This window comes from Microtus oregoni, unplaced genomic scaffold (genome assembly GCF_018167655.1).
Source record: "Microtus oregoni isolate MIOR12 unplaced genomic scaffold, Mior012 000037F_ref0000500, whole genome shotgun sequence".
NCBI lineage: Eukaryota > Metazoa > Chordata > Mammalia > Rodentia > Cricetidae > Microtus > Microtus oregoni.
The window spans coordinates 4,272,779-4,416,957 of NW_024543096.1; positions in this window are offsets into that span (position 1 = coordinate 4,272,779).

The following is a 144,179-nucleotide window of genomic DNA, read 5'->3' on the forward strand; positions in this document are numbered from 1 at the left end:
TTTGTACTTCTGCTTAGAACTCTGAAAGTTTGAGTTCTTAAAATTTTCTTCACCTTATTTAGCTCAATGTCCTTTATTTATGGCTAGAAACCAAATATGAGTGAGTACATCCCATGTTCCTCTTTTTGGGTCTGGCTTACCTCACTCAGGATAGTGTTTTCTATTTCCATCCATTTGTATGCAAAATTCAAGAAGTCCTTGTTTTTTACTGCTGAGTAATACTCTAATATGTATATATTCCATACTTTCTTCATCCATTCTTCCGTTGAAGGGCATCTAGGTTGTTTCCAGGTTCTGGCTATTACAAACAATGCTGCCATGAACATAGTTGAGCATATACTTTTGTTGTATGATAGGGCCTCTCTTGGGTATATTCCCAAGAGTGGTATTGCTGGATCCAGGGGTAGGTTGATCCCGAATTTCCTGAGAAACCGAAACACTGCTTTCCAGAGTGAATCCAAAGACAAACACATAGGCATCCTCAGGAATATTAACCTTCATCAGGCGATGAAAGGAGACAGAGACAGAGACCCACACGGGAGCACCGGACAGAAATCTCAAGGTCCAAATCAGGAGCAGAAGGAGACGGAGCACGAGCAAGGAACTCAGGACCACGAGGGGTGCACCCACACACTAAGACAATGGGGATGTTCTATTGGGATCTCACCAAGGCCAGCTGGCCTAGGTCTGAAAAAGCATGGGATAAATCCCAACTAGCTGAACATAGCGGACAATGAGGAATACTGAGAATTCAAGAACAATTGCAGTGGGGTTTTGATCCTACTGCACGTACTGGCTTTGTGGGAGCCTAGGCAGTTTGAATGCTCACCTTACGAGACCTGGATAGAGGTGGGCAGTCCTTGGGCTTCCCACAGGTCAGGGAACCCTGATTGCTCTTCGAACAGATGAGGGGGGGGGACTTGATCGGGGGAGGGGAGGGAAAGGGGAAGCGGTTGTGGGGACGAGGTAGAAATCCTTAATAAATAAATAAATTAAAAAAAATTTTTCTTCATTTCTTAGGATAGTTTTGGTTGCAGAGGGTCCAATGAGATTTCATATGAATTTTAGGTTGTATTTTTTTATTTCTTTAAAAATCAAAATCTAAAGCAAGATATTTAAAAGCAACTTCATTTTCTTTAAGTATTGCTTTCAGTCTCTGTGCTGCTAGTGTTATATTTAGGAAGTGGGTCTCCTGTGCCAGTGCATTCAAGGGTACTTACTACTTTCTCTTCCAGTTACAGGTTCAGTGTAACTAGATTTATGTTGAAGTCTTTGGTTCAATTGGATTTGAGTTTTGTGCCTGGAGACAGATATGGATCTATTTGCCTTCTCTTACATGTCGACATCCAGTATGCCAGTATCATTTGTTGAAGATGTCTTCTTTCTTCCATTGTACATTTTTGGCTTCTTTGTCAAGAAACAGGTGATCATAGTTGTGTGGATTGATATCAGTGTCTTCAATTGGATTTCATTGATCCATGTGTCTGTTTTTATGCCCATATCATGCTGTTTTTACTACTATAGCTCTATAGTAGAACTTAAAATCAGAAATGGTGATGCCCCCAGAATTTCCTTTATTGTGTGTTTGGCTATTCTGGGTCTTTTGTTTTTCTATATGAAGCTGAGTATTCTTTTAAGGTCTGAGAATGATTTTGATGAGGATTGCATGGAATCTGTAGATTGCTTTTGATAAGGCTGCCATTTTTACTGTGTTGATCCTACCTATCAAAGAGCATAGGAATTCTTTCCGTTTTTTGATATCTTCTTTAATTTATTTCTTTAAAAACTTAAAGTTCTTGTCTTACAGGTCTTTTACTTGTTTGGTTAGAGTTACCTGAATATATTTATATATTATATAATATATTATATCATTTATGGCTATTGTAAAAGGTGATATTTCTCTGATTTCTTTCTCAGTCTGTTCATCATTTGTATATAGGAGGACTACTTTTTTTTATTTTTATTTTTTATTTTTTTTATTTTTTTTTAGTTAATCATGTATTCTGCCACATTACTAAAGGTGTTTTTAGTAGTTCCATAGTAGAGTTGTTGGGGTCACTTATATATACTATCCTATTATCTGAAAATCTAGCATTGAAAATCCTAGCAGTGAAAATCTGACTTCTTCTTTTCCAATTTGTTTTACTTTGATATGTTTGTTAGATACCCCTCAATTGAAGAACGGATTAATAAAATGTGGTACATTTACACAATAGAGTATTAAAAGGCAGTAGAAAGCAATGATATCTTGAAATTTGTAGAAAAATTGATGAAACTAGAAAAAATATTGTTAGTGAGGTAATCCAGATCCAAAAAGACAATGTGAGTACTCGGATTGTACTTAAGCATAGTGGATATTAGATATAAAGCAAAAGGGTAATCAAGCTACAGTTCACAACCCTAGAGAAGCTAGATTAAAAGAAGGACCATAGGAAAGATACTCACGGAAGTCCTCAGGCATGGGAAATAGATAAGATCTTCTGGGTCAAATTAGAAAGGGAGTAAAAGAGAGAGGATGGGGGATGGGAACAAGAGGGCTCAAGTTGGCTGAGTTGGAGGAGGGACTGAGAGGGGAACCAGTAAAAGAGGTATCTTGAAAGAGGGGGCCATTATGGGCTTAGGGAGAAAACAGGTGCTAATGAAATTCCCAGTAATTCAAAAGGATGACTCCAGCTAAGATTTCTAGCAATAGTGGAGGGGGTACCTGAACTTGCCTTCTTTTATAATCAGCTTAGGGACTACCCTAATTGTCATCATAAAACCTATATCCAGTCACAAATGGAAGCAGATGCAGTGATCCACAGCCAAGCACTGGGCTGGGTTCCAGAGGCTTAGTTGAAGAGAGGGAGGAGGGATCATGTGAATAAGGGATGGGGGTCAAGATCATGACTGGGGGAGCCTCAGAAACAATTGACCTGAGCTAGTAGGAGCTCACAGACTCTGGGCTGAGAGCTAGGAATCCTGCATGGGACAGAACTAAACCCTCTGAATGTAGTTGATAGTTACATGGCTTGATCTGTTGGAAGTGGGCAACAGTGGGACCAGGACATAACCTGGGTGTATGAACAGTCCCTATGGTGGGATACCTTGTTCAGCCTTGATACTGGGGGAAGGGGCTTTGTTTTATATCTTTGATATATATATATATATTTCCTATTTTGTAATGCTATTTACATTTATATTTTTATTTTAAAATATTTATGACTAGACCATCCTAAACATTTGATTTTTTTTGTATATTGTTTTAAATTTTGTGACATGGCCAAAAGCACATATATATCATACCTATCAGAGATTCTATCAAACATTTTACTAACAACATTTCTGTTTTTTTTAAATTATTTACTGTGTGTCCCAGGAAGCTCATGATTACTTTGGTGAGCCTGTTGAGGTCAGAAGAGAATTTTCCGTAACTTTCCCTTTCCTTCTACCATGTGAGCATCCTTGGTATTGATGGCAGCTTCCTCTACTGGCTCAGCCCTCTCACTGATCCCTTATTTGATAAACATGTTGCCTCTAAATGTAGTTATGCTGCTTTTTATTCCAGCCACAATGCCTCCTACTTCCTTTTCTTGTGAAACTTCACTGAAAAGAAGCAACCATAAGGGCTGAAGGTCAGAATTTTGAAATTGGATCCTCTGCTTTAATCTCAATCCTACTTGTTGATTTATGATTTCCTCTATTTGTTTTCCAGAGAGTCTTCAATCTCTCTACTGTCACCCTGTCTCAGGTTGCTATGTGCTGGTACTCTGCACAGTTACACTACCATGCCCAGCCCTAAATCACAATGCTAAGTTACTCAGAAGTAGTATTAAGTGTACTAGACATTGGTTTTTCATAAGTGTCTTGTAAGAAGTTGCAAATTCTTATGTTTCTTGTATTTAATAGTCAATACATTTTGAGTATTTAAAAAATGGTTCTTCTTAAGTTTATGAGAAAATAGGAATTGGATATTTTAGAATGATATGACAAATGTGTGGCTTTTACATGGCGAGGAATTCTTACACTCCCAGTACAAACTAAATTTATTCTGAGTACATAATCTGTGCTCTAGTTCTGAGTTGTTTGCACTGTGTCTTCTCAAGTCTATGGATTACGGTTAACAAAGACTTCCTGTTGGTCTGCTGAGAGCCAAGTTGTGCCTTCTCCTAGCAGTGGAGGTAAATGCCAATCAGTTTCTTGACATTTTCTCTGTGGCAGAAACCTTCACTTCTACTCCCTGCAGCAATAATCCAAGGGCTTCACCTGAATCTTGTGGTGAATGAATAAGCCAACATTCTCCTCATCTCTTTAATGATGTTCTGTCTCACAGAAGATACCAAGAAGGGTGTGCGACTTCTCATTTGTGCCTTATGCTAGGAAAGGTCTTTTCCCAATGTCCACCCCTGTCACAGATCTTTTCTACGATTTCCTAGCTTTATTATTCCAATTCAGTGGATTTTAATCAATGATGTCTGATAATTCCCCCATTCAAAATTAATGAGATCAAAAAGAAATTGTGTGCAAGAGGTAGATTGGCCATGGTATTTATAATTTTATAATTGCTTTTTAAGTTTAATCATGTTTGTCTGAAAGAACATTAATTGTATTGGACAATTTTTGTAGAAGGAAGATAAACTCTAATGAAATCGGGGCTTAAGTTTTAATTTAAAACAGGAAAGCTATTGATACATAAATAATATTAATAAATTTTAAGTTATAAAAATGAGATAATCTAACAATAAATACTTAGTTTTAAATCGGTGCCTAATAGTTCACTAAACTTCAGAAGCATGTAAATGAGCCAAGATAAAAATCAAAATTAATGCTTATATATGAATTATATCATATTCCCATCATTGACAAAGCATGATTCACACACTGCAGAAACTACAGAAAGTTCATAAGGGACAAGCATCCTCTGGTAAGATAATTCAATAAGGTGTTTTTAATTGCAAAAGACAGAACCCATTATGAAGATATCACCTGTCATGATGTGATTCTGTACATATATTGTTCAGTACAGTCTGGAGGGTGTTCTGTAATTGCTGAATTTCTAGCTTCAAAGGGGTTGGTCATAGTAAGCATCTATCAAGCAAAATAACAACTATCAAGCAGCAAATATTTACCTATTTAGAAGCAGTAGCTATATTAATAATTCAAGTGCTATCAGCATCTAGTAGAGGCTACTTGAATACCCTGATGAAGAAAGAACAAAGGTAGCATCATTAAATCTGTGGTTTACAAACTCAGTTAGAAACTGAGCAGAGAAAAAGCAGTCTTGCTAGAGTATTTGACTACATCTCAGCATGGACATCTGGCTTCCCAATCTTCACAGTGAGGTTTTTGTTGTTGTTGTTTTGTTTTGTTTTTCCATATTAAAACAATAATAACTTCTCTTAGAAGTTTTGTCCTCTCCACCTGTTTTTAAGGGGGCAAAATGGTTTGAACTCCCTTAGCTGTTTACTGTCACTCTCTCTCCCTCTTACAAGGCTAGGGAACCAGCTGATTTCTTCCAAGGCACCTGGGATAAGGGACACTAAGATAAATATGTACGCTTGCATCTGCTACGGTGTGGGGTCTACCCCACTTCTAGAACCAGCTGCTCAGTAATTTTAAGTAATACTTAAACACTATTTACCAGTATATTGCATATTACAGACACATGTGGGAATATTAAAATTTGTGGAATAAAATCCACATCAGAAAAAACTCAGAGTTGAATAAATCTTGAAGATGAAGATGAAAGTTTTCATTTTGTTTTATAACATCCCCAGGAAATAAATTTTTATTTTTAGTTATTATATTGAAAAAATAATAATATAATTTGGTAATTATAATAAAATTTGGTAGGTATTATTATTTGGTATATAAATTAATTATATATATTTGGTAGTTATAGCTTGATCACCTTCCTCCATAAATCTGTTTTGAAATTTAAAAAGATTTATTTAATGTTGAATCTTGAATAATTTAGCATTCTGTTAGGTAATGGACGTTTAAACATGAGCAAGACAGTGTTGTGCCAAGAATTTCAGACTTTGGGTATAGTTGTCAAAGAATAAACAAGTAATTACAATAAGTTTCAATTATTTTTGTATGAGAAGGAGTAGGAAATTTTGTAGGAGAAATGTGTTAGAATCATTTATGATAGAAATCTCTGAAAACTTGTGTCACGTTTTAAAAAGTTCCAGACTCATTATGTTGAATATTTATGTGTATGGTGGATATGATACCAAAAAGTTTAACAAAATATACTGTTAGTGATTTACTGTAGACGAATGCGTGTAAAAGCAGTTAAATTGCTAAGTAGGATGAATTACTGCAAAACTTAATTTCATTCAAAAACAGATGGTTCAATGTTTCAAATGCAGAGCAAAGAGATTGCAAAGCCTCCCTGTTTCTTGCCTAGAAGGTATGCACAAAGGGGCAACTCCTGCAGTGTAAGTTTTTCTGTGGAAACAGAGACTGTGCTTTCACTTCCCTGTTGCCCAGCCCCAAACTATATTAATTACAACACTGTTTGGCCAATGGCTCAGGCATATTCCTGGCTAGCTCTTATATCTTTAATTAACCAATTTCTATTTATCTGTGTATCGCCATGAGGCTGTGGCTTACTTGGAAGGTTTTGACATCTTTCTCCTTCAGCAGCTAAATGGCATCTCTTTGGCTCCACGGATTCTTTCTCTATATCTCTGTTCAGATTTCCCGCCTGGCTTTACTCTGCTAAAGCATTTGCCGAAATGCTTTATTCATCATCCAATAAAAGCAGCATATATACAGAGGACATTCCACATCATACATACAGAAGGATATCCCACATCCAACATATACAGAAGGACATCCCATGTCCCACATACCCTTCATCAATAAGACCCATATTTAAAACACCCCACAGAATGGCAAGGTAAACATTAACAAACAGTTTGAAATCCAGGGTGTCTGTAATATTAGCAAACGAAAAATAAAGAAACTGAAAGTATAATAATTGCATAATCTACTTGAAATTTCTAAAAAACAGATACTTTATTGCAGTATGGGACTTTACAAAATATGGTACAGGGATTTCTAGATAGTAGAAGCCCCGAAGTTCATGAAGTTCACAGACGTTATAGTGTCTATAAACAGAAAAAAACTTTTTTTGTTTATAAATGTTGCCTTTAAAATGCACACTCTATTGTCATTCTTAAACTTCTGCTATGTACAGAAACTTCTCTTATGTTTTTTAAAATTATTTTAAAGATTTATCTTTAATCAATACAGCAACTGTCTCCTTCAACTTAATATTCCATTTATATGTTATATTTTAAATTTGAATTTTTGATTATTTTATTGAGCTTCATTGTATCTGCAATTCATTAAAATAGATTAACAAATCAAAATTGGATCATTAAACCCAATAGTAATTAAATTGATGAATATCTCAAAATTGGAATTTATTAGAAAGCTAATCAATTTGGTTCTCATCTCTAGTCAGGTCAATAATGGACCAATTATAAACTCACACCATAGAAACAAAATGTCATAGAATATTATGAATTATTTACAATAAATTACAGGGATATTACTACTAAATCAAGCCACATTTTCATAAATAGGCTTTAGCTATGTGAAGTGCTAGATATGTTAATTAGTATAATGAGTAGTGGTCATTTTGTAATGCAGAATCATGTAAAAATGCAGGGTTTTACAAATGAAAAGTATGTAAATCCTATTTGCCTATTGCTTTAATATAGAAATTGAAATTAGAAAAAGGGTAGAAAAGAACAAGTACAATTTGTTTATGAGATTAATTATTCTCTCAACACAGAAAAAATGAATATGAAAGCACCCCAATACACTGTTTCTTCACATTATTCAAAGATGAAACTTTATTCTGATAATACAAATCAAGTTACCACTAATTTTTATCAGAATGATTATACTGTGTATTGCAAGATGCTAATATCTTTCAATATATTTTACAATTTATATTTAAATGATACTTTAGCAGTTTACATTGGAGTTAAAAGTGTTTCCAATATTTCAGGACATAAATGAGAATATTTCAACTTTTTATAAATTATATATTGCAATAAAATATTGCTACAAGGCAAACGATTTCATAGTTACTAGCAAATATTTGGAATGTTAGAATGTTTGTGGAAGCTAGAATGAATAGCGTCTACACATATATCTGAACATCACTTCACATGCTGGGTTTTATAATTTTAATATTTATTGAGACAAAACTCACTCAAAAAGAAATTAACTGTTTTATATTATACAATTCAAAAACATTTGATTCACTTACATTTGTGCCCACTTTAAACCTCTAGTTCCAAACATTTTAATTTCTCCAAAGTAAAAATCTTTACTTAGAAGACATTTTACTTTCCTCCTTTCTTATGTCAGTAATTCCTTCTTGGTCAGTAAGTAATTTGCTTGGCAATAAATTTTATTTAAAATTTTATTAAGAACTAGTAGAACTAAAATGTTACTCACTCATTTCTGGGTTCTTTATTAACTGAGTGCTACCCATCCTATATATTGAGTGAATAAATCTTACTTATTTCCTCATCACTGAAGCACATTTGAGCTGCTTCCATCTTTCTTCTCACAAATAGAACTATGATGAATATTAATATATATATATGTATAAATACCTACTTCAATATTTTGCTTATTATGAACAAATGGAATTGTAAAAAAAATCAAAAAATATAAGGATTCATCAAACAAATTTACAAATCACTTTTTGTTACCCCGTAAAGAATGTCCTGTCACCTATGGAGAAGAAGCCAGTGCTCTTAACCACTGAGTCATCGCTTCAGACCCCATAATGAATTCTATATCTAGCAAGCTGTATTTCTCTGCTGTACTGTGAAGCACATGCACACATATAAGTATGCATGCTTACAGAAACACCACACACACACACATACACACTATACTTGTAAACCAGCATCCTTCCTACCTACCGATGACAACATATTGAAAAAAATTTCATGAAAACCATCTCATTCATGATGGCTACACAAAAGTTTACACTACTTGGAAATATATGTAACCCAGGAAATAAAAACTCTAAGACACTTAGGAAAGAAACTCAAGAAGGTACTACAAGATGGAAGACACCCTTTCAAAGGACACTGTATGTGAACATAGCAAACTCTGCTGCTCATGGACCCTGGAACACATATCATGAACCATTTTCTCTTATCTTCTGCATATCAACATACCATTCTGACCTCTCTCTTACAGAAATAGTGATATTCTAATTGTTTCCACCATGTGTACCATGACTATGTGTCACTTCTTCAGTGTGAGCATTGAAGTACAAAAAAAGTACCCCTTAGAGTTTTTGCTACCTACTGATGTACTCTGAAGGATAAATGCTACATCTTCATTATGTCATATTCAATGCTGTGTACATGTAACCTAAAATGCAGTTCTGTGGCAGTAGGTTTCTAGATTTTAGTCGCATATCTTAATACAAATATTCTGTCACTGACTAACAGAGACAAGATTCTGATTATAGTCTGAGGAAATGGAACATCTAAGAAAAATATATGATGTCTTCACTATTGTACTCCTGACATAGTCTTAATTAGAAATGTATTGATGCATTACCAAAATGTGTCTGCTGGCAAACAGGCCCATTTTAGTTCAGTCACAGCAATGGAGTCATCCAATGCACTCACAACACAAAGACAGCACTGGGACACTTCACTCTTTCCTCTCACGGCATATTAAGACAGATCAATGTGCCAAGTGTCAGAAAACTGTGGATGAATGCAGCATGCTCAAATTTGCCACTCAAGTCTAAATGCCTGTAATAAGGCTTTTCACTAATATATATCAAGCTAAATATCGGGGAAACAAATGCTGAATAACAAGGATGCTTTTCTCTCCTTTTGAAAGGTATTTTATGATGTAATTTGATATCCCCTCTCCACTCTGTCTGTCCACTATTTTGGGGGGATGAAATAAAATTAACGATTGGTTATTTCACATGGACTTTCATAATTTTTTGGAAATTATTTATATTCATACTCCTTTTTAAACAAGTTGACATAAGATAGACTTTTGTGAAAAGGGAAAATCATTGAGAATATGCGTCCATTCAGATTGCCTGTGAGAAAATTTGTAGGGTATTTTTTTGATCAATTATATATTTGTGAGGAAAAAGCACACTATGTATGGTGCCACTTATTTGGAGGTGGTCCAGGGCTATATAAGACAGCAGGTTAAACAAGCCATCAAGACAATAGGCACCTTTCCTCATGGTATTTTCTCACAGAAAGAGAAAAGTAACTATGGCAAGGTTTGATTATTTTGAGGCATTTTATACACACACATGCACCTACACCTATACACACACATAGTAGGGAGGCTGCTCTTTTGTCCCAGCCACTCAGAACAGAAACCATATTAATTCAATCACTAATTGGCCCATTAGCTCTAGTTTCTCATTGGTTAAATCTTATATATTAATTTAACCCATTTCTATTAATCTGTGTACCGCCACGTGGCTGTGGCTTACTGGCTAAAGTTCTATCTGGCTATGACTGGACTACATGTCTTCTCTGACTCTGCCCTTCTTTCTCCCAGCATTCAGTTTCGTTTTCCCCACCTAGCTAAGTTCTGCCCTGCTATAGGTTCAAAGCAAGTTTCTTTATTTATTAATGATAATCACATCATACAGAGGTAAATCCCACATCTCTCTCTCTCTCTTTCTCTCTCTCTCTCTCTCTCTCACACACACACACACACACACACACACAAATAAAACAGGTTTATCTATGCTTGATACAAAGATGAAGACTATTATTTGAATCACTGACTTTCATTGAACTTTTTTTTGGAATAGAAATAACATTCATTCTTTGCAAGTTTTCCAAGCCAGAATTATCAGGAATTTTGCAAAAAGGATGAATCATTCTCATTTTACCCTCTCATGTTAGTAGTTAATTCTTCCTGTTTCTGAGCCTTCTGAGTATAAAGATGCTAAAATGACCTATAATAAAGGCGTAACAAAATGAAACAAGTAGTGTGCAATTGAGAAACTTCCTCACATCTCACCTAGGTGCTATAATAATTTCTGGGAACATTCTGAGAGCCATTTATCAATTATGTATAGAATAACCATCACATAAAAATTTCCATATATGAGAATCATTTTATAGGTAAGACGGGGAACATTTTTGTGTATAAATCAACTTTCTTAACCTGGGTCATATCACAGGACCAAATATCTTCCTTTCTTCTTTACACATGAATATTCTTATTGTCTTGTAATTTAACATTCAAAAATCAGAGTTGTTTTGAATAAAGTCTTATAACAAGTTACCCTAATATTGTATGTCATATGTTTTGTACATCATCTCATTACATGGTATGATGGTTTGAAGCTAAGATTGCAATCTTCAAGTTATAATAAGAATAGAGGCTTTATTACACAGGGCTACTAAAAAGCACATGAGAAGCTTCAGTCTCCAGTTGAGCTCCCCTTGGTTCTCAACATGTACACTTTCAGAGCTTTCCTATAGGATGCCATGAACAGATCATAATTATGAACATCTGAGTCTGGTTCTGGGAGATGAAGTATCTAGATTGGCCAATTATTTGAAGGTTGTTGAAGAAAGACCTGCTTGACATCAAGATATAAAGACTCAAGTACCAAAAGATGTTTTCTGGCAACACTTTGAAAGTAGATTTGAACCGGAAAGTTTCTATGGGATGATGACGTAAAAGTTTTCGATGTAAAATATGTAATCATAAAGTAAGTAAGAGGAGTTATGGTCAGGGAAAGAGAATTAACAGGATAAGTCTGCTGAATATAATAAATGGGAAATATGACACAGAAAGTGACAAATGAGAATGGAAAAGTTGAAGATTTAATTTATGAGTTTCAAAAGGAATGAAAGATTTCACTTATTGAAGACACAATATTTGACTAATTAAAGAAGACCAAAACTGAGTGATTTTTCACAGATTGCAAGAAAGAGAGAGGGGTGAGTATGGACACTGCCTGGGAGAATTCCAAGTGACTTAGGAGGAAAATGAGCCATATAAGTCACTCTGTGACTAGGAGGGGATCAAAACAACATCAGAAGAGAGTCAACAAATGAGAAAATTCCATTTCAAACTAACAGTGATAAATGATAAAATAGCTACCAAATGCAAGCTTTAGTCAAGGCTCAAGGGGTCAATAATTACAAGGGAACAAATTTCTTTTGTCCCAGGAAAAATATTGTACATCACCAATAACAAATCTACATGAATATTATGACCAGGGCATCTTAAATTTGAAATCTATAACATTAAAGGGCACAGTGGGTGTCTCAATTTTTATGTTTCCTAACTTCTATGTCAAAGCTTCTTTAATTTTTTTCTCTCAGAAGCCATGTACACTGGAGAATTTTATTTTGTGAAATTCACGATATAAAATATGTATAAAATCAAACATTTCCTCATAACAAATAATAAATTAATTTTTAAAAGTTTCTGCAGCAAGGACAGTGAAATGATCAGTGGGTGCAGGTGCCTGTCATCAAGCTGAGAACCTGCATTAGATTCTTGGGTCCATAAGAAATTTTATGTTAAAGGCAAACAATCAAATCCCACAAGTTGTCCTTTGGTATCCATAACTGAGCTCTCACAAAAATATAGATTTAATAAATAAACAATATTTGGCATTACAAAATTTTATTACTTATTAAGTAGGATAATAATTTTGCAAAAACAAGAGGTGGGTATACTTGCTTATTTAAAAATATTAAATATTTGATATTTAGCATATAAACCATCTTCAATATTTTCCAGTTATCAATATTTCACTTCTTTTTACAGTCATCAATGCTGAACAACCACTTCAAATAAATATGTAGTGGAAAATGGCATAAATGTGTTTACAACTAGTTCAGAAATTGTAAGAAACTCTATCTTAAACAAACATATTTTCATAAAACTCAGATCAACAACACACATGGTAACTTTTAAAATCAAAAAATCCTAGCAGAAATCAATCCAAGATATACTAAATAGATACTTCCATGTTACTTACTTATAGGTGGAAAAAAGTGTTTGTTTTCCATGATTAAACCGTTATATTTCTATAGGAGCCAAAACTTTTTTGTTTGATGTTAAAATACTACATTCTATAATATTCAGTAGTCTTGTATGAGCTGAAGTGGTCTAGAAAGTGTTACTTGTTTTCCAGCTGATAAGATGTAAAGTGTCTGGATATTTTCAAAACTCAGAAAGCATTAGTGTTGTCAGAAAGACCTCAGACACATTATGTATTTCTTTTTTGAGTTAATTTTTGGTTAACACATAATAAGAATCTTTGTTGTCGTTGTTTTTGGCCAAACTCGCACGACATGAAGATAATGAATTTGGGCTCAGGCATCTATGATAGTCTTCACTTCTTATCACAGATTCACATCCTCTTTCCATGCATTTTAAATAAAAACTATTTATTGACTTTATTCATTTATCCACTCCCTTCTATATACGTTTATTAATTAAGGATAGGCTTTTCCTGTTTGAGTAGTGATTGGAAACTACATAATATCAAGAAAGGTAAACAGTGTAAGCTCCTGGGGGAGAGATTACCTCTCACTAACAGGAATTTATCATCTAAATTGTACCAGTGCTGGTCACACACACATCAAAGAAGCACTAATGTACAAATGCCCCTGTTTTCCTCATCTTCTTTCACTGTGGAAGGCTAGATAAAGCTCAATTGGATTTTCAATTTTAGCTCCAATACTGTGGATTCCATTTCTTTAGCTGTGGTTTTGCTGAATAGGAACAATAGATGTTTCATGTATCGAATCACTCACTTGAAACACACTGCGATTTGGTAAAGTGCCCTTGAAATAGGATTCTTCTCTCACTTTTATTGGAGGGAATGGAAGATAGTGGTTTTTCTCTACTTATGGGGTTCACTGAATGAACTATATATTCATTTTGTTATGCATTTCGCTGAGTCCAAGGCTCTTGTGAAAATTAACAGTTATGTTTAAGATGAAAAAGGAATCAGATTCTTAAAAGTGTTTGGTTTGATTCTGTCATACTGTAAATGATCTGAGCAAAGCCTGCCATCTTGAAGGTATTTTTAGACACATTGGCTTGCATCATATTTCTTAGAAATGATAATTTAGGGAGGGTGATTGTTAAGATTTTTATGTTAACAAATTAAAAAGTTCAAACTAACATTACCTTATAACCTTTTTTTTTTTTTTTTCACGAAGTAAATTCGTCAATGCTCGGGTGTTTGTAGAGACTGTGGAGCTATTTGTGAACAACTTGGGCTCTGCTGCCCTGCTGTGTCTTCCTCAGAATGGAAGAATCACACTTCATAAAATGAAAACAAGCCATTTGATGCTTGTTACCAATATTATTCACCTTCACTTCTATGAACTCTTAGGTAAAAGAAGCACAACATGTTGGTTGGCACACTGTCTCAGGGGAGGACTTGGAGAAGAATTGTCTTTTAGTAATGCTGAGAATCGGAGGGCATCACTGCAGATTCACAAATGGTTTCAGCTGCAGTTGACGACCAGGGCATCCCTTGGATGTTGTCTGTTCATGCTTGCATTTGGGATGTCTTGAATTTTGTAGACAAATGGATGGAGCTAGAAAACATCATTTTGAGTGAGGTAACCCAGACACAGAAAGACAATTATCACATGTACTCACTCATAACTGGTTTTCAAACATAAAGCAAAGAAAACCAGCCCACAAATCACAATCCCAGAGAACCTAGACAACAATGAAGACCCTAAGAGAGAGAAACATAGATTTAATCTACATGGGAAGTAGAAAAAGACAAGATATCCTGAGTAAATTGGGAGCATGGGGACCTTGGGAGAGGGCTGAAAGGGAGGGGAAAGGTAGGGAGTGGAGCAAAGGAAAATGTGGAGCTCAATAAAAATATTTTAAAAAGAGAAGTTGTCTGTTCAAACTTCTGGGAAACCATGCGTCCCTCAGAGGCACCCACTGTGCTAAGAAGTGATAATAATTCCCCCCCTTTCTCCATGTGGCTTCTTAAACTTCTGCTTTCTTACTCCCTGGCCCCAACAGTGTTTTAATTTATTGGTGTTCCTGAGCACTCAGAGATGTGAAACCCATGTTTAGATAGTTTGATTTTATGTACATCTAAACAAATTAACTTTTACCTGAACAATTTGAGTAGATAAAATAATGTACAGAAGCAAGCAGCATGTTTGTTCTCTGTGAGATTATAGACTTGCATACAATTCCATTAAACATTGTAAAACTAGAAACCCTTGTATGGATCATTGTTGATGTCAAATATTCTTTGTTACAGATATATTTGTAAATAAATATTTCTTCAAAGAAATGACTAACACTCTACTAAAAAAAAAAAAAAGACTTCATTCAGGTTTTTAAAAGCTGACATCTTTATCAATGGACCTTGAATTTGTATGACATTTTTTCCTGTGTTCACTGTGTGTGTTTTCAAAACAAACAATTTACATAATTTCTTTAATTACTTCTTTTGATCAAGAAGTAATTATATATTTAACATATATATATATATAGTGTATGTAAATGTATATATGTCTTACATTTTCATGCCTTTACGTCTATCACTCAAACACTGGTGAATTAGAATCATAGTTCTTTCATATGATAATATAATTTTTCTTTCCTCTGTATGAAATTCACAAAACGGCTATGATTGTACATTTTCAAAGTTTATCCCATTACATTCCAGTACCTGAACCAACCCAAGATACAAATTTTCATGCTAAGTATTCAAACTCATATATTAATTGCCAGGTTCCCACATTTGCTGTTCTACTAATAAGATCAAATTCTTGATGGTTGAAGAGTTTTACCACAGTAAACAGTTTCCCTCCATGTAAATGTATTCCCCTTCTGCCAGTCAGTCTTTCAGTCATAAGGCATACGTCACTCTTCCATCAAGCTTCTGTGGCTTTCTTGTTTCTGTCACTTCTTGTTACCCCAAAGAAATCCATCCTGCTGCAATGGGCAAAACATTTTTATCTATCTCAAAACAGCTTTCCCAATTATTTGCATTTTCAAGCCACTGTCTCAGTGCATTCAAGCATCTCCTCAGCTGCCTCTGAAGAGACACGTGTAGGGGACACCTTCTCTGAACCATCAATGGCAATAGTAAATGCCTTGTTCCTCAGAGAATTTAGAAGATCAAAACCTCATGGTGTACATGGAGGGCTTAGATTATAATTTTCTTATTTCCTTTTTTGTACATTTATCAAAAATGAATTTCATCTGCCATGGGGCTTCACAATTCTCCAGTATGATTAGCGCCATCTGGAGCATCTCCCAAACCTCATTAGTTTTTAACTAACCAAAGTGGCATAATGTTGTCAGAATATTTTACCACCTCCCTCTTTGTGTGTAGTCCATATCATTAGCAAGTACACTGAAATACCCAGGTCCCAACACCAAGAGTCACTATCTCCTCTTTCAACTTCCCACCCTGAGGAGCATTCATGTCTTATCAACTCAAGTTGCCAATGCCTAACTACTTTTTACTCAACGCATAAATCCTAGTTTATTATCAGTCATTTTATATTTGTCTAAGAAGTGGATAATATTTGGTTGCATTAGCATAAAGGTAAAGAGTGAATATTCATTGCTTCACTTCATTGTTTATAGTATTTTAAGATATTTTATTTTTGTGATTATCATTTATTATACCCCCTCTTTTTCCTATTTCAAACCCTTCCCAAACACTTTAGTTATTATTTAATTTCTTCTAACTTAGTTTTAGGAAATGCATTTCTATCCATGAATAACAACTTATTCCAGTATTTTCAGCACTTCAGAAATAGAAAGGTTTAACAAGAATTTGAGAAAAATTTGAATCACATAGTTAATTTCAGGCCAGTTGGATACAGAGTGGACCCTAAGTCAGAAAAAAGGAAATCTATGCCTAGGAAAGACAAACACAAAGCAGAAAATTACAATTTCCAACTTAATTTAGTTATATTTTGCTTCTTTTGTTTTAAAATTTGACTTAAGTAGCATAGTCATGTAATGTACTTATAGAGTATATTATTTTAAGAAACTCAAATATTCTAAAACCTTGAATAATAATGGGAAAATACTCGTGATGTTTGAATGATCTTTCTCTACACTGTGAATATGCATTACTCTCATTGGTTAAAAATAAAAGGTTTTTGACCAGTATCCAGGCAGAATAAGGTTAGGGAGAACAGTCAAACTGAGAACTCAGGTGAAGAGGAAGGGAGCTCAGGGAGATAACAGCTAGTCACTGGAGGAACATGTGAAACTCACACATGATGACACAAGATGATACATAGGAATTCTGATTTAATACTAGGGAGAATGTATCACATCTTAGCCAGGTGAAGAGAGAATTCTAATCTATTTTCTACTTTACAGTTCTTATGGCATGTTTAAATGAAGTCTAATTCACAAAAAGAAATAAAATCTTTTGCCAATGAAGTGTTTGACTTCCTGTGTGGAAGACTTTGGAGATATTAGATATTCTGAATATCCACATATTTAAGGGAAATAAACCCAGGTGTGATTCAAATAGTCAATGGCACTTAATTCTTATTTCAAGAAGGATCTCAAATGTCTAATGAATTACTATGTTATTTGAAGTCAGATTTCTTCCATAGAAGAGTAGAAATCATGATTTTAGTAATAAGCAAATGATTAGTAACAGGAGGCTTACTAATTACTCTCATATTCATGTTATTTGCATATTAGCTTTCATAAATATATATGTATATATATATATATATATATATAAATTGTTATAACAGACAGACATGACTCCCTGTCTTTAAACGACGCTTTAAGAGAAAATAGGACATTCACATGCTACACGTCTATAAAAAAAGGAAAAAAAAAACACATGGTTTTAGTGTAATGTTATAATACCATCTGCATTTTTATTCCATCTATATTTAAAAGCCAAAGTGGTAGGCAATCTTTTTCTTTTAATTGAAAAAATAAAGGTCTGCATTCCCAAATTGTTTCAATACTTTGGCAAGTTAAATGTAGAAAGATTTTTTTCTTGGTGAAAAGACCATATAACCCCATTAAAATCAGGGTTTATGATGGCCTTTAGCAATAGCACTATGCATGGCGCCTCTGTAATTTTATTTGATCCACACACAAAAAAAAGAATAGTTTCTGTTATATAATGTAGAGTCCCACTGAATTTTCCTCTTTTGCAGGCTTGCACATATATTATTTTATACATACCCATGTCTGTCCTGGTGATATCATTCTGCCAAAACTACTCTTTGATGAATGCTAATAAATTCAAACACCAAATATTACCCTATGTTATTTACGTCTGGGGGTGGAAAAGAACAAAGGGCAAGACTGAATAAATCATGAGCTACACCTGACATTGAAATCAGGGCCAAATACCCATGGCTTCAAAAGATGGAATCCATCCAGTCAGAATACCCTGTTCTTCTCTGTCCATATTGATCCTACTACACAATGTAAAAGTCTTTATGGTATAAAGTAAGGGATTGGGTGTTATGAAACATCATTGAAAAAGGCAAATGATTACACCAAATTATGAAAATTCATCTTCAAAAGTAACGACAAATTTAAAAAAATCTATTTTTTTCCACAGACATTGTCAGCATGGTATTATTACAGTTAAATATTTGGAGGGTCTTATCCTGTACACTTGTTTATATCTCATTGAAACACTAACTTGTTACTGTTACATCTAAGCACCAACTTCTGAATTTGGGAGAGAATTCTGCTGCTGTTTCTTAATGTCACAATAGTAACAGTCAGTTCAGGCCTTCTGCTTTACATATTTTCATTGACATCATTTTTGTTTTTATTATCATATTTGACTACCAACTCACAGCCTCTTTCTGTATCTATTTTATAATTTTATAAGAATTTCTTCCTTCTTGAAATCCTTCTACTGTATTTTGAGTTTCAGTAGTTTTTGATTTATATTATCTACTGCTATATGAATGTATATGCAAAACATTGTTTATGTATTCTATGTATATATTTTAATTTTACACAACACACACAGTGTCCGTTCACCCACTTATATGTGTGAGGAGGCCAGGACGGTGCATTGTAATATCTTCTTCTATCCCTCAATGCTCTATGTGTCATTGAACCTGATATTTCATGTTTAGACTCGATAGACAGTTCAGAGGTCTCTAGGCACCCTTTTCACTCCATGAAAAAGCTGTGGGATAAGAATTATGCACAGCCACACCTGCCTTTTTACTTGTATGTTTTTATCTGAACTCAGTTTCTTAAATTGTCACAAGCACTTCTCTGACCAAGCCATGTCCCCAGTAATACATTTTAAAGATAAATTTCCTTAGCAATCCATAGTTTGAATTAATACATTTCAAGAGTAAATAAATGGAGACAGAATTATACTCGTTTTGCTTATGACTTTGTTAAATCTAAGTTGTGTGTTTGGAGACTTTATTTTGACAGTATGGTTTCTTCACTGTTATCTGTACTATGAAAATGAGCCTAAATTCAGAAATCTTTATTTTTAAAACGTATTTTTAATTTACACACTAGGCAGGCTCATCAAAATCTCTATTTAATTACCAACCATAGTGCTTTATGACAAATTCTGTTCTGTTATAAATGTTTTCCCTTAGAACAGCTATTTTTTTTATTTTTTTTCTTCCTCCAGATGATTTGGGAATGTGTGGCTAAATCTTTTTTTTTTTTTTCCCCATGTGTGTAGGGGGGGAATCCTTCACGTGGTCTTTCATATTGCCAAATAACCAACAAAAAAAAAAAGTAAAATATATTTGGATCTAGTAAGTTTTTAAGAGGTTTTCCTAAGGAATAACTTAGTTTGAGAAATAGAATAATGTTTATATTTATTGAAAATATTCTTTCTCTCTGTAATGATTAATAATGATTACAACTTGACAACATTTAGAATACCTAGGAGACAAGCCTCGGGCAATGCTGAGGAAGGAGTATACTGATTAGGATCATGGAGGTGAGAAGACTCACACTAAATAAAAGCAATGCTATTCACTGGGTTTGAGTCCTAGACTGAATAAAATGGAAGGACCTAGTTGAGTACCAGGATTCAGCCATGCGTTCTTCCTGACTGTTGATACAATACAAATAGGTACATCAGCCGGGTTAAGATGGACTTTACCCTTCAACTTGGATCCAAAATAAACCCTTCCTTCCTTAAGTCTGTCTTTGCCAGGGTATTTTCCCACAGCAAGAGGGAAAGTAACATACCCAGCTTTACATAGTTATTGTTGTTGCCACAGCACCTTGTAGTGATGATGTCGGTTCGCACCATTTGCTTTTTATAGCGCTATCTTGTTCCATTAGTTATTCTATAATTGTACCCTTTTACTTACTCTGATTCACTGGTCTACAATGAAAGACTACTTTCTGTGTTTTCTTTTACAAAATCATTACAATTTAAATCAACAAATGCTTTTGAGTAAAGTAATGAAAGGTGCCATCTGAAGTTGCATTGTGTGCAAGCTACATTATTGGACAAAACAGTGATTCTTTATTAATTCACTCTGTGAATGAGCAAGAATTTGATGAATGAAAATTAATAAGGAAACAATTAAAACTGAAAACAACATGAGAGAAAGAAGGAAGGAAAGAAAGTGCAGAAAATAAAGGTATGATGCAGAATTTATGCAAATAGACCTCCAAGTTTTATAAAATAAATAAATTTCATAGTAATACTTTAATATTGATCTTAAGGCTATTTTTATAAACAAAAACGAAAGCAAAGAGATGAGAGTTGCCTGCCCTCTGCATATTTATTAATTTTACTCCATATTGTTATGTAGTCCCCTTGGAAACATTTGTATGCAAGGTTGTGTGAAGATAGGCAATGTTGCTAAGTAAATGAAATTCTGAGTAAGAATTAAGAATATTCTCATGAAAGTTTTCTGGTAAATGCATAAAAATATACTACCTCTTATTCATTCTTTCTCTGTGTGTGTGTCTGTGTGTGTGTATTTGAATTCATACCCTGTCATAATTCTGTTTATGTTTCTTAATATTGATTACATCCATAGATCACAAATGGATAGTTTTGTTGATTAAAGAAGTCAAATTTTCAGTACATAACCAATATTGGGGATCACATGCATGCTATGTCTATGAAAAGCAAATAGTTTTTTAATTTTTTTCATTACTTTTGAAGATCAATTTTCACGGAGTTTTGGGTAGTGATATATGCCTTGTTCAACGAAGTTTCAATTCATGACTAATTTGTCTATGGATTTTGCTTGTTTTTTGAGTTGCTGTTTGAAGTGACCTGCAGTCCGTATTGAATCTAGCTTGACAGTTATATACACATAGTTGGTACCCACACTACATTAAACCTAAAGAAGTCGTGAACAGTTTAATGAATTCCAGGTCTTTAAGATTTGGATCAAAAGAAGCATTAGAAATACTGGCATTAATTTGGGGATTATAATAACTTGCCTCTAATTTTCATGCTAAATTATATGTCATAACTGAAGTCAAAATTCCTGAGAAAAGTTTATGATCCCATGTAAAATTTTTAATAATAACCAAGACATGGAAAAGCATATAGTGGAAGATTAATTATATTGTATGGACAGATTAATTATATATCACATATGTACATATTGTTCATACAAATCATTAGTCATATGTTGCAATAATATAATATATATATTTACTTTAAAATATAAGTTAATTATGCCATTGATGATAACGTAGAGGTACTTGGAATAACCTTATGTCTCGAACTGCTTACAAAATGAAAGAAATACACTCATTTATGTGAATTATCTAAAATTGAGAGATTCAAAAATTTTTTTGCAGTCTTTATAACATATAAGGTGGGGGAAACTCCCAAATCTGTGAAGTTTCAGTATTCTAGATGAATAAGTCATAAAGTCCTGGTGTGTAGCATAGTTCAAGATACAGAATGTTGGGAATAGAGTTATAGCTCAGCATCAAGTATTGCGTGTGTACAAACATACCAAATTACACACTAAAGTTGTGTGGACCTCTTCATCTCATTATACTTCAATGGATGTACAAATAAATAATTAAAATTCTTACTGAGGGTAGATATAATGCTAGGACAGTATGTTGTATATATTAAACAACTAATTGTTGCTGTGCCAATTTTTATTAGTGTCCAAGCATAATTTACTGATTTGTAAATATTACTAAATGTTTATTTCAAGGAACATTTTTTGTTTATTACATTAGATTAAAGTTAATCATACCTTTATGATCATTACTCTTAAATATCTTAATATTTTAAATGAGTGTTCTTTCAAAAACAATAATATGTAGACCACACAGCATTTTAGTTTTCTTCCTACTAATCTCACTTGTTTCTTAGAACTCTGTGGTGTGGACTGGCATCATCAGCATAGCGTGCATTTTGCCTAGAAAACATCAAGACAAGTCAATGATGTATTTACTGCAGTGTAATCTTCATAGAGATGGAGAGTGGAATTTGACTCAGGCTTTGAAATTCTCAAGTTCATATGCATTCCATTAAAATGTGTCTCTCCTAGATGCCAATGATTGCCCGTGGGATTTAACCTGGAGAAATCCACTCAAAAAATGTTTGCCCCATTATTACAATAACCCTTAAGTGTTTTCTAAAATCAGTTATTATTGGGGTTGGAGAAAGGACTCAGTAGTTAAAGAACTCCATACTTTCCCAAAGGATGGGAAGCCAGTGCCCACAACCCTTGTCTGGAGGTTCACACCCATCTGTAACTCCAGCTACAGGGAATCAGAGAGAAGTTTTTGGCATATATAGATACCTTTTCACACCACACATGTAACTTACACACACTCACACGCACAAACACATAGACACATAAATTAAAAAAAAACAAATAATTAAAATACATTACTCCTAAACGTTCCTAAAATCTTAGATAATTTCTTCTTCTGTGTTTATTGCTAACAACTGAGGTATATTTTTATGGTTTGATCACCTATGGAAATTAAGAATTCACTGTCTTACAAATGTCTCCTTGATTTAAAATTTAATATATTGTTTGCTTATTTTTATTTCTAAGAAAAAAATCTAAGCATTTTATTTTCACCAAAACTACAAAGACATGAAGAAATTTATTGTTTTCTAATTCTATCATTTGGCTCCCTACCCCACAGCACTGAGACTTTTTCTGGAGTTTTGTTCCTATAGAGGCACTTTGGATCATAATTTATGATAGGTCGAATCAGATAATAATGTACGCCATTTATACTTTATCATACTCACATGGCTTTACGGGTGTGTACCTTAGAGGCACAGAGGCAAATTTTTATTAACACATGTTTATACATAATTGACCAATTGGGAAGTGGTAAGAAGTAATGGCTGTGATTTACATAGACTATGCAATGTCTTAGAGCACCTCACCCTGTCTGGAGCCCCACTGTGACAGATGAGCCGATGCCTGTGGGGGATGACAGCATGCTATTTATGGCATTTCCTTCTGAGACAATTAAGTAACATATGCCAAGACCATAGGGATTATCTTTGAGCTATGCAGTATGTAATTCTATCTGAAGAGAAATATAATATTTTATAAATTTGACAAACCATAAGAAAGCTTAAATTGATTCACCCATTTTAATAAATGCAGTAACTTTTTTGTGCTTTAAGATTTACTTCTTGATAAGAGTACGCCATGAAAGATTAACATGTTATATACATACATTATTCAAAATAGATGGCATATTTATTTTCCATGGGTACAATGTTCACGGTGAACTCTTACATAGAAATACTTTATTTTAGCAACTGCTTTTCCAAGCTTAAGCTAAACCAAGGGAAACTTCATTTAAGTATAGACCATAGTTTTTTTTAAAACACAAGCGATTCATGATATCATTGCACTGTTGTTTTATAAACCATAGTTAGGGACAGATAATGAGTTGGCAGGGGGCAATTATAGACAGGAAAGAAGTTTGATATCTAAGTGACTGCACTGCTTTTACATGTTTTTGGTGACACATGAGACTCGTGCTGTGCCTTGTTTGTAAAGAGAGTTTGGGCTCACTGATGCCTAGGAGAATTCTAAAGAACTCAAAGATGACACTTAAAGACAGCTGACATTAAAAGATATGTCAGTTATCAATAGTGACAATACTGGTGTTCAGTGATTTGTAGATTTGCCCCTGAAGTTTACTTATATCAATTGTCTAGAGTGTGTGTGTCGGGGGTGGGGGGGGGTGTGTGATGTTTGTTTGCGTCTTTGTGCATGGTGGCATGTGGTCTGTGGTGTGTGTGTGTGGTGTGGTATATGGTGTGGCCATAGTAGTGTGTGTGTGTATGTGCGTGTGTGTGTAGTTGTAGAATCGTGGAAGCCAAAGGATGACTTAGAATTTTCTGTTCTATTTCCACCTAATTTCCTTGAAACAAGGTCCCTCGATGAATCTTGAGCTCACTGTATTTCAGCTAGACAGGCTGTCCAGAAAGCAATAACCATCCTTCACCTCAGCTCCCAACAAACACTGGGGACATGTGTCATCACTCCTATTTTACATGGGTGCTGGGGATCATCTTCTCAAGTTTATGTTGTAAGCAATTTCACCCACTGAGCCATATCTATGTGATTGTCAAGCAGGGTTTTGCACTAGACCTGGGGCTCACACATTCAGATATTTGGGGTGGGGGGCAGCAAGTCCCAGGAGCGTCCTTCATCTACCTCTGTGGTGCTGAAACCACCATCACACACTGCCGTACCTGGCTTTATTTATCTGCTTTAAACTGTGTGTGTTGAAAACCAAATTTTGTCCTCAGACTTGTACGGGAAGCATTTAACTGAGCCATTTCCCCTGCCACTGGTGGTATTTCTTAGGTGAAGAATGAATGGTGAGAAGTATCTTTTCTAAGACTCTGATGAGTTTGCCTCCCTCAAATTGGCATAGCACTTGGTTGTCTCTGTGTTATTGAGACCTGGTCTTCTATTCCCAGTGTTCGGCAACCTTGGAGCTTATGGGAAGATGCCATGAGGTTATTGTGAAAAGCTCATTTCAGCTATATACTAGTGGTACAATACTTTATTAAAATAACAAAGAAGACATTTAAAAAAAATTTTTGTTTTTGTGTGTGCTTTTGAAAGAAACACAAAAGAAAGAAAAGAATGAAAGGAAAGGAAGGGTCGAGAAGATAAAAAAAGGAAAAAAAGACAGAAGGGGTGTTTAGTGTGAAAAATCAAGGTCAATCAGAAATGATTTGATTCTTCAGAACCTCTAGAATATTTTGTTGGGACTCACAAATAGTAGGTGCTTTGGTTAGTTTTGTGTGTGTGTGTGTGTGTGTGTGTGTGCATTTGATAAAAGCTAGACACCTGCAGAAAGGGAGTCTTAATTGTGAAAACATATCTATTGAATTGCCCTGTAAGAAAGTCTGTGAGGGTATTTCCTTGATTAATGACTAACATGGGGCAGTCTAACCAACTATAGTCTAACCTCCTTGGCTGATGGTTCTGGGTTATATAACAAGGCAGACTGAGCAAGTCATGGGAAGCAAGCCAATAAACAGCATTCTAATATGGTCTTTGCTTCAGTTCGTGCATCCTGGTTCCTACTTTGCTTGGGTTCTTGCTTTGACTTCCCTTAGTGATAAGTGTGATGGTGACATCATATGTATACTATATCCCCTCCTATTGTTCTTCTCTGCAATGCTTTCCTTCTACTTTGCCAGCATGAAATGAGAAGTAGCTTAAGACAGTGACTCTATCAGACCTCATGTCAAACCCAGATTTGAACGTGACTTTTTCTGGGTTAGAAATAATTTGGTAGAAAATAATATTGAAGGGATTCCTTTGCTATTTACAAAACGTTTACGCATCTGTTTTAGTTGCTACCCCAATCTCTTTGACAAGACTCTTTGATAGAATCTACAGAAGCCTTATAAAAAATCAAAGATTGTGGTAAAGACCATTTCCTTCATTTATGTGGTGTTCAAAATTTTTCTTTATATTGTACTCTTCTGTCCTCCTTCCCGTCTTTCCTTCATTTAGATTATGTTTGTTTCTCTTCTTTTTTTGTTTGTTCTCACATATTTTTTGTAATATAAAGTATTATAACCCGGACACTACAATAAAAGCTATGACCTTAATGCCTAAGGGATGCATAAGCCCTTGACACTTCTTCCTGGTACTTTGAAAAACACGTTCTTTTAATCAGCTTTATAATCAACCTTTTGATTCTTCAAACATTTTCCTATTAAGGCATGAGAAGGAGACATGAAAATATTTATAAGCTAAGATTTTTTTAAAATTTCAATTTGTAAATCTTATCCAATCCTGGAGATAAGAACAAGAAAACAAACAGAGAAAGTAGACGTAATATTCACTTAGGACTACACAGCATTTAGACACAACAACAACATCCACAGTAAAAGACAAGGATGGTTACACAGTGTTATAAATTGTTGAACATGGATGCTTATGACAGTGAAGCTCCAGGGTACTCTCATACCTGGTACAGAGGTATAGCATGGCTCAATAATGAGAAATAGTTCATAAGAGCTGCCTCTCATACATCAGTTCCATAAGTAATTGTATTTCCACCAATTTCTAACCACAAGCATTTGCTTCCAATTAGCAAAACTGATACAGGCAGCCTTGTAACACAGGGTTTTGTTGCTGTATCATTTTTCACTCTCGAGCAATAAACATTTTCCTTATTTTCAATCACACTTCCATAAATAAATAAAAAAAAACTTCCACAAAATCTTAATGACCAGTGGAAACTTTTGGGTATAATACTTCGGAACCTTTATCAGAAGTTCTCAAACTTTCTGGAGATCAGAGAGAGTCTTGGAAAAACGTTGTGAGGAGAGCAATCAATACTGGGCTTCAGTGAACCAAATGGAAGGGAATTAATTAAACAGTGGATGCTTTCACCTGAACGATACTGCATTTTGGGGTAAACATTCATAATTGTAAACATACTAGTAATTTATAAAGATTTTTTAAAAATATTCCTATTATTTGTTGTGTGTGTATCTGTGCATGTATGCATGAATCTGCATACATACATGTATTTTATAGTGGAAAATAACTTGTAGTAATCAGTTCTCCCCATCCACTGAGTCTCAGGGCTCAAACTCACGTCTCCAGGTTCAGCATTAAGAGCCATTAATTGCGGAGCCACTATAGTGGTTCTCTTGTTGATTAAATTGTTTATATTGTGTGGTGGTATAGAGGTTTAATGAGATTAAAATGAACAATCATTTTGATGTTTAGTCATCTGATATATACCCCCATGAGGTCTTTCAATGGTGAAAAGTGAGATGCTAGTTAGTACAATCAGGAGCACCAGAAATGTCCCCTTTTAGTTTCTAGACTGTGACAGAACCTGACACCTAGGAAACTATGGCGACAATGTGGTAAAATGACACCTAGGAGAGAACTAAATGCCAACAGCAAGATAATTTTCTAGAATCTACAGAAACAGGGAATAGTTAGAGATCATAATATCCTCAATGTGCTTTGCACAGTACAGCTAAAATCAGTTATAGAAACTGCATGAAGTAAGCATAAAGATTGCTCAATGAAAGTGGAAACCGAGCTTAGGTTCAGAGAACCAGAGTCAGCTAAAGAATTCCACAAGTCCCAGGAATTCGAGTGTTTAAAATTAATTTGCTGCTTAAGATAGAATGATTAAAAGTCACTACCAGTGTAGGCAGAGAATAACGTGAATTCATTCGTGGTTTGTCTGTTAATGCTTATCCAGGTACTCTGAGAACAGGCTCAGCATGAATGAAAGTGAATCTACAAGTGTCTGGCCTCATTTACACAATTCTAGTTTGTAGTCTTCCTTGCTGAGTCTCAAAGAGCTACTAAGAAACAGATAATATTTAATGCTGCACATACACACAGATTTAAATGAATTTTACTAACTCTTGATAAATTGTTACATTTTTGAGACTAGTCATCCCTGAAGAAAGTCATTAGAAGGGAAGATATCTACCAGTCTTCCTGGAAATCAAGGTCAGTGTGGCCCTGTCCCATTCCAACAGATCACATAAGTAATAGAGGGCAAAGTGGAGAGGTTAATAGTTTCTGTTTCTCCTAATCATGAGTGGCAACTAAGGTGTTTTAACTATCATAAATAGAAAAAAGAAAAATTTTACAAAATCAATGTTTTCTAAATGTTTCATATTCTTCTGTCAAAACAAATGGTTAATGCACAAGGGAGAAAACCATCTATATATCTTAACTCCTTTATTGTAGCTTTGTATACAAGGGCCACTACATTGAATACACTTAGCAGGGCACATGGCCAGTCTCCAGGCAAGAGTGGGAAGACAAGTTAAGAGTGAGGTGGGAAGTCCTCCCTCTGATTTATAGTTCCCTCATCGAGGTAGACCAGACAGGCAGAGAGAGGAAGCATATCACATGACAATGTACATGTTTTGTATTGGTTGAAAATTAAACAGAGTTGCAGGCAGCAGCAGAGAAAAGTACATAAGACAGTCTCCATCCTGGATAAGGTGAAAAGGTACTCATTGTGGAGAAGGAATCCAGAAGACAACCTAATCCCAAGCTAATTGTGTGCAAATGGAGCATGGACCCATTATTAACTCTATTAGGGACAATGTTAACTCAAATGGTATCCTAACTTGGTGATAGTTCTTTGATTGTTCAGAAGAGACAGAGGTAGTAAAGTGACCAAGAAATTTCCTGAGAATAGAAGACATAAGACTCATTAAAAAAAAAAAACAATAAAAAAACTTGGTTTTACTTTAAGCATTTTCAAATTCCTAAGAAAACTGACTGTACAGGAAGTACACTTAAACCAAAGACAGTGCACATCGCTTGTGAAGCGAAAAGGCAGTCTCATATCTTAAGAGAGGTGAGAGTTGGTAAGGGAAACAATGAGTGTCAATCCTGAACACAATGCCTGGCTGGTTTTGAGTCCAGGGACCACTAAGTAGCACTATAAGAAAGAAGAAAGAGGAGTGAGACAGGAAAGGAAAGAGGGACCTCAATTACATGTAAATTCACCTTAGGTGAGCTTCCTCTGTAAAATGCACCAAATGTTGCAGTTGAGATGTGCATGGCAGAGTGAATGGTGCCTGTAACCGGGAACCAGCAAACTCCTCACATTCTTAACAGAGTAATCAGTGCTTTCTCTGTGTCTCTAGGTCCCTCCAAAGTAATGCACACCAAACACTAACAGCTGTGAGTGGGAAGTAAAATTCAGGTTCTATCGAGAGAATATGAACAGAACTGCTTATAGTCTACTGGTCTTGAGGTCAAGGTAAGGTCTTATCCTAGAAAGCAGACCTCAGACACTTCATAAATTCTAAGTGATTTGTTTACACACACACACACACACACACACACACACAAGTTAAAACTTGGGCAAGGTAGGTCAAATGGAGATCTTCCCATATGCCCACAAAATGGTATGTAAAACAACATATTGCGTGGAGGGGAAGCTGCTGTATGGAATTTCTACCACCAGTAGCCTTTAAGTTACCAACCCACTTGGGCATGGCCTCTTATTCTATAAATGCCTATGTAAAGTGTGTGGTCGCCCTCTCTTCCAGCTGTGTGATGTGATTAGGTTCCTGTTCCCTGTTTGTGCAGAGGACTGTTCTCTGTGAGTCTATTCCTAAATAAATAACCCTTTATTATACTCAGTTCTGAGCTAGTGTGGGATTTCTTTTTACCGTCCATCTTCAGGAAGCAGAGATGTGAGCAGCAAAAAAAAAAAAAAAAAAAAAAAAAAAAATCAAATAAGGTGCGAATAGACAAAGGGAGAATCCACTAGAGTATACTGCAGTAATATGGTAAAGTTTCAAAAGAAGGAATCATGCCACTAGAAGGGAATGGAAATTTAGCAGTACACAGGGAAGCTATAGCCTTATTCTCATGGGATTCCTGTGTAGACTGGTATCAAAGAAGGCAGGTGTTCTTGTTACTGTTTTAAGTAATACGTTTTTCAGTGTAACTTGTTTCTCATGAGATTGCCCATCATTGTAAATTGACATAGGTCACTAGGTATTAGGAAACAGATGTCTGCATCAGGTCAGACTCCTACTGCTCATGGCTTGATTGGAAATGTCTGGGAATTTTGTGTTTACTTCTGGCTCTTTGTTTCTACATGGTATAATTCTGACAAAGTAAGTTATTTTATTTCAAAAACTAACTCATAAATTTAAGCAGTGTACAACAACATCCCATCAAAAAACAAATATTGGATATTCAAGATAAATTTGCAAAGGTGAGGCTGCTAAAAATCAGGAAAAATTAGAATATTTAGAAAAAATACTGGTCCTCTTAGACGTGCTAAAACTTAAGTAAAATAGTAAGAATATTCTACATGGAAGAAACACATTCTGTCTATTTGGAGAGCATATAAATTGTTATTAAATCATTGGATGAGGGTTTACCAAAAATTCAGTGCAATTAACAAATGTGCCCAAACCTTGTATCTGCATTTCCATTTCTAGGAATTCATGTGGCAGAGATTCTTGTAGTAGCACAGAAAGATAAAAATATAAGAATATTCCCTAGGACACCCTTGGTAATATCAAAAATTGGAAGCAAACCAAATGCCCAGTAATACAGTAATGGCATAGTGAGTGTGATATAGTCTTATAATAAAATAATAGGCAGCATTTAAAAGAAATGAGAAGGATCTCAATGTACCGATTTGGAAAGAAGCCCAAAATACATTGAAAGCAGAAAAACTACATTAATGATATTTATAAATAGCCTCATTAAATTCATGAACATTGTTGTATATGAAAAGAAAATATTCTGTTTTACTAAATGGAAATGGAAGTTCATTTTAAAAATAAAAACAGATTATAATTTGTATGTATATATCTTCTTGATTTTTATTTTTTAAGATTTGCCTTTTAACTATTTATTTTATCAAAGTAAAATATAATTATATGTATCCTCTTTCCCCTTCTTACCTCCAAACTCTGTCATGTGCCCTCTTGCTCTCTCTAATTCACATCCTCTATTTCTCCAATTGTTCTGAAATATAAATATATTTATGTTTATATGCTTGCATGTAATCCTAATTCTACAGATAAATCCTGATATTCCATATAAAGATACTTGTCTGTAAGTATACCATTTCAGGGCTGACAAAATGATTTTCTAATTGCATGAATATGTGTCTTTGCTTGCATATGTTTGGGCACCATATGTGTAAGGAATCAGATCCTCTAGAATTACAGCTGTAGAACATTGTTAGCAAAATGTGGGTACAGGTTACTAAATCTGTTTTTTCCAAAAGCACATCAAGTGTTTCAAATTCTGAGCTGTCTCCTCGGGCCTTAATTCCTGCCTTTTCAAATATATATTGATAGATGCCTTAGTGGGAACCTGAAATGACCCTATCCTATAGCAATACTGACGAATATCTTGCATATCACCATAGAACCTTCATCTGGTGATGGATGGAGATAGAAACAGAGACCCACACTGGAACACTGGACTGAACTCCCAAGGTCCCAATGAGGAGCGGAAGGAGGGAGAACATGAGCAAAGATGTCGGGACCATGAGGGGTGCACCCACCCACGGAGACAGTGGGGCTGATCTATTGGGAGCTCACCAAGGCCAGCTGGACTGTGACTGAAAAAGCATGGGATAAAACCGGACTCTCTGAACATGGCGAACAAAGAGGGCTGATGAGAAGACAAGGACAATGGCACGGGGTTTTGTTCCTACTTAATGTGCTGGCTTTGTGGGAGCCTAGCCAGTTTGGATGTTCACCTTCCTAGAAATGGACGGAGAGGGGAGGACCTAGGACTTACCACAGGGCAGGGAACCCTGACTGCTCTTTGGACCGGAGAGGGAGGGGGAGAGGAGTGGGGGGAGGGGGAGAAGGGTGGGAGGAGGGGGAGAAGGGTGGGAGGAGGGGGGGGAATGGGAGGCTGGGAGGAGGCGGAAGCTTGTTTTTTTTTTTCCCTTTTCTCAATAAAAAAAAAGACAAAAAAAAGAAAACATTCAAAACAAAATGTAACAGTGTTAAATAGAAAAATAGATTATAAAACAAAAGTAGGTATGTCTAATTTTGATAACCAGTAACCTTATTTTGAAAAGATGAAAAAGCTATATTGAAATCCTTACAGTGTCATACATGATGGGAACTTATGCTTTTTATGCACTCCTATAACTTAAAAAATACAAAATATTTTGCTTTCATGACATTGAAAATAACTTAGACCATATTATTTTATAAATACCTTGAGTATTATTATACATGCTATTAAATAAGTTGTTTTCATCTAACCAAATCTGGAAATTTTAGATTAATCGTCAGGACTCATAAAGCTTTAAATATTTTTAACAATTATCTTTATTAATTTATTTGTACACCAAGATGATGATGATGATGATGATGATGATGATGATTTGGTTTTTGAGATAGGGTTTCCCTGTAACTTTGGAGCCTATCCTGGAACTAGCTCTTGTAGACCAGGCTGGCCTCGAAATCACAGAGTTCTGCCTGCCTCTGCCTTTTGAGAGCTGGGATTAAAGTCTGGTGCCACCACTACCCAACTCACTAAACCAATTTTTTTTAAAGAAAATCACATAGAAATATCATACAATGAAGGTTAACACAATTAATTAGTTTTTGGCCTGCTCACGGAAGATTACTGTTATTCCATCTTTCTGCAGACATGACAAAACCAGCCCTTAGCATCAGAAGCACATAGCATTGACTGACAGTCATAGTAGTGACATGAGCGATGAGTTACAGTAAGGGTTTGATGCATGTCTATGGCAATAGAGCTGGCAACAATTCCTAGTGAAAAAGATGCGGGAGGTCAAGAAGCTTTCACTTGGGATTTTACCTCCTTCTCCCTCCTGGCTACCATAGTTTTGAGAGGAGTTAGAAATATAAGAAGTAGAGTAACACAGAGACAGATGTTATGATGCAGCTTGCCTAAGGTAGTCTTCCATGATGGGGTTGTATGATGATGGAGATGTTTTCAGTGACCGCATTTGGTCAAGTATTCCCTTAGTCATGCCTCTGTAAATAAGCATATTGTTCTAATTGATTCATTAAGTCATATTTGAATGGATCTCTTCTTTGGTCTATTGTTAGAGGCCTCTCTGGCATCTTTGTTGAACAGATCCTAGTATACATCTCTCCAGGCAAGGTAGTAATATAAGGCAATAGTTGTGTTTTATTATTTTAAGGTGATTTTTCATTTATAGTAGGTTTAAATAGAAGATAATAAGAAAAATAAAATAAAAATATGTTGAAATGTTGGATGGTGAAATGAATGTCAGCAAATAAATGCTGATTATATATATATATATATAATTTTATACAAAGAAATGCATATATACATGTCTGTATACACATATAACATATAAATATACCAGCTCCTGCAGTAGAATGTTTAATCCTCTGGACTCTAAATTCAGCCATCTGAGCTCTGTGGAAACTGTTCCGTGTGGAAAAGACCTTGTCAGTCATCCTCATCAACTCAGACCATGAAAATCAGTATAAACAGGTTGTCCATGCATGCTTCAGCATTGTCAGGGGGACTGTTTCACTTGGTGTGTGTGTGTGTGTGTGTGTGTGTGTGTGTGTGTGTGTGCAGGCATTATTCTAGAAATATTTCAAGATCAAATACTGATCTATCTGAGCATGCAACAATATTAGGGATGTATACATTAGTTGCCTATGATTTATAGTTGAGGATACTTGGAAACTGAGAAATTATGTAAATTGAATTTAGAATTCAAACTAGGTAAATACATCATTAATTGAAACAACAGAAGGCTTCATTAGCAAGAGCATACAAAGAAATATGTGTATTACATTTCATAAAGTGGAAGATCTGTTAAGGGCTCTTAGGGACCTCCTACTGACGAGAGGTTGATAATTGTTTTCTCTTCTGCTGGCAGCTGCTCTGAAGAATAAGAGTATATCCATTGGAGAGTGAATGCTTTGTTTCCACAAGAGAATATTATCCTCTGATCTGTCTTCCTTATATCAAAAAGTCACTTGGGGCTTCTGGATGGAAAAGTCAGTCTGATATGTGGGATCTAGGCAGGACAGCTAGGTCTCTCTCAGGACCTTTCAGTCTTATAGGACCATTCATAGGGCATGATCTCAACATGGTCTCTACCTTTGACAAAAGTCTACTTTCAATGGTCCCAGTTACAGATAGGATAGTACTGTAAGCATTGTCTACTCAAGGAGGGAATCTTTCCCACCAGTATCATTTTTTCTCCCTTACTTAATCATGCTGAATTATTATGCCAGTATCTGTCAAGAAACAAAAATCTTATAATAATGCAGAGAAAAATAAACATATTCAAAGAAGTTACATGAAGATGCAGTTGTCTGACTTAATTAATGTTTAATTGTTCATTATTTGCTGAAAGTGTACTTATTATGTCTTCTATCAACCCCAGAATTGATAAAGAAAACACATTTCATTGAAAATTGTATGACCCAATTATTTTAGAGTGCACATCATATTGATATCAGGTTTATCACCCCTGGAGAATGGCTCAGTCATGGTTTGCCTTCATTGCAGGTGGGATAAGAGAGAAGAATTGTGTGATTTCTGTCAAGGTTTGCTTATGATAACTGAGTAGTCTAACATAAAACATACATACAATTATGAAAATAAAATATCTAGGAAATAGATATAATGATTAGTGTTAAGAATTCATCAAAGATAGAGCCAGAAATAGTACAATCAAATGAAATTCCACAGAGTACTTTTTAAAATAATATTTTTTTCAAAATTAAAGTTCTTCTATTACTTAAAACCTCAAAAAATTTAAAGTTTTTCTATTTATAATTTGTGGAGTGATGGTGGCAGTTTTTGAGTCATATTTTTATGTACATATAACTCATATCAAACACTAAAATATATTTTCCATTTATTGATAAATATCACAACAAAGAAACTTGGGTTAATATAGCATGCTAAAAGAAGTTACATATTTGCCTACTTCCATATCCTTCTCTCCTCAAAGTTGTTAAAATAATCATCAAATATTGTTAAATTTCCAAAAGTTTTGTTAAGCAAAATATATACCATGATCTCAAAACTCATGATGAACTGTTAAGGTAGGAATAAAAGGAGTGTATATATAAAGGATATATGATTTTTTTGATCCAGTTTATTTGGTGTTCTAAAAGGTTCTTGTATCTTCATATGCATATTTTTCTTTAGGTTGGGAAAGTTTTCTTCTATAATTTTGGTGAATATATTTTCTGTGCTTTTTAAGTTTCACTTCTTTTTCTATCCTTATTATTCTTAGCTTGGTCTTTTTATGGTGCCCAGATTTCCTGGATATTTTGGGTTAAGCTTTTGTTAGAATTAATGTTTCCTTTGACCAATGAATCTATTTCCTCTATTGTATCTTCAGCGATTGAGAATCTCTCTTTCATCACTTTGATTTTTCTGTTTATGCTTGCATTTATGGTTCCTAATCATTTTTCCATATTTTTCATTTCCAGAATTCACTAGGTAATTTTTTTATTGTCTCTATTTTGCTTTTCAAGTCTTGAATTATTTCTTTCATCTGTTTAATTACTTTTTCTTGTTGAATAAAACGATTTGTTAATTTCTTCCAATATTTTGTTTGTCTTTTCTTCCATTGTGAGGGGATTTTTCATTTCCTTTTCAAGGACCTCAAACAATCTCCTAAAGTTATTTTTTGATCATTTTTATTTGCTTAATCTACACTGGGGTGTTCAAGTCTTGCTGTTGTAGAGGCATTAGTTTTTGTTGATGTCATGATGCACTTTGTGGTGCTGAGTGTGTTCTTGTCTACCCGTCTTTCTTCTTATTGGTGTAGTTGGAGCTGTGTCTCTGGTAATCAATCTTCCAGGTGCCAGTGGGTCTAATGCGCAGATAGTTGCTCCTTGTGGTGCAGTTGGGGTCAAGGTTCCAGTCACCCCAGAAAACACTTGATGTTCCATAAGGTCAGTTGGAGCTCCTGGGAGTCGTTCTGCAATAATGGAGGTCAATTGTATGGGCCTGCTCCTGCTGAGGTCACTGTCTCAGGCCTGATCCCAGAGATGTGGTTGGATTGGGCTTGCTCCCAAGGAGGTCGCTGACTCTGGTCTACTCCGACAGAGGTCTCTAGTTTGAGCCTGCTCCTGTGGATGTCCCTGGCTTGGGCCTGGTCCCACAGAGGTCTGTGGCTTAAACATGCTCCCTTGGTTATCGCTCCCTTATATCTGCTCCTACAAGGTCTCTTGCTTGGGCCTACTCCAGCAGAGGTGGTTGGCTCAGACTTACCACATAATAATCTGAACGCTAAACATACAGTATAAAGAAAGAATATTAAGTGCTGCAAAGGAAAAAGGCCAAGTAACATATAAAGACATCATAAACATATCAGAATTACACCTGACTTCTCAATGGAAACAATGAAAGTCAGGAGGTCCCGATCAACTATTAAGCAGACATTAAGAGACCATGGATGCCAGTCCAAACTACTATATCCAGGAAAACTTTTAATCACTATAGAAGGTTAAAACAAAATATTCCATAAAAGAACCATGCTTAACCAATAGCTAGTCACAAACCCAGCCTGGCACAAAGTACTAAAAGGAAAATTTCACCCAAGGAAATTAGTTACAACCACAAAACACAGACAATAGATGATCTCAGAGCAGCAAATCCCAAAGAAGGAAAAAACACAGTAATGTCACCAACAATGAAAACTAAAATGACAGGAACTAGAAAACACAGTTATTAATATTCTTGAATATAAATGGACTCAATTCACCTATAAAAAGACACAGGCTAATGGATTGGATATAAAAACAGAATCCATCCTTCTGCTACATACAAGAAACAAAACTACACCTCAAAAATAGACATTGTCTCAGAGTAAAGGGTTGGGAAAAATTTTCCCGATCAAAGGGACCTAAGAAACAAGCTGGTATAACTATCCCAATATCTTACAAAATAGACTTCAAACTAAAATAAATCAAAAGAGACAAAAATGGACATTTCATATTTGTCACAGGGAAAAATCTGTCAAGATACTGAACATCTGTTTCCCATACACAAGGGCGCCCTCATATGTAAAAGAAACGCAACTACATCACACATTAAACCCCAGACACTAATGGGGGAAGGCTTCAGCACCCACTCTCACCACTGGACAGGTCTGCCAGACAGATACTTAACAAAGAAACAAGGAAACTAACAGATGTTATGACTCAAATGGACTTAAAAGACATCTATAGACCATTCTATCCAAACATAAAAGAATATTCCTTTTTCTCAGCATCTCACGGAACCTTCTCAAAAATTGACCACGTACTAGGTAACAAAGCAAACATCAACAGATACAAAAAAAAAAAAAACCCAAAAAACCAAAAACTGGAATAACCCCATCTATGTTATCAGATCACCATGTCTTAAAATTTGAATTCAACAGCAGCACTAATTTCAGAAAGCCCAGAAACACATGGAAATTAAACAATGATCACCTGAATCACCAATGTGTCAAGGAAGAAATAAAGGTAGAAATTAAAGACTTCCTAAAATTCAATAAAAATGACCACAAAACACACCCAGATTTATGGGACACAATGAAAGCAGTGTTAAAAGTTCATACCACTAAATGACTACATAAAGAAGCTGGAAAATCCTACACTAGTGAGTTCACAGAACACCTGAAACCTTGAGAACAAGAAGAAGCAAACTCACATAGGAGGACTAGACATCAGGAAATAATAAAATTGAGAGCTAAAATTAACAAAACAGAAACAAAGAAAACAATACAAAGAATCAATGAGACCAAGGGTTGATTCTTTAAAAAAAAATCAACAAAACAGACAAAAGTTTACCCAAACTAACCAAAGGACAAGAAGAGAATATCCAAATGAATAAAATCAAAAATGAAAAAGGGGACAGAGCAACAGACATGGAGGAAATGCAGAGAATCATTAGGTCATACTTTAAAAAATTGTACTCCATAAAATTGGAAAGCTTAAAGGCAATGGACAATTTTATGGATAAACATCAGTTATCAAAATTGAATTAAGACCAGATAAGCAAATTAAACAAACCTACAACTGCTAATAGAAACAGATTTTCAAAGAAGAGCTAATACCAATATTCCTCAAATTGTCACAAAATAGAAACAGAAGGAACATTGCCAAACTCTTTTCATGAGGCTACAATTACCGTGATACCCAACCCATACAAAGACACAGAGTCTCTTGTAGAGTAAGAAACGTGTATTCAACTTTAGATCTACTTATTTGCTAAATTTTTCATTAGGAATTCAGATTACTTACATTAAAAAAGAACCATAAATAAGAGCTGCTGAATAGAATATGAATTTAATTGGGACTTATTCCTCTAAGGAAGGAAATCTAGAGATATATCACACAGTATTAGAATAGCATTTTCAGAAATCCAGTTTTCATTGTTTAATGAATCTATTTATTTGGCTTTTTACTTGATGTTTTCAGGATAGGCTGTTGACTCAAAACTCCTTGCTTCTGGACATCTGGAGCAAATTCCAGTAAGGAACAGGAGAGAGAGCATGTATAAGGGATGTATGCCTTCAAATGTGTCCTAATTCTGAAATGGCCTTCCTAATCTGATGACTTATGCTTGGATTATATAACCCATAGGACATTGCGTTACAATTTCAAAGGAAGTTTAGGGAAATGCTTTTCTACATCTGCAAGAATGTAAATAACAAGTAGGTTGTTTCTCTGAGTTAATAATAGAATGTGTAGAAGATTAAAGGTTTGGCAGTTGTTCTTAGCATAGACAACAGATAATCTTGGCAAGCTTTGGTCAATTTATAGTAGAGAACTAGAGAGTGATGGGAAATGTCAAAACATTTTCAGTTCAAAAAAAAAAAAAAACACCAAAATTCCTTTCCCAAAGACAATGAGAAAAGAGAACTACTTTGTTTCAAATACGAGAAACCACAGTCCCCCAATGAAGCTTTTCTTTGCATTGAATTCTATGTTCTAGAGTGGTAATAGGTCCATAAGGTTTTAGTAGGGATGAAGTATAGTAATTAATGAATCAAGGCATTTAAAACCGCACTGGACAAATATATAAATACAACCTACAGAGTACTTTTTGGTTGTCTGTGTGCCCGTGGTTTTAGCTCTAATCACTTTCTGTAGAACAACCACTTAGATGGCTCACTGCTGAGATAAGCTAGGTCTCCCATTCTCACAAGACCTTGGTTGCCTGGAATTCCTTGTCCAAGGATGCAACTCCCTGAGATATTTCCACTTCTAATTTAGCATATCTATGGTATTGACATTGTTGAGGTCTTCATTACATAGTCATTTGCATAAAAGACTGTTTCTTAGCATATTTCCTGATATTTTGGCTCTTACAATTTTTTCTGTCTCCCCTTCTGCAATGTTTCCTGAGATATAGGTATGGGAATGTCAATACAAATAGATACAATCGAACTGGGTATTCTATAAAGCACTGATCTTTGTGTTGTGTCCTGTTTTAAATTTCTTTGCTGGCTTTTATTTGCTGTAAAGAAATGATTCTTTGATGAGGGGTTGTCCCTACATAGTTTTCTGAGTACACGGATAAATTTAGAAGGTGGTTAGAAATTATGCCAGCCTAACAAAGTGGCAGGAGTAGATGCTCATATTAGATCTAGGACCTCACTAGTCCCAGGAGGGCACCTAGGTTATCAGTATCCAGCATGGTTCACTCTTGTTGAGAGGGTCTTAGGTCCAATTAGACAGCTTTTGGTTACCACAAACGTATCAGTGCCAATACTGTCTCTTATGGGTCAATTTGAGAGTCAGAGGGGATTGGAAGGAGTTGGAGGGAGGGGACTTGAAGAAAAAATGAAAGAGAGGAAATGATGTATGTATCTGTTAGTTCAAAATGCATAAAAATAAAAAATATATATTGGTGAAAATATTAGAGCAGTTAAGTTACAAGAAAATATCTGCTATAGGTGTAAGGTGTTATTTGATTACTTTCGTAGCATTTCGGTTGGTGGAAGATATGGCTCCGTACATCATTTCCAGAAATATTTATTTAATAGTCACGAGGATCTTAGGTCATACATAAAGTGGAAAAAATAAATGGCTAGCTATATAGGCTAAGAGAGCCTAAGATAATTTGGCTCTTGACCTGAAACATCCTACACAAAGTCATTCAAGTTTTAGTCAGTCCACAAGCCTCAAAGAATGAATGAAAAGCCCTTTCTGGAACTTTCAGTTAATACATGAAGGAAAGCACTATAAAAATTTCAACACATTATTGTGGAAAAACTCAAACATGAATAGATGTTTGTATTGCTAGTTCAAAACACTGTAAATCACCTACCTTTAAAGCATAAAGAAGTAAAAACAAGTCTTAAAATTAAACTTAGTTCCATTGCATATTAACAAATTTTTATAATTTAAAATATGTACATATAGTGCATCTCTCTATGTAATCTCTATGTGTATGAATACATGTCTAATATATACATTCTGAAATTCAGTCATTATAAACATAACACTAGTACAGGCTTTTGAAAGCTATTATAAATGCAAGTGCTTGAAGGCATATCCTATCTACAACTTTATAGTCTATCCACTTGAAAATACACAGACTCTACTTTTATTTCGTTATAAAAACTCTGAACTTTTGATTCCTTTGAACTGAATTTATTAATTCTGTTATTCTGAGTTTTGCTTTGAAGCAAAGGACAGACATTTGTTTGTTAATTTTATCTTCAACACATTAAATATGTAAATGAGTAAACAATTTACTAAGTATTTTGGACTTTTTAACTCTAATTAATACTTTAGGATTAATTTTGAGTTGCAAAACTTACATTATAAAAATCTGTTATTTAGGTTAGTTCTATAATATCTGATTTGTTAGAATATCAGGCAAATTTTAATTTAAGCAACATGAAATTTGTAGCAACTTATGTGTTTTATTTTCCATTTGGAGTACACTAATAATACATGTATCTATATATGTGTGTGTGTATGTACATATATAAAATATTTTATTGGGGGCAATTAATACCAATTTGGAAACTGAAAGTCCAATATTATTGATAATAAAAAAATACATATTTTAACAAATTATTGATAAATCAAATGTTTTAATTAGTGTTCAATATTTTGAAAAGAATCGAAAGAAATCAAATGTATTTTATTGGTCTTTCTTTGATTTCTTTTTCTATCTTAGTTTTCCTAAAATACACAAAATATCATAATAAAGGAAGTTATTAACCAAGATGTAACCAATTTTTCATCTTTTATACTTAGCATCTTCAGCATCTACTGTAAATATTTAGCTTTGCTTTATTATCTCAATGGTGACAAATGACACGTGTTGCCAATGCTATATCTGACATGAGTGCAGTTACATCAGCGTTATTATAAGTAACAATGACATCATGCTTTCACAGGAGAGCACGGAACAAGCTGTATTAGCATTCATGACTCACCATTGTGATATCAATACTCATTTTACTCTTCAGATTTTTTTAAACTAATAGCTGTCAAAAATCCCCATTATAGGCTAGTCTATAATTTGTAGAAGTCAAGTAATACATTTTTTCTGAAGGCATAATGGATGCTCCATGGAGCAATTATTTTAGAACGACAACTTCATCTCAGCTGTCTTGTGCCAGCAGAACTATTTAAGAGGATGAGATGCATAATTCAAAGTGGAAGGGCTGTCAGAGTTGAGAATACCTTTAAATTATAAAAACTTAGCACCACAAGTCAGTTATAATTATAATGAAAATGTAGTTTTATGTCACTTTATCATGGCAAGCATCTTTCAAGAAGCAATTTTGTGTGTTAAAATATTTTGGTAAAAATGACTTTTGATTCTAAAGGGATACAGATTATCCAGTTTTATACCTGAGTTTTTTTTTCTTGCAAATTGAGTTTAACAGCCTGTACTGTGTAAGACAGCAAACGTAAGAGTCTTATTAAAATCCCATTGGAAAATCTTGCAGGAAGACATTAGGCTACAGTAACTCATGAAGGCAGGTCAGGTTATGCATAAAATATATTATTTTAATAGCCAAATATGACAAGCAATTCTTTGTCTGACATCCAATTATTTTACAAGGTAAATATATGAGTATAAAAATGGTTACCCTTTCATACAGTCTTTTTTTCTCTTTAACATATCTTCCTAACTAAAAATTAAAGTGTGGAGCTACTAAGTTGGCTCAGCCAGTGAAGGCCCTTGCAGAGAAACTCAATGACATAGGGTTGGTGTGCAGGCCACATAGTGGGAATAGATGACTTGTTGGCAAAAGCTCTCCTCTGATATGTGAGATGCACACACGTACACACACACACACACACACACACACACACACACACACACTTAAATAACTGTAATTCAAATAAAAAGTAAATAAGAGTAAGGATTGCTGTAGCTTCTCAAGGCCAATGGTTGTTTGCCTTTGACAAGTTACAGAAAACTTCCCAGTCTCTGGGTTGTAATTCTTCGCTCTTACCATACATTATTCTTCTATCGCTGTGAGAGATAACGAACCAATACCGAGCTGCTTTCAAGGAAATAGGCTAAAGAATAAGAATGCAAAACCTTTTATTACAAACTTGAAATCCCTCTATGAATTCAAGCACAAAATTATCTCAGATTCCACAATCAAATTCCACAAAAACAGAAGAATGAAACTTAAATTAGTCACTCCAATATGAAAATTGCTATAAAAAACATTTCATATGAACTGTTGGCATATTTTAAATTTTATATTAGTATGTTTTTCAAACTGTCCATAGCAAAAACTGATATTTTTTTCAAAATACTTTGAATAAAGTTTTAGTGCTTAATTAAATTGTTTGTTTGTTTTTGTTTTCCGAGACAGGATTTCTCTGTTGCTTTGGTGCCTGTCCTGGAACTAATTCTTGTATATTAGACTGGCCTGAACTCAGAGATCCATCTACCTCTGCCTGTCGAGTGCTATGGTTCAAGGCGTGAACCACCGCCATTCAGCCTGCTTAATTTTTTCTAAGTGCTTTATTTTTTGATATATTTACTGAGTTTTGATTATACATTTCATGTTTATATTATGAACATATATAAGTCAAACTTGTTATCATAAGGCTTAATATGTCATGAAATAAAGGCATGTATTGGTAATTCTATACAGTTTTGCTAACACAGTCACTTAAAGAGATGTATTAAATGTATTATCCTCACAAACATGACATTCCTATAAAACACGGAAAATGCAGATTAAAGGAAAAAAGAGTGGAAGGTGATTCTGAGACATTTTATTCTCTTCGTATTTTTCTCTAGGCAGTAATACTGATAAAATATCTATTCTACGGATTATTAACTAGACTCAGAAAGCTCAATAGCTTTTCTAGTAAATTGTAAGACTTAAAACTAATAATAATAATTAAATTGAAATTTTTGAATTATCTAACTTCTACCAAGTTTTATTAAAGAACTTTTCAACAATTAACCTGTAATTATATTTGCAGATGTGTTGGCTCCTACCCAGGTCTCTGGAGAGAATCATCCCCAGATTTTAAAAATAGTCGTTTTCTAAAAGAATAGTTTAGTAACTTCTTCAGTATTATATTTCAGTTTTTGCACAGATAACACATCTTGTCCTTCATTGAATCTTTGGTCAAATATCCATGCATGTACACATATGCTGTCTCCTAAGAAAAATGTACCAGAAAAGAATTAAGCTCATTCTGGAATGTCAAGCTGATGCCCTATTCCCTGTTTTGCCTACTGTAATTTGAGATGATTTAATAGTTATAATCAGAAACTGAACTTTTTCGATACTATAACATAAAAAGCTACAATGCTGCCTTCTTCTTGCTCAAAACGGCAGATCTTACAACACTGCAATGCCATGATCCTTTTTTTTTTTTATCATTACCAGAATTAAGTGGAGTTTGCTGAAAAATTGAATGCAGTTACGGTATTATTTTATTGTATCAAGGAAGTAATCACTATCTAGAAAGTAAGGGACAATGCATTACTGGGATGCACTAGCAGATGAGTACTCTCAGTATAATGCAGTATAATGCTTAAATTAATTCCAAGCAGCATCCTAATTTTATTGCAGTCCAACCAGATCACAAGTCAAAGGAAAAATATGAAATGCAACAAATATTCTATTTGATTCACTCTGACTGAATCATGAATTGCTATAATATATGATAATTCAGTAAATGTATGATAATTCAGTAAATGTTACTTGCCTTAGAAGGAAATTTAATTATGTGTCTTTGGTCATCATTGTGAACAAATGAATGAAATTTGGAACTTATACAATGATAGGTAAAGTTCAAAGGGTGTTTTGGGTTTGGAAAAATGTTTCAGGTGAAAGGAAGGATAAGGAGGAATAGAAGAAGCCCGAGAGAAACCCTAGGAAAAACAAGGAGTCCTGTGATTTTGCAGCGTGTGTGTACAACAGCAAGAAGTTCTTATGCGTGCTCAGCAAATTGGAAGGCTAAAAAGCCAAGGCTCTCACTTTAACTTTTAGATTTACCTTTCCCCATTCTTTAACATACCAGTTCAAATGGGGACTTAAAATTAACACAATAAATACAGGCTTTTAAGACACTGTCTCATTGTGCAGAAAATCACATTAGGTCTTTCTAATGAGTCAACAAAATTTCCACAGTGCCCTCTAATACTCTAAAATTAAGAAATTTAATAATAATTAAAAATAAATATATGCTTTTTAATAGGGAAAGAGTTAGTTGCATTTCTTTTATGATGCTGGGCTTAGCAATGTGCTCAGAATGTTAGGTAGGGGGTTTGTGGTGTGGAATTTTGCCTCTGAAAGGTGAGGCATTTTGAAGCTGATTCAGTATCATCACGAAAAAGAGTACCTTGTCATTATTTACACTATATATTGTTATATAATGTCTCTATTTTGACCAATTTCCACTCTGAGTTTTCCTTTTATTACTGTCTTGACTTTTCTCTGTTTGTTTGATCAGGAAAATAATATCTAACTACTTATATTGTAGAATTAGTTAATCATATTTATTTCTGAATCTATTTAGCATAAGAATAATTAAAAATATTTTATTAATTAATTGAGAATTTCTTACAGTGAATTTTGATGGTATCATCATTTCCCCAATTGCTAATCTGCCCTTCCCCACCCAAAAAACATTATGTCATTTCTTAAAAAGCCGATTTGGGAATGCCCATAAACTCATGCCATACTTACTATCTTCAACTGAAATGTGATTGATCTTATAGGGTCACCATTCTTGACTCTCTCTGTAACTCTCATTGCCAGGATCCTTTAAGTTAGGTGTAGGATTTCATGAACTCCAGGCTCCTTCATGCTGTTAATGTTTCTACCTTCAGCATATGTAGGTCTTGTGTATGTTTTCACAAATACTGTGTGTACATATATGCAATTACTTACTGTTGCTAGGTGACACTGTTCCATTGCTTGTACTAGAGTCACCAGTGGATGACTACCTCTGCATTTTACAATCTCCCCACTCCAACTTTTCGGATGATCCTTGAGCCTTGGAACCCATTTAGCATTGAATGCTCAGTCTGTTCTTAATGTCTTCAGAGTTACCAATTGGGGCTCACTATTTTAATTGCCCTCTACAGAAAAGAGATAGTTTTACTTCCTTTCCTTTGCTTTACTATGAAGTTTGTCTTAATACTTTAACTGGGTGGTTGATCTTATCATAAACGGTTTTACCCCATTTTATTTAATTTCAAGAATGCTGTATAATGTATATTTTGGAATGATAAACTCCAACATAGCAAAGACATGTTGTGAGATAATTATATTCAGTCCCAGAAAAATTATGGGTTACAGAATTTTACATTTTTAGTAAATCGTATAATCTGATTATAGACCAACAAATTTTTTGTTTAATTGTTAGAGGCAGGGTTTACATTCACTTATCATTTAATATTTTAATTATTTGAGAGTCTAAGATATTATACATTCTGAGAAAATATGAGAAACAACAGCACAAATACAAACATACTGGAATCACCTGATACTGTACCACAATACATCTAAAGCCTTTTAATACTCTGACCAAATGTTAAGTTCATAAAATAAGAATCAACAGGGACTTCTACATGGACCCCACTGCTCTTGGACACATTCATAAAGAGTAGGGAAAGTTTCACAATGCTTAGAAAAATAGTGGAAATAAAGTAGCATCTTTTTTTCTCCCCAAAACTATATTTGAATATGTGGAAAAGAAAAAAAAAACAGTGTTTATTACACAGTGATAAACAGTTAAAGGAAATATTTTCATAACCAAATTTCTTGCATTGCCAACAAGTAGGAAACAATTGGCTGGAGGAAAGAGGACAGATCATATAGACTAGAGAAGACACAATCTCAGGCAAAGCCTAGATGTTTATTTTACTCTTTGTGCTTGTTTTCCTATCAGTCTGGTTAAAAGATTTCACTTTATAGACCCAGAGAGCAAAAGGTCTTGGGTGTACTAAGCTTTCTCTACCCCAGAATTTTCTGAAGCTAAATATGATGCTTACGATTATTTTTCTGCTCTCATGCCTTTCCCCCCTTTACTTCACCCTCCCATACTTAACCAGCTCATGTAACATTTTAGCACAAACTGTTACAAAATTACAAGAGTCTAAACTTGCTTGTGGTTTGCGGACTAGTAAAATACTTTATGTGGCTTGAATTGAAAGAGCAATCTCATCTACAGAGAATGTTACACCATTCACACTGTTTAAAGTGAGTGGTTGTAACAGAATTCCATTTTATGAGACTATTTTAAAGCCAGGCTCCATCATTCAGCACAGCCAGGCCCTCCTTTTCTTTTTTTTTTTTTTCTCCTTTTTCACACAACCTTTATGGTCTAAAAATGTCTTGGTCCGATATATGTGAATTCTATTAGCAGAAGCCTTCTTTCACTTACATCAAGTTATACTGCATAGAAATGGAGGATAAAAGGATTACCAGATTATAAATCAAAGAAAGTTTCTGGCAGTATAAATCTCAACCGTGCCACGCTTTTGTGTTAATGGAATTCCATTGGTCAGTGGGAATTTAAATTCCACTAGAGACCTTGCTAATTTTTCACAGACTCCTTCAGTAAAATATGAAATATAAAAGAGAATATCTGCATATACCTTTTTATCAAGTTTTAAAGGTGCCTTTCATTAACATAGTGGCTTTTGAACACCCATGATAATGCCCCAAATTATACAATTCACAAGTTGTCTTGAAGATTACTTTACTTTAGTTTGTTATATGTATATGCATATCAACATCTACATCTATATACATTCAAATGTTGTTAAGTGGAACTCAAATAGTGTGTGTAATATTGAGGTATATGTTGTGGTTTCATCAATGGATGGCAATCAGATAATGTAGTCTCTGACTCAAATGACTCTTCCATTAATTCCAAGATAAGCAACTGATTTACTCAAAAATTAGGCTAACATTTTCATGTTTTAAATAACATATTTTGTTATATATGTTTGGATATATTTTGCTTGTATGTATAATAATTGGTCTTATTTATGAAAATATCTATTATTTACACACAGTAACATTTACATGATTTATGAAAACTGTGATATTTGTTAGTTCTGCTTTGAAATCTATTTTGAAGAGATAAAAATATCATTATTTATGGTAGATTTGAAAATTTGCATTTCTTTAAATTATTTTAGATATATTTCGTGTGCTAAATATAAATTCACCTTTAGGCCAAAATTTCATGCAGATAACGAACAGATTAAGATTATGGTAACTGTGCCCTTATGATGCATTTTAATATGTCAGTCTATTAAAAAGTAGGGAAGCAACTGTTAATGATTAAAATCAAAGCTAAGGTTTATTCTGTGAAATCAATAGTAATTAGAAAAAACTAAACTAAATTCATTTTAATTTAAATACTTTTGTTGGTTTAAGCACTTGATAGGCCATTGTTGGTCTGCAGAGGGTCATACTGTGATGTCTTTGTCTGAAAATATCTTTGCTCTTATTTTGCCTCAGTTCCTAAATACTACAAGAAATGGGTTGGTACCATGTCTCACAAAGACAAACAACAAATGTTAGATCTTTCAATGATTGAGAATATTGTTTCAGATGTTTCAAAAAATCATGTAGGAGGAAATAGATGACAGAAAAGAAATGTTTCTATTATCTTCACCTCTAAGATTACCTTAGATGCACATTTAATTTGTTAGCAATTAATTCCTTAGTTTAAAAAACCTTAAAATGTATTCTAAATCTTGATAATAAGTATTTTTTTATTTGTTTAGAACCTAGATTAAAAATTGTGTATGATTTTATATAGATGTAATTCTCCTGATTTATTGCCCCTAAAATTGGATTTGGTACTCCTGACATAAGAGACATGTTTATTACAATTAAAGCATAAGCATGGATGCAATCATTTTCCATATTGAAATATTTACAATGAATTTAGATGCAGAAATCATGGCTTAATCAACTTTAACATGGACTTCCTTTAAGGCTAATAATGAACACATCAGATATTGAAGCTGCAGAAAGCACTGGAAGCCCCACATACAGTACAAGCAGCAGCATGGAGTGAAGGCCAGTAAGGCATGGTGCAGTGCCCGGGTGCCCACGGAGACAGCAGGAGGGGTATCATGCCACTTGTCTTCCAACACACTGCCTGGAAAGATTCCGGGAAGGAACGGAGTAGTTCCTACCGTGGTCAGGAAAAGGCGGGAAGTCCAATAGAGTGCAACAATGTTTGACTTCAGACTGACGGTTCAATGATGTTTCATGTGAGCGTGAAACGACCATAGTTACTTTTTTCCTGTTAGTCGCCTGTTTCTGGGAGAATGGAGATTGCATAGGACTTGACTAAGTTCCAAATTTGGTGATGCAGGCTGCTAAAGGAATCACACTGACTAGGTTATTTAATATTTTAAAGATTTTATCTTAGTTGTCAAAAACATAAAAATAGTAATAAATCTATAGCCTGAGATTTGAGAATTTAGTAAACACATTATTGTTTGTTTGGTATGGTGATTTATTTATTTTTTGCTGTAAGAATCCACAGGGAAACAGAGGTGAAAGCAGAAATTCTGCCTATTTTGACATTTAAATGGATATTCTTAATTTTATCAAATGTATCAGAGAAATCTTATCAATGTGATTCATTTAATCAAATGCGATTGTTTGCTGTAGGTAACTATATAACATCCGTCCTAGCTACTTAAGCTTTAATTGGTGCTTCTTGTTCTTAGCTACTCATTTACTTCATCAGAAAATTTGAGGATGAGATCCCTGTGATGAAAATCCAAATCAATTGAACAATAATATCTTGGAGAGGAGTAGAATAACTGCTTAGTAGGAGATTTCAAAAGATCATAAACACAAATAAAGTGATGACCAGCAATGTTTCATGTTGACCCTTCACAAAAAGGATTGTAAAACAGACCCACCTGGGAACCACATTAAAAGGGAGATCCTGAATCATGGTGCCAGAGGTGGATTCCCAGACTCTGTATTTCAAACATGATCCTGGGTTGATTGATAGGTAATGAATATATGAAACTCTAAGTAGTCACAATGTAGTTGATCATGGTGGCTGCTGTAAACCAAAAATAGCTCCCTGAGTTTAGGTCAGAGATGGTTTGAATTTTACTGATTGGTTGTTTCAGGTAAACTAACCTGTATAACGATTACAAGGAAGATGCATTAGCAATACCTGTACAAACACATTCTGACCTGGGAGAAAAAGAGGAAGAGAGAACAGAAACATGAGTATTTGAGAACAGAGGGAATCTCACAGTGGTTCTCAACCTTCCCAATGCTCCAGCCTTTCCAATTCCTTGTGTTAAATCTTATTAACTGTAATTGTTCATTTATGAACCATGATGTAAATATCTGCTGTAGCCATCCAAAAGGGTTGCAACCCACAGACTGAGAAACACTGCAAAGGTTCTGGAGAGATGATCTAATTTATGACTTAGACAGAATTTTGGAGGTGAGAGGTAGCCCTAAACACATTTGTACGTGAACAATAAAGTAATCTCTATAAAGAGATGAAGTGAAGAAGATAAAAAGAGCCCTGCTTTGATCCCAAACCCACAGAATCAAAGAGGAGGCAGATAAGCATCATGCCCTTAATTATGCAGGCCCTGTGCAGTTCATATAAATGGAAGTATACATTTATATAGATTTGTAATTATTTTAATAATATGTACTATTGATTTATGTATATCAATCACTAAGGAGTACTTCTAATTACATATAATTTCACAGTGACATAGGATACATGTGTTATTATCACCAGTGTTGCTAATAAAGCTAGAATTCTTGGAAATTTATATTTTGCCTAAATTCACAATACTGATAAAGAATTTGGAGTTAAAAACTCTATTTTCTTCTTACTCCACTATCATTTCTTACTTAGAAATATTTATCAGTTTTATAGTTATATATTCATATATATCTAAAATAGTACTTTTGTGAAAACTAAGTTGTTAGATTGAAAACATCCCCAAAGAAAAATTAAATATAGTAATACAACAACCATTGTCATGAAAATATTCTGGTCAATGAAACTCTTACTTAAATGCAGTTTTATCTTCTAGACCTCATGCTGTGCACAGGTTTTCTTCAGTATTTTGGGCCTTGTCCTGAGCCAGCATGCTTGAAGGACTTCATTAGTGATGTTCACTAAGCTGAAAGTCTGTGCTACTGTTTGGGGGTAAAGTATATTTGCAATTCCTGTGACTTATGGAAACTGCAAGATGACAAAGTCATCTTAGAACAATTTCCAACAATGTAAAGTGGAAGAAGAAACTTGTATTTAATAAAAGATAAAACAAATGGAGACAGATATTAACCTAAGTGCTGTTATAACTCTACTATATGGCCAATCTCACTCATATAACAAAAGAGTATCCTAAAATTGTACCCCAAAGTGACCTTTGTATTTTGAACATGTGAAGAATTTTCTTCTAAAATTTATGATTACAGACAAAAAAAAAATCTTAAACAAAGAGACTGAGCTTATTATAATTAGTAGCAATTGTTTTAAAATATTTTATCATTAAAATTAGAAAAAAATACAGTACAGGGGATTGTCATTTACCGTGATTTGCAAAATTTCCTAAAGTATAGAAGGTAAAGTAATGTCGAATATTAGAAGTCTGAAAAGGAAGGTTACCAGGAGATCAGTAGGGGATCTCAGGATGATAAATTTATGAAAACATTTTTCAACATTGCATCTCTGATAACTCAGGTCTTCCAGAAAGGAGAAAGGATGACTGTAAAGACTCAAGGGCAGTTTGAACTTATTGCTGTCTGATTTTCTTCAAAATCGTACTTTTTTGCTGATTATTATAAAAGTAAGTGTCAATAAGGCAATGTGGAAGAAGTTGATTTTGCTGGGTTGCTAAAATTTGAAAGATGTTTTGTCTCTGAAAGGTTGGCTGAGCATTTAGAAGTACCGGTTTTGGACAGATTGAAAACAAATGTGTTTCAATATGGGACATTTCAGGGCATGCTTTATGTTTTCTTGATCTATGAACAATCGGGCATTTAATGTTTAACTAGTATTGTGCCATTTATTGGGAAGAAGGGAAAAATTGAATCTGCTTCATAAGAGAAAGAGCAAAATGAAAGTTTTTGAGTCTCTGTTAAACACAAAACATTTCAAACAAATAGGCTTTGGTTGATCCTGTCGCATGTGTGCTTTGGATACACTTTCTAATGATGGGTACCCAGTCAGGACATGCAATCCTCTGCTGGTTGGGGATAGAGTATGAAGGAGAAAGGCAGGGAAGATATTAAATCATCTTTCTTTCTGTCAGGAACAATTATATATTCAAGTTCTAAGTCAATGCTTAATATATCAGCATAGCAATGCATTATAACTCTACTACGGTGGCCACGGCCACATTAACATAGCTCTGATGTCATATTAGACCTTGGCAAAGAGCCACGTTGAACATGAAGGAATAGCCATCCTGAGAAGTGTCTCTGGCATTTTTTCTCCCAATTAAATGATTAATAGGAAGGCAAACTGAAGAAACAACTCATTTGACAAAGTGGAGGTCATTTTCAAACTGTTACTTCATAGTGTATTCTGGCACCTTGCCAGAGAGACAGAAGGGAAAGCCCTGTAATAAAATACGTTTTAATAAATTATTAATATTTTCATAGCTAGGTGTAAGATTTAGAATGAGCATGGCATTTTCTCACTAGGCCAGAGGCTTATTGAGGTTAAAACCCTTTTTCTTTTGCCCAACATTGCAATGTGGATGAGCCTTGGCTCTTACTTATTGGAATGGCAGTAGCCAATCGATATTTAAATCCTGAAAGATCAGCAATAATGGACGCAGAATGAACAGATCAATATTCAGCCTTCGTGGACTATAACTTTTATCTTAGCCTCAATTACTCCCTGGCACAAGGGTTGATGTTGTAATGTCTTGGGTGTTTAGAGTATCACTAATTATAATTTTAAATGGGGGAGAATTCAGTTTGAAATTCCTGTTGAGATGTGTCGATTAATTTCAAAAATATTGTTTAAAATACTCAGAGAAAGTTTTTTTTTCAAATTTCAGCTCTGAGAAGTATATTGAATGTCTTTTTAAATTTGATAATATATTGTTTTGAATTTCATGATGATAGCATATTTGTGCTATCCTTCAGCAATATTGCATATTACTTCATACTTATTTTACATTTATACTTTTAGTATAATAGCTAATTTAAAACCTGACAAAATACTACCATCCGAGTATTTTTTTAACTTACTCACTATTACAATTTAATAAATTATGTTATTTACCATTAAATTGTCTTTTATAAGGCATTTTAAGGAATTCAAGATTCCAAAAATTATAAATATCTTTTTGAAACCACAATTTCTACTTATCACCACCATTAAAATAATAATTCTTAAGTAGAAACTGATTTCCCCAAAACTCATTTTAGTCTATGACAAAGGACAACCAAAAAAACAACCTCAGTTTGTTGTTTTTCCTATGAAACATATTTCCTATGAAACAGCAGCAGCAGCAATTTATCTTTGCAGGACCTTTAGTGTGTGTGTGTGTGTGTGTGTGTGTGTGTGTGCGTGTGTGTGTTTATGTATGTATATGTATGTATGTGTGTGTGCTCTCTTGAAATTCAGAGAAAAAAATGAGATGAGACATTTAGTTGAAATTAAGTGCCACTGCCTGCTGTTTATTGTAAGACTATATATATATATATATATATATATATATGTGTGTGTGTGTGTGTGTGTGTGTGTGTGTGTGTGTGTGTATACATATTAGTGAAACTCATTATATAAAAAAATTGGAAGGAAAATCAATGGTAAAAAAGATAAGAATGAGTTAAAATGTGCAAAACAAGTATGTGTTCATCTTCCATTCTATTCCATTAACTAGAAGATTTTTACCTATATGACCTCCACTGTTAGAGAAATAAACCTGAATAATGGAATATTGTGCCACCCATTTGTACTACCTTCCCTTCCATACCCCTCTATCTACCCTACCTCCTCTCCCTCCTCCATGTCCAAATCCCATCACAGAATTACAATGTTGAAGTATAGTAGTTGTATAAATATACAAGACAATAGGAAAAAAACAGATCATTATCTACGATTCTTGGTGAGGCACATAGAAAGAGGTTGAAGAAAAGAAAATCTTGTTTGTCTGTATAATGACTTGAAAGTTTAACCCTGATATGGGTGAAGGCGTAAGTCATAAACAATGCCACACCAGTTTGGAATTATGATTAATAGGGTGGTATTTATTTAAAGGGGAAAAAACTTACAGATCACTGTCAGCCCTCTGTGCAACCAGGAAGTGAGTCTAGTCTCTGGCGGAGCAGGAAGTGAAGAGAGAGAGGAGAGGGAAGTGGCCGCTTTTTTAAAGGGAGAGAGACCACGCCCCAATGGGCTGGTATCTCAGCGGCGATAGGCTGGAGGAGTGGGAGGACCTCCCGTAACACCTCCACCTTTTGTTTAAATAAGAGAGTTCTAAACCTACTATGAAATTATATACAATAAGTACAAATATCCTATTCTAACTAGCTTAGGTCTTGTATAATAAATAACTTGGCTAAGTCATGAGAGAAAGTAACTGCATTTATATAGTCTTCAACCCCATCGAAGATCTTAGAAGGGAAATAATGTTACCTGGGTAATTAGGAAGTTCAGTAAAACAACTTCCAAAACATGCAACAAATCACAGAGACAACTAGCTACCTAGGCAATCAACCAAAGTCACATTAGCAGCGTTGAAGCAACCAACATTGGCTAAGGCCTAACATAACTGACATACCATTTTTCAAAGGCAAGCAACTTTTCAAAACTATCTTACCCTGTCTTGGCAGGATATGACAGCCCTGTTTTATCCATTGATGCATGCTCTGTATCTTTGTCAGTGGTTGGGGTATGGGCATTTCTTTGCCCCAAGGCCAGTTCTGCCAAAAAGAAGGCTCCAGGTGGAGTGTCTTTGGTGCTCAACATTCTCTCGGGAATAGAGTAGTGTTGCCAGGAGCAATTGTGTCTCACTACCGCAAAACTCTGAGTTAGATTAAAGGCCATTTTCTACAGCTCTTTGAAGAAGTTGAAGATTATCTATCTATACTGAGTATAATCTCTATATACCTAAAGAACCTGATTAGTCTAATTATAAATGACAAACTTAGATGACTATTAGTCTATATAATTCTCAATATCTATCTAACGTAAAGACTAAGACAATAAACGACTGTGAAACAAATGAGGACAATGGCCTCCAAATATAAACAATGTACAAATATACATTGCAGTAGGTAAATATATATCAATACACAAACATTATATAAGTATCTTAATCAGAGGTAGAAATGTACACTGCAATATGGTAAATATATACAATATATATATATCAATACAATATATGTCAATACATAAAAAATGTTTTAAGCAGAGGTAGAAACATGCATGCTTACAATAGTCAATATAATTTAACTTTGTGTCAATATACAAAAATCTATACCAATATATTTGTCTAAAAACAGTAACTCACAATTACAAATCTATTATCCCATCATCCCTCTTTTTTTTTTTCAAAATGATCCCTGAGCTTATAAAATTCCTCCCCCAACCCTTAATCGTATACTAATTATAATCAACCCCTAAATGATGTCCCTAAACCCAAAGGCAAACTTTACTGGGAGAGGGGACGTCGTCCTCTAGAATTACTTCCAGCTGTCATGGGGGCGACGTTCTTTCTGGGGGATCCTGTGAAAGTAAAATGATGGTTAAATTTCAAGATCAATGTCTTTTAAAATTGCCAATAGTCTCTGAGTATTTTGTGCAGGTCTGGCCAAAATGTTGTATAAGATGTGCACCATTTCAGCTAACCAAGTTGGAACTGTCTTGTGCAGCTGGTATCCAAAGCAGGTCTTGTAGTAGCGCTATCAGTATCATGACGTCATATCAACCAGGTGGAGTTGTTGTTATGGAGCCCCATCTTCTTCCTGGAAACTTCAAATGTCACTTCAGGAAAAACTCATTGTTCATTATGAAAAACTTAAACATTAATCATATATATATATATTCAATGAAAGACATGATAGATATATTCAATGAAAAGTATGATAGATATGAAGAAAAGCAAAGATGTTTTCTAAACTCATATTTCTTTCTGTCCCACATCATGGCTCTTGACATGAGACAGAAACTCCAGAAACTCTGGGTTTTTCTCTTACTAACAGGCTTGGAATTGGAGAGGGACTGAGCCAGAGTCCAACTTCAAAACCAGCTTTATAAATTTAGAAATATGGTTTAATTTTACTTACACAACCCATTCAGTTTTCTTGATATTTCCTATTGGGCAGGTATTTTTCCATCTGTCAGTATCCAAATATCCAGGGTCCCTTGAATTTTTCAAAGATGAGTGTTTTCCTGTGGAGATAAGAAGAGAACCCTGCCCCCATTCTATATGTTTTTCTTACCACCTGTATGAATATCATCATTGTGGATAAGTTGTCATTTCTCCTTTCCAAGAGGTTTCTCCTCTTCAAATCGAAACTTTATTAATTTTGATGGTATCCACAATTTTTCTTCTCCTGTGGAAACAAGAGCAAAACCCCTTCCCCAACGTAGCACATCTCCTGGCTTCCATTGAGAGGTCAGCACATCTTTGAAATAAATCGGTTGATTTAGTTCAGCAGACTTTTCCATTATCCAATGGCTCTCTGCTGCTGTCATTCCTTTCTCATTAGTGTTGAGAAAATTCAAGCTTAATAAAGCATTATGTAATCTATTCCTGGGGGTATTTTCTGTCCCTTTCTGTTTGTTCAGCATATCCTTTATAGTACGATTTGATCTTTCTATAACTGCCTGACCTGTAGGATTATTTGGTATACCTGTAATGTGTTTTATATTATAATAATCAAAAAAGCGTTTCATTTTCTTAGATACATATGCTGGACCATTATCTGTCTTTATTTGCGCAGGTATACCCATGATGGCCATAACTTCCAATAAATGTGTGATTACTGAATCAGCCTTTCTGAGCTCAGGGCAGTAGCCCATTGAAAACCTGAATACGTGTCTATGGTGTGGTGTACATATTTTAATTTACCAAATTCCATAAAGTGGAACACATCCATCTGCCAGATTTCATTTCTCTTAGTACCCTTTGGGTTACTCCCTGCAGGCAACGGTGTTTGATTATAGAAAGAACAAGTAGGACATCTCTTTATAATGTCCTTAGCTTGTTGCCAAGTAATGGAAAATTCTTTCTTTAGGGCTTTACTATTGACATGATGCTTCTTATGAAATTCCGAGGCCTGCAACACACTTCCAATCAATAATTGATCAATCTCAGCGTTGCCTTGGGCTAGAGGACCAGGCAGACCTGTATGGGACCGGATGTGTGTTATGTACATCGGACAAAGCCTGTTCCTGATTATGTCTTGTACCTGGATAAACAATGAAGTCAACTCTGTGTCATCTGGTATAAATTCAGCGGTTTCAATATGCAAGATAACTCTTTCTGCATATTGTGAATCTGTAACTATATTAAGAGGTTCTTTAAAATCCCTTAGCACCATAAGAATGGCATATAATTCTGCCTTCTGGAGAGAATTATAAGGGCTTTGTTCCACCTTACTCAATTCATCTTACTTGTAACCTGCTTTCCCTGATTTATTTGCATCAGTATAGAATGTACGGGCTCCAGTTATTGGAGCATCACGTACAATTCTAGGAAGAATCCAAGAAGTTCTTTTGATGAGGTTAAGTCTACCACTTTTGGGATAGTTGCTATTAATTTCTCCCAAAATATTAGCACAAGCTCTTTGCCACGGTTCATTATCTTCCCATAACTTTTTTATTTCTTTAGTAGTAAAAGGCACTATAATTTCTGCTGGATCTATACCTGCTAGTTGACGAAGTCTCAGCTTACCTTTTATAATTAATTCAGAGACTTTTTCCACATGAGTTTTTAATTTTTTACTTGGTTTATTAGGTATAAATATCCACTCTAAAATAATATCTTCCCTCTGCATTAGAATCCCTGTAGGAGAAATTCTGGAAGGTAATATGACTAGGATGCAGCTAAGATTTGGGTTCACCCTATCCACATGTGCCTCCTGTAATTTTTCCTCAATCATTGTCAGTTCCTTTTCTGCTTCAGCTGTCAGTTTTCTTGGACTATTCAAATCTTTATCGCCATCTAAGGTTTTGTTTAAATGAACTATTAGATCAGGTGTTATCCCAACAGCTGGTCGTAGACTGGAAATGTCTCCTAACAATCTTTGGAAGTCATTAAGAGTCTTTAAGCGGTCTCTCCTAATTTGTGCCTTTTGCGTTTTAATTTTCTCTAACCCTATTCTGTAACCTAGGTAATTAATAGAATTTACTCTTTGAATCTTTTCAGGGGCAATTTGTAATCCCCACCTAGGCAAGACTTTCTTTACTTCTTCAAACATCATTTCTAAAGTATCTTTATTTGAATCAGATAACAAGATGTCATCCATGTAATAATAAATGATGGACTTGGGGAATTGTTTACGAATTATTTTCAATGGCTTACTTACAAAATATTGGCACAGTGTAGGACTATTGAGCATACCCTGTGGGAGGACAGTCCATTGATATCTCCTATTAGGCTGAGAATTATTATAAGTAGGCACTGTGAAGGCAAATTTTTCTCTATCCTTTTCTTGTAACGGTATAGTGAAAAAACAATCTTTCAAATCAATAACTATAAGAGGCCATCCTTTTGGTAACAGAGAAGGCAAAGGAATTCCAGAATGTAGTGGGCCCATAGGTTGAATTACTTTGTTGACAGCTCTTAGATCTGTCACCATTCTCCATTTACCAGATTTCTTTTTTACAACAAACACAGGAGAATTCCAAGGGCTGGTTGATTCTCCAATATGGTGAGCATCTAGTTGCTCTTGCACCAGCTGTTCCAATGCCTGTAGTTTATCTTCAGCTAGAGGCCACTGTTTGGTCCATATTGGCTTCTCAGTTAGCCATTTTAAAGGTAGGGCTGTTGGTACCTCTAAAGGTTTGGTATTTGCTGTATGTTCTTGTACAGCCTGAATGGCTGGTGACCTTTTTCCATAATACCTCATCATATCCTTCCCAGAATTATGAGTTCCTGGAACTACAGGAATGTTAACCTGGGTATTCCATTGCTGTAGCAGGTCACGGCCCCATAAATTTATGGCAATATTGGCTATATATGGCCTTAGTCTTCCTATTTGCCCTTCGGGCCCTATGCATTCAACCCATCTTGTGCTTTGTTTTACACGAGATAGGGTTCCAATTCCCAGGAACTGAACATCTACCTCTGGAAGAGGCCAATTCGGATGCCAAGATTCTGAGGTAATGATAGTTACATCCGCAACTGTGTCTAATAAGCCTTCAATAAAAGTGCCATGTATACAGACTCTTAGCTTTGGTCTTTGATCATTAATAGAAGTCTGCCAAAATACACGTTTACTCTGTCCTACTGGGTTTTTTGACTCATCCTCCACATGTATTTCATCATTTAGACCAGTATTACTTTTTACAGCAGAAATTGGAGCTTTTAATTTTCTTGTTGAGGCACGTTCTCCACTGTGACTGGGAATGACTGGGCCACTGTTGGCTTGGGGGCCTGCGAGAGGCCCCTCAAGGAGTTTCCCGATGGTATCGGGTTGCCTTGTTTGTCTGTTGTTGACCTGCATTCATTGGACCAATGTCGGCCTTTACCGCATCTCCTACATATACCTGAAAGCATAGGTCTCCTATTTTTGTCATTCCCAGAGGAGATAATATTCCTAGAAATTCTGTGCCTGCAATCCCTTTTCAGATGTCCTAATTTACCACAATTAAAACACCTGGCAGTTCGATGTCTCCTCATTGCTGTGGAAATCACTTCTCCTACCCAAGGTTCATCGTTATAACTAAACGTCTCAACATTCATCGTATGCTGAATCCATTCATCCATAGGTGCTGATCTAGACTTTAAAGGCCCAATTATCTTTTTGCATTCTATGTTTGCAATCTCAAAAGCTAGAGATTCAAGAAGTATTCGTCTAGCTTCTGGGTCTGTTACCCCTATGTCCAGAGCCTTAATTAATCTTTGCAAAAAGTCAATAAAGGGTTCTCTCGATCCCTGCCTAATTCTAGTATATGATTCAACCCTTTTTGCTGGATCTTGTATCCTATTCCAAGCATTTAAAGCTGCTTGGTGACATAGACATAGTACTTCATCATCATAAAGAGCTTGGACCTGTGGATCAGCATATTCTCCTGCACCAAGAATTTGATTTTGGGAAACCTCGACACCTTTTGCTCTTCCTTGCTATTCCATATGTTTGGATTCTTCTCTGAAATAAATCCCAAACATCAAGGAAGGTCCATTATCTAAAACTGCAGACACTAACTGATGGAAATCATGGGGGGTAGCTCTAACATTAGAAGCCCAAGTCCTTATCATTTCCTTTACATATGCAGAGTGCAAGCCAAAATTAACAATAGCTTGCTTAATTTCTTTTAGATCATTCATTGCTATTGGCGTCCATCTAGCTTCTCTGACTCCCTTTGAGCCTTTAGAAGTTGATGCTTTGTCAGAATTAAGTATAGGGTATGCCGCTAAAACCTTTGGTAAGCCAGTTCTAATGGCTGGTGTTGGCATTGTATCCTGTCCTTGTGCCTTATTACTCTGTTCACCAGCTCCAATCATTTCTTCAATCATTTAAGTCTTTTTATTATTGTCTTTATTATTGTCTCTTTTGAATCCTGAATCTCCTGACCTGCATGAGTTTCTAGTAAAGATTGTATGGTTCTTAGGAGTGCCATGATCTTCCTAAATGATGGAATATTCAAAAGAATACTGAAGCCTAGTAACCAGTAAATTAAGTTATCCCCATAGTCATATAAACCTTGCATGATATAACCCATTATATTGGCAACCAGAACAGTAAAATTCGCGTTGGAAACGAAAACTGCCATATTACCTATTATCCAGCAGGTGGCGCTGTTGCCAAGTCGTGATGAAAACAGAGTCCTGTTTCAGAGTCCGCCTAGTATTTGTTAAAAACTGGAAAATGTAAGTTGCTCAACAAAGTAAATGTAATTAAATCAATTCCAGAGACGGAACCAGAAACCCAGAATCCAGGCGTAGAGAGAAGAGCAACCTGGAAGCTGCTTATGCCTCCACGTGACAGAGTCACCCTGAGGGGTTGCAGCTTTCAGCAACGGCATGCTCTGGTTCGTGCCACTTAAGAGCTGTGCTTGCAAGGGAGATTTAAAAACGACTCAGAAAAGAGCAAACCACGCGGCAGAGACTATGGGGCCTGTGGAGTTTAAATCCACGTGGGGAGGCCAAGGCCGTAGGCGGTGGCTGAGGAAGGAAGGGCTCCCGCCAAGCCGAACTCGCGGCCGGCAGCCGAGCGGGGAAAGGAGAGGTTCTAAAACCAAACGTTGGGTGCCAAATGAAGGCGGAAGTCATAAACTATGCCACACCAGTTTGGAATTATGATTAATAGGGTGGTATTTATTTAAAGGGGAAAAAACTTACAGATCACTGTCAGCCCTCTGTGCAACCAGGAAGTGAGTCTAGTCTCTGGCGGAGCAGGAAGTGAAGAGAGAGAGGAGAGGGAAGTGGCCGCTTTTTTAAAGGGAGAGAGACCACGCCCCAATGGGCTGGTATCTCAGCGGCGATAGGCTGGAGGAGTGGGAGGACCTCCCGTAACACCTCCACCTTTTGTTTAAATAAGAGAGTTCTAAACCTACTATGAAATTATATACAATAAGTACAAATATCCTATTCTAACTAGCTTAGGTCTTGTATAATAAATAACTTGGCTAAGTCATGAGAGAAAGTAACTGCATTTATATAGTCTTCAACCCCATCGAAGATCTTAGAAGGGAAATAATGTTACCTGGGTAATTAGGAAGTTCAGTAAAACAACTTCCAAAACATGCAACAAATCACAGAGACAACTAGCTACCTAGGCAATCAACCAAAGTCACATTAGCAGCGTTGAAGCAACCAACATTGGCTAAGGCCTAACATAACTGACATACCATTTTTCAAAGGCAAGCAACTTTTCAAAACTATCTTACCCTGTCTTGGCAGGATATGACAGCCCTGTTTTATCCATTGATGCATGCTCTGTATCTTTGTCAGTGGTTGGGGTATGGGCATTTCTTTGCCCCAAGGCCAGTTCTGCCAAAAAGAAGGCTCCAGGTGGAGTGTCTTTGGTGCTCAACATTCTCTCGGGAATAGAGTAGTGTTGCCAGGAGCAATTGTGTCTCACTACCGCAAAACTCTGAGTTAGATTAAAGGCCATTTTCTACAGCTCTTTGAAGAAGTTGAAGATTATCTATCTATACTGAGTATAATCTCTATATACCTAAAGAACCTGATTAGTCTAATTATAAATGACAAACTTAGATGACTATTAGTCTATATAATTCTCAATATCTATCTAACGTAAAGACTAAGACAATAAACGACTGTGAAACAAATGAGGACAATGGCCTCCAAATATAAACAATGTACAAATATACATTGCAGTAGGTAAATATATATCAATACACAAACATTATATAAGTATCTTAATCAGAGGTAGAAATGTACACTGCAATATGGTAAATATATACAATATATATATATCAATACAATATATGTCAATACATAAAAAATGTTTTAAGCAGAGGTAGAAACATGCATGCTTACAATAGTCAATATAATTTAACTTTGTGTCAATATACAAAAATCTATACCAATATATTTGTCTAAAAACAGTAACTCACAATTACAAATCTATTATCCCATCATCCCTCTTTTTTTTTTTCAAAATGATCCCTGAGCTTATAAAATTCCTCCCCCAACCCTTAATCGTATACTAATTATAATCAACCCCTAAATGATGTCCCTAAACCCAAAGGCAAACTTTACTGGGAGAGGGGACGTCGTCCTCTAGAATTACTTCCAGCTGTCATGGGGGCGACGTTCTTTCTGGGGGATCCTGTGAAAGTAAAATGATGGTTAAATTTCAAGATCAATGTCTTTTAAAATTGCCAATAGTCTCTGAGTATTTTGTGCAGGTCTGGCCAAAATGTTGTATAAGATGTGCACCATTTCAGCTAACCAAGTTGGAACTGTCTTGTGCAGCTGGTATCCAAAGCAGGTCTTGTAGTAGCGCTATCAGTATCATGACGTCATATCAACCAGGTGGAGTTGTTGTTATGGAGCCCCATCTTCTTCCTGGAAACTTCAAATGTCACTTCAGGAAAAACTCATTGTTCATTATGAAAAACTTAAACATTAATCATATATATATATATATTCAATGAAAGACATGATAGATATATTCAATGAAAAGTATGATAGATATGAAGAAAAGCAAAGATGTTTTCTAAACTCATATTTCTTTCTGTCCCACATCATGGCTCTTGACATGAGACAGAAACTCCAGAAACTCTGGGTTTTTCTCTTACTAACAGGCTTGGAATTGGAGAGGGACTGAGCCAGAGTCCAACTTCAAAACCAGCTTTATAAATTTAGAAATATGGTTTAATTTTACTTACACAACCCATTCAGTTTTCTTGATATTTCCTATTGGGCAGGTATTTTTCCATCTGTCAGTATCCAAATATCCAGGGTCCCTTGAATTTTTCAAAGATGAGTGTTTTCCTGTGGAGATAAGAAGAGAACCCTGCCCCCATTCTATATGTTTTTCTTACCACCTGTATGAATATCATCATTGTGGATAAGTTGTCATTTCTCCTTTCCAAGAGGTTTCTCCTCTTCAAATCGAAACTTTATTAATTTTGATGGTATCCACAATTTTTCTTCTCCTGTGGAAACAAGAGCAAAACCCCTTCCCCAACGTAGCACATCTCCTGGCTTCCATTGAGAGGTCAGCACATCTTTGAAATAAATCGGTTGATTTAGTTCAGCAGACTTTTCCATTATCCAATGGCTCTCTGCTGCTGTCATTCCTTTCTCATTAGTGTTGAGAAAATTCAAGCTTAATAAAGCATTATGTAATCTATTCCTGGGGGTATTTTCTGTCCCTTTCTGTTTGTTCAGCATATCCTTTATAGTACGATTTGATCTTTCTATAACTGCCTGACCTGTAGGATTATTTGGTATACCTGTAATGTGTTTTATATTATAATAATCAAAAAAGCGTTTCATTTTCTTAGATACATATGCTGGACCATTATCTGTCTTTATTTGCGCAGGTATACCCATGATGGCCATAACTTCCAATAAATGTGTGATTACTGAATCAGCCTTTCTGAGCTCAGGGCAGTAGCCCATTGAAAACCTGAATACGTGTCTATGGTGTGGTGTACATATTTTAATTTACCAAATTCCATAAAGTGGAACACATCCATCTGCCAGATTTCATTTCTCTTAGTACCCTTTGGGTTACTCCCTGCAGGCAACGGTGTTTGATTATAGAAAGAACAAGTAGGACATCTCTTTATAATGTCCTTAGCTTGTTGCCAAGTAATGGAAAATTCTTTCTTTAGGGCTTTACTATTGACATGATGCTTCTTATGAAATTCCGAGGCCTGCAACACACTTCCAATCAATAATTGATCAATCTCAGCGTTGCCTTGGGCTAGAGGACCAGGCAGACCTGTATGGGACCGGATGTGTGTTATGTACATCGGACAAAGCCTGTTCCTGATTATGTCTTGTACCTGGATAAACAATGAAGTCAACTCTGTGTCATCTGGTATAAATTCAGCGGTTTCAATATGCAAGATAACTCTTTCTGCATATTGTGAATCTGTAACTATATTAAGAGGTTCTTTAAAATCCCTTAGCACCATAAGAATGGCATATAATTCTGCCTTCTGGAGAGAATTATAAGGGCTTTGTTCCACCTTACTCAATTCATCTTACTTGTAACCTGCTTTCCCTGATTTATTTGCATCAGTATAGAATGTACGGGCTCCAGTTATTGGAGCATCACGTACAATTCTAGGAAGAATCCAAGAAGTTCTTTTGATGAGGTTAAGTCTACCACTTTTGGGATAGTTGCTATTAATTTCTCCCAAAATATTAGCACAAGCTCTTTGCCACGGTTCATTATCTTCCCATAACTTTTTTATTTCTTTAGTAGTAAAAGGCACTATAATTTCTGCTGGATCTATACCTGCTAGTTGACGAAGTCTCAGCTTACCTTTTATAATTAATTCAGAGACTTTTTCCACATGAGTTTTTAATTTTTTACTTGGTTTATTAGGTATAAATATCCACTCTAAAATAATATCTTCCCTCTGCATTAGAATCCCTGTAGGAGAAATTCTGGAAGGTAATATGACTAGGATGCAGCTAAGATTTGGGTTCACCCTATCCACATGTGCCTCCTGTAATTTTTCCTCAATCATTGTCAGTTCCTTTTCTGCTTCAGCTGTCAGTTTTCTTGGACTATTCAAATCTTTATCGCCATCTAAGGTTTTGTTTAAATGAACTATTAGATCAGGTGTTATCCCAACAGCTGGTCGTAGACTGGAAATGTCTCCTAACAATCTTTGGAAGTCATTAAGAGTCTTTAAGCGGTCTCTCCTAATTTGTGCCTTTTGCGTTTTAATTTTCTCTAACCCTATTCTGTAACCTAGGTAATTAATAGAATTTACTCTTTGAATCTTTTCAGGGGCAATTTGTAATCCCCACCTAGGCAAGACTTTCTTTACTTCTTCAAACATCATTTCTAAAGTATCTTTATTTGAATCAGATAACAAGATGTCATCCATGTAATAATAAATGATGGACTTGGGGAATTGTTTACGAATTATTTTCAATGGCTTACTTACAAAATATTGGCACAGTGTAGGACTATTGAGCATACCCTGTGGGAGGACAGTCCATTGATATCTCCTATTAGGCTGAGAATTATTATAAGTAGGCACTGTGAAGGCAAATTTTTCTCTATCCTTTTCTTGTAACGGTATAGTGAAAAAACAATCTTTCAAATCAATAACTATAAGAGGCCATCCTTTTGGTAACAGAGAAGGCAAAGGAATTCCAGAATGTAGTGGGCCCATAGGTTGAATTACTTTGTTGACAGCTCTTAGATCTGTCACCATTCTCCATTTACCAGATTTCTTTTTTACAACAAACACAGGAGAATTCCAAGGGCTGGTTGATTCTCCAATATGGTGAGCATCTAGTTGCTCTTGCACCAGCTGTTCCAATGCCTGTAGTTTATCTTCAGCTAGAGGCCACTGTTTGGTCCATATTGGCTTCTCAGTTAGCCATTTTAAAGGTAGGGCTGTTGGTACCTCTAAAGGTTTGGTATTTGCTGTATGTTCTTGTACAGCCTGAATGGCTGGTGACCTTTTTCCATAATACCTCATCATATCCTTCCCAGAATTATGAGTTCCTGGAACTACAGGAATGTTAACCTGGGTATTCCATTGCTGTAGCAGGTCACGGCCCCATAAATTTATGGCAATATTGGCTATATATGGCCTTAGTCTTCCTATTTGCCCTTCGGGCCCTATGCATTCAACCCATCTTGTGCTTTGTTTTACATGAGATAGGGTTCCAATTCCCAGGAACTGAACATCTACCTCTGGAAGAGGCCAATTCGGATGCCAAGATTCTGAGGTAATGATAGTTACATCCGCAACTGTGTCTAATAAGCCTTCAATAAAAGTGCCATGTATACAGACTCTTAGCTTTGGTCTTTGATCATTAATAGAAGTCTGCCAAAATACACGTTTACTCTGTCCTACTGGGTTTTTTGACTCATCCTCCACACGTATTTCATCATTTAGACCAGTATTACTTTTTACAGCAGAAATTGGAGCTTTTAATTTTCTTGTTGAGGCACGTTCTCCACTGTGACTGGGAATGACTGGGCCACTGTTGGCTTGGGGGCCTGCGAGAGGCCCCTCAAGGAGTTTCCCGATGGTATCGGGTTGCCTTGTTTGTCTGTTGTTGACCTGCATTCATTGGACCAATGTCGGCCTTTACCGCATCTCCTACATATACCTGAAAGCATAGGTCTCCTATTTTTGTCATTCCCAGAGGAGATAATATTCCTAGAAATTCTGTGCCTGCAATCCCTTTTCAGATGTCCTAATTTACCACAATTAAAACACCTGGCAGTTCGATGTCTCCTCATTGCTGTGGAAATCACTTCTCCTACCCAAGGTTCATCGTTATAACTAAACGTCTCAACATTCATCGTATGCTGAATCCATTCATCCATAGGTGCTGATCTAGACTTTAAAGGCCCAATTATCTTTTTGCATTCTATGTTTGCAATCTCAAAAGCTAGAGATTCAAGAAGTATTCGTCTAGCTTCTGGGTCTGTTACCCCTATGTCCAGAGCCTTAATTAATCTTTGCAAAAAGTCAATAAAGGGTTCTCTCGATCCCTGCCTAATTCTAGTATATGATTCAACCCTTTTTGCTGGATCTTGTATCCTATTCCAAGCATTTAAAGCTGCTTGGTGACATAGACATAGTACTTCATCATCATAAAGAGCTTGGACCTGTGGATCAGCATATTCTCCTGCACCAAGAATTTGATTTTGGGAAACCTCGACACCTTTTGCTCTTCCTTGCTATTCCATATGTTTGGATTCTTCTCTGAAATAAATCCCAAACATCAAGGAAGGTCCATTATCTAAAACTGCAGACACTAACTGATGGAAATCATGGGGGGTAGCTCTAACATTAGAAGCCCAAGTCCTTATCATTTCCTTTACATATGCAGAGTGCAAGCCAAAATTAACAATAGCTTGCTTAATTTCTTTTAGATCATTCATTGCTATTGGCGTCCATCTAGCTTCTCTGACTCCCTTTGAGCCTTTAGAAGTTGATGCTTTGTCAGAATTAAGTATAGGGTATGCCGCTAAAACCTTTGGTAAGCCAGTTCTAATGGCTGGTGTTGGCATTGTATCCTGTCCTTGTGCCTTATTACTCTGTTCACCAGCTCCAATCATTTCTTCAATCATTTAAGTCTTTTTATTATTGTCTTTATTATTGTCTCTTTTGAATCCTGAATCTCCTGACCTGCATGAGTTTCTAGTAAAGATTGTATGGTTCTTAGGAGTGCCATGATCTTCCTAAATGATGGAATATTCAAAAGAATACTGAAGCCTAGTAACCAGTAAATTAAGTTATCCCCATAGTCATATAAACCTTGCATGATATAACCCATTATATTGGCAACCAGAACAGTAAAATTCGCGTTGGAAACGAAAACTGCCATATTACCTATTATCCAGCAGGTGGCGCTGTTGCCAAGTCGTGATGAAAACAGAGTCCTGTTTCAGAGTCCGCCTAGTATTTGTTAAAAACTGGAAAATGTAAGTTGCTCAACAAAGTAAATGTAATTAAATCAATTCCAGAGACGGAACCAGAAACCCAGAATCCAGGCGTAGAGAGAAGAGCAACCTGGAAGCTGCTTATGCCTCCACGTGACAGAGTCACCCTGAGGGGTTGCAGCTTTCAGCAACGGCATGCTCTGGTTCGTGCCACTTAAGAGCTGTGCTTGCAAGGGAGATTTAAAAACGACTCAGAAAAGAGCAAACCACGCGGCAGAGACTATGGGGCCTGTGGAGTTTAAATCCACGTGGGGAGGCCAAGGCCGTAGGCGGTGGCTGAGGAAGGAAGGGCTCCCGCCAAGCCGAACTCGCGGCCGGCAGCCGAGCGGGGAAAGGAGAGGTTCTAAAACCAAACGTTGGGTGCCAAATGAAGGCGGAAGTCATAAACTATGCCACACCAGTTTGGAATTATGATTAATAGGGTGGTATTTATTTAAAGGGGAAAAAACTTACAGATCACTGTCAGCCCTCTGTGCAACCAGGAAGTGAGTCTAGTCTCTGGCGGAGCAGGAAGTGAAGAGAGAGAGGAGAGGGAAGTGGCCGCTTTTTTAAAGGGAGAGAGACCACGCCCCAATGGGCTGGTATCTCAGCGGCGATAGGCTGGAGGAGTGGGAGGACCTCCCGTAACATATGGGGAAATAAATAAAAACCTGAGAGCCTATACCTTGAATCTTGCCTCTTGTGTGTAGAGAAACATGTAAACATGCCTAGACTATACTGGCTAGTTTTGTGTGTAAACTTCACATAGGCTAAATTCACCAGAGGAAGGAGCCTCTGTTGAGGAAATGCCTCCATGAGATATACTATAAGGTATTTCTTTTATTAGTGATCCATGGGAGAGCCATGGTGAGTGGTGTCATATTTGGAATGCTGGTCCTGGGTTCTATAGTAAGGTAGGCTGAGCAAGCTGTGGGAAGCAATCTAATAGGCAGCTCCCCTCCATGGCCTCTGGATGAGCTCCTGCCTCTAGGATCCTGCCCTATTTGAGTTGATGTCCTGGCTTTATTCAGTGTTGAACAGCAATGAATGCTATAGTGAAAGCCTAATAAACCCTTTCCTGCCCAACTTGCTTTTTGGTCATGGTGTTTCATTGCAGCAATAGAAACCCTAACTAAAACAAATAGATGCCAGGTGTGGGACATTTCTGTGACAGACCTGACCACCTGACCATGGTTTTGTTTAAAGTAATATGGACTTTGGCAGTTTAGACAAGGAAAGCAGTGGGATGCTTTAAGCATGGCTTAATGGGCCATACTAATAGGAGCACGGAAGACAATAGCACTGAATGTAATATGATGAATTGTAGAGATCAAGAGGTTTCAGAAGAGAAGAATGTTAGTATGTTACCTAGAGACTGGCATTGCAATGTTTTGGTGAAGCAGATGTCTTCTTTTGGCCCTGGGCCAAAGAGTCTGCCTAAGGGTAAATAGAAGAGTTTTGGATTAAACCATTGGCAGAAAAAAATTTCAAAACAGTCTAATATAGACACTACCATGTAGATATTAGTGGTAAATCTAATGAAGATTTATAATGAAAATTTACCAAGCTGAGTAGGGTAAATTATAAAATGTAAATTTTGAGGAGAAAAAGAGCTGGTGCTCTTTTTTAGTGGCACTAAACCCTCTGTTCAAGAAGAGAAACAGATTAAGAAATGGATTAAAGGAGTGGTGACCTCAGGGCAAGATACAGTTACTACTCAGCTAAATTTCCAACTTGTGAAGAGGAACTAAAGAAAAGCTTAGAACTGGGTGTGGTGGAACACACCTTTAATCCCAGCACTGGTAAGGCAGAGAAATACAAATATCTGACTTTGAGGCTAGTCTTGTCTACAGAGAAAGTTTCAGAACAACCAGGCTTAGGTAGTGAAGGACAGAAAGCTGGTCTTTACATAATTGAACAAGGATCCCAAGTTCCAACACCAGTAAGCAACAGAACTTGACAGTTTTGGCCATGTGGTTCTGGATTTAGGGTTAAGAATGGATAAAAGCGATTATGGAATTTTCCTCTAGGCCCAAAATAAAGCCAAGTGAAAGGGATGTCCCTGAATTGAAACCTAGTAGAGAGGTCATTGCAAGAAGCTGTGAAGTTGAAGCTTGGGTTGCCTTGCAGAATCCAGTATATTAGAGATGCCAGATTCCTGTGATACCTTCCGAGAAGAGTTGCTAACACAAGTGAAACTAGTCAAAGAGAATGAAATGTGTTGCGGTCAACAAAACTGAATGGAGGTGGAGATTTGGATAATGATTTAATATCAGACATAAAGATGTAGGTTTTGGAGTTTTCCCTTCTGGTATTCTGTCTTGATTTGGTGCAGAATTTCCTCATTATGCTCCCTTTCCTACATTTTAAAATGGTAATATAAATCCTGGACCATTATATGTTGGAAGGATGTGTTCTGTCTTTTGATTTTGATTCATAAAATATTAATGTTAAAAGATTGCACGAATCTGAAGAGAGATTTTGAACTTTTAAACATTGTTGAGACTATTATACACTATATGGACTTTTAAAATTGGATTAAATACATTTTGCATTATGACATTTTTACAAGGTTAGGTGATCAAGGGAGGGAAATGTAGTAGTTTAAATGGACTTGGCCCCAGGACATGACAAAGAGTGGCACTGTGAGGATGTGTGGCCTTGTTGGAGTAAGTGTGAAACTGTGGGGACAGGCTTTGAGGTTTGCTATGCACAGGGTACCATCCAGGGTCTCAGTTGATGGCCTGCTGCCTGCAAGTTGTAGGACTCTCAGATTCAGTAGCCTGTCTTGTCTGTCTACAAGCTGCCATTCTCCCCACCATGATGATCACGCTCTGTGAACCTCTGAAACTGTAATGAGCCACACTCAATTAATAGTTTTCCTTTATAAAAGTTAGTGTCGGGCTGGAGAGATGGCTCAGAGGTTAAGAGCATTGCCTGCTCTTCCAAAGGTCCTGAGTTCAATTCCCAGCAACCACATGGTGGCTCACAACCATCTGTATTGGGGTCTGATGCCCTCTTCTGGCCTGCAGGCATACAACAGACAGAATATTGAATACATAATAAATAAATAAATCTTTAAAAAAAAGTTAGTGTCATCATGGTGTCTCTTCACAGCAATAAAATCTGTAAGACAAACTGATACCAGTCGGTTATTGCTGAAACAAATCAGGTTTTGGGAAGGATTTTGGAAAGACTTTGGAACTTTGGACTAGAAGAACCATTGAGTGTTAAGAGTTCTGTGGAATGTTCTGGGGGACCTTGGAAGATAAGAATATTGAGAACAGTGCAGAAGATGGAGGCCTGACTTGTGATATTATAAAGAGAAAATTTAAAGACTCTATCAAAACTACTTGCTATTTTGATTTACAGTTCTGTGGTTATTATTAGGTGGAGCTGAAGAATCAGCTGCGAATAACAAGATACCGGAACTACTAAAGTGAAACCTTTATGTTACTGCGTCAATTGGTGATGGCTAGCTAAAGCTAAGAAATTAGCAGTGATTAAGAATAGAACAACATCGTTGAGTTGAAATCTTTTGAGAGGTGCTATCTGAACTGAGAAGTCATGTTCCAGAGGCAACCAAAGCTGTTCCTCCTGCTGACAGCAGGATTTGCTAATGTATAAGCATCTCCCAGGTGATACTGTTTTTTACGGCATGAAGGGTCGTGGAGAGAAGCTGAGGTTTGACTCTGTAAAATGCCAAAAGGCCATTGGTGAAACTACAGCCTCAGTGACAACTGAAGACCCAGGACAAAAGGGGTCATGCAAAGAAGTTGAGGACTGTCACCATGAGGAAATTCAATTAGAGGATATTGGTAAAAGTGCAGTCCAGTTTGTTGTGGGACAATGATCTGTATTTTGTCAATTATATTTTAAATAAACGCTGATTGGCCAGTATCCAGGCAGAAAGTATAGGTGGGACAACCAGACAGTAAGTAGAGGCAGATCAATGAGAACAGGAGAATTCTGGGAAGAAGAAAGCTTGGTCTGCAGTCCTGGACCAGTCACAGAAAAAGCAAGATGTGACTGCCTTGCTGAAAAAGATACTGAGCCATGTGGCTAACACAGATAAGAATAATGGGCTAATATAAGTTGTAAGAGTTAATGAGTAGCCTGAAATACAAGGCCAATCAGTTCATAACTAATGTAGACCTCTGTGTGATTTCTTTGAGACATAACAATTACGGGAACAGAGCAGGACAAAAAAAAGTCAGTCAATACCAATTGTAGGAGAGGACTCCAGCATGTTGAGATGCCAGTACTGTGGGATGACTACCAAGAGCAGCAGTAGCAGTGGAGTTGAGGCAGCAGGAAACTAGAAGATAACGTGTGTGTAATACAGAGGGCAGAGCTGGAGAAGTAACCATACCCCTTTGCAGGAGTCCAGAAGATCATGAGTGAGTCCCAGATCATTGCGCATCGAGTTATTATACTGTTGGAGTTTAGTTTTGCCTGGCTTAGACTGTAATGGTGCCCTGGTTCTTCCCTTTTGAAGAAGGCTTTTAATTTTGGTTTTCAAAGGATGAAAGCCTTGAACTTTTAAAAGAGATCACATATTTTAAAGATTCAATTTGTAAAGACTTTGGAAGTTTTAAAATTTTTATGATTTTAATGTGAGATCTTAGGTATGAATAAAACAAGGAAAGTGTGGCTTAATAATGATGTGTTTGTATGACAAGTTGGCAAGGGATCCATTGTAGTGGCTGATTTTGTGTGTCAAGTTGACACAAACTAGAGTCATCAGAGGAAGGTAGCCTTAGTTGAGGAAATGCCTCAATGAGATTCAGCTACAAGGTTTACATCATTTAATGATAAATGGGGAGAGCACACCCCATTGTGGGTGGTTCCATCCCTGGGCTGTTGGTCCTGGGTTCTATAAGAAGGTGGGTTGAGTAAGTCATATGATGAAAGCTGATAGGCAGCACTTCTCCCCAGCTTCTGCAAGAGCTCCTGCTTTCAGAATCCTACCCTGTTTGAGTATCTGTACTGATTTCTTTTAATGATGACCACCAGTGAGAAAGTGTAGCTAAATAAACCCTTTCCTGCTGAACTTGCTTTTTGTTCATGGTGTTTCATTGCAGCAATAGAAACCTTAACTAAGACACAGACCCAACAGAGTATGGTGAAGTCTCACAGAGGAATGAGGTAAAAAATGGGCCACTGCAGGGAACCCTGACTGCTCTTTGGACTGGAGAGGGAGGGGGAAAGGAGTGGGGGGAGGGCGAGAAGGGTGGGAGGAGGAAGAGGGAAATGGGAGGCTGGGAGGAGGTGGAAACTTGTTTTTTTTTTTCTCCTTTTCTCAATAAAAAAAAAGAAAGAAAAATGGGCCACTGTATCAATGGCAATTAAACTATATGAATTGCAATTAAACACACATGTGCATGCACACACGCACACACACACAGACACACACACACACACACACACACACACACTGAATTTACTCTTAAAACAAAATAAGAGTTTGAAAAATGAGCTTTTAAATGGATATACAAGCACCTGAATCATTCAAGAAAAGGACGTTTTAAAGTATAGAGAAAACAGCTTTATAATTTAAGTAATGCTATATTTTCCACATAGAGAGCTCATTTTATTTGCATTATGTGGATGAATTAATCTCACATGGTAAGAAAGGAAATCAATGCACTCCAGGAGATTTTGAAGCCCAATTTTTTTTTCTAATGAAACGAAAAGAAAAAAAAATCCTTGGAACACTGGATTATAATAGCAAGAAGAAAAAAAAGGATGAGGAGGAGAAAGAAGAAAAGACAGGGACAGGGGTAGTGATGAAAAACATGGCCAAAAGTGTGTCAAATTAAATATCTTGGTACAGTTGAAGTAATATCAACAGTGTGAATGGAAACTTTACTGAATTGCCGAAAATATTTGTGATGTTTGAGTCTGACAAGGCATTCATAGCCAGAATGGACATGGCAATTCCAACCCTCAGTAGCAAACAATAAAATAAAAATGCTAAAATACTATATACAATCAGTGCTAGTTTGTGGCAGAGAGAAAACCTTTTCAAGCTGTTGTAAATGTAAATGCGTATAAAGAGTTGGAAGACAGTGTTGGCAGAATGTAAGAGGCTAAAAAGGAAGAGGTACCTGATTACCTGCTTTACTACTCTGGTTGCAAATCTCCAAATGGCTGGTGTACATAAGCATTCCTAATTCATTGCAGCACCATGTATAATAGGCAAGCAATGGAAACAATCTATCTATCAAGATATAAGTGAATAAAGAAAGTAGCATACTTTTATATAATCTTCAGCATAAAAATAACAGAGTAAAAGGTCATTTAAAATGCCAATAATAGGAAATACGTGATGAGCTATCAGCGGAAACAATAAAAACACTTTCCTATATTGAGTGTGACATGGTTTAATGGAGTAATTTGAATAATATCTTATGAGGTAAATATGATACTTAGATCCTGGAAATAGAGACAGAAACCATAATAGAAGGCAATGAGAAGATTAAAACAAATAAGGACTACAATATATAAAATAAAAACACATATTGAAATACAGCATTTAAAAACAGTGGACTTCAGATAAACAAATCTTGCTTTTATGTGTAACCTAAGGAGATTAACTTTATAAACCTTAAAAATAAGTAGGCAAAAATCAGAGACTGTTGGTAGAAGTGGAGAAGAACAAGGATGATTTTGATCACAGTATATAAAGTTTCAGTTAGATGGGAGAAAAAGTTTCTGGTCACTATATAAACAGGAGGTGACTATTCTTGATAGTAATGTTTCTCATATTTCAAATTTTCTGAAATAATGAATTTTGAAATTTATCACTAAGACAAATGATGATTTGAAAAGATCTAGAATCACTTTGCTGAAAAGCTTCTGGGCATATTTTAAAGATTATCTAGATTAGATAGCCTGTGGCCATACTCTATATGCTTATCATGATTAGATTAATTACGTGGGAAATCTCACCCTACAACTGGCCATTATTATCCCCAGGAACAAGTCTTAAACTGCATATAAAGGAGAAATTAGCTGAAAAACTTTCTCTCTCTCTCTCTCTCTCTCTCTCTCTCTCTCTCTCTCTCTCTCACACACACACACACACACACTTCTGAATTTTTTTATATTTTATTTTTTTTATTGAGAAAAGGAAAAAAATGTTTCCCCCTCCTCCCAGCCTCCCACTTCCCTCCCCCTCCTCCCATCCTTCTCCCTCTCCCCCCACTCCTCTTCCCCTCCCTCTCCAGTCCAAAGAGCAGTCAGGGTTCCCTGCCCTGTGGAAAGTCCAAGGTCCTCCCCCCTCCGTCCATGTCTAGGAAGGAGAACATCCAAACTGGCTAGGCTCCCACAAAGCCAGAACATGAAGTAGGATCAAAACCCCATGCCATTGTCCTTGGCTTCTCATCAGCCCTCATTGTTCGCCATGTTCAGAGAGTCCAGTTTTATCCCATGCTTTTTCAGTCATAGTCCAGCTGGCCTTGGTGAGCTCCCAATAGATCAGCCCCACTGTATCAGTGGGTGGGTGCACCCCTCGTGGTCCTGACTTCCTTGCTCATATTCTCCCTCCTTCTGCTCCTCATTGGGACCTTGGGAGCTCAGTCCAGTGTGGGTCTCTGTCTCTATCTCCATCCATCACCCGATGAAGGTTCTATGGTGATATGCAAGATATTCGTCAGTATTGCTATAGGATAGGGTCGTTTCAGGTTCCCTATCCTCATCTGCCCAAGGAACTAACTGGGGACATCGCCTTGGGCTCCTGGGAGCCACTCTAGGTTCAAGTCGCTTGCCAACCCTACGGTGGCTCCCTTAACTAAGAATTGTGCTTCCGTACTCCCCTATCTAGCCTTCCTTTATCCCAATCATCCTGTTTCCCCAAGTTCCTCCCATTCTCCCCTTCTCACTTTTCTCTCCATATCTCCCCTTACCCCCAACCCACCCCACGCCAAGATCTCCCCGGCAATTTTGTCTACTTCCCATAGGCAAGAGAATAACTATATGTTTTTCCTTGGGTTCACCTTCTTATTTAGCTTCTTTAGGTTCACCAATTGTAGACTCCATGACCCTTATTTATGGCTAGAAACCAATTATGAGTGAATACATCCCATGTTCATTTTTTGGGTCTGGGTTACCTCACTCAGGATAGTGTTTTCTATTTCCATCCATTTGCATGCAAAATTCGAGAAGTCATTGTTTTTTACTGCAGCATAGTACTCTAATGTGTATATATTCCACACTTTCTTCATCTATTCTTCCATTGAAGGACATCTAGGTTGTTTCCAGGTTCTGGCTATTACAAATAATGCTGCTATGAACATAGTTGAACAAATGCTTTTGTCATAAGATAGGGCATCTCTTGGGTATATTCCCAAGAGTGGTATTACTGGGTCCAGGGTTAGGTTGATCTCGAATTTCCTAAGAAATGGAAACACTGATTTCCAAAGTGGTTGCACAAGATTGCATTCCCACCAGCAATGGATGAGGGTACCCCTTCCTCCACAACCTTTCCAGCAAAGGCTATCATTGGTGTTTTTGATTTAGCCATTCTGACAGGTGTAAGATGATATCTCAAAGTTGTTTTGATTTGATATTGAAGTTACCTGTTTTTGTGGAGCATAATTTCTAACAAAGTTGACTTCAAACTTAAATCAACCAGAAGAGATGGAGACGGACATTTTATACTCATAACAGGAACAATTCATCAGGATGAAGTCTCAGTCCTGAATATCTATGCCCCTAATATAAAAGCACCCACGTACATAAAAGAAAAATTGCTAAAACTCAAGGCAGCCATCAAACCGCACACACTAATAGTAGGAGACTTCAACACTCCTCTCTCACCAATGGACAGGTCAATCAGACAGAAACCTGACAGAGAAATAAGAGAATTAATGGAGGTAATGAATCAAATGGACTTAACAGACATCTATAGAAAATTCCACCCAAATAGGAAAGAATATACGTTCTTTTCTGCAGCTCATGGAACCTTCTCGAAAATTGACCACATACTTGGTAACAAAGCTAACTTCCACAGTTACAAAAAAATATTCGTAATCTCCTGTGTCTTATCAGATCACCATGGATTAAAGTTAGAATTCAACAACAATGATACCCCCAGAAAGCCTACAAACTCATGGAAACTGAATAGTCAACTACTGAACCACACCTGGATCAAGAAGGAAATAAAGAAAGAAATTAAAGTCTTCCTCGAATTCAATGAAAATAAAGAAATAATCTACTCAAACTTATGGGACAGTCCTGAGAGGAAAGTTTATAGCACTAAGTGCCCAATTAAAGAAAACAGAGAAAGCATACATTGGAGACTTAACAGCCCACCTGAAAGCTCTAGAAAAAAAAAAAGAAGCAGACTCAGATAGGAGAAGTATAAGACTGAGGGCTGAAATCAACAAAATAGAAACACAGAAAACAATCCAAAGAATCAATGAAACAAAAAGCTGGTTCCTGGAGAAAATCAACAAGATTGATAAACCCCTATCCAAACTAATCAAACGGCAGAGAGAGAATTTGCAAATTAATAGGATCAGAAATGAAAAGGGGGACATAACCACAGACACAGAGGAAATTCAGAGAGTCATTAGATCTTATTACAAAAGCCTGTGTGCCACAAAACTGGAAAATGTAAAAGAAATGGACACTTTTTTAGATAAATACCATATACCAAAGTTAAACCAGGACCAGGTGAACAATCTAAATAGACCTGTTAGTCACGAAGAATTAGAAGCTGTTATCAAAAACCTCCCTACCAAAAAAAGCCCAGGACCAGATGGTTTCAATGCGGAATTCTACCAGAACTTCCAAAAAGACCTAATACCTATACTCCTTAATGTATTTCACAATATAGAAACAGAAGAGTCATTGCCAAATTCCTTTTATGAAGCTACAGTCACTCTGATACCAAAACCGCACAAAGACTCAACCAAGAAAGAGAATTATAGGCCAATCTCACTCATGAACATCGACGCAAAAATCCTCAACAAAATACTGGCAAACCGTATCCAAGCACACTTCTGAATTTGATTATAACAGTTACCAGTCACCTTGGCGTTCCCCTCACTGATGGTCTATGCAAATGAAATGTGAGTCAAAATACCTCTCCCTTTCCTTAACTAGCTGCCATCACGTATTTACTAACCCCACATGGCATACATGTATGCAACTATAACATTGTATCAAAACTCACTAAAAAGAAGAAAGAAAGAAAGAAAGAAAGAAAGAAAGAAAGAAAGAAAGAAAGAAAAGGAAAAAGAAATTTAAAGTTTGTTTTAGGGTTGTAACTCATTTTCTTTTGGAAAAACCACCAGTTCTCAAATTATGACATGGAGACCTATTATTAGATATGAATGTTCCGCCTCATCTTAGCTCTTGTTTTCATGTTTATCATTATCTGTTTTGCTTCAGGGGATTTTTTGCCTTTATTTCATTCTGCATATCTTGCTTTCCTGTTTCCTCCATGTCTGGCTCACTGACAGCTACCTGGCTTCTGTCTCAGGGTGTCTCCCTCTCTTTCTGACTCATTCTCTGTTCTCTCTTATTCTCTTATGGAGCTTAGATTCCTCCTGTGTATATTCTCACTATCCCTCTACTGCCTAGCTATTGGCTGTTCAGCTAGTTATTACACAAATCAGATGCCTTAGCAATACATCTTTACATAGATAAACAAGTGTACCATAAAAAAGCAACACATCTTTAAATAGTTAAAGTAATATCCCACAACACAAGGCTCACTAATAGAATACAGACGTTAGAGACATAGGCTATAAAAATGAAGATATGGTAGGATAGCTTTATAGCATGATCAAAATTTGAGTGAAATGGAAATTAAATCTTCAAAGATTTAGGGATCTGTGGAATAATATGCAGATATCTATTATGATTTCATTGTTATTGTTGAAAGAAATGTTGTCCTAAGTATATTTGGTAAAAACAGTGGTTGAAGACACTCACATTTTACCAACTACATTTATTTAGAGTTAACCAACAGTGAGTGACCTCTTACCTCATCTTTAAACTGTACATTTAATTTCCATTTCACTCAAATTTTGTTATTTTAAGTCTTTTACAGATCTTAGAAAGAGTAAACAAGACCTGATTTTATCTTACTTTGTCTTCCTAGAAACTAAAGTAACAATCAGCTTCTCAGGAAAGGTATTGAACTAGCATGAAACATATCCAGCTCCCCTTTTATCTTGCTTTACAAGAAGAACTCTAGAAAAGGGCACAAACTCTTGTTTGTTTGTTTTTGTGTGTGTGTAAAATGTGCTCTGCATGTTTTGTGAAAAATTATGTCATTTCCTGAATTTGGCAGAAATAACTTTCTTTCCTGTAGTAAGGAGGCCACGAGTTAGTTCCCAACTGCTTAGCCCTGAAATAATCACATAGAAGCTGTATTATTTAAATCACTGCTTGGTCCATTATCTCTAACTTCTTATTGGCTAACTCTTATTCAACCCATCTCCATTAATCTGTGCATCACCACGAGGTTGTGGCCTACCAACAAAGTTTCAGTATGTCTGTCTCCAGCAGGGCTCCATGGATTATCTCTGACACTGCCTCCTTTCTCCCAACACTCAGTTTTGTTTTCCCTGCCCACTTCTGTTTTGCCCTGCTATAAGTCCAAAGCAGTTCTTTATTAATCAAAGGCATTTACCACATTACTTTCCACTTTAGAAATATTTTATCTCATAATTATAATATATGGAACTTGAAGTTCTGCAGAATAATTGAACTGACATGTATACTTCATTTTTATGACAGGTGCTTTGACAAGCAAACACCAATAAAGTTGTCCTGGTTTCCCACGTAGACTGATTAAAAAGCACCAGTCTCTGCAGAAACTGCCTTTTCCACTTGGCATAGCAGAAGTAAGACAAGACATGCAATTTGTGGTAGAAAAATGATTGTACACTATGAAAAGTTTCTGCACCTCATAATCCTATCTTTCATTGTAACAGTCCAAATCAGACCAAACCAAAACAAATTAAAAATGCCCAGGTTTAATTGATGAAAAAACTCCCAGGTGGTTTTCCAGCCCCTGAGAGAGGAGACAAGAAAGGAAGACATGAAAATCACTTGTCTGTTTTTTTTTTTTGGTGGGGGGGCTAGATTATTTACCCTGTGGGAGTAGTTTTGAGCCTCTCCAGGGGAGGAGTCAACATTTGGCCTGCTTTCTGAGATGCAGCAGGATTTGGAGAGAGATGGGAGAAGGGCTTGGGGTAGAACTTCCACTAGAACTTTCTAGACTCTTTGGGTATATGGATACCATCAGGGGTGAAGCATTCACCTGAATACACAATCCTTCAGGATAAAATATGATTACTCCATTATTTGACTGGACTATACAAGATGTATTTCAACTATTTTTCTAAATCTCTTGATCCTATCTTGATCTTGGCTTTCAGTCTTTAGATAAGTGTACAATTTTGTTGTACAGAAGAGTACAAAACACATCAGTACTTTAGACAGGTGAGGGCCAGAGACCTGAAAAGCAAACCTCAATAAACGAGTATCTATCTGCTCTGCATCATTTACCATATTTAGTTTTCAGTCTAATATAACACAGATAAAAACTATATCAATATCACATTTTTGAGAACTATACCCAAATGAAACAAATGTTCATTGGAAACATTGTTGTTTTCTGTTTTCTACTAAATAAACCATGTGGATTTTGTAAGTGATATCTCCCTCCTACCCACACACATACGCCTTTGGGTTACTTTTCATCTTTAATTGTTTTCAACAAGCTTTCTATGTGCCAATTAAAAGGACATTGACATGCGGGAGTGAATGTCCGGAACTGCCGGGATCTTTTATTATCAGAAGATGCTTTCTAGAAAGATAAATTTCAAACAGCTTTCCATCATCTTGAGCCACTCAGCACTTAGTAATTTATACTAAAGGATAATATTGCAGTGATCTGTTACCAAGAATAATGATAAAAGATGTATATTTGAATAATTAGATTTTAATTAATGTAATTACATGAGCAGAAGCACCACTTCTCCTGTTGATTTGTTTACCAAAATTAACTCCTCTGATGTACCACTTATAAAGCCGTCGAACTAATCCATGTCTTGTATTTTTTGCCAAAATAATGAGGGGAGTTGATATTTCATTTATGAATGTATCTCTTGACTTAATTGGTAACCATTTATTAGTCATAAATATAATTTTGCTTTTAATTGTTTATCCTTAACTTTGTATTCATTTGGAAATTTTTCAGCAATGTAACAATCAAATCTCATTGATCCAAAGGAGAGTCGATCTTGAAATTCTTAAACTGATATCTTTTTCAATAAAATAAGAGATATATGGACAGGTCAACCTGAGTCTGGCCATATTATGTCTAAATATTTAGCTGATGCCTGTAATGTAGCTTTTAAACCAGGTAGTAGTTCTCCAAAAATATGAAAATCTCTCTTTTAAACCACATTTTATCTTTAGCTCTATAAGCTGCCGTTGTATGGGAAGTAATGGAATATACAAATCACAGAAAAGTAAGGGAATTCTCCAATCATACGTATATGTTAAACCAAAGGAAGTATGTGTACTGATTTCGCATTGATAGATCCTGCACGGTTTCTACTGCTTTGGATCATTGAGGATCCCCATATCTCTCTTGTCTCATGGTTTCCCACTGAGGCAATTCACATAGTGCTATCTATAATCTCCCAAAACTATATGATGATCTAAATCTCTCGATTATAATTATTTAAGCAAAAATTAACATTTAACTTAGAAGCTTGAGATTATTTAATTTCATAGACCACAGTTGTCTTTAAGAAAAAAAAAATGTGAGCTAAAAGAAGCAAGGATTTGTGTACATTTGAGCATGCCTGGGAGTCTGGGTTTCATATGTTTGTGCGTTTGTTTTAGTTTTCTAGATCGTAGTAACTTGAACTTCATGTCCTGTGATAATATAAATAATGGTCAGAAGAAATGTCCCCTAGTGGGGACACTGTATTCCTTATGATTACACTGATTGTCAACACAATTGGCTTAAGTAATGTCTTGTAATGTGTAAAATGGCAGGATTCTCTGGAGAAGACTCCATCTTCAGTTGGTTAAACCTCAGTCTCATTTGCCCCAGGTTTGAGAGCTATTGTGTATTATGTCTAGGATGGGAAATAATTTGGGCTCTAGTTTACAGCAATCTTATGCAAGATTCCTCAGTGTGTCAGGGTTTGATAGATTGCTGGGATGTTTTCCTTGAACCTCAGAACTTCCTCTGAAACAAAATCCCTTATTACATGTTTCCCAAATTAATTATAAAAGTTAAAAATGAAATCTTACTTTTGTCCATCACATTAATCCTAAGCACATCGGGCTTTTTTTTTCTTTTCTTTTCTCCCACTCTCTCTCTCTCTCTTTCTCTCTTTTTTGGCCTATATTAATGAGAGTATAGCACTAGTGAGATTTAATTTCAAACTTTTGTAATTATAGCTAAAATTCAATTTTACCATGGATGAATTGTCCATGTCTGTAGATGAAAGCAGGGGAGGATTAGAAGCAGGACCTCCAGTATGACTAATGTTATCTTTGAAAATTAATTACAAGCAATGTGTAGAAATCTATATTTAGAACATTAAAGAGTTTCCGAGCAGGGATTTTTCAAATTCCAGTACAAGTATAGTATAAGGGCTGTGAAGTGACAAGACTTAGGAAACTCTTGAAGAGCTTGCCGTGATGGGGCAGAACACCTTATTCTCACAAGTTAGGTCAGCAGAAGTAGGACATTTGCTGGTGAATATAAACCCCAGCCTTTGAAACAGAAAGCTTTTACTTCTCTACTGATGAGATGATCATAATTTATTATTAAAACTTAGACTTTAAAAAGAGATACAGATAAATAGAGGGAGAAACTGAGGCTGAAAATTTCTAAAAGATGAACCACATAAGAACAAAATGTCCAATGCTGTCTTAAAGTCTAACTATTTGAATGGTAGGAGACAGGGTGCTGGTACTATCAGACTATAGAAGTATTGCCAGAGTGGGGCAGCAGAATCCTAGAGAAACAGAGACCAGTTTCTTGATCAACCCTCACTTCTTACAGATACACACTAAAGCCTTTTAACTCAACACCTTCCAGATGCTATTTCATCATTCAGAGTTTACGAGAAGAATGAAAAGGATTTTACTATCGCTTTTATTTATAGTGTCAATACCTTTTGAATAGTAGGAAAAATAGCTTTACATATGCACTCATAGCAAGCAAATTTGTCTGGGGAAAGAAGGGATAAATCTTAGTTTGTATCATCATAGCCTAATCCATAATTACCAATGGTTTGATTGGTTATTTTTCTTTAACTTTCCACAGTCACACAAGCCTCCCAATGAACTTCAAAGTATTTAATGTCTGGACACTTGTTTATGAGGTCATGTATCAGAGTGCACACCATGCACCCTTTTCCCATGTTGTTCACACTTTTTTTTTTTTACTATGGATCTAGTGATCCTTAATTTCAAGTTCAGCCTCAGTTCTCAACAACAGCTGACCCACTCCAAAAACACTGCAGGTGCTTTATCGGCATTCATTGCAGACTGTTAATTCTTCTATGACTCTATTTACTGAGGAAGTACAAACAGAAGTTGGTGCAAGTTTGCAGATATTTTTGTTTAGTTTCTATATCCAGAGTATGTTGTGCATAATATGTGTTTCTATTTCCTTCCCATATTTCTCCATTTTATTCAGGTGATATATGGGAGAGAGCATCATCCATGCAATAATAAGTCAAAACTATTTTAGCTAATGTATTAATACCAATTTATAAGTATATAAATTATAAGCTAAATTAATCTTTATATACAATATATACAATGATTTGAATAATGTGATCAGAACTAGTGGATGTTCCACCAAAAATTACTGAAGGAGTGGAAGATACAAAAGCATTTGAATGGGAGAACAGACTTTGTATGTCCTGCTACTTGGTCTGAGTGAATTATGATTCATTGACCCCTATCACTCAGAGAAAATGGTACATTTATGTTTTGAAAAAGTAATACTAGTAATAGCTTCAACAAGACTTTCTTTTAAACAGCAAGCAATGTTTAAAAGTGTTTAAGGCCAAATATGCAGTGGAGAGCCATGCTCTTCCACAATTCTCAGGATATACCATATGATTCAAATTGTCAATGGTACCATTATTAGGTTAATAATAATTGCCATTTTATAGTCACAAATTTCCCTTGACACAATAGCATGCCAGACATCTGTGACCAGTACACTCCATTGCTTCTGCGTACTTATATTAACCTCTCTACTGACCTAATATTTATCTTCTCCTTCCTATCATGACATCAGGAGACAGTCCTTTTCGATACTTACAGGCCCACCACCATATAATAAAGCAGCCTGTCCTAAGAACTTCTGCCCATCAGCTGGTTGAAACTTGTGTTAGATTTTATGCTGCTTAGCTAGAATTCACTCAAAAGCCATTGAACGCATTAGAAAGATTGTTTTGCCCCTTCTGACTCTAGCAGAAGCAATAAACCCGAACGCTATGAAAAGGCTATGAATTGATGGCCTCTAAGCTGAACAGTTGGAAATAATAAATGGCTGGGGGGATGTTATGACAGTGTCCATCACTAAATGTCCAGAGTCTCTCACCATCTCTTTCTGTAGTATATGTAGGCAAGGACTTTCTTCTCTGTTATATGTGAGTGGTGACTCAAATGATCTATTTGCATTAACCATGAAAACAAGTTCCCAGGTATACAGGTATAGCTGCCTTCTGTTCTCTACCATTTAAAGGTTTATAAAGCCTTCTTCCCATGCTGAAATTCCACTCACCTTCCATCAACCATCAGAAAGGGAATCTTATATCTATAATCTATAATTTAAAAATTAATCTATAACAGTTTTATTATTTAATAAGTATCTGCAAAGTTTCTGGGTGGTATTATTGCTGTGGTCATGTAAGCATGCTTGAATTTCCATAAAGGATGTATTTCAGGGCAGTAGCTTTCAATGGGCTCTTACTCCATTTGCTAGGTTAGATCAATTCATTTACCACAAGAGAGTTGACTACTTCAAGGATTAGCTTGTATCAGAGACACAGACTGACTGGCTATATCATTTTCCATTGTTCATTCCACATATTTCCCAGGCTGTTTTGCTTTTTCCAAATATAATCATAGTCTCAAGTTATGCTAGAAAATTAAGGTAAAGATTTAATAGTTTGGACATTAAACCCCAGGCTAAAATATATGTATCTCTTAGATTTGTCATATTTTTGAGATAAGATAAAGAATGAAACAAGACGATAAACCTATCAGTCTGAACATGCATGGCACCCAATACTCGACTGGTTCTTACATGGAATCCTAATGCCTTTTGAGGAGAATAAAACCCTGGAAAGTAACGCCCTTGTGGTAGGACGTAAATAGCAGAAGATCATTTCTGAATTGAATCAAACAAGATAGGCAAAGTACATGCAAGGCGAGAGTTGTCCAAAGGAAACACGATCATTCCTTCTTAAAGTAGAGTCAGGATTTTTGTCTTTTCATAGGGAATGAAAGAAAACAAGCAAAATATTGAATAAAAGAACATCTAAATATTAAGAGACTTAAAAGAAAGAAGTAACATGTTTATAATTAAAGATATACTTGCATGAAGCAATTTAGTTTGTATAGTTAATGAATCAGGATATCAGGTTACTGGTGCAGATCCTTGACGACCCCACCAGGGTGGTATCAATAACAGCGATGAGTATGCTTGATGCACTCCTGTTAAACAGGAACTTTGACATAGCACTTACTCTCAGGTTTTGAAAGCTTCATGACAGATTTTCCTAGGTTAATGTTGAGTCATTTGACAAAGGAAGAGAAGGAAAGAGCAGTGACATGGATCCACTGGAGAACACAAAACTACTAAAGTGAAGCGCTGAGGTCGAAACGCATCCGGGTCTGCCTGTCACCAGCGCTTTGCATGGAGCCCATAGCACTCATTGCTGGAGATTTTCACATCTAAAAATTACTCTTGATGTGTTTGTTCTTCACTTTTCTGGAGGATAAAATGTTTCACTTTTTTTCTCTTAGAATATTGTAGATAAAGCAATATGCTGATCTAGAATTAGATCTTTTATTTGCTCTGTTCACTGTGGGCAGTGTTGTGAGAAGGGAAGATATATCCCATGTGCTATGGTTATGAGGAACAGAGTGTTTAGACATCAGAATAACTATTTTTATTTTTCTCCAGAGTGGACATAATAAGGGAAGGTGTCAGCATAAATTGTCCTCACACAGCTATATAGACAATAAGTTCTAGCTATGCAAACTGTAGAGCATGGAGGATTATTTGGAAGCTAAGTGTTTTCCAGATTTAAATCATTAGGAAAGTAAGACTGTCACAACCTAATAGGTGGAACATTTAAAAATAACGAACTTGGTAATCTCAAATGAACATGTCTGGAAAGGGTGTTCAAAATGACAGACTCTCTTGCAAAAGCTAAAATTCAGAACTGCATGACTATCTCATGTAGGCAAGGATATCGCATTGTATTTGAACATCTCAGCTGTAGATGCTTAGCTGAAACTTTATTTTTTGAAGTTAGCTTGTGTGTATTGCACAGATGATCAAATGAATACAGGAACAAAAGTACCTAATTTACTCTGTAAGCCCTTAGTACAACATAGCCCCCCTATGACAGACATAAATGGTTAAAAATTTACATTGACCTTTCAGAGACCTTCCAGGGTTCTTGTTTATACTTGAATGTACTTACAATTTCCCCCTTTGGTGCCTTGATTAATGACTCTTCCTTTATTTTCTGTAGTTTCTCTTTTCTTAACCTTCCTGTTGATAAGTATGTTTCAATTGAAAAGCAGCGTCTCTCCATGGAGTTGGGAGGTCACTTCCTGGTGCCAGACTGAAGGATTTAACTTTCACAGTGCAACAGATATTTCATCTTGGTTATGTGGCCCCTGTGTCTGGGCTGTCCTGTCTACTATTTGAGACTGAGTAGCCTGTACTTTCTTTGCATGGCCCTTGAGTACCATTGTAGGACTCGTAGCCCTGAAGAAAATGAGATGTGCCTCCCCCAAACACAAGGCTGAGGACTGAAGCCTTTAACTAATGTTTAAATAGAATTCAGTTAATTGTGGGCTATAAATCTACATTTGGTTTCTACTTTACATCCTCAGATTTAATTTCTTTCACATTCTCATGTACTACATTCACTTAGGCGGAATATTGAAAATGAAACAACTTATAGACACCTTTACCTCTTAAATATAAAAAAAATCAAATTTATGCCAGAGTTAACTATGCTCTGTAGAAGTAAAACCTACAACAATTCTCTAACCCAGGCAACTTCAAATCTGAAATACAGGTATTTTTCTTTACATGCTGAAGAAGCAATATTCCTCAGGTAAAATTTAAAGCCACTGTGTTGTTTTTAATCTGATCAAATAAAAATTACTGCCAGGTAGTGCTTCTCTGTCTGTGTCTTTCTGTCTACCTGTCTATCCCCCCAACACACCATATGTGTGTGTGTGTGTGTATGTGTGTGTGTATATATGTGTGTGTGTGTATGTGTGTGTGTGTATATGTGTGTGTGTATATGTGTGTGTATGTGTATGTGTGTATATGTGTGTGTATATGTGTATGTGTATATGTGTGTGTGCATATGTGTGTGTGTATATGTGTGTGTGGTATATGTGTGTGTGTATGTGTGTGTGTATGTGTGTGTGTATATGTGTGTGTGTGTATATGTGTGTGTGTGTGTGTGTTTGTCATTCTCCTCCTATTTCTGCTTCCTGACTTCCCTCTTTCTCCCTTCCTTAGTTCTAGCTCACCGCATCTTCTCGGTCACTATGAAACATGAAATAAGAAAATAAATTTCAACTACAACTATACATTGTAATATTTTCTCTAGTGATTCGGTCTGTCATTATTCAGAGGACTAGAAGCCTTAATTATTTACTTTTGGGAGTCTCTGAAACCCTTGTCATCACAAATGTTGAAGAATTTTCCTGGGAAGGCTTCGAATCATTTCCAGTTACGCTCTTGTCTTAATATCTCAAAAAGGAAAAATAATGCTTCTACCACATACTTTATTAAACCCTTTAGGTCCTTTTACAAGAGAGGAAATACCAATTAACATATAATTTAGCAGAACAAAATATTATCCCATTTCAACCAGTACTCACTTCCTTGAAGTTTATTCAAGCATTAATAACCATTTAATGTAATTTAACTACACTGAGGTATCCATTACATTAATATAATATATCCATCAGGAAATCTGAGTTTGGTCTCCATGCATTTTATATGATAAGGATCTTACAATTTTATTGTGCATTTTATGATACTTAGTTTTAAGTCTTCAGCCTTATTATAGTGTGAGATGATCAAACTGTTGCTACTGTTAAAGATGGCAATTATTTGATTTATTGAGACACCAATCATAAATGAGTTTTTTGTGCATATGCATATAATTAACAAATTTGAAGATTTAAAGCACTAGATGTTTCAGGATCATCAAATCACATTAGTGTAGGGCCCACAGGTCCACCTCTCCTCTTGGGGCTCATATTCAGGATAGCTTGCAGTTTCCGGCAAAACATCCTGTTTGTCTCCTATGGCTTGCTCAGTTTGGCTGTCCAGGGGCAGCACCACCCACAGTGGGCTGGGCCACCCTCATCAATCATTAGCCAAGACAACATCTTAAAGACTTGTATAGCAGCTAATCCGATGGAGGCAGCTCCTCCACTGAGGGTCCCTCTTCTAGCTCAACATTTCTCAACCTGTGGGTGGCGACTCCTTTGAGGGTCAAACGAACCTTTCCCAGGGGTGGCCTAAGGCCATCAGAAAACACAGATATTTACAGTATGATTCATAACTACCAAAATTACAGTTATGAAGCAGCCACTAGAGAACAATGCTACGGTTGGGGGTCACCACGTGGGGAGCTGTATTGAAGGGCCACAGCATTAGAAAGGCTGAGAACGGCTGCACTAGCTTGTGTCGAGTTGGCAGGACAAGCAAACAAGCCACAGCAAGCAGTGTGGAACCTGCAGGGCATGCTGGGTATCACAGCCACACTCTCTCCTGTGTTTGCTCCAGGGAGTGCCCCATATCATGGCTACCTTTGTCCTGCCCACGAGACTACTGAATTTCTATGGTTCTCCACATAGGGCAGGCTCCCTTTGGAACACAGTCTGTGGTCCTACAGGGTTGGTAGCATGACCATCTATTTATACTCAATATTAATCCTACTGAAGAGAAAACTAGATCTTACCCCCACTGAAGAGAAAACTGAGGGGGTGATGTTCCTTCCCCGAGACCAGAGCATCAGGCTGAGGTGCCTTGTGTGTCTTGGTTGCTTTTGCTTTTTTTTTTTTTTTAAATCTCTTTTTCTGGAAAACAAAAAGCTTTTAAACAAGAAATCTGATAAGGTTTCTGACACAGTGTAGGAGGCTGCTGGGCGCCCCTTTGCGTGCTCTTCTTCCCACAACCCTTCCTTGGGGCTCCCCTGAATTCTTCCATGCTGGGGGGGGGGGTCTCTAGATCCACACTCAAGAGCAGTGTTTAGCTTCTTTGGAAGAATTCTCCTCATTGTAACAGTGTAGCAGCAGAAGCATATAAAACACTATAAAAAAAAAAAAAAAAAAAAAAAACATCCTGTTTGTTTCTGTGCTCCCTCTGCCCCCGCTGGTGGTTAGCTATAGGGCCATAAGGCTGTTCTTTGCTATGTTTGGGGCCTGGTAATTTCCCACTTGCCTTGGGAGATTTTCCTTGTGCAGCAGTTAGGTATATAAGGTTTTTTTCTAAGCTTGAATAAACTGCATGCGGAATCTGTCTTCATGGATGGCCCACATCTCTTGGGTTCCTTGATCTCCTTTTGGTTTGCCTGGCTCGCAAATCATACGGTAGAGGAAGCTATACCATAGAGAGTAATGCAGGTGTTACACATCAGAAATGTAACAGTGTGATACATTTTGGGAACTGATCATTAGACATCATCATTTTAAGGAGTACAAGAATAGCAATATGCCCACAACTAAAGAACTGCACAATGTTTCCTAAGAGAAGTTACATTACCTACATTAGTAAGTGTGTTAGTAGACACATTCTTAGTGTTTTAACTTGGGAAGCATTTAATCATGGCACATTTTTAATATGGCAGAAGGTTTTAGACTATTAAGGATTCAAAGACCTGGGAAGGCTTCCATCTTATACCCTTTACTTTTTAGCAAGCACAAAATTAAAGCTCTCCATCAAAACACCTTGATATCAAAGTTATAACAAGCCCTACAGTCTAGCAGGCTACCATCCAGTTAGGGTATAAACAAGTGCAAATAAAATGGATGGCAAAAATTTGTGCTTTACAGTTTGCCTTCATGGGAAAGAATTGAGCTCTTGTGAACTGTGGACTCTCCCAACACCCCTGTAGGGTAGAGATGACCTGCACTGGCTCAGATCATCCAATCTCCATATGGAAAAGGCTGTGAGCCCACAAAAATTGCATTTCTCTTTTCAAATAAAGAGTTGGTGGTTATTTTAGATTTCACGCTTTTGCCAAATTATTATAATCTATTATTTATATTCATATTATTATTGCATAGCATTTGCAAAAAGATAGTTTTAAAAGTAAAAGTCTATTGGAAACTAAAAGTAGGCGATAAAAACCCTGCTAAGTGAATGGCTAAGTTTTTAATTTCACTGATTCAAAGAAAAGTCTCTGTAACTGAAAAGTGCCTAATGAAGTTTGAATAAGAAGAGAAATACACAAAAAGTTCAGTATTTAAGCAAAAATAATTAGCCATCTATCCATATATACTATAAAGGTAGTCTTACCCTTAACTCCACAATAGAGAAACAGAAAAATTTTCATCAGTACTGTTCTGAAACCTTCAAGGCAGGCAAACATAAGGATGATTAATGCATCCACCAAGGAACTTTATAGGGAAGTACATATAAAGACGTGTCATATGTAACCAGCCCTCTTTTCCTAATCTGTCTGTCTTTATGTTTTGTCATTATACCTTTTAATAAAAAAACAAAATCATAATTTGGCTGTTTTCATTTCCTTGGCCATATAGGATGAGGTTCTTATATAATAATGACTTATAAGGTTGGGATCAATAGTTTTAAGGTCAATGAGCAGAGCTGGTTTAGAAGGCCATGAGTAAGAACAAAGAGTAGAGGAAGAGTCATGTGTCATGGAGAAATCTGAGTCCTAGAAGAACTTCACAAGAGCACAGCTACATTTTCTTTTGTCTCTCATTGCTCCTTAATTCACTGTGATGCTGCTGTCAAGGCTATCTTCAGAGAAAATGAATACAGTTTCTTACTTTATACTTTAATTGTGCTTATGAAAACAGAAGTTAACTTTCTTATTATCTGTGGATCATTTATTATGTACTTGCATTGACAAATCATCTATCTCTGAACTTTTGTTTTGGTTTCACAATCTCTATATCACAAGAAGATAAACCTGGGTCCGTATTGGCCAGCTCTTTGTTCAGAAAATCAGGCATCTGGAACTACATGTGACTCAGTATACCTGATTCCAAAATGAGTTTTCATTTTCAACAGCTTCTCAGTTGTACAGAAGTTCATTTTAGCATTATTATTATAACTAGACCGCTACTTTATTCAATCAAAATAAGACACAATAGGCACATAAACATCCTTCCAAGGAACTTTTCTATAAAAAGTTTAAAAAAGTAATGGTTAAGTAGATTTAGGTATATTTTATCAATGAATCATCACAAAGTTTTGAAAACAATATTCCACCATATAAAGTCAGATCCTAAAATCTGTTCCCTTTATTTCTACATATGTCTCCTTTTCTATGCTCAGAGTCAAAATTCATCCAGCAAGCCAGTCATCGTGACTATTTCTTAATATCTCCATATTCTGTGCTAGAATGTTGTAGCCATAAATTTGAAGCTGATTATTGAAAATAAATATCAGAATGAGTTTCACATATAGGAAAAAAGAGCCAACCAAAGAACCAAGTCATAAACTTTACAGTCCTCCTTACCCTGAAAGAAAAGCTTCATGGATGGGTTTCTTGCAAGTATAGAGACTATGTTTTATGAACACATTCTAATAATTCTTATATTATTTGGAATGAAAATTCTGTTTCTTTTAAAAATTGTGTTTTTTTTTCTGTATCTATTAAGACAGGTTTCTTTGGTCAATATAATATGTAATGTATTTATTATCAATGTATTAAGTCCTTACAATACTGAGTTCGGCAACTGTATTCTTCAAGAAAATAAATAATTTTAACCCAATAAATAAATAATTAAATAGGTAAAAAGATAAAAAATGAACTACTACTCAATTTATATTTGCTTACATAGTCAAGGCATCAGTCAATTCACTAATAATACTTTGGTTGGAGAAACTGAATTTATCTAATAAACCAAGCATTAATCAGCAGAGAATTAAACAGGTCAAAATTTAAACAGATAAATTTCAGAGTCCACTACATCTTAGAAAGTAAGTTTTCATATTAATTTATTCCTTAATAATTATTAATTTTGAGTAAAATTAATATTGAAAAACCCTCCTTTCATTATCTATAATTTGTGTTATCATTTAAATTATTAAATTCTAACTTGTCTAAAGTAACTAAAAGAAATTATACCTCACTACAAATTTAAGTAAGTCGAGTCCTGTCCCGGGTCTGCTAATTTCTTAGTCTTTCATGTTTTCCACTTTCAGCCATAGCATCCTCCAATCTCAGAACCAAGTATAGTATAATTGTTAAGAAGTTAATCCACAGTGTATTTCTAGTATTTCTAATTCTTCAGTGTTTAAAGACAGAGATTCAAACATGTACTCAAGTTTGCATTTTATAATCTAAGCAACAGTTGATACCTGATTTTCTTCTGGGCTTACAGGTTTGCTCAGGGAGTAAAGACTCAGAACCAGAGGGAATTGTGCAGTGTGGAAGGAGGGAACTGACTTGCCAGAATTCTATTCTAATCTCTGTGTACACAGGAATAGCACAGGATTCATACAAGTTATGCAGGCACACTTGTACACACACACACACACACACACACACACACATTGTGTATAAACTTTATGGTCTAATCTTCCGATTTCCAAATTATGCTTTAACTATAGGACTTAAAAATGATTTCTATAAATGTTGAGAAAATTCTTTTATAAACACTTGCTCTGTTTTTCTGATGTTGATTTATAATAGTGTATTGGTTTGTTTGTTGAACTGTTGAGGATCAACCTAGAACATTGTACATAAGAGCCAAGAACTTTATTACTGAGCAACTTTCCAGCTTCAGTCATTTCTTGAACCTACCTTCTAAAAGCAGATCCAGAAATTTCTTTTTTAAAAATTCAGAGGATTGAAACTTCTTTCCTTAAGACTTTGTATTCAGTTGTTTATGTATGGTTTAATGAAGTACCTGAGGAAGCCAAGTTGAAGGAAGAACAGCTTCTTGGGTCCAAGGTTTCAGTCTAAGGTGCACTCCCTCCATCACTCTGGGGCTAAGATAAAGCAGGATGTCATGCTCCTGGCAGCATGTGACTGAAGACTTGTGAACTAGAACGCACAGAGGCGAGTATCTTGTTTATTTCTTACAAAATCACCACATGAACAAAATCCCCTTCACTCCGTCATAAAATTTGTATTATTTTAACCATTATCTACCAGTGGAAATTTGAAAAAAACAGTATAGAAATGTTATTACTGAAGATTCTTCTTAATTATTTTAATTTATTTTAAGGGAAAGTAAAGCTGCAGATTACAAACTGTTTTTATTCTGGATTAAAGTTGACTTTTGTCTATAATTTTTACTGCTCAATTCAGTTGTTTCCAACATATAAACACATAACTTTAAGAGCCTCAGCTTCCCCCGATATATATAATGATTTTTGAGATTGAGTATTTACATGAAAGTCAGAGATAGTGATATAAAACACCCAAATTTGCAATTACTAAGTAAATTATGGTCACTATGTTTTTATAATTTAGTATGTTGCAGTTTTAATAAGGATTTATTCTGTAGAAATCTAACAATAGGATCATCTATGCCTCTAAGAATTCAATACAATAATATTACTTATATTAATACCTTTAGAAAAAATAGATGGAGTGGTGAAATCTAAGCTACTGTGTAAGAACTCCATCATTCCTGTTTGCTGTTAAGAGAAAACAGAAAGACTAGAAGGCGTTCTCAACACGGGGATTGCAAATCATAGATATTCTTGTACTTAGTGTTTAATACTGAATTTTTACCTTTTTATTCTGTGACCTCTCTGTAGAACAGAGTTAAAAAAAACAATTCAGACTCCTGAAGATAAAGACTGGTCCCTGTGCAATATGAAAACTTCCTTCTAGGTATTTAGGTCTGTGAGGCAAGAAGAAATATGTAAGAAGAGTAGATTATGAGTGGGTGAAATGTGTCTTTTTTTCTGGTCAAATGTCATGCATTGAGTCTCATGGGTGGAATTATTTGAACACATGAGCCCTTCTGTAGACTACATTAGCCTTTTATTCACCTCAAAAGTTAAGTTCCATTCAGCATTCAAGCATTAGTTTTCAAATACAACTATTTTGAATTTATATTTTCTTTAGATTATGAAAATAGATGAGTGGAATTCCATAATGTATATAAAACAGTTCAGCAAATAAGTTGATACCTAACTTCCCGTCATTTTTATTGACAATGAAATTGAGTGGGACTAGCTGATGAAAGATTATTACAATTCCAAATTGCCATGCATGAAAGACCTTATGCTTGAAAAGGACAATTAAAGTAATTGACTCCATTAATTCCATTGGAAAAAAAATATTCAGATGCAAAATGATCTCAGAATCTGGGACAATGGTTAAAGAGGTAAAACTCCTTGGTACACTGTGTAAGGACCTGAGTTCAGTTTCTCAGATGTCACATAAAAAGATAAATATTATCTGTGTGTGTGTCTCTCTCTCATAAACACACAAAACGAGACACACAAAGGCATGCACACACACACACACACACACACACACACACACACTCCTATAAATGATACTCTATTAACAACAGAGACAGGATGATTACTAGGGCTTGCTATTCTCCTTCCTATTGCTGGATTATGAGAAAACCCATCTTAAATGAATAAGGAGAAAGGTGGCAGAGCAGTGCACCAGATGTCCACGTCTGGCCTCCAAGTGAGCTTATGGGGGTGTGAACAATTTGTCACACAACAAGTTAAGGCAAAAGTGCAAAGACAATGCTTGTTTCTTCTCTCCCCACCCTATTAATCAATGAGTGAATATTTTCAATCATTTAGGCACCTTCATTAGTTTTCTTCCCTGCTGAGAAATCTCAGGACTTTGTGTGTCTCTGGAACACTTGTGCCTTTCATTATTGAGTTCTTTTCCCTACGTCTTGTTTCAAGTAGATGAAGAATGTCCTGCAGGAAGGATTTCATCCTATCCGTATTGCTTCTTTGTTGACCACAGCATCCAGGGTGCGAGGCAGAAGACCAATTTACCTGATATTTTCCAGACCTGATCAGTCATGGGTATGTGAACTTGTTGGTCACTGCGCCTGGGAATCTGAAGTGATGGGGGTTTTCCAAGAGATAGTTTGTCATGTGTGTATTTGACAATGTTAAAGAACCATAATTTAGTATGTCTTAGCTGGAAGTATTTTAATGTTCTTGCTCTTAGACATCTTTCTTTCCTTAAAAACACACACACTTTACTTGCATCTTGTTTTTGATGGTAAAACAAGATATTTGTTTTTATTAATGAGGTATTTATTTTGATATCATAAAAAGTAAATTTTATCTGATGAGTAACACCAATGCTTGTCTTCTGGACTCCATATACATGTGCTCAGACCTGAACACACACACATAATGCAAAGTCACTAAAAAAGGTATACACTGTACTTTACTGTTGTAAGTACATATTGTAAATTTCTTACTATAATCAAGCTAAATTGGATATCTGTCACCTAACTTTTGTGTTCAATGTGTGTGCATATTAAAAACATTTATTTTCTTTCTTTAAATACTGTGTCCTTTTGGAAGTTCTTCTTCATCTTAAAAACATTAAATGTCTTTGTTTTGCATAGTAAATACATCCATTAAGTCAGCATTTATATTCATTTATGCTTCATTCTTTACACTGATCAAAATACATGTCAACTGGCAATATTAAATATTTATTAAGTGATCTTGAACTCATAAGTGATGCCTATATTGATATACCCTAACCATAATATAAAATACTGACAAACAATTAAAATGCGAGCTATGATATATATCTATAGCAAAGACATTAGAATTTTTCCAACATCTAATTTCAATAAAGGATTATTGAAATACACAAGCAAAGAAGAGACAAATCAATGAATCAGGGAAGAATCCTTGTGTCTTTATTAATGACCTCTCAGCCATCATGACATCATACCTATACACAGGTTGGTCTCCATTCAGAAGAATCATCACACCGAAAATGACATCTCTTCCATTTCTGGATTGCTGTGTCCATGACCAGCTTTTGTCTTAGCTCTTTAAGATTGATTCCTGGAAAATGACATGTATGTTTGGCAAAAGGGAAGGATTCCTTTTAGCCATTCCAACAAAGCATTTGCTTTATTTGGTTTCCTTACTTACCTAAGAACACTTCCCGAGTGAATCCTCCCATCTACCAGGGGAGGCAGAGAAGGGAGGAGTGTCGCTGTGTGGTAGAACTTGCTTTTGTGAATTTCGTTCCTCTCATTGATTGTTCATATTTGCAATCGTCAGTTATTTTTTTTTCTATTATACACAAAAAAAGAGTTACCATTTTCCTCTTTCTTCCTTCATTCATTAGTTTCTTCTTTCTTTCTTCTCTTTCTTATCCTCCTTCCATTTCTCTGTTCCTCCCTTTCTCCCTCTCTCCTGTCTCCCTCCCCTTCTCTCTCTCTCCCTTCCTCCTTTCCTTCCTTCCTTCCTTCCTTCCTTCCTTCCTCTTTCCTTGTAGAAGGAGACTGCTCTTTCATTTCCTGGCCACTCAGACTCAAATAATCATACAGGAACTACATTAATTACAACACTGTTCAGCTTTTACCTCAGACTTCTTATTAACTATTCTAACTATTACATCCTAAATTAACCCATTACTATTAATCTATTTATCACCATGAGGCTATGACCTGCCAATAAGGTTCCAGAGTGTCCTTCTCCTTCAGCAGATACATGGCATCTCTATGACTCTGCCTACTCTCTCTATATATCTCTTCCTGCCTGGATATATTCTGCCTTACCATAGGCCAAAGAATTCATTAATCAATAATGCAATACCTATATAGAAAGACATCCCCTCCCCCTCTCTTTCTATTTTCTTTCTTAACTTGGTCTCAATATGTAGCTCTGGCTGATGTGGAATTCCCTATGCTCACTTCATAGACCCAGCTGTCTTTACAGTCACAGAGATCTTCTTGCCCTGGCCTCCTGAGTTCTGGATAAAGTATGTGTCAACCCAAAGAGCCTTACGAGTCACATTTCATAATATAAAAGTTTGTTTCTTGACATGTTTATGCACATGTCTGGGTGTACATGCATTAATAATGTTTTCAACAGTAAAGTGCAAACCCATGTCATAGAATCATCACTAATTAATTTATCAGAATTTACATCTCTTTTGAGTCCTAGCATTGCTCTGATGCAACTATCTGAACATCCATGTGTGGCAACTAAAGCCAGAAGACATTTTACAGTTTCCATGAAGACTAAATAAAAACACTTGACAGAGGGAAGGCTGACTGGCAATTTCTTGTAACTTCTCTACACAGTACAAAACCTTTGGCACCACAAAAATTACCTTATGATTCAATGTGCATCACTTATAAATCTGTGAATAACTATAATATAAACGTTGTAAATAACAGTGTATCTCTTATGTATCCTGAACTCATTATACTATTACTCTAAAATTGAAAATAAACATTTAAAACTTATACCTATTTGCCAAAATGACAGTGCTGACCAAAACACACACAAACATGTACCCATTCACACTAAGAGGCTAGCCCTGCTGAATGCAGGGTTGTAAGAGTGTCTGTCTAAAAGGAAAAAAAAAGTTAAAAATATAAGCACTTAGCATGCAAATGTTTCCAGTAACGTCTTTATACCATGCTTCTCCCCTCCTGGTGAGATTAATTGTGTGACAAATGACATGAAATGGCCTTATGGAATTTCAGTCTTGAGAAGTCTTTACATCTAATGGAAATTATAAATAATATGTGCTTTTTTGTCAGCTGCATTCTTCAGTAATCTAATTGCAGCAAGCTAATGAGACCTGGGTTAGGAAATGTTCTGTGGTTCCCATGCCCCAGGTCAGGGAAAGCTGCATTCACAGAGCAGATGTGCTCTGTCTCAGGATGATGGCAGCTGAATGCTTTCCCGGGACTTCAGAGCACTGGCTGAGCAGGAGCCTGTGCATTTGACCTTTGTGCATGAGGTACAGAGGCTTCCAGTTGGTTCTCAGCAAACAGAAGGAGGAAGGAGGACAGACAGATAAAATCCAGTTCTCATCCTCTGAAGCCCCATCCTTCTTTTACTAATTGTGGAGATTCTTCCCATATTCTTACCATAACAATGCCTGATATGGAAGCTAACATGTCTTGACATCTAGATGATGAAAGGATCAAGGGCCAGGGAAGACTGGAATAGGAACTAAACACCTATTTCTCCAATCTCCAAATTAATATTACTTAGTTCACATTGGCAACGGCTGTTTTGTTATATGTAATTTTGCTATGTTAAAGTTAAAGCCTTCCTTTTTTTTTTTTTGTTTAAACAGAAAAAGGGGAAATGATGGAGGAAGGTCATTGGCTAATAAAGGAACTGCCTTGGCCCATTTTATTGGTTAGAACATAGGTAGGTGAAGTAAACAGAACAAAATGCTGGGAGGAAGAGGAAGTGAGCTCAGACTCCACAGCTCTCCTCTTGGGAGCAGATGCCTCAGAGAGATGCCATGCTCCCCGCTCCCAGAAAGATGCATGCGATGAAGCTCCGACCCAGGATGGACGTAGGCTAGAATCTTCCTGGTAAGACCGGTGCTACACAGATGATAAGAAATGGGCTAGTCCAGGTGCGAGAGTTAGCCTAGAAGAGGCTAGATAGAAATGGGCCAAGCAGTGTTTAAATGAATACAGTTTGTGTGTTGTTATTTCGGGCATAAGCTAGCCAAGCAGGTGGCCGGGGTGCTGGGGACGCAGCCCCGCCGCTCTTATTTCAACAGATCAGGACAATTACATCAGTGCTGCCTTTCTTCCTCTGTCTGCAGGGACCAGTGATTCATCAGTATCATCCCAAGACTTTCCCTCTCTAAGCTTCCCAAGGTTGATGCAGAAATCTCAGTGTTCTGAGAATGAGGACACTCAAATTGTTCCTAGGGACATGGTCAGATCTCACAAAATAAAGTAACTCACCATTTTCATGTTCAAAAAAAGTCTTCTACCTTCTCATATGATCTTCAGTTACATCTCACATAGGAACATTTCTCTCCCAAGGTATTTCCATCTTTTGCATATTTGTGGATTGTTACCTTGGTTCTCTTAGTCAAAATATGGATAACTCTCTGCAATTTTAATCTCCTCACATAAATCATAGCCTAAATCTCTTAATCTTTTTGGTGTTGTTCTCTGAATTCACTCCAATTTGGCTCTGGCTTTCAAGAAGGGAGACATGGAAGATGCATTTTTCTTGTTTGAATTGGATTCTGTCTCACTATGACACTGTCCCCTTCTCCGTGTGAAACAAACGCCAAGTAGATCTGTGCTCCCCCATTGCTGTTAGGTTGTGTTGCTGTTTCATTCCTGTCTCCTTGGAGCTCCATCCCGGCAAGACTCTGAATGTGATTCCTGAATTATTCCCAAATACTAATGACAACAGAAATTATATTTATTTTATATGAATTATATATTTTTGTGAGGATAACAGAAGCAGATCATGTCTCCACTCCCAAACCCCAAGCAGTTAATACATCTATGGATTATTTTGCTTTTCTTCAGGGATTTTCTGTACACAAACACACCAGATATGGACATTTCTAGGCTCCTCTAAAGAAAGAAGAGAGCAAAGCAGGAGTTGAAAACAAAACTGCTTCTTTCAGCTTTACTAACTCTACTTTCACATAGACACAGAATCAAAAGCTTCTTTTATAAGCACTTGCTACATTTTTGGGATGAAACCTGAGTGCTTTTGGAGTTCTTTAAAAGCGTTTCCTTCCATAAGCATATCAAGTTGCTGCATTTTAATTCATGCTCCTCAGTGATAATCCATCTGCTTCCTGGTTGGATAAGGTATTTGGAAGCCACTTGCCTTGGAATCACTCTTATGCCCATGACTGCTGTGGATGTTAATCCATGGGTAATTAACACCTCATATATCTTAGTTCCGAAATCTGAGGTATGCCTGCCTTTGCATTGCCAATTTTCATAGCATTTTCTTAGAAATCAGGGAGGTTTTGTTTTCTGAAGCCTCACATCGCCACTTTCACTACCCCTTGAAGAAGATCCGTCTTGAATTTGAGGTGTAGTCTAGTTCCTCCTATCTCAACTTGGTTCACAGAGATAGGTGCTAGCTGGAAAGTCTGAGGCTGCCTGATGTAGCCACTGCAGGGGATTCCTCAAATAAAGTACAAACCTCACCCAGTCACACCCCATCTCGTTCCACATTGACAGCAGGACTTCGAAAGTTGGGTCTTTGAAAACCTGAGCCTATTTCTCTCCTTGCCTTCAAAAGTAAACCCATTATTTGACAAACAAGCTATATGTGTAAATAATCTTATGCTCTTGTTTCGTGACTGATATCAATGTATACTAATATGTAATTTTTCTAGAGGTACCCACATTGGTTGTTTAAATTATAACAGTCACAAAAGCACTTGATGAGCTTGAACATAATTTTGAAAAAATAGGAACAACTGCAAAATTGCAAAACATAACCTATCAATAAATTAGTTTAAAGCAGTCAAACACATGAGAGGCAACTTGTCCTTTGGGATTGTCACAACTCCCTATGATTTTTCACAATGTAGCATTTTGCCACAGACATTCAAAATCCTACTGCAACAAACTCAGCTCCACTGCAGTGGGATGGAAGTCCCAGCCATCACCTCATTTAGGTAGTTGCTATTCCTCTATCTAGATAGTCCTCCCTCAGAATAGAAGGATGGCTTGTCTCTGTTTTCTCCACTGCCTCTTATGAAGGTTACTTCAACTAATATCAAATTACAAACTTATTTTTAGCCCTTCCAATTTATTTGCTCTGTCTCCTTTGTTGATTTTATCCATCATATTTGCTTATCAAATGTATCAGACATTTTACAATACTTACCTTGCTTTTTTATATTGTTCTTTTGTTTTTCACTTCTCTTAGGATTCCAGATCCATAAAAGAAACATTCTTATATCATTATAAAATCTTTGGAATCTAAAATAGACACCATATGTATTCAATAGATATTTGATGAATGAATTCACAATAGTCCCAAATAAATTGGAAAGTGCAAGCAGTTTATTGAAACATGTTGATGTACAAAATAGACCATTTCAATTAAACCATGAGTAGGTGATGTGGCAGGGTTTCAGTTGACTGATATCAATCGGAAAAAAAATTTCCCTTAAATTATTTTTCACCTTAAACATTCATACCCATTTTCAACTTAAAAAGAAATTGTACCATTTTTTATTATGTCACAGAAAGAGGCACACTGTTTGTCGTTAATATTATCTCTGAGACTATTTTAAAAGATGTAAAATGTGGCACAATAAAGATTGTATTAGACATTTTAAGCAAAATTAATGCTTTCCAATATGCTCTTCAAGGATAAGGTCATATGTCTCCCTTGGATCTGTTCTAGACAACTTCAGCACACATATATTGTTTTCGTCACTACTTTCGATTGTTTGTTGCACAGTTTGGGGACCGATTTCTTACCTGTCATATTCCATCCAAAACTAAAGAGGTGATGATCTAATTACAGAGAGTTGTGTTTAATTGAAATTTATCATGCTTCTATTTTATTGGTGTCTATTAATGATCTACAGCAAAGGCTTTCTCAGTAAGGTACTCTGATTGCATTTCCCCCATCAGCCCATTCTTGGAATTGCCATTGCTTCAGATTATTTTATCAAATATTCTCATCTCTACTTCCATGTCATTTTCACTAATGAGAAGCTACACGATATATTAGTGTTCTATATCTGGCTTATTTTGATGAATACAATGAAATTAGGTCCATCCATTTTATTTATTTATTTATTTATTTATTTATTTATTTTGGATTTTTCGAGACAGGGTTTCTCCGTAGCTTTTTTGGTTCCTGTCCTGGATCTAGCTCTTGTATACCAGGCTGGCCTCGAACTCACAGAGATCCACCTGCCTCTACCTCCCAAGTGCTGGGATTAAAGGCGTGCACCACCACTGCCCAGCATCATCCATTTTATTTTAAATGACTTAATTTTTCTTTATTATTGAATAATATTCCCACTGAACATCTAAAAAACAACAAATATTGTACAAAAATATGAGAGAAAAATTACCTGTACACTACTCCAGGAAAACCAAATAGCTACTGTCCATACAAAGCATCCTGAATAAATTAAAACTGATAGTAAAGTTGCAATGTAATGTACCTGTGCAGCTTCTGGGTCTTTACACAGAAGAATCTAATCATCATTCAACAGAGTTATATGCATACCATATTTATCAAGACACTAGCCAAAATAGCCAAGTTATAAATTTTCTAAAATTCTGGAATTAGTTGGCTATTTCAAAAGTATTTTTAAAGATTTATCTTTTGAATTTTTCTGCTCCCATGAAGTCAAACTACTAGCCGAAAAAAACACATACTTATTATTTTAAGCCTACTTACATCCAGTTGTTTAAGAATGAAAGAAAGTCTGAAAAATTTTCAGCATTCACGATACAGTTATGCATACAATAGAATCTTCTTATTCTGTTTATCATTGACATCATCTAAAATAATAATAATCATATCCTGTGTAAGGATGCATCCAAATTAAAGGCAGAATCAAGTTTAAGTAAATTAATAAAAGGGAGAACAAGACAGGTAGTTGGTTATACTAACTTTACAAGAAGCCACACGAACATTTTTATAGGAAAAACAAACTAGAGATAGCCAACTTTACTGTCTACATCACTGCACTTGAGACAGAGGAGCAACAATGACACAGGATCCTATGGTCACATCCACATATAGGGTTTGCTCAGTGAGGACAGACACACAATACATACGCATAAAACAAACAAACGAAAAAACCAATAATGGTGCCTCAGGTGGAGAGAGTACTGAAGGGCACAAAAATAAGACCATTCCAGGTCTTTTTTTGCTGTCCTCTCCACCTGAGGCACTGGTTGTGTGGGAGCCTACACTGTTTGTATGCTCACCTTCCTGGTCCTGGATAGAAGTGGGAGGACCTTGGACTTCCCGCAGGGCAGGGAATCTGGACTGCTCGTCATTCTCGAGAGGGAGGAGGAATGGAGTGGGGGGGGAGGGGGAGAGGGGTAGGGGAATGGGGGGAGAAGTTGATGTGTGCATGGAGGGGGAGGGAAATGGGTTACGGGGAGGAGGCGTGTAGTAATATAAGCGGTGGAGCTGCGTCCCCGGCACCCGGCCACCCACATTGCTAGCTTATGTCCCGAAATAACAACACACAAATTGTATTCATTTAAACACTGCTTGGCCCTTTAGCTCTAGCCCTTACTGGCTAATTCTTTTTTTTTAATTTATTTATTTATTAAGGATTTCTGCCTCGTCCCCACAACCGCTTCCCATTTCCCTCCCCCTCCCCCGATCTAGTCCCCCCCCCCCCTCATCTGCTCGAAGAGCAATCAGGGTTCCCTGACCTGTGGGAAGCCCAAGGACTGCCCACCTGGCTAATTCTTATATCCCGATCAACCCATCTCTAATAATCTGTGGGCACCGGTCTTACCAGGATGATTCTAGCCTACATCCATCCTGGGTCAGAGCTTCATCACATGTGTCTGCCCAGGAGCAGGGCATGGCGTCTCTCTGAGGCGTCTGCTACCGAGAGGAGAGCTGTCGAGTCTGAGCTCACTTCCTCTTCCTCCCAGCATTCTGTTCTGTTTTCTCCACCCACCTGTGTTCTAACCTATGAGGGCCAGCCAAGCAGTTTCTTTATTTTTTTAACCAATGACCATCTTCCATCAGAGGCGGAAATTTTTTTTGCAACAACTAAATAATAATAATAATAATAATAATAATAATAATAATAATAAAGAAGCAAGCAGATCAACAATGAGCCAAGGGTCAGGGTACACAACTAGGCAAAAAATTTGAAAACACCTCACCAGGCAAAAATTTTGTCAGAGTGTGTTTAATAGTCACTCTAATCATTTTCAGTGAAGGTTCTTGAAACTATAGTAGTTAGTATTTGAACTGCTAAAAGATCATTCAAACAATATAATAAGTTTATGTGACATTCTCTTGAATATAACTGAAATAGGTATTTTTGTTTAATCATATGGATAAAGAAGTTTCATTCAAAGGTGGTAAAGATAGCATGACTGAGAGAAAGCCCTATAAAAACATACTATCATGGACAATACAGAATTAGGACTATAAAAGCAAGGTCTTATTGTCTAACCATCCTGCTTTTTGCAAATGTGGACACTGTCCAAAAACAAGACATGTTTAGACTGGCATTTATCTTCCATGAAAGACAAAGTATCAGTAGAAAATAATTTCAGTACTTTAATACTTTAAGAAAATTAGAAATAAAATTCAAACACTCTTTCTCCCATCCACACATCTTGCTTGTGGGTTCTTGAACAGGGAGGTTCAAGGCAGGGTTTCTCTGTCTTCCTGGTTGTCCTGAAACTCAGGCTGTTCTGGAACTCACAGAGAATCATCAGACCCTGCCTCCTAAGTGCTGGGATTAAGAGTACATTCTACTACCACCAAACCTCACTATTTTTTTTCTTAAGAAGGAAAATTAAAGAGAAAAAGAGAGAAAAGGGAGAGACACAGAATTAATGAGAGAATGAGTGGGTATACATGTTAAGGAAGGCCCTTTGTAAACTTAAAGAAGTTTGGTGACTATTTTTGTAGCTGCTTATTTCTGATGACTAGACATCTTTTCAAGACAAACTCCAGATGGGAAATTGAGTTGAGAGCCACAAGCCGAAAATGATTTCATCATAAAATGATCGTTTACTCATCATAATCCAGAAAAGACCAAAGCTCTACAGTGTTTTCACAATAACGTGTGTGTTGCCAAAGGCAGCATGAGTATACTTCTGAAAGTTTACATTCTAATCTTTGGGCAAAACTAATTCTTCTATTATGATAAACACATAAAATTCCCTTCTAATTTTTAAATTGGACTTTGAATTCCAGAAACATTCATCACAATAATATCACTTGCAATTTTTCTTCGTTAGTGTTATCTCCAAAAACCTTGTAACAAGCAGATTTTCCGATAAGTGAGGTAAACAACAAAGTGGAAGAAACAGTAAGCACTTCTCATTATTATGTAAAGAAAGGCTGAATTTTGTTTCCAAACAGCTGCACACAACATTAAAAAATAAACATTTTAATAAGTTTTATGAGCATTAGATCCAAAAATCAATTTAGTCTACAGTCCTTCCGATGACCACAGAGCTGATCTCGATTGCATCAGGACACATTTGATGGTTATTTAGTGATAAACAAAGCAGAAAAATCTGTCATTGAAATTTATAAGAGATTGATTCTAAACCTCGGTGCTATGGAGTCAAGAGCTTCAAGTTCCCGTTCAAGCCAAACACATTGTATTGTTTTTTTCCAGAGAGGAAAGATTAATAGCTGAAATTCATGACCTCTGACTTCTGACATAAGTCCTAAGAAGTGAAATGGAATTGTTAAAACTGGTGAAATCTTGTTTATTTTTCAAAACAGAATAATGAGCATATATCTAACACACACACACTTTAAAGTCACAATTTTTCTCTCCTCTTTAGACCATATCCAAAGAATATATAATCTAGGATTTCATCACTTTCTAGTTCCACAGATTAAAGCCTAAAATTGCTGATTCTCTGCATAACACAAATTGTTTACAGGATGATATCCACAGAGAAAATAAGCCTTTCTAAACTGAGGGTTTGTTTCTTCTGAGATTTTTAATAGCCACATTTAAGGCCACCCTGCAAAGGCATTACATTGTAACTGTTCATTCAGAGTTTTCTCCAGCGACAGAGATGGATTACTCTGTTACACAGTAAACGAGCAATGATTAGAAAATTTTTACAAAAGTTGGATATGTTTATGTTCTTTGAAATAAAGTGTACAGATTTATTATTGACCATGACCTTAGGCAGTAATTTATTTATCATGCTATCACTACCAAAATAAGGATGAATTTATATATAATTACAGAGTAATAGAACATAATGTGTTATATAACTCATAATACTTTTATGATTATAATAAACTATCAAATGTATGCAAGTACCATGAAGAAATCAAATGATTGAATTTTAATTGTTTCCAAACATGCTTTCTCTAAAGGAACGATTAAATTAATACCTGTACACCAGTGAGTGTGAAGCAAAGAGTCAATGGTCCTTTTCATTCTAGGGCACAGAGCCAGCTCATCAAGCTAGACCTTTCACAACCCTTTAGGAATTAGCTATCACATTTTAACTCCTAGAGGAAAGAAAAATCCCAGGATGATAGGACTGAGAAGTTAACAGGCTACATACTGATCAGTCAGATAAAAATCATCTTAAAAAACAATAAAGTAACTCTTTTTCACAGAGCCCATTTCCTGAATAAAGCTGTGCAATGAAACATGGGCAGCACATTTATTTAAAAAAAAAGTACAGCGAAATAGAGGCATGTACAAACTCCTTTTCCACCAGCTGAATTTGTCTTTATAGCCCTGAGATTCTGTCTCTGGGAAATGATTCAGCCTGTGGATTTCCCATATTTATATTCACTGGTTGCTAAGGACAAGTCCAGTCTTGAAATTAAGTGAAAATCTTAAAAGAGAATTTCTATTTCAGAGACTTCTTTTAGTTTTTCAGTTTGTTTGAGAATCTTTACAATGTCAGACTATAATTCTCGAAGAAAAGCAGTGCACTTGTTATAATGCTGCTAATATTGAGATTGTGACATTACTATATATTTATTTAAAGATGGGCTATTATAATGTTGAACATTCCAGTGTCGCTTCTTGAATTTCAACTCAAGATGTGTGATAAAGATAGTGACTCACCTCCTTTACCTTCAGAGATGTACATGACAAAAGAAACCACACATCCATATAAACTAGTAAAAACAGGTAATGTTGGAGATTAGGTGCTGATAATCATGATAGTAAATATTTCAAAAAGACTTTATAATATTTGTAAGCAGACATACATGTTAATTATGGTTAAGGTAGAATTTGCTACATAGAGGATGATATAGATTATTAGAGTAAATCCTCTCATTAGATACTGGAATAGATTTGTCACAGAGAATGCAATTACATGGAAGGGGGGAGAAGGAAAAAGGAAGATAGAGAGGCAAGGAAAAGGAGAGAGTGTAATGAGTCTTTCTCTGTCCTACTAACCAGTTACCAAATAGAGACAGAAAGATTTATCAATTATGAAAGATTAGCCCATAGCTTATGCATGGTCCTAACTAGCTGTTATAACTTAAATTAGCCCATTTTTATAAATATCTGTTTTATCATGTCACATTACCTCTCTTTCATCTTGCTCCTCTTGTTTCCTCTTCATGCCTCCTGGCATCTCCTGTGAGCCTAGATTCTTCTCCTCTTAATGTTTTTCTCCAAAAATACCACCTATACCTTTGGCCTAGCTACTGGTCAGTATATATATATATATATATATATATATATATATATATATATATATATGTATAATCACATAGTGTACAAATATCTCACAACATTCACCCTTTTGTCTAAGCAATAAAGAAAGGTTTTAAACATACTAAAACTATATACAATAAAACAACTATAAGGTAATAATTGCATTTACAATGTCCAGTCCTTTGGCAAATTCAATGAAAATCTTCAATTATCTTTCTTATCTTGGTGAGTACAAAGTTTTGCTCCTGATTTACTTTCTATTAAAACTAAAGAAGACTGTAACTATAACTATCAGATCTTCAAACCCATAAGAGACAAGGAAAAAAATATAATATTACTTGAGTAAACAGAAAGTTTAGAGCAATCAACTTTCAAAATGAAGAAATGACATGGACATCTGACTCTCTGGACAGTATTGCCAAAATTCCTATGTAATCTTTAGCCTACCAGCCAATAATATCTGGCAAACTTTTCTGTGAAATGAGTAATTTTTGAAGGAGTGTCCTACCTTGTTTTGGCAAAGTTTGGCAATTGTCTTCTTTGTGTTCTGCTTATCTAATTTGGACAGCATATGTATGTCAGCAGTCAAGGCAAGGTCAGTTTTTTTGTCCAGTGGCTACATTAAAAGCAAACTAAACTCCCTATGGAGGTTCTTTGATGCTCATTATTTTCTTTTGAAGAAAATTGGTGCTACAAAGATCTGACATGTTTCAATGTCATAAAAAGCCTCATATTATTAAAACATTTTAAATGCCATATTCTATATATCTCTGAAGAGTTTGAAGACCATAAATCTAAGATGTATCTATTTAACCTTGAAAACATATCTAACAAGGGTATAAGTTTGAATAGTACAGATGAATAACTACTAACCTTTATTTTTATTTATCCTAAGTAGATTTCAAGGACTAGAACTTTATATTACATTTGTAAATGAGATGCATATGTACAATACCTTAAACAAGAATAGAAACATATATACACTATAGCAAAATTACCTTAAATTTGCATAAATATACCAAAATCCATACCAATGTAAAATATTTGAGACTAGGGGTTGTTCAAAAGTGGACTCAAGAATCTACCTTTTTATCTCATCATTTCTTTATTTTATCACCTTTTTTTCTGTTCAGAATCTAAACTCCTTTGTTCATCGTTTTCCTGACCATGTTGAGTACACTTTTTAACCAAGTTCTCTAAATGATGACAATCATTCATAATCCACAAAACAACCAAAACCTATTTAGCCCACCACTTGGAAATGTGGCATTGTGTTCCCGAGTCTACCTCCAATAGTCTGGATGTGGGATAAATAATCTTTAAGGGACCTTGAGAAAATTAAGGTAATGGTTAAGTCCTGGGAAAGTTATGTTTTTTTTTTTTGTTTTTTGTTTTTTGTTTTGTTTTTGTTTTTTGGGGTTTTTTTTTTTTTGTAACTGTAGGATGGGAAAGTGTAGTGCTTATTTGACATCTTGGCTGGAAAATCTATCAATCTAGAAGATTTAGTTTTACTTTAGGTTCCTGGACTTTCTTGTCATACAGACAGGATTTCTCTGTAGCTTTGGAACCTGTCCGGGAACTAGCTCTTGTAGCTCAGGCTGGCCTCGAACTCACAGATATCTGTCTGCCTCTTCTTCCTGAGTGCTGGGATTAAAAGATGGGGGCTGGAGAGATGGCTCAGTGGTTAAGAGCATTGCCTGCTCTTCCAAAGGTCCTGAGTTCAATTCCCGACAACCACATGGTGGCTTACAACCATCTGTAATGAGGTCTGGTGCCCTCTTCTGGCCTGCAGACATACACACAGACAGAATATTGTATATATAACAAATAACTAAATAACTAAATAAATAAATAAAAGATGTGACACCATTATCCAGCTTCTAGTCATAGATTCTTAACCACCCAAAAGAGCTGCTTTCCATCTTGTTGAATGTGCTTTATGACATGTCAGATATTGGTATTGAGCTGTCATTGTCCTAGCATGTATTACAATTCAGACATCATTGTAGATGAAAAGGTATATAACGAAGCTGATGATTAGATTTCTCCTTTGGTAGCCTGCAGAGTACCTTTCTATCCATAATACTCTAGAATATAGGAGTTAGGACTATCTGTAGACAACAGCTTGAGTTACCCATGTTCAACTAATTGTGTAGGTACTGTCTTCAACAATGAGGCCTAATGTCAGTTTGTGGAGAACATCATTTTTCTGTTGCTATAATAAGACATCATGATCATGGTAACTTTAGGAAGAAATAGTTCTTTTGGCTTTATGGTTCCAGCTTAGTGTTCATGATAGCAGGGAAGCAAGGCAGCAAGTAGCAGGCATGGAAGCTGGAAGCATAAACTGAGAGTTTACATCATAAATCATAAACATGAAGCATAGAGAAAGCACTGAGAATGTCAAGAGGCTTTAAAATCTCTAAGCCTATCCCCAGTAAATTATTTCTTCATCAATACCACACCTCTTCAGCACTTGGGAGGCAGAAGCAGGTCAATCTCTGTGAGATAGAGGCCAGTCTAGTCTACAAGAGCTAGTTCCAGGACAACCAGAGCAACCATATCTCAAACCCCCACACCACACAAATAAAGACCGCACTTTTTACACATCTCTTAATAATACCAACAACTGGGAACTGAATGAGAAAAGCGAACCTCTGATGGACATTTGACATTTCCATTCCAACCACTACTTGCTACTTATGAACTGAGAGAAGTGAAGAATCTTTTCAAACAATGAGGAACCCCTCATTGCTGGCTGGCTTTGTAGGTCAACTTGATATAAGCTAGAGTCATCAGAGAGGAAGGACACTCAGTTGAAGAAATGCCTTCATGAGATCCAGGTGTAAGGCATTTTCTTATTTAGTGATCAATAGCGATCATACTAGGTGGTACCTACCCGGACTACTGGTTCTGGGTTCTATAAGAGAACAGTCAGTGGGCAGCTCCCTTCCAATCCCCTGTATCAGTTTTTTCCTTCAGGATTCTGCCCTGTTTGAGTTCCTGTCGTGACTTTCTTCAGTGACCAACAGTAATGCTGAAATGAAAACCAAATAAACCCTTTCATCCACAACTTGCTTTTGGTAATGGTGATTTTTTGTTGCAGCAATAGAAACCCTAACTAAGACACCCTCACAGCTAGATTAAGGTTTTTATTAGACATGGGGGAAATGGTGTTAGTTTGATTGCTGTGAATTGGAAGAGTCACTATTAAACCATTCCGGAGTAAACATTTCATAACCTGGGCCAATGAGGGAAATCAACAATGGGCTGAGTCATGGGAACAATTGGGAACACTCTGGTTTGGGCAACTGAAGTCTCCATGAATATCAGGGACTAGAAGACAGTAAGGAAATGACAGGGATTACTAAGACAATGAAGTGTGTAAGAGGTATTATTTGTGAAGACATACAGTCCTACCACAGAAATATTAAGAAAAATGTTAATTATTCGGTGACCACAAAAATGCTTCAGCAACTTTAATAAGCTCTGTGATGGAATGGAACCTTTACAAATGCAAAGTTTTTCCTATATGAATGATTTAGACTGACATAAAAATCAGGTTCCTAAAGCGGTAAAGCAGTAAAAATCAGCTGAGAGAAAAAGGAGACAATGTGACTCGTCTTGGTTATTTCAAACCAACTGTCACTAGACAGACAAAAGCAAAAGCACATGGATAGTCAAAGCTAGTGCTTGTGCGTTTCAAAGTTTTCAAAGCCTGCATAGAAGTTCACAAAAGGGTTGAAAAGAGGAAGTCAAAAGCACAGCTGAGAAAGTTTATCTGTTACAGGAATACAAAATTATCTATCCAGGGCCTGCAGTGTGCATTTCTCCCATGGTAATGGACATGGTTAACACACCCTGGCTCTTTTCTAGAGATGAATAGGACCAATGAAGAGATGGGGCCAGAGCCCTGGTAAGAGCTTGGTAGGTTAAGGGCTTGTCTATCTTGTTGATTTTCTCAAAAAAACAAAACAAAAAACAACAACAACAAAAGAAAAAAACCTTTTTGGCTCAGTGATTCTTTTTGTATTGCTTTCTTTATTTCAGTTTTTATTGATTTAAAGCCTCAAATTATTGCTTATTTTCTGACATCTACTTCTCTTTGATTAATTTACTTTTTTTGTCCTAGAGTTTTCAGATATATGCTGTTAAGTCACTTGTGTGAGAATTCTCCAAGTTTTATATGTGGGCACTTTGTACTATGAACTTTCCTCTTAGCACTGCTTTCAAAGTGTCCCATACGTTTGATATGTTGTACATTTATTTTCATTGATCTCCAAGACAAGAGCTTGGACAGCCAGGTGACATCGCAGCCTATTTCCCAATGGCTACAAGCCTGGCAGAGCAGCAAAAACAGACCAGATGAGTTGCTGAGTTGTTGGTGATGATGATAACCCTGCACACGTGGGATAAGACACTCTTAAAAGCCAAAACAATACTGGATGAGATTCCCAGTACAAGATACTTGCAGGGCACTCTTTCTGTTTCAGGCACATGATTCAAGATGTGGGCACTCGGGTTTCTGTGCTTGTTGCCCTGCTTCCCCATAATATTGGACTGTGATTCCTCTGGGAAATTTAAATCCAAATAATCTTTCTCTCTCTCTCTCTCTCTCTCTCTCTCTCTCTCTCTCTCTCTCTCTCTCTGAAAAAATATTAACACTTTTTTAACCAAATATGATGTGCCTATAAAATTGTTTAATTTTTTTCTCTCAAAATATTGTTGCTATCAGTCTTGGATATGGAAAAAAACTCAGTGGTTACTTCAGAAATTCACAACCAGTCCATACTTTGAGAATAAGTGAGGTAACTGAGTGTTGCTATTATGTAGTGGCCTGTGGTGGCCCAATACTTGGTTGCTGATAGAAAAGGTATCGTCTTCATCCAAGACTCACAAACATCATAGAAGAAGAGGTAGAAAGAATGCAAGTGCGAATGGAATGTATTGTTGTCTAGTGTTGGGACCAATTGGAATCCTGACCTTCAGCTGCTCTTCCCTGCTGGCGCCTTCTAATTGAAGTTACTAGAAGCTGTGCCTTGCCTAGAGGATCAGAGGATGGGATTTTTACCTGTTGCCCATTGACTGCTGGGTATGTAAGCCTCCATGGTGCTATTAAAGAAGGGCTTTGTACCAGTGACTGGAGGTCCGTGTGTCTGTCTGTCTCTATGTGTGTTTTCTCAACCTCCAGTCTCTTATCCGAAGCTCGCGAACTGGATTCTAGTGAATGGTGCGCTGCAGTGTCGATTTATACTCCAAATTGAAACATTCCCTCCTAAAAGGAGAATCAGAAGATTTAAGAATCTAACAAAAACTACTAGACCCAGTAATATTAGAAAGATACACAACTCCTGGAGCTATTTCCATAATTTGCTATCAAAGAAAACAGTATTTATTTATTTATTAAAGATTTCTGCCCCCTTTCCGCCACCGCCTCCCATTTCCCTCCCCCTCCCCCAGTCAAGTCCCCCTCCCTCGTCAGACCAAAGAGCAATCAGGGTTCCCTGTCCTGTGGAAAGTCCAAGGACCACCCACCTCTATTCAGGTTTAGTAAGGTGAGCATCCAAACTGCCTAGGCTCCCCCAAAGCCAGTAAGTGCAGTAGGATCAAAAACCCATTGCCATTGTCCTTGAGTTCCCAGTAGTCCTCATTGTTGGCTATGTTTTTAAAAAAAAAAAAAATGATGGTATTTAGGAGTTTCTTTGATGGCACTTTCTAAAAGATGGACATGAATGCAACTTCTATTAATCAGAACCCACTATGTAGCTGCTTTGAATTATCCCTACTCCTGTAGGTAGCCCTATTAAATGTATTGGTTTACCAATCTGAACTTCGGTGAAGTCATTTCTTTCTTCTGCATTTGGTGTCCCATCCTGAATGAATAGTTGTTTGTTTGCATATCCTCAGAAAGTTATACATTATCAGTATGTAATCCAAATGGGACACTGAAAACTCATACAGGAAAAATATAGACATAACCAGAAGAAGTTGCAACTCTTGGAAATAAGACTATCTCCAATAGAGAAATGGGCAGCTTTAAAACCACCACTTTTACAGCAAAAGCAGAACACATAATTACAAATCTGTGTATATTTGTATCTTGTTTCTATAATAAACAGCAAGTTGGCTTGTGTATTATCATGTCTATAAAGAGTGAATTTCAGTTTTGAATAATATCAGAATAAAAATGTTTCAAACAATTGGTCTACTATCCAGATTGTATCAGTTCCTGTGAGAGATTTTCATGGTCAATTTAACTAAGTTCAGAAACATCTAGAAAACATGTTTCCGGCCATGTCTGTGAAAATATTTCCAGTGAGGGGTAACTGAAAATGAATGAGACACCTTAAATATACATGAGATAATTCTATCATCTGAACTGAAAGCAAAAAATGAAAGGAGCTGGACACTTGCATTCATCTCTCTGTGGTGCTTCATACTCTTGCCTCCATCCTGTCCTGACATCTGAATTGTATTCTCAGATTTCAAATCAAAATAAACAATTCCTTCTTCAATTTCCTCTTGTCTGGTGTTTTGTCACAGAAATGAAAAATATTACTAGTACAGAAAATGGCGCTAAGTAGGTAGATATATTGCTGGGATAAATGATCGCGTGGTTTGTTGACTGGCTGTGGGAATAAAGTTGAAGAGTTTTTCAAAAGCTCGAGAATAAAGAATCCTATAAGCAGACCGTAATGGTCATTCTTCTGGAACTGGGAAGACCAGAATTCATTCTCGTTCACGAAATTTTAGAAAGAAGTAACAATTCTCCTGTTAACATGTTACATCTTGGCAAAAAAAAAAATGTCCATATTCTTGCTGTGTTATGAGAAGACAAGTAAATGAGACCAAATTCAGAATTAAAGACATAATTTGTTTACAAAGGATATTTCAAGGCAGGATAATATTTAGGCAGGGTCATGCTTACTACTCACAGCTCCTTTCCAGATCCACACCAAGCAAGAGAAAATATTAAACAGAAGTATACAAAATATGGGAAATCTGGACAAGAAAAGAACATGGATAAGTTTAAAGTAAACAAGCTGGTTACTGAGAAAGCAGGTGTGGTATTACTACCATTATCAAAAAGAAAAAGAGTGTTTTACATTGAGACAGTAGCACAAGTACTAGACATAAAGATCCTATAGACTAAATTTTCCGACTTTTGAAAACATAGATAATTGTAAAATGAGAAACCATAAATCGAAAATGCAAAGGGCTGGTTTTCTTGCTTGGAAACAATCACCAGGGAAAGGGTTTCCCCAAATTCATCCACAAGGTTCATTATGTGCTGGCAATGCACAGAACTGCAGTGGTTTGTTTCCATTGTAAACTTGGCTAGCTTTAGAGTCATATAGAAAACAAACATGGCCATGGTTGTGAAGGTATTTCCATAGACAATTAACTGAGAAGAGAAGATCCACTCTGAATGGGGGTGGTACCATCCTTTGAACAGGACCCTGCGAAACAAAAGTCTTGTAGCAATCTTAGCCCCAGTATATATTTCTCTATACTCCTTGACTATTGAAACAATATGACCTAATGCTCGTACCAGAACACCTTCCCTGGTGTGATGGATAGACGCTTAAATTGTGAGCCAGAATAAACCTTCCTTCTGTAAGTTGTTTGTTATAGGTATGTTGTCACAACAAAGAATAATGGCTGTTACAACAAGTACTTTCTTGCTTTCCATACAGTTCTTTTATTTCATAATTGGCACTGTAGGTTTTCTAGAACCTTTTATAATGCAAAGCAGTATTTTATACACTGATCCTATGCACTATAGTATTTTAAATGTTTAAGATAATTCTGATATACTGGATGTCCTTGGCCGCAAACAAGACAATGTTTTTTTTTTTACCTTGTAGCTTTTCATTTTTTCTAAGATATATTCTACAGCCCTGGTGTATGGAGCTCATAATTTCACAAACTGTATAAAGTAACAGAGTTGAAAGAACTGTTTTATAGTAAGGCTTTAAGTAATGTAAATGTATCTAAGATTTCTCTTTCATCCCATTTGCCTCGTTTGATCAACGGATGAAATTTACTAGCTGATCAGAGACCTGAGAAAGAGTAATTATTATTATTAACAGCAAGACGAGAGATTAAGGGTACAGAACAAAATGAAACACACTTTAAATTAATTTAATGTTGGCAAAGAGTCTGGAAAAGTATGGGCTGTTTATTTATTCTGGCTAACAAATGAGACAAAACACCACAACCTTCCTTGGTCAATTGCATTATAAAGCAGAATATATATAGCAAATTAAGACACTAATACAAGCTGCTTAAATTGAAATCAGAGTCTTACATGGCACAATGATCTGTAGCTTTATAGCAAAACAACTAAAGGTAAATAACTGAAATCTACGAGAGTCAAGCTGAGGAATTACATGGTAAGAGTCAATGAAAAAAGTGTTCTGTGTCCTTGGAAATCTGCACTTTCATTCTCACTATTAAGGTTGTAACAAAGCAATGTGCTGCAATTCACATATTTTGACTGAGTAATCGTCCACCATCCCAAACTTCCTTGCATGCATATAAGAGCAAAATTACAGGGAGAACCTGTGAAAGTAGATTACCCAAGTATATCTCAGTAGTTATTACTATGTGAATGAGAAATAAAGCCATCAATGTATAGCAACTGCATGTGTGTGTGTGTGTGTGTGTGTGTGTGTGTGTGTGTGGTGTATGTGTGTGTGTGTGTGCGTGTGTCTGTGTGTGTGAAAACATAATAATTCGATACTCTTAACTAACACCTCAAATGATGCTAAAAATACATAGGACTGACAACTCCCCTCAACCTGAGAGTCTCCTACAGGATTTACAATGATACAGTTATCCGTTTTAGCAGATTAAACCTTATGTCAAGACTTAAATTAAATACCACTCCCTTTCCTTTCTCTGTAGAGGGAACAAATTGGCCCCACATGCCCAGAGTTGAGGGGCACTGATAGGAAACAGAGTAGAGTGATAGCTCCCCAACCTAAGAGGCATAACATGGCTGAGTCAGATGGGATCAACCATCAATTTCCCGTAAGGTTTTACATAAAAAGATGTAAAATACAGCAGATTTAAATATATGAAGGAATTTTTTTATTTACCATGTGAAACTGACTAAATGCCAAAATTGTGCAATTCTTTGCTGTGCAAGCACTTTATGAGGAATGTGCTATTTATTTTGCTTTTACATGTTTGTTATGCGTCTGTTTTGTAAAAATTTCTCCAAGTCTAGGTAACACAAATTAAAAAAAAATGCATACAAGTGGCCATGATTGATGCATAAAGCAAACTATGGTTCCATACATGTGATAGGCATAATAATCTTTCTATATATTTCAATATGGTTAAATATGTGTCCATTGCTCTTGTTCCCACAAATTCATTGTAACAGCATGTCTTTCCATGAGCCTAGTCTATAAGTCATAGGACAAACAGTTCTTAGTTTTGTAGACCTGTTTGGCAGGAAAATATTGAGTCTGTTTCTTATTTATTACTTGGCATTGGTGTGTGTATTAAGAAATTACTTCTCCATAGGAATCTAAAAATGTACAATTCATACAAAAATCTTTACTATTATTAGATTATCATTTCGAATGAGATACATGCATTGGTCACTACCCAAATGAGACTGACATTATAGAAAACGTTGATTCTTAAGCTAATGTGATACTTTCTAATGCAGTACAGGGAAATCCAGTTTAAGGTACTTTGTAAGCAGTGTGTGAAAGGGCAAGGATCTTAATGAGTTGTCAGAATTAGAGTCTGATTTTAAGGCCATTTATAAATGTGAGTTTTATCAACTGTGAAGTTATATACTTGTGATATTTTTATTTAAAAAAGGCATAAAACTGAATAATCTAAGAACAGTTGTATGCTGTGCTTTTGACAATGTTTGACAATGACTAACTAAGAAATTGTTATTTATCTGCATTATGATAAGATATTATATTTATTGAATGAGACGTAATTTAATGCTTGGTTATTGTTTTACTTGCTTACATTCTTGTATTGTAGTGAACTTAGGTATTGTTTGGGCTAAGTAACAAGCATTTCAGAGAAAAACATTGCAACTATATTTATGGAGAGACCTAGAGAATGATGAGTAAATGAGAAAGAAATAAAATTGCATCAAAATTTTTATTTAGGAATTAAAATATCTTTATTTTTACATATATTTTATGAATTTTAAGAATGTCATACATGAGTACTGTATTTACATCATTTCCACCCTAAGATCCTCCCCTTCCTACACTCTCTGCCTCCCACTCACTCTCACATTCCTGACTTCTTTAATTATTACTCTTACATATAAAATCATATGGATATAGTAAAATAACTTGCTGGGTTCATTTAATGTTGCTGGATGTATATGTGTTTATGGACTATTTTAAATAACTCAAAAAGATTATGCAATTCACATACAGGCTCTTTGGTAAATTGAACTCATTTTTTTAAACTAGAATGCCAACGTGAGAAATTAGAAAACAGAATAGAGATAAAACAGAGGGTTTAACACATTATGAAAATTATCTGTCTAATTTTTTTTCATTCAGATTATTTTGTTTGTATTCATGATTAAATTTCACACCTAGTTTATCATAGACCCATAGCTAACAGTGTATTAAAAGGAATGTGATAGTTTTATATACATTGCAGTTGGATTGATTATTCTACGTGGTCTAAATTTAGTCTACTTCACAAACTGATAAACAGTAACATCAAATTTATTTGCAGGATCTGCATTTGTATAAATAATTTATTCACATTTTTAAATTAAAATTAAACTGACTCATCTTCCAGCATGAGTGCGGCATCTGCCTGAAGTTTCAGAACTTTATCCTCAGCTCTTTCTCAAAAACATAAAGCTTCTACTCCTCATCAATACCATGCACTCTCACAGAGAAATTATTGGTTCAATAAATCTTAAATTTGGAACAGATTCACCTTTGACAGCTGGATCATTTCTCTTCAAGTTAGTTCCATCACTAAAAAGCAGACAAAGGTCTTATGAGTTTTCGCTATTGCCAAAGACAATTGCCTTCAAGGGAGGGATATTAGCTACGTGTTTCCATAAGGCAGTGAATGACTGGTTCCTTAGCTATCATTGGTTAGAAGAAATACTTGGGAAAGAGAAAATGCATATATATTTAAAACTCTTCTTAGGATTTCATGAGAATATTAATTTCAAAATAAAAAATAGTCTTTTGATGATAAGATCTCAGAAATTAAAATATATTTTGAATAATTGAATGTTGTCTTCAGATCTGAAGCAGGCATATTGTGAGTTAGTTTACACAGAACTATTCTTGAGACTTCGTTTTTTTTAAAAAAAAATCAAACAATATTGTTTTTCATTATCTGGTGAGAATACATATATATTTGTTTTTAATCAATTATATTTAAGACCATTATTTAATTAATTATACTTTTCAATACTTTCAAAAGTTTTCAGAACTGGATTGTATCCTAAAAGCAACTGATCTTGATTTGAAGTATTTGTGAAATGGCTGGTGAAATGAGGGATATGTCCATGATCAGAATTTAATATAAAGTACTGTTTTTGCATCATTTGTACACCTCACTCTACTTGCTCCAACTCTTACCACACACCCACTCCCTTTCTAACTCATGAGCTCTTTTTCTATAATTATTTCTCTGTGTCTCTCCATTTCTGTCTGTCTCTATTTCTCTTTCTATGTCCCTAATATTTATATTAGACACAGATATTATATATATTACACATATAGTATATATTATACGCACACATATATACACATGTTTACATATACAACTACTTAGTCTTTTTAGTATTAAAACTATGTACAAAGGCTTAGAGCTGACCACTTGGGACTTAATAATCTATAAGTGGGCTTGCCTTTGGAGAGTATATAATCTACCTTTCTCAGAAACCATTGACTACCTTCACTGACTGCTCTTCATCCTAGGGTAGGGCCTTGTGAGAATCCCCTGATCTACATTGATTTGTCTCCTTGTGTGTCATTATGCAAGTTTTATTTGGGCAACTATATTGGGGGAATTTCATGGGATCAGTATCCATGTTATGTCTAGAAAAACTATATACCAGGATGTATTCTAGTTCTGGCTCTTCCAATCTTTTTGATCCTACTTCTACAATTGTCCCTGAGTTTGGGTCAAGGCTTTGTATATATACCAGTTTGGAATGGGAATCCCACAATAATGTGGATCATTTAATAGCTGCCGTCTCCTAATAACATAGTGCTTTGACAAGGGCTTAGAGCTACACTCATCTCAGGATTAAAGGATAGGTAATTAAAATACACTTGAAAGCTATCTTGACTGAGGAAAATGACACTTTTAGGGTTTCCTCTTAGGTCTATGTCATCTCTAGGCATAGTTAAGTTTATAATACCAGGAATAAATCTCCTCCTACTGAGTAGACCTCAAGTTTAATTAGATCACAGTTGGTTACCCAATTTTTCTGGTTTTTATATCCTACTCTTTGTTTCAAGGGTTCATATTAACTGACTACTCTTTTTCTCTCTCAATTTCTCTTTTTCCATTAAAAATTTTCTTTACTTTTTGAGATTATCATATAATTACATCCTTCCTTTCCTTCCATTTCCTCTCCAAACCCTCCCATAGATTCTACATTGATTACTTTCAAATTCATGGCATCTTTTTTATTAATTTTTGTTACATTCATATTCCTAATATACATATTATGTATGCCATATACACATACATGTATGCAAGTCATACACATATGTATTATGTCATTATACATACATATTCTTAAACTCATAAATATAATGCTCAATATATATAATGTTGCTTTTATATATGATTTCAGGGCAGACAATTTGGTTAGTGGCAACCAATTGATAAGTTCTTACCTAATGGAGACTATTTCTCCCACTCTCAACATTCCTTTTATGCTTGCCGTTCTTTATGTCGGATTGATGACTTGTAGACTTTCTTCATTTACATGGCAATGTCTACTGTTGTCATCTCTGTTCAGCTCATGTTTAGACAGTCATGTTGGTGAGACTTCGTAGGTTTGGCTTTTGATATTTCTAGGAGAAATAATCTCACAACAGCAAACTCACTGATCCTCTGATACTCTTACAAGATTTACAAGTCATAAGAACTTTGCAAAGAGAAAAACCACCTCAGTTATAAAAAAGCCCCCAATTACTCATATTTCTGTATTATTTTTACCCTTGCATTCTCCCTTTCATCCATAAGCTTTCAGAAATGTGAAATTAAAACAGTTGCAACTTGAAAAGGCAATCATATTGTTTGATTTGACTTGTCAAAACAGGCAAAGATATTCTTGTAAATACAACATATCTTATTTTAAATATGTTTTGCTGTAATCCACATGACTGTCTAGCAGCAAGGCCTCAAGGCAAGCTGATGTATTTATTGTTCAATCAATCCCAATATCATAGGATTCATTATTAGACTAGGCAGCTTTGGTGTCTCCCATCACCAAAAACTACTGCTTTTCACAATTTGGCAAATGATGCAGGCAAAGCAGCAAACAGAAGTTGTTATGAACTTTAAACAGTCCTATTGGTGAAACACAATTCAAACAGCCATCTGTGATGATAATGCTAAAAATTGCAAACTTGACAATAGGCAAGTGTACTGAACAATTCAAATAAGTTGTCTTATCACTTTTTTGAATTCAAATTACTTCTTGTAAGTACTTATTTAGCTAAGAACTTTTGATCAGTAGAATAAAAACTATTGAGAAAAGCTTAATCAATGATCTGTTTTTCAGAGACAAGAGAAATGAAAATTCTCAGGAAGATCAGAGGGTTTTAGAAGTTTCACAGGTCTGCAACTCTTGGTGTGGGAGAGAAGTGAAATAGGACTTGACTAGAAGATTCAGAGGCACAGATAGTTATATCAAAAGGTCATTTATTGACCTATGACCTCATGACAAGGAACATATTAACCTACAAAGCAAGTAACACCACAAGTACAGGGTAATGATACCCTGAGAACCCTCATGTCTAACTTGCTGTGATGAAAAATCTTTTAGGCAATCTGATCAAAGCTTTTGCATAGGTTAGTGTCCTGGGCCTTAGAACAGAGAGGAGTTATTTGAGAAATAAAGACAAAACCATTTATATTAATGGAAACATCAAGATCAATTACACTGATTATTGCTGTTGATTATATGCCTTTGAGTTTAGAATATCCTTCTCAAGTGGAGCTTGCTACATACTTTCTAAAATACCACATTTTTTTACTTATATTCAATGACCTACTACTTTTATTTTTATGTCTTCGTTGGCAGATGAAGAAACTGAAACATTAGGCAATAAAGTAAGATTCCCATGTTAAGCTTTCTGCCTAGACAAATGCATTCCTGCTCTCCAATAAATTCTTTCCATGCTATATGGGAGAAATTAAGTCCTTTTGGTTATTCCAGTATTATAAGTGGATTGATAAGTCAATATACTATCCATAATTCTATCCATAGTTGTAAAAATAAGAATATATGAATAAGATTAATGACACAGCAATGTATATTTTATTTTCATGAGATATACTTGTCTTAAAATTGTATGTTGTTTAACAGAAATTCAAAAGTAGAACGGCAATTCAACCAGAGAACTTTCAGGCATACCATTATAGCTGAGTGTTTAAGACATATGAAGAAAAAAGAAAATCATTTTGGGTTAGCTGGTGAGATGGCTTCAGATGTCCAGAGTACTATGCTCATAATAAAATACCTAAATATATTTTAAAGCTATAAAATAAAGACTCTTTCAAAAAATTGATATATAATGGAACAATGTTACATAGTGTCAGACTATGACTGTATATGCATTATAGAACCATGGTTTTGATGGTAGAGCGAAAGATTAACCAATGAGAAAGAGGAAACACTTTAGAAAATCCATGGACTGAAGGTTGCAAGAGAGGATAAGTAGTTACTAATATCAATTTTGACAAATACTTTTTATCATTTCCCCTTTTAAATAATCCTATGCCCTTTTCCCTAATTTTGGACTGCGCGATGCTCCGTAAGGTTTTTGTTTTTCGTCTTCTTTGTTTAATTTGCACAAGAAGTACACATTGACTTGCCAACAGCACACTTACTTCTGGCCTTGCCTGTGTCTGCTAAGGAAGTTAAAGTTGTGTGAATGGATGCATATGTTCAAGGCACTTGGTGAGTGCTGTCATCATGTGAGACAATCCAGGGGCTGGCAGTGCAAAATAGAAATCGGAAACAATCTGGGGTGGCATGGTTTTACCTCTGCAGTATGATACGGAGATTTTAGGATGACTTTCATAGCCCACCTCTCTAAGGCGGTATCATTTAAGTATGGTAACACTAAAAATGAAATTTTTTACACACTGTAACCTATGTTAACCTGAATATTGAAAGGAGAGGTTATACTTAAATATATAAATTGATCATAAAATAAATTTCTATTATGTAGACCATCATGTGTAAAATAGTCTCTTCATGATTTTTCAATTTCAAGTAAATTATCTTAAAAAACATATGGTTTTGCTCTTTTTAGCAGTATTGTTTAGAAAAGTTTTACTTTGATTCAATACACGGTGGTTGCAGAAATGCAGCCAAGTATTTGATATGTAATATGAAAGTCCACAGTTGCAAACTTTTAAAATACGCATTGGAAAATACAAGAAATAACCATTTAAACCTGTCCTTTCTCTCTCACATCACAACAGAACATGCTTTGAATGAGAAGCAACTGGAAAACCAAAGAATCAGCAGAGCCTACAATTTTAGTACAGCTTTTTAGTCTCTCAGGCTGAGGGTGACTGGGAGTGTGGAGCAAGGAGAGAATGGGAGAGGAGCATTTGCTTATATCTTATTGGCTTGAAGTCATATGTAAGTTACCTTCAGACAGAATCAATGCTGATGGATATTAGAAATGTGATTTTAATGTGTGAAATGCATGAATGCACACATAGACACGAAGTAGGGGAGGTGCTTCAACAGCACACCTATTTGTAAACCTGTCTAGTCCTTATGAAAACAAAATGAAATCATATTTTGATTATGGATGAAGAGTGAGAACTTTCTGGATTTTATCATGCAGGAATTTTTCATATGGGGCCTGAAAAGAGTAAGGATGGATTCTGTACTGACTATAGGCTGCTTACTTCCCTTCAACAGTAATTGTCTTAATGCCCGTTTTAATCAGTATTAACTACTAGCAATAACATGCTTTTAATTATGTTTTAAGTGAGTCATTTATTGGGCTGTTTTGGGAAGCAAATTAGTCAAAAAGAGCTGTTAATCAAAAACGTGTTACTGGCACAAAATAAATGTTCATTTAAGGAGCCATTTGAAATAAACCTGGCTCATTGCCTCTGACAACCTACAAGGACACCAGGGCCCCTGGAGGATAACTTCTTCCGTTCTCGCTTGGATACGCTTTGCTGCTCTGAAGTTATACGGAGAAACATTAAGCAGTTTAGGTCATTCATCAGCTAACTTTTACTACTGTACTCAAGAAAATGAGCCTCCTAGGAACTTCACAGCAGATCTATTCCTTCATTAGCTAAGTAATATTGAGAGAGATGTTCCTGTCACTTCCAATGGAGAAATCTATTGCACTGAATTTCTGTGCTCTCCCTTTTGTCTAGGCGCTGTCTTTGCAAATTCCAAGGTATTTAGGCTGAAAAACTAGCATAATTATCTCTGAACATTTTTCGTATATATTCATTTTCTTTTATTGAACGATCTCTGGCCAGCATGTGCCACTGGGCAAGATTACATGTTTTATGTTACTCTCCAGTCTTAAGACTGGGCTTTCTCACCATTATCCTCTACTATTAGCAAGTTGCAAATTGAAACATAAGTTTGGAAAATCTTTCTGAGCATCTTATTTGATGATTCGTCTCCTCAGTTTAAAAAGGAAAGGACTTGAAAAACATTCTATATTGTGGTAAAAACACCAACTTTAACATTATGTTTACTTATTAATTGGTTGCATAGCCTATTTGCTTGTAGAAATCTTATTCACAAGTTTTATCCTTCTCTGTGATCCCTTTTCAAAGGTAAAGAGTACTATAACTTAGATACCCTTCATTGATTTTCTGTGACTCATTCATGTCAAATTCCACAACCAAACCTTTGAAACAGAACTATTTCTTTTGCAAAGATAATCATGATTTTTGGCTATTTAGTGTTGTGTTTGTACAATGAGCTTCCAACAATGTCTAATAAGCTACAAGTTGGTTATAAATATTTAGCCAATGTTTTTAATCAATAAACATGTGCATTGAGATCTCACTGTGTGTTAATACACAGCAAGGCAGACAGGATTTTAAATCAGCCAACTTTACAAAATCTAATTTAGGAATTAAACAGCATTGTCTTTTATTCTCAATAAACACCAAACCATCATAACACTGGAATCACCCAATAAGGACATCTGAATTTGTTCTTGTCTACAGTAATTGGTCATCATTTCTTGGATTTGTGATGAGTGCTGTCATCATCAGAGAATTTCTAATATAGATATTAAATATATATAATATATGTATATAGATTTTTATGAACAAGTATATAAATATGTGCTTATTTCTCAACTTTTCTATACTTGTATTTTCTAATTTCTGCTTTTTTTTTTTTTTTTTTTTTTTTTTTGGTTTTTCGAGACAGGGTTTCTCTGTGGTTTTGGAGCCTGTCCTGGAACTAGCTCTTGTAGACCAGTCTGGTCTCGAACTCACAGAGATCCGCCTGCCTCTGCCTCCCGAGTGCTGGGATTAAAGGCGTGCGCCACCACCGCCCGGCTTGCTTTTTTTAAAAAAAATTTAAATAAAAATATCTCAGAGCTGATGGTTGATTGAAAATTAATACATAGTCCGGAAATGACATCAAATTTGAAGTCTTCATGATTCAGTTTCCTGATTGGTAGGACTACAGTTAAGTTACCCCCTGCCTGACCTCTGTTTCCATTTTTGTTTTTGATTTAAAAAAATCCTAATTGAAACAAGATTCAAGACTCTGTCTGTAGTACAAGCAGCTAGTAATATGTTTGCAGGACTTTCCACATGATTCTGTACAGTGTGTTGACAAAACATTTTTTTTTCTTATTCAGGATGATGGCAAGATCCTAAGAAAGAGATACTACAAAGTTCCCAGGATATTAAAGTAGTATGATCCAGAGATAGTGTCTGAGAAACTTAACTCCTTCTAATTATTTGAATACCAGAACATCTAGAATCTCACTCTGGAAGATGGAAATTGATGTGGGATTCCCCTCTGTATTCTATGAAGATGTTTTATTACTATTGGCTAATAAATAAACTGCTTTGGCCTATGGCGGGTCAGACTAGAGATAGGCAGTGAAACATGAGGACAAGCTTGCCAGGGCTTCTGTCCTGCCAAGTTCCCACTGCTGGTAACCCCAAAGAAAATCACAAAGAGGTCTCCATAAGATTATAAACTGATGGACCCATTAGCTCAGTCTTATTAGCTCTTATCACTTATATTAACCCATTATTCTGATCTATGTTAGCTACATACAAAGTCTATTAGAAACATCTCTCCTGCTGCCCTTTCTAATATATTTTTGGGATACTTAACCACATAAATATATGGTTTTTTTCATAGAGGTTCAGCAATTGAAAATTTATTATCACCTTTGTTTCAGCTGGTTTTCAAAGAAAATAATGAAGTCCCTCTGTTTGAAGTAGCTAATAAAATCTATCATAATTATCAAATATCAACCATTATGTATTATTTATTTATTAATTTGTTTATTCATTTATTTTGGATGCTGTGGATCAACCCAGGTCCAAAAGCATACTAGGCAAGTGCTCGACCACTGAAGGGTACCCTCACACAGATGAAGCATAGATTTAAACGAAGGAATATTCACCCAAATGTCTTTGGTTTTTCATTTCCCTTTGTTCATTTTAGTCTTTTCTGCAGTACTCTGTACCTGCAGCATTGGATGGCCGTATGTCTGAGGAAATAAATGAGCCAAGGGCTTTCTTTTTAAGACTTGTCTCCATTTATTAAGTGGCTGAAGTTATAATGCGAATTTGAGTTAAAATTATTTCTGCATGTAATGGACAATTAATATGTAAAAGATTATATACTTAATATGTATCACAACTGTCATTTTAGTGAAAACATATGTCTCAATTTAAGCCATGTCAACTTAAATCATGCTCTCTATGGACTTATTTTTGTCATAAATGAAGGGTTTCTGTCATAGAATTTTTATGACAGCACTACTCTTCTCAAGTGCTTGACTCAGAAGGCTGGAGACAGGCATGTAGGGAAAACAGAACACGGGTGAGTAACAAGAGGCAGGGACTCCTGTGAACTTTGCTTGCTCCTTTATGGTTTATTTCATGCTCTGCCTAGGCTGTACAGGAAAGGACAGCCTCTCTAGACGATTTGCAAAGCCCCTCAGAACAGAGCAGGGTCCAATGTCAGTTTCTAATCCTGGCCACATGTAACTGCCTAATGTTTACTATTGGGCTTAATATGAATGATAGTTAAAAACTGAGGTTCCAGTATCATGGGTGACTCTTGCACTGATAATTTTATTGATTCCCACTAAATTCTATCAGTATGCATACAGTAAAATTAGCTTTAATTATTAAACATCAGAAATTTAACTCGGCACTGAGAATCACTCCACTTAATGATATACAGAAACTCCGTTAAATGTCTCAGCAAGTCATGTCAACAGAATTGGAAATTGCTGATAATTTCTGAAATTATTTTAACGAAAAGTACGCAAAGAGGTGAAATAAAATGCAGGCTCAACTCCTCTTTTACATCTGAAAGCGGATTCATTTCCAGAATTAGCACAAACATGAAAACTAATGTTAAAGTTTTGTTGGATTATATGTGTGTTTCCTCATGTGACAGAAACCTTGCGTCTTTCTTTAAATAATCGTTTTCCTAAGCAAGTGTTGTGTCTGGGTTTCCCTGCGTTCATTATGCTTCACTGAAAGACAGTACTTCTGACTCCAAAACAAAGGAGTTTCCAGCTAATGATGCAACCACAACCTGTCTATCTTAGAGTTTTGGTATAGCAGAAATATTTTTACAACATAAGATAATTGCCATCTTCCCGCATGTTTCATGTGACTGTTTTTTTTTTTATTTCAGTCAGAATTGGCAGTAATGTTCTTCTTGCTGTAACTCCAATCTCCTCTCCTTTCCTTTATTGTGGATATAGAGCCAAAGAGATTTTCTTGGAAGAAACTGGGACCACAAATACTAAACATATGCATATATCAATTCAGTACCACCCAGTATCCATTTTCATAGCCCAGTTGGAACATAGCATTACTTGAAAAAAAATTAATAGAAAAATAACAGCTTTAACTTTCAGTATTAGGTGTTTTGGCCTTCTAAATGTCATTCTGAGTAGAACCACATGTTATAGGAATTCATTCCTGACACATGGTATACTGATGTTATATGCCTGTAATCCTAGTGTCTGGGAGGTTGTAGAGACAAAAGGGTCAGAAGTTCAAAGTCCTTTTCTGCTATTTTGTGGGTTCAATACCACCTTGGGTTATATGGGGGATTGTTCAAAAAAAAAAGTCCACTTGTATAGACCTTATAGCCTTGTGTAGAATAGACTATTTATTTGATTATTTAATTTTTAAAATCTAAATAGTATTTACTGTCCTCTCTCTATGTTTTGAAGAGACACGAATATACTTGGTACTCTGCAAAATTGAACTTTTATGTTTAAAGATATTTCAAGTATTTGAATAGTAGATGGTAATGTTCACTGAGAGATAGAAAGACCCTTGCTCTTTTAATCTATAAATTCTAGACATACAAACAGTACGCAAACATACAGTGTGCATAATGAAATACATGGCAAATTTCAGTATAAATATCCAAAAGTTTCTTAGAGGAGCAATAATTGTGATAAATCTGAGAAATGCTATGTCTTGATAGTATTTTCAAAAACAGATTTAGAGAAAAAGTAGCATTAACTTAAGTGTCACAGTACTTGTACATTTATTTAGGTTTCAGGTACCAAATTTTTTTAAGTTTATTATTTTCTTTTATAGAACATAGAGATATAAGTATAATAAAAAGCCACTGTGAAATGTTTCTGTTTATTGTTTCCAAAACACTTTCAATGATAATTTAGACTTTTTTTCTATCACTGTCCTGCATGGGGTGTCTTTCTAAATGGTTCACTTAAAGATCTTGAATAAATAGAACATGGGTTAATATATGGGTACCAATCTTTTGCGTCGAGAAATTATTGACTCTATATTCATTCTCAAGTAAAATATTTATATAATTTTATTTCTTTCAAGCTCTTTGCAATAGACTTACACTTAATTTTCAGAAAATAAAAATCATAAACTTGGAGGCTAATACAGGTAACATGTAGTCTCACAGCTACTGAAAATAATTTTGTTAATTTATATCACTATATTTAAATTTCTCATAGTTCTAATAAGCCTAATTTCTAAGAGTAAAATGAACAAGAAGGGAAAATAACTGAATCATCTATGAATGATGCTTAACAATGGTCCTAGATTGAAGGAAAAAAATAACATCAAATGTTTATATGAAATAACAATGTAAAATAAAGTCTCAACTTATGTATAGCAGAAAAGATGCAAATAGCAAAGAAACTAAATGTAAAGTACTTTAATTTCTCACTTACAGCTTCTATTAAACATAATGACTGACTCATTACAGAAACTATTTCAAACAAAGCTCATCAAAGAAAATTTGTAATGGTAACAAATTAATGCTTGATTCAGGAAATGCCATGTTTGTGTATATGGGGACAATTAAGAATAAAATGCTATGATATTTCTAATCTGAGTCTACATTTAAAATTTAATAGGGTAGCAATAATATCCTTCTCTCAAATAAATTTGAGAAGAACAGACTATTAAGACAGAAGTTAATATCTGGATGATAATAAATATAGGATAAGGTCTGAAGGTAATTAGAACTCTTATCAAACATTGGCACTTACTCTTAAATACTGTGGGGAATATGAGTATATTTACAAAGCAGTAGCATAGGTGCAATGTAGACCACATCATGTGTCCTTACCAGTTGCAAAGATTTCCTTAAACCTAATACATAACTGATTCCTTAGGCTCCATTCCTATAGTTTTTAAAAGATCATGTATCTTGATTATTTGGTTTAGATCCTTTACTTTATCTTCTAACCCTGATATTCTGACTTCTGCTTGATTCATTCTAATTCTAATGCTTTTTTTGAGGTTTCTACTAGGGTTATTGAGCTTTTCAATTCCATCTTAATTTCAGTGTGAGCCTTGCTTAATGTTTCTACCTCTTTATGGAACTCTATTTTCAGGTCCTGAACTGTCTTCAACATTTCCATCAGCCTTGTGATGTTAATCGGTTGGACTTCATTGGGGTGGTTATTTCCTGTAAATTCTTGCTACTTAATTTCACTGAGGTGTTTCATTGTATCTTTTATGAACTTCTTAAACTCAGTGATGACATTCATGATTGCTCTTTAAAATCCCGTGTCTAGAGTTCTCCGAGGTAAATTTCATTCACAAAGATGCCTACGTACACGTTACTGACACGGGTATTGCTTTTGTCAGTTCTCTGTTGTGGGGACCCTGCAGTCACTACTGCTGGCACAGAGATGATCCACAAGAAGCAGGAAGGAAGTCCAATTCTGCATGATTTTGCTCAGCACGACTTAGCCGGAGATGGTTCAAACTTCTAGAATCTGTCCCTGGGCAGTTTATTTTTGACATGTTTAAGCTCAGAACCACTTTGGAAAAAAGTTTCCTTGTGACAATTACCACAACAAAGCTTAAGGCAGGACACTATTGAAACTCCTTTGCAAAGTACTTGTGACTTCTTCCACAAAAACAGGTTCTACTCACTGAGAAGCAATGCTCAGGGTAAGAGTCTATGGAGGAAGAGTTTGTGATAAGCATAATGGTGAATACTTTTGTAAAGTAAGTGGGGCCTTAGTGTGGGAGTCCCCTCTGTGTGTTGGTTGTATTGGTTAACTAATAAAAAACACTGCCTTGGCCTGATAGGGCAGAACTTAGGTAGGCAGAGAAGATGGAACTGAATTCTGAGAGGAAGAAAGCAGAGTCAGGAGATGCCATAGACTTGCCGCCAAAAATAGACATGCTGAGACTTTGCTGGTAGGCCACGACCTCGTGGTGATATACAGATTAATAAAAACGGGTTAAATTAATATGTAAGAGTTAGCCAATAAGAAGTTAGAGCTAATGGGCCAAGCGGTGATTTAATTAATGCAATTTCTGTGTGGTTATTTCAGGGCTAAACTAGCCTGGCAGCCAGGACAAACAAGTGGACCCTCCTGTCACAGGGCCTCTTTCATAAGAATGCGATCTATTGACTAAGAAGTAACGCTCAGCTGTCTTGGAGATTCAGGTGACACCTGATTCTACAGAATAGCATTAGCAGAATAACATCAACACCCAGTCTTCTGGGTGGAAAACATCTGTAAACCACTTTTACTATAGAGAAAACTCATTTGTATAACATTCCAGCTTTCTCTAGTGCTATCTGTGGGCACAAGGACCTGGTACCCATCTACAATGTGTCTATAATAAAACAATGGGGGTTGTGACAGAAGAGAGGATATATGAGTGGGATGGGCCTAGAGATTGAAACGACTTAGTCAGAATGAAATCAGGCAGATGGAGAAAACACTGCTGGTGTTCAGAAAGAGCATAATGTTCCAAGCCTCAGGTGTAGGAGTAGATGTGAGGGTTGGGAAGAGTGTGAGGAGGAGATGGCCAGGCATATCCAGCAGACTAAAGCCTAGAGGAGAATATTCACAGTCTATGTAGGTAGAGAGGTAGATGTTATTTGGGTGAAGCCTCAGGATTGGGGCAGTCAGGGCATGTTCTGCACAATCCGAATAGTGGGGTTTCAGTACCAGCAAGGGGTGAACTGGATACGGGGGTGGGAGGACCTTAGCTAGCTCAGAGGTTTAGTGAGGGCCTGGAATTGAGAACTGGGCAGATTTATCTAGCTAGAACCTGGAGAAGGACATATTGAATCTATTCTACTCTTTATTGCCTTATACCTTAAACTGTTTTGCCTCTATTTTTGTTTATTAAAATTTATTTTCTTAGGTCCTCCTGACTTCCAGAGGTCAGAAGCATAAACAGAAATGTTTTAGCAATGGTGAGATGCTTTGAGTTACATTGAGGTTCTCTCTACATTATTTAACAATTATGAAATTTACTTCAAAGTTTGAGTGGTAAAAATTTGGTTTATAAATATATAAATAAATGAGCACTAACTGCTTTCAAGTTTATGCTTCATCATGAGCTCATGGGAAAAATTATGATGAACACTGCTGAGTCTGACAGCTCTCAAGATCCATCCTCAGGCAGTGGTACTGAGAAGTTCCCAAAAAATACTTCTGCCTGTAAAATATATGTGTAGAGTGTTTGTATAGTAAACTGCTTGCCAAAATGAGTGTTATTTAAGTGCCATTCAGAATGTGATATAAGTTGTTTTTCATGGTTGTTGTTGAGACTTTTGTAGATAACTTGCAAGTCTCTCCAGTAAAACTGAATTTTTATAAGTGTATGAAAGAACCAGGGTAGGGTTTTAAGAAATTGGCTCAAGCAATTGGGAAATGTGGTAATCCAAAATCTGCAGACATGAGACTGAAAAGTGTGTTTCCACAGATAAAGCTAGGTTCTATTGTGGAAAAAGAAGTTCCATTGCTATGGGACTCCAGTCTTCTGGACTTAAGGCTTTCAAATTGATTATATGAGTTTCGCACATGGAAGATAATCTAATCAAAGTTTGCTAGTTGGATGTTAATGTAGTTGGAAAACTTTACTCACTATAACTCTTAGATGGGTGTTTGATCAAATAATTTAGCCAAGTTGGCACATAATATTAATGATCATGATATCAATTATTGGTATTTAAGATGATGTTAGCTTTTCATTATTGTTGAAAGCTACCAAAGCCAAAAAGGAAAAACTAAATAATAAATCTCATGGTTCAAATAGAAATCCTAAATTTAAGAAAAAAAGCAAACTAACCAAACAACAACAACAACGAACCAAACACATGCAAATAGAGTAGAACTTTTGTCTGAGATCTAATATCTATATATATATCTATATATATATCTATCTATATATATATATTCTCAGTCTCTGTTCTTACAGTTTCTGGGTTTGTTTGCAATGGTTGTGTGAAATACAAAGCTGAAAATTTTTCTACTACTATTTTATATTCTCACGAGGTTTTCATGAAACATCCAGTTTTTTATTGCTTCTCCTCACCCAGGATAAAATGAGCTATTAAAAGCATGCTTTTATAGAAACTTTGCCCCTCTTATTGTTACACAGAAGATCATATTTTCACATATGTACTAAACTTAAAACTGTTCCATGCCAGTGTGACAAATTCACACTGTTCCAACTTATATTGTGCAAATAGATTCTCCTGTAAAATTTTTATATCTCAGTGTGAAGTGAGGAACACATATTGATAATAAGTGAAAATTACATTTTATTTACTTTGTACTTAAAATGCTAAAATAATATAGTGATGCTTCACTTTTGCTTTTTTTGTGTATTAATTGTGGATATGTTCAGTTAGAGATTCTTATTTAGCTACTTTTGCATTGTTGACTTCTGTAAATCCTTAAATAACCCTGTGCTCTAGCTCTAGAATTAAGAGTTTGAGACAAGCCAATGAGATGGTGATAAACTTGTATATGATCAAAACATAAGAATCTCTTATATGCATATTTATAAATGTAAAAACTTATATAGATACATTTATAATCCTCTTGCCAAGTTTCTTCATGGTTTACTATAAGATGCATATACTGTCTTCATATATACTTTTCAATACACACACACACACACATAAAATAGCAGTTAACTTTCAAGATGTCCCATTTATTAATTGTTTTTCTCAGTGCCTGTGCTGTTGGGAAGTGTACTTCCCACTTTCTCTTCTATAAAATTCAGTGTGGCTAGCTTTATGTTGAGGTCTTTGTTCCATTTAGCCCTGAGTTTTGTGCATGGTGATAGATATGGGTCTATTTCCCTTCTTCTACATGTTGATATCCAGTTATGCCAGTACCATTGTTAAATATGCTTTCTTTTTTTCATTTGATTTTTTTTTTGCTTCTTTGTCAAAAATCAGGTATATGGATTAATATGCAGGTCCTTGATTTGGTTCCATTGGTCCTCCTATCTGTTTTTGTGCCACAATTAATAAATGGGACCTCCTGACACTGAAAAGCTTCTGTTAAGCAAAGGACACTGAAGATGAAGTACTGGACTTACCCATCTCATGGGAGAGCTGGCCTGCATACTTGGGAGAAATGGTCCCATCTATCCCCATGGGCATTGGAGAGCTCCTCGAATCAAAATTGATTTTCTTTTACCTTGAGTGAATCCATGGCCTTTTATTTCTTGTGGAAACAAAAGCATAACCTGTTTCCAACATAACACATTTTTTTTATTTCCATTTTAAAGTTACGGCATTCCTAAGGGAGTCAAGATGGCTTAGTTTAGCAATCCCTTTCATAATCCAGTGTCTCTCAGAAGCAGTCATTCATTCATTAGCATTTTAAAAATTCAAAATTAACAAACCCTCATGTAGCTCCACAATCTGTGTCATAATATTTCTCATTCTTACCTGACTTACATCTTCTATATATTACTTTACTCTCTCTTTAAAGTCTTTATTATTTTAAGCGATTTTTTCCTGTGACTGTTTATACCTATTATTTTTTCTTTCTTCAGCATCTAAGCACATTTTTAAACACACTGCTATCTATTTAGAGAATTTTGTCCCATCTGGGCCCGTTTTTACTGAACGTCTGTAGCATTCTTTGATTGGGTGAAACAAATCTTAAACTGCTATGTCAGTTGCCACATGGCTTAGCTTAGCACAAGGTGTGGCAGCTGGGTCCATCCCACAGACAATGGCCAGTAGTAACATCTCTATATGCCCAGAAACAGCCTGTCTGAGAAACTGGAAGACTAGAAAGCCACATCAGGCTCCTTGTCAAGAAATTTTCTTAACGTTCTCAGGCCTTTGTTTGGATATCTGAACTCTCACATTGGGCCTCATATGTAATGTGTCTTTCTCTGTCCCACCAGTGAGCTTTTAAATAACAACATATAGACGTTTTATTAGTTGTAGTTATGAAAGTTTGGTCTTAGCTCAAGCTTGTTTCTAATTAGTTCTTATAACTTAAATTAACCAATTTTTATTAATCTGCTTGCTACCACATTACCCGTGGCTTTTATCTCTTCTCCTGCACGTTCTGCTCCTCTTCATCTCCTTTAGCATCCGGCTGGTGAGCACCCCTTCTTTTTTCCTTCCAGAGATCTCTCTGTCTGGAAATTCTACCTATATCTCCTGCCTAGCTTTTGCACATTTATCTCTATATTAAACAAATCAGAAGGTGCCTTGTCAAAGACACAGTATACAAAAAAAAATTATTCCACAACACAGAAGGATTGGGGTATATGACATGAAATTCATACACACACACACACACACACACACACACACACACACACACACACACACACACCTGGCTTCTCATAACCCTTTTGGTGCTACAGTTGAGTCTGCCACACTTTAAAAGCAACGTGTTTCAAGGTATGCTTTCAAAAGATCTCAAAAGGAAAATGAGTCTGGTGTGAACTGAGGTCATGTAAAGTTATATATTGGGTCAGGGTGTTATGTTGAAAGTGTGCTCTTTACTATGTGATACAGAGAACACCTCAGAGGAAACAATCTCACTTGTCTCAGCTTTCTTCAATTTGTGTGGAAAGTGGAAAACAATAATCAAAACCTTGGTTGCATAAGGAAAACGTCACACTTAGCATTTGTTTTCCTATACTTTTTCTTGGCTATTTCCGAAGCTGAAATAAAAAGCCAGTCCATTTCAAGTGTGATTTTTATAGTTTTTCCTAATAATAAACCTGCCAAACGTTTTACCTATTTATTGGCCACCATATAATCCTTAATATATACATGCATTGTGTAATGTTTGAATTGGGTTAAAATATTTATTAGTATCGAAACATGATTTCTTGGTAATTAAAAATGTAATGCATCTATTTTCACTTTATGAAAAGTACACTAATTTATTTTATGTATTTACTGTATGTGTAATAGAACCTCAAGATTTCTTGTTCCTGAACAACTGTACCTTGGAATCCATTGATGAGCCTTCTCTCTCTCTCACCTCTACTCTCCCCAGTCATTTGTATCTTCCATGTCTATGCTACCTGTCATTCAATTCCCTACATGTATGAGGTCAAACTATTAGACATCACATACAAACGAGGTCACACAATATTTGCCGTTTTTCCTTGATTATTTCATTTAACAAGTAGGTGTCTAGGTCCATCCTTATTGTTGCAAAGGATATAATTTCGTTCTTTTATGTCCCATTATTTGCATATGGTATATTTTTCATCTCTTTACAAAATGGAAATGGGTTGATTCCATTTGTTAGTTTATTTTATTCTTTAATGAGCATGAATTTAGAGATGTCTCTTATATTGGTAGTCTTAATTTACATTTCCTCACATGTTTATGAGCATTCTTTTTCCTTGACACCTTGGCGAGCATTAGCTTTTACATTTCTTTTTGTTAATAGCTATCACCAATGGGGTGTGGTGAGCATCTCACTGTTTTGACTTAATCTCCTTGATAATTGTGACATGATAATCATATTATGTCCTCTTTTTCAGAAACATCTTTTTAAATATTTTCCATATTTTTAATAGGTCTATTTGCCTTTTTCTGCTGAGTTTGGGAGGCCCTTATATTCTCCAAATATCAAACATCAACAGCTTTCAAATGTATGGATTGCAAATGTTTTCTCTGATTTCTTTACAATCTATTTTGTTTCCTTTGCTGTACATCCCTTTTAAAGTTTAATGTACCCCAGATTTTTTGATTTCCCTGTGTTTCCTGTGATTTGGGGGTTCTATCCAAAAGTCCATTGCCAATTTCCACGTCCTGAGGAATTTCTGCTCATTATCTTTGAGTAGATTTACAGTTTCAGGACTACATCTAAGTCTTTAATCCACTTTGCTTTGGTCTCTATAACTGGCTTCATTATTTAGCATATAGATAATTTAATTCCTCAACATCACTTTTTGTAAACATTATTCCTTCATGTTCTTATCACAGGTGAGTGGGGGAGCTGCAGAGGATTGGGAGGAGGGAAGGAAGTATAAATTTTTGAATGGAAAAAAAAAGTTCTCTGATAATAATGCTTCGAAAAAAGCTCTCTAATGTTTTCTGCATTCCTGAATCTCAGAAATCCAAATGTATTTTCTGAACCATGTCCCCAGCTTTCTAGGTCATCTTCAAGCTCCATTTTTCATTTTTTTTCAGCTATGTATTTTCAGATGGTAGGGACCCGATGGTTTCTGTTTAATCCTGCCTGCCTTTGGTGCCTCTATCACACTCTACTGCTTCACGGAGTGTCTTCTTTAGCTCAGGATTTCTGTTGAAAGACCCTCGACGAGGACCTCTTTTCGGGAGGAGACTTCCCCAACGCCAAGGAACAGGCCGAGACCGCAGGGATGCAAATTGCAAGAGGTTTATTGAGTAGACACAGGTACCTGTGGGCAGCAAGATCTCTCGGAAGATTTGCGCACCTGCCAACTGGAGGGCGGGGTTTTTATAGGGAAGAGCATAAAGCAAGTTTACAGAAGCAAAAGCGTGGTTATCTGTCGACCCGAATGAGGCGGGGACATGAATGGTTTCCTCTCTCAGCATGGGTGTCAGCAAGAAGCAAGTTCACAGAAGCAAAAGCATGGTTATCGGAATGCAGCAGGGGGCATGAATGGTTTCCTCTCTCAGCATGGATGCCTGGCAACAAGCATCCTGTTCCTATCTTATAGCTAACCTGCTTTGTTGACATCCTATCTTATTGACATCTTGCCTTGCAGTCTTCCTATCTCTATCTCCTGCTCTCTCAGGCACATGGGATGTTCTTACGGGAGCAGGCTGGCTGCTGATCCGGAGATTTTTTTTTTTTTTAAACAAACAGGACTTTTCCCTGGGAGCATGCTAGCTGCGGGTTTTGAGGAGGGGGTCTGTAGGGTCTTTCACTGTTTGATTTTTTAATGCTTGAATTTTATTTAACTTCTGCTTTAGAGTATTCAGTGCTCATTTCCCTGTTGTCTTCAGCTCATCGAGTTCCATACAATAGTTTTCTGAAAGTCCTCTCACACTGATTACTGCTTGGCCATTCTCAGGGCACACTACTGGAGCTCACAGTTTCCTGAAGGGTCTTACTGCTTTTGAGTAGACCGCATTATACTTGGAAGGACCAGATATTTATTCCAGTCTTCTCAATTTGACTTTTCTATTGCTATGTTTCCAGGAGTTCTCACCAGTTTGCTCTGATTCTCTAAATCTGTGGTCACATTCATTGTTCCAGCATAAGATGGTACCCAGGTCCAGATATATCAGGAGTCTGATATGACTATATTATCCCTGTTTCAGCATTTGAGGGTAGTCTAAGTCAAGTTTATTTCAAATGATCTATTAATGCATTCCTCTGAATAAACAGACAACTACATAGAGACAAAGAATAGTCTCTCTTTACAGCCTTTCTCTGAAACTTATTTGAGCCCCGAGGGCTATATGACAGTTAATTCCTGGCATATCTTCAGACTGCAGGATTCTGTTTTGCTATGGTGAAAAAAACACCAAGGAGGGACGAGGCTCAGGCTTTTATATCACACCAAATTCATTAAGGTTTGACACATTGTGAGTCCATATCCTCACAAGATCAGCATAATACTAGAATATGACCAATGTCAACACTTATGTAGAGTACCTGTTGCTGAGGTGAACTCATAGGCCAAGACTTCTAGAGTCAACTACAAGTAATGCTAGCTCTGGCAGAAGCATAGGAGGCAAGGCTGTCTCATGTTCCAGTACTGGAGCTCTCCCAGAGATCTTGCCTACAGGCAGGGCAGGGAAGGGTCAGTTAGATGTGAACAGTACTGTGGGTCACAAGGCCACCATTGTTTCAGGACAACGTCCTTCTCTTCCTGCAATGTTCTAGCCTTAAAACATGGGGGCTTATACCAAGCTATACTCTCCAGGACGGGTGATGAAGATAGATTTTTTTTCTCGCTACTTTGATAATAACTTAGTCCAACTGAATCTAGCAATCCAAGATGTCTATACAGACTGTAGATGCTAAGGGAAGCACCAACATTCATCCCACAGATGATAATGATGTAGGTCCAAACATCAGTCTGTTCCATTCAAGTACAAGACTCAGACTCATCCCATTGCCTGGGCGGTTCTGCAATTCTGTAAAAGATAGGTTGGCAATCGTTACACTATTCAGTGGCAGGTCATCGAGATGAAAAATGAACAGTGGTTATCTACCCACTGTCTAAGTCTGAGAAGAAATAAATGATATTTGTTTGCCACCTGGCCTCCTACAGTCCTGAGGCTAATTCTGCAGGTATTGGTGTGGTATTAGTTTAATTGGGACTTGAAGAGTACTGGTTTTCCTGAGAGGTTATTAATGAGTTTCAAGTATGAAAATTGGTTGCTTTTTCTCTTCAATGAATAGCTCTTGCTGACTTCACTAATTTCTTTTCTATGCTATATGTGTGTAGAGGTAGATATACCTGTCTAAAAAGTAGGCTGCTTTGAGGCCTTGGAAAGATAATGACAACATTTTACTTCCTATGTTCTTCAATGTGTCTTTATATTGGTCATATTAATAGTGGATTCTGTGGTCTTTCACCTGAGTTACTTGCTCTTTGGCAGATAATTCAGCACAATCCCAGCTATTCAAAAGGGTATAACTGTAAAAAGGGTTCATGAGAAGATTCATGCAGATGCCATCTTGCTTCAATTCTCCCAGTACACTAGAAAAATCCTCTTCTTTTTCATGTTGTGAAAATTATACCATTTTAATAAGTGCATATTATTTCATTTTGTCATGCTACTTTAGGATATTAGGTTTGTATATTTTATCACCTTAATGAATATTTCAATGACTAGCTTTTGCCATCCTTATTATTTTTTTCTATTTTATGTGTATAGAGATAGATTTATTAGGTAAAAATAGATGAAAATGTACATGATTCATGATATAAAACATTGTTATATGAATACTACTTATATATTATTTACAACCAAAATATAGAAATCCAAATTTTATAGTAATGTCATACATACTAGTATATTCACATTTTGCTAGTATAACATGAGAAAATTCATTGTTATTTTAATATTATCTCAGGTTTATATGCAAACTTGAAATGATATTTGATATTGACTTATACTTTGACCATGATCACTTAATACACAGGTGATGTGTATTTTCTAGAATATATTTTTAATAACATTTTTGCATGTCCTATGTCTTACAAACCTTAAGCTTCCCTAGTAAATTTCATTTAAAAGAGAAAACTTGTGGGTCTGAGCACTTAAATGAGAGAGCATAAAGTGGAACATTTAATTCATATATGTTGTTTCTCTGATTGTTTAAGCCATTCATATTTGTCTAGTGTAGTGGGAGTATCCATAGTAGAATGTGATGTGTGAATGGACAGATGCAAATTGAGCAAGACTGCTTAATCCCCAATGGAATTCCCTCAGTCTCCTAGCGGCATTCTATTGTTATGGTCGTATTTGACTTGTTTGTTAGGTTTCATTTCTTTTTAATTCTCTACATAAAGTCATTTGAAAGAAACAACAATGACATTTAAGTTTTAAAGGACCAAAAATACAGTATTATTATCAACTTTATAAGTAATCCTAAAAGCATCTATAATAATGTTCAATGAGGTAGAAACTATGGATTGAGACATAGAACAGATACTTGAGACCTAGAACATAGGCTCCAAGTTAAGACAGTAAAAGTATTTTATTAGCCTACACTGTCTTGTGAAATAAAGTATGTTACTATGTTTTGGTAACATTACTGACCCTTTCTATGAACATTAACTATTATTAACAGTGATAAGTACCTCACCCACTCATGAATTATTATAACTGATAAAAGTTACAGTATCTATCTCTATAGTAATCTATCTCTATAGTAATCTAAATACAACTAAAAGCACATGAATACAATTTTTTAGCATAGGAATATTTTTGCTTTAATAATAATGTTAGAGTGTCTGTTTTACACTGTCTTCTAAGCTAAATGCTAAATTCTTGTTGTTTTAAGGCCATACCTACACAATGAATTCTTACACTGGAGGTAGAATTTCAGAGCAAAATACATGTTAGGAAGAAGGATACAGTTAATCCCACTCTTATTTGTACTGTGTGTCATATGGCCACATTAAAAGATTTTATTGTTTTGCAGATAAAGATTGTTTGAGGCATCCAACATTATTCTTCAATTATTCATGAAATATCATTATTTATTCATTAGTTTCTGAGTGGTTTTGCATAGAATAAGTACCTATACTCTTTTGTTTCTTGTATGAAGATGTGTTAGGATATTTGACTTATGTGAGGTGTAGTGTATTGGAGGGCTGCTTCTGTCAAGTAACCTAATATGAACACTGAAAGGCAGAATATGTTTTTAGACAATATATAAGGAAATGAAGATGTTGAGGACAGAAATGATCTCAGTTTTGTTACATTGACAGTCAATTGTTGAAACACCTATGTGTCATGAATAATAGTGCATACTGAGAATATAACATGTGAATCTAAAGAACATAGAGATCACAAGAAACTCAAACAGGCATTGATTGTAGACAGTGAGACTCTTTAAAGCCTTAGCTATAGAATGTCCATAGCTATAGCATATAACTAAGTGCTAACAGAAATGCCTTTTGAACCTGTTGAAATGAAAAAAACAGGACTTTTGTGGGAAAAAATACAAAACTTTTATGATGGCTCTAGTACTGTGTGATTTGTGAGAACTGAATATTGTAATGCTAAACAAAAAATTTTCAGACAGAAATACAGAGAAAAATTGATACCAAGGGACTCAGCTTTTCTGATAAGATGATGTCATCACTTGAAAGAATAAATTAAAAATGAATGCACAAAATTAATTATATGATGTTATAGACGAAACAAGCATCTAATCTATTTTCTTAATTAATCCCCACTAACAAAGAATAGAATGGCTCCATTACTTAGGTGCAACAGGCATCAGCAAAGAATATATTGGTTCTCACAGGTTATCTGCTTATGCAAATATTAGAAACTAAATTTAATACTTCTATATGCATATTAGGGCATATAGGCATGCATTGATTAAGCAATTTGTTTTTTCTTAGCTTTATAGGAATAATATGGAGTAAAGCACAATAATAGAGAAAAGGAGACAAGATATGTAAAACTGCTGAAAAGAACAAAAATCTTTGAATTATTAAAGTAATAAAATCATAAGGATCATAGATTTGTCTTTTTCATAAAATTATATTTAGTTATTAATAATATTACAAATAAATGTGTCTCTGTTGATCCATATAAGCAATATTGGTGAACTGTTTACAGTACTGGTAACAGATCTCATATTTGTCAGTTTCAAATGGTTCAAGGCACAGTGCTAGTACAATGTTTTAGATTATCGGAATGTATTGCAGTTCAGCTGCGCTAATTATAAAAACGTCAGAGAAACTACTCTCTGTGTGTCTTTCTCGCCATACTAAATTTGCTTAGGCAGGTTTTAGACTTGCTTTCTGCTCTCCTCTTGTTTTCTGATAGTTGGAATAGCAAGCAAGTATCGCCAAGCCCAGCCCACAAATCATATTTCATTCTTAAGAGATGTTTTATAATATCCCTTCCATTATTTCTAATTTTAGGGTTTTTCTACTATTTTTTTCTGATATAATCTTGAGTCAACTTTACCAATTTTGTTAATCTTCTTGAACAATCAACATAGTTCTTTGCTTCACTGATTTTTCTCTGCGGTGTAATTGCTCTTTATTTCATTTATCTGTGCTCTGATCTTACTGTTGTCTTTTGTTTAATGTAATCTTTTTTATTCTGGTTTCCTCTCCTTTTCAGGTGTGTATTATCCTGTTTCCATTTATATGGTTCTCATTTTATTCTCTAAATATGTGTGTGTGTGTGTGTGTTATTTTTATATACCTGTGATTTCTCATTTGACTTGTAGATTGTTATTTTCAATAGTATGTTTCTTTATTTCTAGGTGTGTGCAGATTTTCCAGGTTTCTTAGTGTTATTAATGCAGGTTGTTGTATCTTTTAGGACAGCTGAAGTGGGAAGTCATACATTCTCAACAAAGGGTCTAGGGAAATTCTAAGTCAATTTCCTTAAGGACATATGAACTAATGTCAAGGGACTATATTCAGAATATCAGATTGCTCCAGTCTTCACCTAAAGGATGTGCATTGCTGAATATAAACATCTCTAGGGCATGATGTCAACTGAAAGTCATGTGTTTCCACCCTCCTACTTCAAGAGATAATGTCATATAAATGTGAAATGAATGAGAGACTGATAATGTACATGTACTACAAAAATTTCATTAGATGTGAAGATAGTTAAGTTATATAGATAGATAGATAGATAGATAGTCAATTAATACAAAAATAGGAACTTCATAGAAGTTACAGGTTGAACGTTTTTCACTGATGTTGTAATTTGAATCCCAAATGTACATCAAAGTCTAATGCTTTAGAGGCTTTGACTCTATGAAAATAGTGTTCAGAGTCCAGGTCTTTAGGAAGTCTTTAGATCGTGAGTTCTCTGACTGTCAGCATATTAATCCATTAATTGCTTAATAATTTAATAAGCTATTGAATAGTGGTGAACACCAAAGAGGTAGGATCTTCTTCAGTGGTATGTCCCTGGGGTGTGCTCTATCAGCTGAATCTCTTCCTCAGGGTCTATGCCCCATGATTCTCAAAGTGTGATGGAAAGATTTCCAACACAGAAAGATATTTCTGGATATGAGATCATTACTAAGACTTTATCCGATCATGTATGCCACGCGACTTAGGATCTTATTAATGGAAAAGGTTTAGAAAAGTCCAGAAGACACTGGTGGACGAAGCAGTGTGGAACAGGCTCAAAGTTTCTTCCAGCAGATCCCCAGAGAGCAATGCTTGAAGCAATAGGAGCAACTTTAACACAAAAATATGGGATTTTTGCTGATGGGAACCAAAACAGGCAATATAGTCGCCTAATAGTGTGATCATGCCTGTTTTAACCAGCAAGGTCATGGGAATGGAATGTTTAAGATTTTTAGAGAACACATCACGCTACCAGACACACCAGATGCCTGATATGGAGCTGCTAATTTAATATAGCACACCTAATTTTCAACTTGCTTGGGCCTGATCTTTTTTTCCTGACCTTTTGTTCATCTATGTAAGAAGAAAATGCTTGTCTTGTGCCTTTCATTGTAGAAACCTGTAAGTTGTTTGTGATTTGCATGCAAGCTCACGGGTAAGCATTTGCCTTAAATCTCAAAGGAGAGTTTGAAATGATGCCAAAGCTCTGAAACCTCTATTAGGTAGAATAAGTGCATTTTGCATTAGAAGGTAGACATTAGACTTTTGGAGCCAGGGACTGATATATAAGGCTCCCCGTCTGAAAATAAAAACAGCCTTATGTCTTGCACATTTTGTTCACAATTCACAATACAGTGTTTCAGG